This window comes from Pseudopodoces humilis, chromosome 7, assembly GCF_049639895.1.
Source record: "Pseudopodoces humilis isolate 2021_Gansu_Grassland_sample_001 chromosome 7, ASM4963989v1, whole genome shotgun sequence".
Taxonomy (NCBI): Eukaryota; Metazoa; Chordata; class Aves; order Passeriformes; family Paridae; genus Pseudopodoces; species Pseudopodoces humilis.
Window position 1 is genome coordinate 18,420,761 of NC_142206.1, and position 132,575 is coordinate 18,553,335.

The window sequence follows — 132,575 nt, forward strand, 5'->3', positions numbered from 1 at the left end:
TTGGCCACCAGCAACCGGTGGAAAGGGGAAGAGGCACATGGGACTGGCCCCACGTGCAACTCCTTTGCTTTTGCTATGGGTTGTGTACAGGGTCTGTAGCATAGGAGAGCCAAGGTACCAGCCCTAGCAAGGGTTGCTGGGATTGGGGATGCCCTTGCTCTGCTCCCAGCTCCCCTCCACCACTGCCAGGGCCCCTCTGCAGCACACGAGGAGCATGAGAGCAGCACCACCATGGCAGTAGGACACAGCAGCAGGTGAGCAGCACAGCAAGCCCAAGAGGAGGAACGCCCCCAGGCCCAGCCAAACTCTAACTGCCTCTGCCAAACTGGCTGGGGCACAAAGCTGCCAGACACAGCACACCCATCTCTCTCCCCCTGCTATATCCTGGGAGCAGAGCCGAAACCAGCACAAAGCCTTGCTCCCTCCCTCAGTTTGGCTCTGCTCCAGGCTCCACTTAGCATCAATTATTCAGTGCCGACTGGCTGAAGCCTTGCGGTGGCACGCAGGGGTTGATGAGCTTTCTGTGTTGTGGGAGGTGGGCTGGGATGGTGACGAGCACAGCCAGGGCTTGGCAGAGCCAGTGAGGACAGATGTGGTCTGCTGTCTGTCCCACCTCCTGGTGCTGCTGGTTTGGCTGTTCCTGAGCCAGGAAGGACAGGAGCCACAGGGGGCTGCCAGGACACCAGAGCTGAGCACAGCTTGGGGAGTTTGCAGTTCTGCTTGGGGACCAGCCCTGGGAGCTGTAGAGCAGCTGTGACGACAGCAGTGGCTCCACCAGGAAAAGGGGGATAGATAATACCAGCAAATACCAAGTGCGGAGGAAGAGGCAGTAAGAGGACCAGTCCCTGGCTGATAGGACCACTAGAATTTAAGCAGCAGCTTCAACACCATCTATGGCATTCATTTGCTGCTGGTCCCAGAGCTGTCCAGCAAGTGGGTAGCCATAATCATAGGCTTAGAGATTATCCTGCTCTTTGTCTCCTGCAAGCAGCCCTCAGGCCCTGGGGGGCACAGGAGGGGACAAGGGGTACTGCTGGAATGACACAGGGGCTGTTTACCCTCCCATCCCTTCAGGGACACAAGCACCTCCTGTGCTAATGCCTGCCTCCCTGCTGCAGGGAGCATGCCACGACCTGGTGCTCCTGGCAGCAGCTGGAGGCCAGGCTGGACACCAGGCATGCCTTATGTTTCCCCTGAGGTCTTACACTGCTCTGGTAAGGCAGGGAAGGGCTTAGGATTACCTGTGGGCATCTCCCCCTGGGAAGGACTCTCTGCAGTGGGTGCTTGGCACCCCAAAACCATACCTGAGAGCCCCATCAAGCACCAATTCAAGGCTGGGTACCTCTGTGGCTCCTGCATCAGCTGGATGGATGCTGTCAGAGGAGGTGGTGGAGCCATGCCTGTCCCTGGTCCCTGCAGGACACGGTGAGAGTACCACAGCCACGAGGCCATAACCAGGCATGTACATGGAGTCTGGGAATCAAGGACACCAATAAACAGTATCACACTCCATTTTTTTTCAACAACCAAATGAACCAAGGCTGTTTAATGGAGGAACACAACCCTTAAACCTAGCACAACTCACCTTCCCTTGGGGAAGCTGCCCTTCTGGACACTTCTGCTCTCTCCTTGGCAGGGATGCTGTTTTAGCAGTTGGATAAATGCCCTATCTAAACCCTGCACTGCCTGTCAAGGTAAGTAACCATGGCAGATGTTCAAACCTGGTCCCACCTGGCACTGCCTGAGAGCCAACAGGTTCATGGGAGCTGGTGGCTAGGAGGTGACACAAAACAGCTTTGCAATGAGGCTGCTTGTGAGCACCTGGAACACAGGAGTGATGAGGTTTGCTCCATTCCAGCCTGGGGATCTCACCCTTGCTAAGAGTGCTGCATTGCTGTGCTGGCATCCAGTGTGAAATGGCACAGGAGATGTGCCAAAAGCTGCATCCTCAGGGTGCTTCTGTACCAGTAAACACTGCGGTGTTCAGTGGTGCTGGAGCTTTCTTTTTTGTTTTTCTGTGGTGTTTCAGACCAGGTTTTAACCAGTTAATATAAATGAGCTAATTTAAGGGCACTGGAGAGCAATTTTTGTTCCTGTTTGACCTCTTAGGTGAGACAGAGGGCAGCGATAGAAGCAGGAAGACCAGCCTATAGCACTCAGTGGGTCACAGACACATGGGGATTCCAATTTCAGGCACTGCTCTTAAATCTTAGGGTGCCATTTAGCTAATTCTGGCCCCTCTGTCTGCTGTAAGCCTTTGGGCCCTCTGTGCTACCCTGGCAGAGACCGATGCCCTGTGTTAACCATAAACATGCTGCTTAACACCAAGTGGCAGTTTTCTCTCATGGGAGCCAGAACACTGCTCATATTGAAGACCTCAAAGGAAATAGCACCATGGTCATCTAAGCCCAGGAAGCCTTGGCCATGAAATCTGGGGTGTGTCAGAGGTACTGCTCACAGCTTTTTAAAATGCATCTTCAGCTGTCAGCAGCACCACCTTAGGCTCCCAGTGACTGCTGTAAACGTGACTCAGCCCTGACTCATGAGTGTGAGTCGCACCCACCCACCCACCTGCTGTGCAAGGAGCTGCATCCACCCGCTCCCTGTCCAGTCCAACCCTCCCTACACTGCCTACAGGCAGGAAAACAAACTCCAAACACAAAATCTTGGCCAAAAAACAAGCTTCAGCAGTGCTGCTGTTCAGCAGCCATGTGTCAGAAGGGACGCTGTCCTTTGCTCAGCTAGGAGAGGATGGTGGTAAGTAGAAAGGAACATTTTTCTTTCCACTGCTGCTGGGGATGCCTGGATTTAATTACTGTAGAAAATTAGGGAGGAAAGCAAAGATGGAGCAGGATGTACCTGTTGTAGCTGAAGCATACCCAGTAGACCAAGCTAAAAGTCATCAGGAGAAGGCAACCAGTCTTGGTGCAGCTTCTGTTCCTGTAAGAAACCTCACAGAGTCTGAATTTCTGCTAAACTTCTTTAACCATTATTATTACAACCACGTAAAACACAGCATCAAACTCTCTGGACAGTTTGGATCAGTGTAAAAAGGAATGACTGGCTTTTTTTCCCCCAAAAACCCCTTCCTTTTAAAAAAACAAACTGAACAAAAAAAAAAGCAGACATAAAAATGTTTTTTTCTTAAAAGTAATAATTACAATACATTAGAAAGTGTCATGGAAGAAGCGTTCCATGCTGTAAACAAGAATAGCAAATAAAAAGGAAAGCAGATGGTAGCCAGGCTCTCAAAGTGCATGGCCAAGAAACCTCTGGCCCCTGCTGGAGCTGGGTCCTGTGGCTCCTGCTGCCTGCCAGTGCTGCAGCCACTCAAAGTGCTCTATCACAAACAAACAACACAAAGAAAAACTAAACCTAAAAGACCCAAACCCACAGCATTGGTCTTTACCTTTACATGGAAGGCAGCAAGGCCAGCGTTGTCTCAGGGCTGCAAGAGCAAGGATGGGGGGAGCTGCTTTCCCACCTTTGCTCATAGTAAGAGCAGTTTTTGCTGAGGGGTTGAGACTGTTGCAGGGGGCTGGGCAGGGCTGCAGGTGGCTTGCATTAGGTAATTTGTCTTGCTGAGCTGCCACCCTCATTCTTCTCTTTCCCTTCCTATTCCCAAAATTCGGCAAAAGAGCTGAGGCTGAGCCAGGTCTTGCTGCCACAGACCCACCATGGCTGCAGCTTTGTCTGCAGCAAGAGGCAGAGGAGGAGACGGGAGTGGGCATCTCCTTAGGGATCATGTATTGATGTATTCAAGTGAGAGCATCACACCAAGGACAGCAATGCACATGGCTGGTGGTTCCACAGGCCTGAAGATGACTGAGGACCTTGCTGCTCATTCCCACTAGAGCTTGGAGGGAAGGACAACCCCCACCCTTTGTCCTGTCACAATTCAGGTTGAACATCATGAACCAAATGCCATGCAATGAATACAGTGCATTTGACAGCTCTCCAAAATTAAAACAAACCACCTTTCTAAATGTTAATACTGCAAAACATCCCAGACACACACCACGTGAGGAGTCCAGGTGCACAAGCAACGTGATGTGCAAAGGCTTTGTGCCTAAAATGAGGAAAAAGGGGTTAAAACAAGGGGAAAGAAGTCTCAGCTCTTGCATGCGTGATGCTCAAGATGCATTAGAAGGAATCTTATGTGGGCTTCAAGGAGAGGACAGAGCGCCCAAGCTACAGAAGCCAAGCCAAGATGTGACCAACAGCTCTCAGATGCTTCTTGTTGCTTCCCAGTGAGCTCCTGTGGCCAGTGGGCTGCTAGCAAAAGGCAATGGATATCTGTCCTGAAATACTGCTCAGGCATTTTAGCACACAAATACGTTTAACTATGCACAGTTACTGAAAACATACTCTAAATGAAAAACAATTCAAGCACCATTGTCCTAGAAAGGACCTGTGGTGTCTCAAAACACAAATACTGAACATTCAAAGAGCACTTTTCCTCAAACAGCAATGTTTGACTCCTCACAACACCCTGCGAGGTAGCTAATAGGGGTATCCCTGCTCTGCAGAGGGAGAAGATGGGCAAGGTTGGAGGCTCAGTGGAAGATGGGGCCTGGGACAGAGCTGGGGTTCCAATGAAAGCTGAGGGTGCTGTGGTCTGGCTGGCTACATCCAAACAAAGATCCAGTGCTCCCTTTGACACTCCCTGCTGCAAACATAAACCACCACACGTACACAAGGCAAAATAAACCCCTATAAATCATAGAACCATAGAATATGCTGAGTTGGAAGGGATCCACCAGGATCATAAAATCCAGCTCCTGGAACCCACAAAGTAATTTAATGGAAGTTTTCTGCTGGGCTTTCAGGTAGGCTTTAGATCAGGTTATGCAATTGAAGCAGCCTATGAGATAAAAAAATACTATTCAGAGTCTCCTTAGAACTTAAAGGAGCTTTTGCCCAGGATCTCTGTTGAAGGAATGAAAATCACACTTGCAGTCCCACCTAAGGTAGCACTTGCAGATACCCCTTCTGGGCAGCAAAGTCAAATCCAGCATATCTGGACTACCTCCTGCTTTTTCAATGATCTGCCTTCCTGATGAAGTCCCTTCACCTCTAGGGATGAAGTACATGCTGGAACCAGAATTTTGGACCAGCTCTTTCTATGTGTCTCCCCAGACCCCTGCACACCTCCAGCCAATGGCCTGGGCTGTGCAGCAGCAGCACCCTGGGATGGGGAGGAGATGGACCTCTAGGACTTGGTGTGTGAAGGTCAAGGGGGCATGTGGGCACCCATCATGCCCAAGTTTCCTTACTCAAGGAAGCCCCTGTGTGGGCTCAATCAGAAGGGCTAAGATCAGGCTGTGGGCAATGTGCTCCCTCTTCCTCAATTCCTAGGTCCCTTCCACTCTGACACTTAACTTATTCAAAGCAAAAGTGGACTTATCTGGGGCACTATGATTAGATGCCCTCACACCTCCAGCAGCTTGGTAGCGCAGGCAGGTTTCCCAAGCCAGCAGCCCCTTTTCCTGTTTGGGGACAGAAAGGCAGCGAGCCCGCTCGCCGCACTGACCCTGCGAAGGAAAGGCCAGCAGAAAGGGCACTCAGCCCGAGACCAGGATCCACCTTCATCACTTGTCCTTGTCACCTTGAGAACTTGGGAAAGAACCACTGCTGGCAGCCCCCAGGGTGACACCAAGGAGATGTCCCAGGGACTCAGCAGCTGTTAAATCTGTCCTCCTGAACACCATCTACCACAGCAGCAGGAGCCAGATACAGCTGGGCACTGTTCTGTGGAATTGCATAGAGGGGGCAGCGGGCTGCCTGTGTCCTGCCAGGATGCCATAGCACTGCCTGGAAATTCTGCTGCCTACAACTGCAGGTCTGGGAAATGAAATAAAGATCTATTGCTACAAAGGCCTTTGAAAGCAATGCTGTGGCTGCGCCGATAGGGCATTTGAAAGAAAGCATCTCGGACTCCAACACCTTATGCCTGCTTGCTTGGTCATGGGTTTCCACAGCAGACAGGAGCAGGAGAAAACAAGCAACAAACTCACCAGCCCTGCCTCTTCCCCCAAGTGATGAAGCTTGGGGAGCTTTGAGGAACAAAAAATGAAAGCATTTTCCAATTTGTCCATAGGAAACATGCAAATCCAATCTGCTGGTGACTCCTAGCGCTGGTGGCCACCGCTTTGTCTCCTCACTGGGTGCTCGTACCAAAGCACAGCTTGACGTGCGATGGTGCTGTGCTGTCACCCCAACAGCCCTGCTGACAGAAGGGGATCCTGTAGATGGGGCAAGGGTACTTTTCCAGAAGCCACTTCTTCTCCCTTAACTTCCCCTTCCCCATCCCGACTAGAATGTCACTGATTTGGGCAGCTTTGCCAGGGATGAAGAGCCTGAAAGGAAACTGTTCTCTGAGTGGGATTTGGCAACCTGTGGCAGTAATTTTGGTTTGGGGCTCAACGGGGGTCTTGGGGCTTTCAGTGCATTTAATGGTTTCTGGAGGCTTTTCTGGACCTCTGCCTCCTCTGGGTCTGGCGTAAGAGGTGGCAGCATGGAGGTGGTAGGCAGGGGATGTCCAGTCTCTGTCAGAGGCAATGCCACCTGCTTTCTGTTCAAGAAGTCCTGCTCTGTCGCATGGGCCAGGTGGAGGGGAGTGGTGGTTTTGACAACGACGTAGGGGCTGTTCCCTTCCACCACAGGGGACGGTGCCCGATGGGCGGGGCAGCCCTCGGCCGGCCCTGCTGCCTCCGGCTCTCTGCTGGACAAGATGGGCACACTGCCCCCTGCCCGCCTCTGCGCAGGCAGCACGGCCTCGGGCCAGCGCGTGGTGCCGGTGGCACTGCCCAGCCCGTTGTGCTGCAGGCTGAGGAGCTCTCCCGTGGATGCAGCTTTGGATGCCGAGCACTTCAGGCCCGTTTTGTCCGGCAGCACCGCCCTGCAGTGCCTGTCATCCGCAGCCTCCTCCCCGCGCTCGCTCTCAGGGGAGCCATCGCTCTGTGATGTGCAGGAGAGCCGCCGGCAGCCGGCTGGCAGAGGATGGGGGGCTGCTTGGAGCACTGCGTCTCTGCCCAGGGAAGATGCCTGTTCTTCTGCTGGCAGGACAGTGGGATTTGGCTCCCACACTGCCTGGTCCATAGCGGAAAGCTCAGCGGTGCTGGAGTCAGGAGGACCCGGCCTGTTTTGGAGAGAGGAATCTAAGGAGCTATACTCATCTGGGGCATGGAGGGAGACTCCATGGTCCACCACGACACAGCCAGGAGCAAGAAGAGGCTGCTCTGGAGGCAGGACCGTGGGCAGGAGGTGTTGCTGGGCCTGCATCTCGCTTGCCTTCAGAAGAGATGATGGCTGCCCATCCACGACGCGCTCCACCTGACCCTCCTCATCCAGTGGCCGCCCACCCAAAACAGGCACGTTCGTTGCTTCAACTGCTTCACTACCCTGGAAGGCTGGAATCCTCGCTTCCACCACTGTCACTCCTCCTGGTGTGCCAGGAACTCTGTGGGGATGGGGCTCCCTGTCTGGAGTGTGCTCACCCACCCGGCCATTCTGGCCATTTGCTGCTGCGTTTTCCTTTATGGCTACTGGGTTGAGGGAGAGCTCCAGGCCCAGGGGTTTCCTTGGAAACTCCTCAGGCTTTGCTGCATTGGAAGCAGAGAAAACAAAGTAAAACCCAAACTGTGCATCAGTTTGTTTTTGCATGCCCTGAATGTGAGGAAGACAGATGTTTCCACACAACAGGTGCCAGCTCCTCTAGGCTGCCCAGGCTCCCAGCTGCACCAGCAGGATGCTCTGGTCCCTGCTGGGCTGCCCACCTTCCCCTCTACCCACCTGGTGGGGGCAGGTCAAATTTCATCTTGCGCAGTTCAGTCATTGACACCTGCAGCTGCTCAATGACAGCATCATCCTCGTACTGCAGGGAAGCAGCAATTTTCTCCTGCAGAAATTCACGTAAATCTTCCAGTGTCATCTTCAGCAAACGCTCTGGGGGATGGGAGAAAGGAATAATGGCAGTGGCACAGACAAATTTCGGGGTAGCACAAGCAGGGGTTACACCATACTGGGATGTATCTGGGATTCTGTTGCCGTTCCCAACAAGTGAGACAGCCTGAACGCTTTTGCCTCTCTCCCACCTTCTCACTATTGCTCAGGGTCATCAATACATGTATGCCACCTGAGCAGTAGCTTCTCAACGGCAGGACAATGGCAGGGCTGGGAGCTGTGCTGAGGAGGATGCAGGTTTTGGGCCACTTCTGGAAGTTCTCACCAATGCCTCTAGGAGGAGGAAAAGCTCCATGTGACAGGCCCTGAGCGTCAGGCTGAACAGCCATTGCCGAGAGCTGCTGCCACCACCAGCCAGGGATGCCAACTTGCACCAGCCAGCAGACAGGGATGCAGGAAGAGGTGCTGGCCCTTAAAAGATTGCAGACAGGGGTGGATACAAGCAGGAATGGGTTGTAGGAAGAGATGCCAACCCACACTACACCTTCCTCAGGGAAGCGAGATTTCACAGCCAAACTGAAACATCTGCCTGCCAGTTTCTCACTTTTTGCAGACAAATAGGATACTTCAAGATTATTTTTGGATAGTCTGTTCTTCATTTAACTGAAGGAAAAACAGGGTGGCTGTTTTCAGAGGCAGCCCCCTAAATTCTGCTGGTCCGAATGTTCTCATCATGCACTCCTGCCCCAGATGAAGGCCAAAAGAGTGACACAGCAAGGCTATCAACTTATAGGAGTGAAGGGGTTCAAAGTTACAAAGAACTCAAGGTAGAAACATCACTGCCTTAATGTTATGCAAGAAAACCAGGTTTTGATAATTTTAGAATTGTATTAATGGATTTACTTGTCTCTCTACAGACTTTTCAGTTGAGCCACCACGAAGTTCTGCTGACAGATGGGCTGCTGTCTGTATTACCCCTAAAAGCAATTTGTGAGGCATAGTACTTAGGAAGACACAGCTGGGAGCACTTCAGGTGTGGTTTCTGTGTGTGGAGCACAGCAAGTTAACCCTTGTGGCATGTCATTTCCTCTCCTGGACTGTGACTTTTGCAGCCAGTGCAGGGCACCAAGAGGCTGGAAGTGGCCAGCAAGGCTTTTCAGGTCAGCAGCACAAGGGTGGCCCAGCACAGTGCCACCACAGCCATAGGGGATGCAGTCAGGTAGGATCTTACTTTTGTGCAGTTTGAGGATGGTGTAAGCCATGGCTGTCAGCACCCGCTCCCCTTCCAGGATGTAGATATCCCACAGCCGCAAGGTCAGAGTGAATGGAGTCTGTTTTAAACACACAAATACAAACATCAAGTGGGATGATGAAACAGAGGCTGCTGCCATCACTGCATCACCTTGCACCAAAACACACAACAGGGCTAGGCTTTGCAAGTCAGGAATTCATTTAAGACACAAAAACATCTTTTACCATCTACAATTTTGCCTTAAAGCTAATGAACTTGGGTGGCTGGGGAAATACTTAAAACCCATCCATGAACACAGAAAAAAGATAAACTTCCCTCCCAAGCATACTAGCATGTGGATTCCTCTACCCTAGAGGGAATACCATTATCTTTCAGCCTTGTGAGCACAAAAAACAACTCCTGTATCCATCCAGATTTCCCAGAAGGGCTATTTATGGGATAGGTCTGAAAGCCCAATGATGCATCAGTAAGCATTCAAAAAATCATTCATCTGGTGTCCAAAGAAGAGGTCTTTCTTACATACAGGCTTATTTCTGCCTGCTGAAAACACCTCTGCAAGAGGTTTTCATTTGCATCCAGATGCAATCTGACAAACAGGATTGAACTGATACCCAAAGTGATGGAGCAGCCCATACCTCACAGCAAAGATCTAAGGCACCTCACCAACACAGAAATTAATACTAATCCTGATGAGATGTTTAGGTTTAAATTTAGAATACTAAATTCAGTGACTCTCCACAGTTTGGCACAACTGGACCATTGCAGCTCTTAAGACATGCTACAGCAGTTAAAGGGATTTTGCATTTTATACAGCTTTTAGTGGCAAAAGCAGTGAGCTCCCTCTTGAGGGGAAGGGGCTGTCCACTGTTTTATAGAAGACAAGACAGTAGAAAATTGAAACTGGAGCACACAGATGTCTTAAATATTAGCAAGTCTGGACATTGCATTCAAGTCCAGTAAGCACAATGCTGACCCTAAAAACAAAGTAGTCTTGGCTCTGGACTAGCAAATTAGCTCTGGACAAATCAGGGTAATTTTCTCACGCTTTCACATGTTTCTAGTCCCAATCCGCTCCTTTGCCTGCAGCTGCTGCACTGCTATTTGTTGAGGTTTATGCCCCCAGCTCTTCTTCTTTCTATGTTGTTCCCAGAGCCAAAGTGAGGTTAATTGCCTTTGCAACAGTGCCAATGGGCAAGAGAAAGATCTTTCCCAACTCTGAAGTTTATACTGCTCATGCTGAGCCATCTCCGCAGGACTGCTTGTGATGAAGCAGCAGGATTTGGCTTGTCATCATTGACATGCAGTTATTTTTAGCTTCTCCCTTATTAATTTTTTTGCCTTATGAGAGTGTGCATAATATCCCACCTTATAAAATATTAACATCTTCTTCAAAGTATGATATTTACAAAAAAATCACAGGCAGATTAACCATGCATGCAAACAGCAGAGCAGCAAAAAACCCCCAGAGCATCCTCACCCGGTCAATGAAACACTGCAGGAACCACTTGGTTGTGTAAATCCCAGTAGTCATCTGCTCCTTGTCCTGGGAGAAGACAGCAAATAGAGACAGGCATTTCACCAGGCTAGTAACTGGCTTTGTGGGAGGCTGGTTGGTTTACTTATTCTGGGGTCTGGATGCAGGATGTGGCTGTGGTTCATCTTCCATCTCCCAACAAAGCCCCTGCTCTAAGCACCAGTGTTGAAGCCCTGCTCTGGTCCTTTGCCCAAGGCATCCACTGAACCTGATCCTCAATGTAGCCAGACTTCAGCCACAGCATTGGAGAGGAATTTCTGGGAGAAGCTTTTCTGGCCTAATACCTACTCCAGGGATTTATAGGGATATATAAAACTCCCAGGAACCCAAACCACTCACTCCTTGCAGACTACCATTTTTGTATCCAGAGCAATACCCATGCAAGCCTCTCAGTGCACAGTCAAGCTAACTTTGGAAGTACCACCTCGTTTACATGGCATGGCTGCTGCAGGAGCAGGACAGCCTGACAGGCTGAAACCTCCCCATCACCACCTTGGTCTAACACTTCTCCATCTGGTGCCCAGTGCTGGGATGTGTGCAGAGCTGACATGACCTCTGCTGCAAAGCCAGCAAAGCAATGGGGATGGGAAAAGTAAGAAGCCCATGAGATCAACAGCCAGCTCCAGCCTTTGCTTTTAGCTGGTGCTGTGTACCTGCAAGCCTGGAGAAGGAGGAATGAGCAGCTTTCTGAGTTATTCCCATCCCCTCCCCTGCCCATGACTATAAGTGAAAACCTAATATGGCTCTGTTTCACTTTTACAGCCATTTGCAGCATAAAGCAAGAGCTGTTGCACATGATGGTAATACAAACACCTTTTGCTGGAGATGGGGCCACCAAACCTCTTGGGAGTATAAGAAAACTTTAGGAGTCTGCCACTGAACACCAACTGTCTACACCAAATGCAAAGAGGGATGAGGGAAAAAAAAAAGTGAGAGAGCAGGTGCTGCAAAACAGTGGCCTGGACATTAGACTGGAGTCAGTGTGCCCTGCAGATGCTCCTGCAGCCACCAAGTGGGCCTGTACCATTTGTTAGACAGAAAAGCAACTGGACATGCCCAAGCAACAAAACACCCAGCAAATCTTATGTGTCTCCTCACATAAAGCAACAGCAAAGCACTTGGAGCTAACAATTACTGAAATAAGACTCCAGAAAGACCAGCATCAGCCTTTGGGCCTTGCAGCTGGTTTAAGAACACAACCCAGCCTCACTGCTGCTCCTCCTGTTTCAGGCTCTGTAAGCCTTCCTGCCTGGCTCTCCTAGGGAAGCCTTTAAATTTTAGCAGTCCCTCCACTAATGATGACCAGCAAGCAAATGATTGCCATTACCTCAGCAAGATTTGGGCAACCCATTTAACAAATGCCTGCCTCTGCAGCTGAAGCAGTCCTATATGGTTAGAAATACGTTCAGCTGTGCATTTGTGTGGCAGAACACTGTATGAACTGCTTAACCATTAAAATGTGCATTATTATAGGAAGACTGATAGTAAAGAGATACCATGTGCTTCTTCAGTTTGGGGAACAGTTTGTTTAAAATTTGCTCATGATGGGCTTGAAACCTCTGCAGCTTCGGGAACCCAGGAATGAAAAAACCTTAAGAGAAGACAAGAGAAATAAAAAAAATCAGGAAAGCTCTGCAGCAGTGACACGGATAGCCTAATTTTCTACAAACTCATCTCTTGCATCACCTGTTGAAGTTGGCTGAACCACAGGGCGCCCAGCTACCTCCTTTCCACCTTCCTTTCCAGAGGTCACTCCTCATCCCATCTGAGCAACAGGACCCTCAGAAGAAGCCCGGCTGGTCCCTCTCACCCAGCCCCATGGAGCAGGCCCACACAGCTCCCACTGCCTGCCTGCCTTCAACTTGGCTTGGCCAAGAGCTCTCCAAACACACCTCAGAGTGCTTACCAAGGTTCAGAGAAATGCTGAAGATGTTTGAACACCACAAGTTTGTGCCCTGTAATCTAGTGGAACACACATTTAAGACTGTCCAAAGTTATCAAGCCATAAGGTTTAGTTCTCTGCCCATGAAATAACCCTCTGTGCATAGATTACTGCTAACCACAAGTAAGATGAAAGGATCTTTAATGTGTTCGAAGTAAAACAATACATCACACATTTAGTGGAATTACATCCACATTTATTGTGGATATTCTTGGATGTACTTCTGTGAGACTTCTTATAAGCTCATAACCTTGAGCTAATTGATTGCCAAGGGCAAGGTACCCTGGAGGGAGGACAGCACTTCTGTGAAAGTGTTAATTACCGAGTGCTAAAGCTCAGGTGGATAAAACTCATTTTTTTAATAAGATCTTGTCTGCCTCCAAGAGTGAAGTTCAGCTCCCTAGTCAGGCTGCACAAGTAGTTAAGCCTGACCCACTTTAATTAAACAAATATGTGAGAAGAAGCAAGGCTCTACTGACCAACCTGAACAATCTTCCCTTCCTTTGCCAAACACCCCCCGCCCCCAGCCCAGCCTTACCATGCATGGCGTGGCGCTGGTTGGTAAGCAGCTGTGCCAGTGCCCAGAAAGCATCCTCTTCGTTCAAGTACATCAGGAGGATGGCTGCAATCTGGCTCATCCCTTGGCAGTAGCTCACTTCCTGCAATAGTCAAGAGGGGCAAACATGCTGCCATGTTGGCAGAGCCTACCACAGTGCTAAAGCTGCCTGTATTTCCCTCTCCTCTTCCAAGATCTGTCCCATTTCAAAGTGTTTACCATTTATGTCCAAATTCACAGCTCCCATATGTCTACAGAATCTACCATGTCAATGACTCATGGATTAGTTTGGGTTGGAAAAGGACCTTTGAAGATCATTTCATCCAATCCTCCTGCCATGGGCAGGGACAGCTTCCACCAGACCAGGTTGCTCAAAGCCCCATCCAAACAGACTTGGAACACTTCCAGGATAAGGCATCCACAACTTCTCTGAGCAATTATTTCCATGCCTCACCACACTCACTGTAAAAAATGTCTTCCTTATGTCCAATCTATCTTTGGAATGACAAACAGCATGTGGCTCCAATGCTGTTTCGGATTCCTTCAGCCATATGAGCACAGAAGTAATTAATAAACAGTAAATAAATCTGGTAAGCATTTATCTGGCATGAGGGAGGCTCCTTAACTAACCCCCTGAGCATCTTCTGGGATAACTGTTCCCTTCTGGAGGTGGAGACAGTAGGTTCAGCTGCTAATTTCTGCTTATTCTGCCTGTGTCCTTCAGCTAAAAATGACTGGTTTGCTGTAGTAAATAATTGTTTTCAACAAGGATGCCATTTGGTGTGAGGCAAGAAGTCAGAAACATGACAGACTGCCAGAAGCCTAGTGTTGCTGAAAAGCAGAAGGGCAATCCTTGTTCTTTGCTGACACTTGCCCAAACTAAATCTGCCAGATATCATTTACCAGGTGACAAAATGAACAAGGGAATGAAACAACTGTGGAAAGATTCTTGTGCTGCCCCAGAGCCTTGCAGCTCTCTGTACAACCCACTATTAGGACTTAAAATTGGAATTACCACTGGCTAAATAAGTTTATTACATATATATATATATATACATGAAAATATATGTCTACACAAATACACACGTATATAAAGCTTTTCTTTAAATCTTTATATATATATATATATAATATATATATAAAGCACAATGCTCTTCATGTTAACTGAACTTACTACTTACAGTGTTATAAACTGAGTATGCTGACAGGACGTGGAAGAGTGCCTGTTGCCTGGGGAGAAAGCAGGATATTAAAACACCTGAGCATGAGGTCTCCAGCTTCATGAGCACATCAGTGTATAAACACAGAGAGCAAAGATTATGAAAACACCCAGCCAGCTGGTACTTAAGGCTTTTGCAAGGAGCAGGACTGACAGAACCGGAAAGCTCATTCCTTGGAAACTGTGTAGGGCAGCCAGGTGTGACTTATCCCAGTGACAAAGTCACTTTGTCAAACCCTTCCAACCCCATCCCTTCCCAGATCCTGATGGGCCCACCCCATCATTCCAGCCAACCCAAACCAAGTCTTCTGCAACTGTGACCCTTGGGGGATAAGGCACTGCAACAGGCTGTTGCTTGGCTCAAGAACTGGGGCTGAGCCTGCTCCAGTGTGGGCCTCTCTGAAGAGAGAATCAGCAGCCCAGCACCTGTGGGTCACACTGTGTGGTGATGGTTTGAGAAGAAGGCAGAGAAGACTAGCCAAGGGACTGCTGGCTACCCCATCCAGCTCATCCCTCACATATGCACTGGCACTACTGCCCATATAAGCCACAGAAGCCTTCCATACTCACTTCACACCGTAGCGATCCCGAAACATTATGTGGTTTCGGAAGGTGCGGTTAACATCCAAATCTATCTGCTTGATTTCCGATGAAAAACTCTTCGCTTGTTCTTTCATTTGCTGGAAGGGACAGGGGCAGACAAGAGGCAGGAATCAGAGACCATCTCAGCCTATACCTCTCTCCACACAGTAAGAAGGCAGGATTCCTGCAGCAGGAGGGGCAGCTTGAGAGCTGCACAGAGCTATGCAGAACAGGGGACTTAGATGTCCTACAGTGAGCAATGAACTGCAGCCTGGAGGTGAGCCCCTGACCCCTTGTCTGTGCCACTGGCCCAGGGAGAAGAGTATGACACCACACGCTAAGATAGCAGCAGCTGCTAACCCAGCCTTCACCCATCTTCCAATGCAGTTACAGAGTTTTCAGAATCTAAAACCTTTACAATTCAATTCCACTCTGATCTATTTTGATTTCTTGGCCTGGCTGGCTGTCATAAAGCATTGAAAGTTCTGTTGATCCTTAAGGAACTAATACACAGATGTACACAGCACTCTCAGCTTTTCAGAGGCTCAATCATAATAAAGTCCAAACTGTCATGACAGATTCTGTGATCTCCAACTACTACTTTCCCTGCAGAAGAGAATCATCTTTGATTTAAGGAGTTTCCACCAGAAAAGCAGTCCTGGAATATTCCCTTGGACTGGTACAAATTTTAAGAAACTGGCAGAGTCCAGAACAGAAGCTAAACACTCAAAGCCAAGAATCCCCATGTTCCCCTCAGGCTGGCTAATCATTTAAGGCAGCATCATATAGAAAAAGGACTGAAGTCCCCTGCAAAAAAAATGGAAATTCAAATGGAAGTTTAAGACCACCTCAACCAATTGTGCCCTCAGAGCCCCAAGATGAAGATACTCCATGGACAAATCTCACTGCAGTCCCATTTGCACTGCAGTCCCACAGTTCAGCTCTGTACTGCAGACAGGGACCAGTATGCTATAGCTAAGCATCTCATCTCGGAGCCTTTAGATACCACCCGTCATCATGCCCTCCTCCTTTAATGTCTCCAGGGTAAATTGCATGAAGAAAATACATTTTGTGACTGTCTTCAGGCACACTGAGATTCACCAGCAGGTTGGAGGCACCAGAGATGAGCAGCAAGCCCGACTTGCCTTGAGTCCAGGGTCAGGACCCCTCCTGGCTCACAGAGGAGACAGAAAATAGAACATATGCACAGATACTTATCATCTGCTCCAGCAGCTGCCATCCTATGAATTGTAAGCCTGACACCAGGCACCTCCAGGCTGCTGCTGACCTCCCAAGGTGGCCATATCAGCTCTGGGGAACATCAGAAGGTCATCAGCACCCACATGTATCCAGCACAGCCAACACCTAGGACGATCACAGCATCTTGGGAATATTAACTCCAACCTTGAAAGCAGCTGTATGGAGGAGCATACAGTACAGGGGCTATTCTGAATTATTGCCTGCACAGGACAAGTGAGGATAAAAGTGATGATGGAAGTAAGATCCGATGAACAACATCATTTCCCTGATGTAAATACTGAGGTCTCTGTATCCTGTGGCTCCTTGCCCTCTATAAAGCAGGCAGACTACCTGAGAGAATATTCATGACTATTCATGTGCACTGGGTCACTTCAGTTCAAATTTTCCTGCTAAAGGCCCTCTTGTTTTCCCTGCCAGAACAACACAGAAATCTCCCCAAAGACTGTAAATACCCTATTTTGGGTATTTTTTCATCATTTCACATGAATAGCAGGTAGGCCACACAGCACTTTGTCACCTCCATGCACCTAGGAGGCTTTACTAATTGTGGAGATATTAAAAAGGAAACACAGGATGGGTTATTCTCCCTTTTTCCCTAGTGTAAATAACCTGGGAGCTCCACAGATGCTCTGTTGAACTCGTGAGCGCTGTGAGTCCTGCAAACTGATGGCAGAGCAAAGGCTGGAAAGCTTGAAGTCCCATTTCAAAGACCTTGTACAAAGCAGTGGGTAAAAGCCGGGATGCCTCTGCTCTGCCCCATGGCCATTGTTTCTCCTGCTGCCTTCTCAAGCTCCCCTCAGGCCCTCTGGCTGCAGCTAACAATCCCCAGGGAAGCAGAGCATCACACCTACATCACAAACAAGCGTGGTATGTCCCATGGTAGCCTTCAGGATTTTGTGCCATAGGTTATGCCCCAGGGGGAAACAGGGTGGCCTTGGAACCAGTCCCTCCAGGACACAAGTCTGAGGCTGAGGCTTAGTCCCTTCTTGAAAGCAAAACTCCTCATCCAGGATCTGCACTGAGCCTCTCCTGGAGGAAGTTAGGGGAGAGCTAATTACTAGCAGCAGGCAGCACCAAAGAAGAGGTAGATTAAGATGATCTTGTAGAGGGTTCGCATCCAGCAAAGCCTATTAGCCCTGAAGCTCCTGTTTATCACAGACCCCTTTGGAGCACAGATAAACTCCTTGTGACTTTCATTTGTTTGGAATGCTCCCCTGCCTGCGAAGCACAGCTTTGAGGGAGGGAGCACAATTTTAATCTGCATGCTGGGAGAGCTTCCCTATCTGTGCTTACTGCGGTGAGCCCAGCCCGCCTTCCCCCAGCCCCTGCATGTGCCTCCATCCCTGCAGCACCTCACCAGTAACATCCGTGCTTGACTGACTATAATGAGTGTTAGCATCATCCCGCTTAATAGGCAGGGATTTTTAGAAACACCTGTTGGAAGCAGCACTCAACCTCCTGCCTCTGAAAAATAATTGTTTCCACAACACCCTGATCTTTGCCCTGGTTCATGATGCAAGATAAATCATAACACAGGCTTGGAAAATAAGTTAATTATCCACCAAGAGCTTCCACATGCTGCCTGTGGAAAGCTTCCCCTCACTCTTCCCTGCATCTTTCTCTAAAGATGCAGTAACATTGACAGCAGCTTTGCTCCCAACTTCCAGCAGAATAAATGGATGCAGCATATTATAGAAAGCAGCCAGCTAATATGCTAAAATACCCCAGCTTAATATAAACCCAAGGACAAATAGTTGATACCCTTTGCATTTTCAGTCCTCACTGAACCAGCTTCATCAACCAATCTAACCTCCTTATCACCTTGCTCCTGCTGTCTTTGCCAGGTAGAGCCCGTACCTCATACTTTCCTTCATTCTCTTTCTTCATCTTCTCGACATCCAGCAGAAGTGACCAGACCTGGCCTCGCACCTGAAGCGGGATCCCTTTATACACACGCCGGCACATCTGCAGGGAGGAAAACACATGCAAGGTTACCTGGGTCCTGCTGGTGGCAAACACATTTTCTCCATGGTTTGCTGCTGCAGATAATCAGCCATCTAAGCAGACACCCCAGGCAATCACTTCCTCTCCTTGTGGTGGCGCAGAGAGGGCATTTCCAATCTGATGGATGAGCTGAGTATCTGCATCCATCAAAGACAGCTACTCAGTCAAAATCATAGAATCCCAGAATCATAGAACAGTTTGGTTGAAAGGGACCTTACAGATCATCTAGTGCTAACATCCTTGCCATGTGCAGGGACACCTTTCACTACATCAGACTACTCATAATTCCATCCAACCTGGCCCTGAACATTTCCAGGGATGGGGCATCCGCAGTTTCTCTGGACAACCTGTGCCAGAGCCTCAGCACCCTCACAGTAAAGAATTTCTTCCTTACATGTAATCTAAACCTGCCCTCTTTTAGTTTAAAACTGTAGTCTCTGGTCCTATCACTATCTGCCTGTGTAAAAAAGTCATTCTCCCTTGTTTTTATAAGCCCTCTTTAAATACTGGAAGACCACTGAGGTCTCCTCAAAGCTTTCTCTTCTTCAGGCTGAACAACTCAACCTGTCTTCATAGGAGACAGGTCTTCGTTCACTTCATCTCACACATGCTTCTTCCCTTTTTCTTGTCACAAAGCCCCCATTAAATTTCAATGGAAAACGGGGTGGGGGAAAGCTTTTTTTTTCCATTGCTGACTGCTTCCATTAAAAGAAAAAGCTTCATAAGAAAGAAAAATATTGTTTTCTGAATACCTTCCTTCCTTTCATTCATCCCACCTGTGAAATGCCTTGCAGCTGTACTACAAAGCCCACTGCAGCACTCAGATTCCCGAGTACCCTTGGGTACACTGAAGGACCTGTGACACATGCCCTAACTCCAGCCATGAAGGGCATTTATGTTGCCTCATGGTGCTCCCTCAGAACCAGGCACTTTCTTGGGAGGGGACAGAGATTCCAGATTTCCAGTCATGAAAATGAGCTTGAAGCTGAGAAGGGCGGTGCCTGATCAGGAAGCCACTGCCTGGTACAACTGCATCCAACCACCTTCAAAATCCCTCTTCTTTTTCCATAGGGTGTTCTGCTTCATGCAATTCAGGCTGATATAAGAGAAGGACTGCAATCCCCAGGGAAGCACATGATCCTAGTAGAAGGTTTTCTGGATGTGGGCTTGCCACATTGCCATTGCCACATCCAGCTGAACACCTGCTTCTCTTACCTTTCCTTTCAGACCCACCTTGCACCACCAGCTCTTTTATTTCCAACCTGACCTTTTAAGGTCAGCCTCTCACAAGGACATGAAGACCTTCTTAACCATGGCACTGTGCTGGCTCACTGCCTCCATGAGCACAAACTGACACTCCTCATTTCCTTACTGTCTTCATGGCAGCATTATGTCTACTGAGGGCAAAACCCAGAAATGGTGGCCCTTGTCCCAAAGAGTTACAAGACCAGGAAGTAAGACAGGAGGTGGGTTTCAAGCAGACAGGCTAGAGGACAGCAAAGAACTAACACCACTATCCTGGTCAAAAAAACGTATATAAAATAATTCCGTAGTAAATGCCAAGATCACTCTGTAGGACCAGGAGAACCAGATGTTTGTGAGAATGCTTTTCCACTCCATTACAATAAATATTTCAGTATTTCTGCTGACAGAGAAAGTGTCTGTAATATATCTTGATCCTGGAAGTTTAATGGACATACAATATTTAAAATGCCATCCTTAGAACTTCCCAAATGTTTGCTGTGTCCCAAGCATTGCTTAGTACCAGCTGTGAAGGTCCAGTGCCTAGTCAGGACCAAATCCTGCAGAAATCCTAAACCAGATCCTGCCTTCCCTCTGTATGCACCAAATAAAAGCTGTCCCCTAAAAGCAACCTCACCAGCAAGACCTGTCCATGGAAAGCCACCATCCTGTTCAAAAACATCCTGCATTTCGAGTGGGATATCACTAATTCACCATCTGCATACCCAAAGGCTTACGTAATGAGGTGCTTTTAAGGACAGCAAACCTTCACAGCATGTGGGACAGATTCATCCCCACAGATGAAAGACCCATTTCCCAAGATTCATTAAATCAGGATGAAAGAAGTGCAATGCACCAAGAGACACAAAGCAGCAGGATTAGAAGAACCACATCCCCAAAGCAGTAGCTGCCCACAAAAGCCTGGCTACTGCAAGCACTCATGCTATTATGAAGCAAAAGCTGAGGTGGAATCAAGAAACTAGAATATGTGCCAATTCTGACAAAAACACTAATTCAGAAAAGATTTCATATTTTTAATGGGTTATGAGAGACTGACTGGCAGCTGCCAAGGCATACGATGACACTCAGGTCCGTGGGAAGGAAATAATTTTGTTTTGAATTTCCAGAGCTGGTATTGTTATACTTTAATGAATGCAACCCTTAGTGGCATATAGTAAATGTCTCTAATGATTTTCTTTGCACAAGTGCTAAAGGAACAGGGGAGGTACAAAACAAACTGAAATGAAATGCCTTCCTGTTATTTATCCAACGGCTTTCCTCCTCCCACCACCTCCAGACATGAAAGTGATAAAACCTCAGAGCTGTGAGTCACCCAGAAAAAAATGAGCAACTTTTCCTCATTGTGAAACTTGAAGGAAAACAGGGAAGTTACCATACAAGCGGTATTTATGATGGGATGAAAAGACAGAGGTAAGGCAGCATGTGATGATAATTCTTGTACCACATGAGATACAAAAAGAACCCTCACGGTCACTCTCTTTGGTCTCTTATGGACCGTTCAACCCTTACAGATGGGAAGAGAGCACCTAGATCATGTCCCATGCAGGCTACCAGACTTGCACAGGCAAGAAGAACAGACACCATTCTGCTTCACAAAGGGAGATGCTGGTGGCCAAAGCAATAATTCAAGACACTAGAAAGGCTGTTTCAGCCAAGGACTGAAACCACACAGTCTAAAACTTACTCCAGGTTTTGCCATGGGATCATCTTCCCTCTCCAGGCTTTAACATACAAAGCTCATGGCACAGAGGCCATCATCACCCCATTGCTATCTCTCCCCTGCCCACAAATTTTCTTTGCAGTAGATTGGATGGGGGAGACTATGGAAGCACAGACTTGAGCTCCATCTTCCTGCACCAGCAATCTTCTCTGAGAAGTACCCAACCAATTGTTCCAGGTCTTGAATAAGAGGGATGGAGTCACTGCCTTTAAAGACAGAACATCTTTTTTCAGTAGTAAAGACAGTGAAGTAAAAAAGGATTTGGGATTGGTGGATTGGTTTTTGAAGCAGAATATACACATTGCAGTTCACCTTCACACTTTGGAGTCTGTCACTGTTAACTTTTCAGCCATGTGCATGGATCACCAGGAAGAGACTGCAGGAGCAACACCCAAATTTTGGGTATGCATGGTGATATCCCTTTCAAGCTTTTCTGTATGTCCAGCATATGTCTCCAACACACTAAAGTGGAGGCAGCCCTCCTTCCTCAATTCCTCTAGGGCTCAAAGAGTGATCTTTCTGAAGACAAAGGACTTTTTCACATCCTCTACCAGTGGAGCACCAGGGGAACTGAGCTGTGCAAATCCTCACCTGGAGTGGAGGATTTCCTTTTAGTACCACAAAGTCTGCTGACAGACGATGTGGCTGTGCATGACCTTTGGCAGAGTGGACATCAGCACGTATGGCTTTCTTTCTATACAGCTTTGATTGCTCCCAACTCAGCTGTTGTACCTGTAGCTGGAGCCTATGCAGCTATTCCTGATGGGGTGCCAGCAAAGCAAGGGCAAATTTAAATCCTAAAGCTGGTGAGCCATGGGCAGGCATTTACAGTTATTCCCCAGGCTACCTTTGGAGGAAAGGAAAATGCTACCTGCCTTTCCAAAATGGAGGGGGGGGAGGAAAGCAGGCAAAGCCACCCTGCAGCTCCCAGACACAACCCCTTTTCCTTCTCATGGCATTAGAGGCAGGACATCTGACTTCAGCCAGCTCCGGCACGACAAACGTCTGCTGGCTCTCCCTGGCATTTGTAGACTGTTCCCTCTTGGGGGTCTGTGTCAGTCCATACAGATCCCCAATTCATCCTAAACCGCTTTGCTGGCATGCACTGGATTAAGCGCCCTGCACTCGCGTGACCTTAGCAGAGACAAGGCTTCCCCCATGCACAAAGGCAGGCTTTGCCTGAAAACCAGACATCTACGAGCAAAGACATCCCTCTCTAAAGGTTCCATCCCACATAGCCAGCAGTAAGATGCAGCTTGCAAATGATGCATAGGTCATATCCTCCTCCTATGACTGATGCTTCTGGCTGATATCCATTTCAGGGCTACAATGAATAAATTATCCTGCTGTTGCAGTGCATACAGCACAGCCTTTTTTATCTGCAAAACTGTGCTGCCTGAACTGTGTGGATTCTTACATGGCACCAGCCATTTCCTAACCTTCCCAAGCAGAGTCAGGCTAGTGTTTCAACTTGGGTTCAAATCAGCAGTGAAGAAGAGACAGACCATCAGAGCCTCCCTGTGCTGAACCCCTGAATAACACAGTTTAGCACTTCTTTGCAGGTTTGGCATACCTTAACTCTGCAAAACAATATCATCCTTTATTTTTGTACCCTTTCCCTTGTGGAAGTTCAGCCAGAAAAAGGTGCCGTTGCATCATTCTAACCCCACCCATATGAAGGATTGTGCTGGGTGTCACTTTTTGCTGATCTTGCTACTGAAATTAAATCAGATTGTTACAAAATGTGTCTAGATGAGAGATGGAGATAGATCTAAGGCAATGATGAGCACAGGGAGCCCCAGGGCATTACTTTAATTAAGATAATCCTATTTGTTGCTCATCCTAAAACAGGTTATGCCAGAAATTATTTCAGTTCCTAGCCAGGCCATTCTAAGCAAGGAACTGTAAAAAGTCTCCCTCTTTTTTTTCAGCCTTATTTCCTATAATCTGTGACAGTCACAAGACCCAGACTGCAATCAGCAGCATGCAAGGATGCACACAGGCTGCAGGTGGGGAACAAAAAGCCAAACCTACTGCTCTCTGGCGATGGCTCATGCCAAGGGTTGGAAAAAGCTGCTTTCCTGCCCACTGACAGGTGTCTGCTTTGGGGTCAGTGCCCTGGATGGGTACACAACCCTGCTCCTCCTGCCGACATTTCACAACACAGAAGATGAGACAACAACCTAAGCCTCAATCAGATACTAAGATGCTGCAAAACACAAAGACTTGCTTGCTGAGTCCCTTTTCATCAAGCACTAGTTATGATCATGTCTACCAGCTCCAGTACATGAACATACACTGAAAATGTTGGTCCTGAAGTCCAGGAAGTCCCAGTCTGGAAAATAAGATGGGTTTCTACATCATTCAGGCAGGGTCAAAGTCAGGGCAACTTCCCTGTGAAACTGCTTGCGGTTCCTGCAACAAGATTATTTTTCCCCCTCTAATAGCATATCCCCACAGCATATCAAAATTAACATCAAAGGGAAGGTTCTTGTTTTCAGTAAGAGGGTTTTTTCAAAGATGACACCTTAGTTACTGTTACACAGAGAGGCTGTCTTGTGACATCTGAGTTTCTATCATGTCAGCCAAGTGGTGAAAACAAACCTGAAGGAAACATGCAATGCAGATGTGGCAGCCCAAGTGCTCAGAGAAGGAACAAAACCAACCCAGTCTGCTTTAAGAAATCAGATCAAGGGCTTGTCACATTTACTTTAGCTAGAACAAAACACATAGCCCTGTGACATGACTGTGATCCCAGCATAAGGTCCTTGAAATGCCACAGCTGAACTGCATCCAGCTCTGGCAGCAGGAATATCTGAGTAGCTTCCATGCTCCTGACACAAAAGCATGGGGTTTCACATCTAGGTGCAGGATACAACCTAATTTTACCTTTTTCGTTTTTTTAATTAAAAAAAGGCATGCTTCTTTTGTGCCTTTCAGCATCTTTGCATTTGTGGCTGCTACAGACCTTACAAGCCTGCACTTGCCTTGGTGCAAGGCAACGGATGTTAGGCTGAATAGGACTGAAACCAAAGCTCCTTTCTAGTCCCCAGGGTTACTAGACTGCTCGTTCCCTGCCTGGGGCCAAGCACTGCTCTGTTTGCTGGGAGAGGGGATAGCCATTGCTGGTCTCCCAGCATGGAACAATGCCATCTCTGTTCAAGAGCCATTGACCATTTACAGGCTGTTACTTATAACATCTTTTATTCTTCTACAAGAGCTTTCTGATTTTCTGACCCAAAGACCCTCAAAACCCACTCGCCAGTCTGACCCTTCGCCATCCAGCAGATCCGAGTGACATCAGCTACCACATGCTTAACACTCCCACTAATTATTAAGGGAAATATAAAACAGGGATCAGAGATCGCCACCACTCCACAGCAGTCACGCTGGATCCTGTCTGCCCCCATCATCTGACCCAGGAAAGCCAAGGTGTGCTAAAACCACTCATCATTACCCACCCCAATCACCCTCCAGGACCTGAAGGAATTCCCTGTACCCCACTGGAATTTGGTGGTTTACCCACAAGGTCACTAACCAATTAGTGCTAACTTCTAATTAGAAAGAACTAAGTCACAGGAGAACCTCCAATTTTGCCTGTGGAGCACACTGATTAACAACATAATTAGAACCACCCTGAAGTGAACAGAAGGATTATAAAACTCGAAGCCCACCTCCACCCCATCCCTGCTGTCATTAAGATGATTTTGTTTCTGTTTTGGTTTTTTAAAAAAGATTGAGACTACAGCTGGTCATTGGCTGGTTGAACTGGATATGACTTCTGATAGCTGGGTAAGGAGGATGCTCTGCCCAATGCTGTCCCTACAGCTATGTAAACGTTCTTCAGATATTCCTCTCTATACAGCCCTTTTAACCAAGCTCAATTTTCTGCCAAAGACTTCCAGCAGGAGCTAGAAGCAGTCCAGCCAAACACCCCACTCCTGCTGCTAAACATGAAGGCTGCAGAGGCCATGGCAACAAGGTAATGACAGGTTTCAGCCCTCCCCTGTGCAGGGTGCTGCAAGCAGAGCAGGTCAATCACAACACTCCTCTCCTTACCAGTAAGGGTCTTGTCATTAGGTTCAAAGGCGTTTTTGATACATAAGGTTTGTAAGAGGAACATATAACAGATACTATTTATTAAAACAAATTCAGTTTCAAAGTGGTGTTTGGCGCAGAGTTCATTTTAACACCAAAGCCAAGACATAATGTTAGTGTTTCCATTCCTGATTTTCACAGACAGGTGTATACAATGTTATACCTAGGTGGCTTCTCAGGGGCACAGCTAGGAGCAAAATACAACATCTAAGTATCATTCTAGACAAATAATTCTAGACAAAAAATTCCCCCCAGGTAGATTTACAAGGAACATCAGCTGGGCTTGATGCTCAGTCACATCTCCTACATCACATCATTTCTAGGAGGTGGAGATACAGAAGTGACCTGTGGTGTGCACTGCCCTCTGTTCTCACAGGGCAGGGAGCCAGCTGGGCACACAAACGTCCCTGCTGTGCTCCTGCTTGCACAGGGAACCAGAAGTGCAAGCATGGCAGCAGCATTTAGGAAACCTTTTTTTTAAGCTATGTAAGTCAGAACAGGACTTTTACCTTGACTGATAACCCAGAAATTTCTAGGAAAGCTTTAAAATATTAAAGACTAATGAGTAGAATCAGGCAATGTTCCAGAGATCTCTGGTTTTTCTATTGGCTTTTTGAAAGCCTGTCTTATCATAAGGATCCATCACACATACCCTTCCATACATATATTTTTTCTTTTCCTCCTTACCTTGTCACTGTTTCTGTATTTGCCCCATTTCTTCAGCATCTTAAGCCACTTGTCCACACGTTCTATTTCCTGCTGTTTTTGCTGGTGCAAGAGAGAAGAAAAGACAAGAGAAATTTAAGAAAAAAAGCCCCAGGAGATGCCTCCTGAAAACACAAAACTTCATTCTCTTAGGTTTAAACTTCTATGCAAAGACCTCACATCAGGATTGGAAACAATCCACAGGTGTGTACAGAAACTGGTAATTTCAGCACTTGGTAATTAAAAGCAGCATTGGTGAAAATGACAAGACACACAGGCTTAACACAGAGAAAGCATTCCCAAGACTATTCCTTGACAATAAAAATCCTTGCAGGTCGAGCTAGACTCAAATCCTGTCACTGTATCAGATCAGCAGAAACATGATTCATTAGCAGGGTCCTAACAGAGGACATGCTCTCAATCTCAGGGGAGATGAGGATGGAGATGATGGTTACCTACAACTTCCACCATATTCCCTTGCACATGCAGTCCCCTTGATGAGCCACAGCTGCTGAGCACTGTGCCAAAGCAGAGGGAAAAGCTCAATATTGCTTTAAGAGGTACTTTTTCAGTGTCATGTGGAGAGGAAAGTTGTCTGACACAGCAAAATAAAAACTCCAACAGCTGGGCATTGTGCAGAGTCCCCACCTCTGGGCAAGCAGCAGTGACCAGTCAGTGCTGGCTGCCTGCTTTACTCTTACTTGTTCACTCGTTTCCCCAAAAAGCATTCCCTCCCCAGCTGGTGTGAAAAGGATGCCACATCCATGATGACAGAGCTGGCAGCTCTCACCTTCTCCTCCAAGGCGGTACGGGTTGGCAGCTCCTGCTCGCTGGAAAAGCAAGGGGTCACTCGTTACTCCACAGGCAAGAAAGGGTGTGGAGGAGCACAGGGTGCTGCAGCTCATGGACAACCTCAGACACCTGAGGGGGTATGTCCTGGGGATTTTGTGCCCTTCCTACAGCTGTCCCCAGTATGAAAGAGGCAGGGGAAGCACCATCCAAACTTCCACCACCCAACAGGAGCTCTGGGGAGTAATCAAGCACTGGACATAACTGGAAATCCTGGGCATGTATCTCCTCTTCAATACACACATGATCAGCAATTTAAAGGGTAGGGAAGCAGAATTTTTGGACAGCAATTTTTTAAACCATCCCCCTCCTGTACACAGAACACCTACAATTGTAACTTTTCTTCAGAATCAGAATAAAAATAGTTTTTAAGCATTCTTCCCAGGCACAGGGTATGTATCTAATTCATGTGCACCTTGGTTAGGATGGAGATTTCCTAAGGGAACCAAAGACGATCAGGTATCTTGTCTGGTCTCTTCCCGTGCCTCCCTGAATCATCAGGTGCAAACACAAGGGCCTCTCCCTCTGACACACTACAGAGGCACAGGAATACCAGCCTGCACCTTCTAATGCCAGGCTTGTGGTAGGAAACCATTTCTGAGCCCTGCTTTGCAGCAGATTTAAAGCATCAGTGTCTGGACATGCACAGTTGAGGAAGGAGGCCCATTTAGTCTTTCCTCTTGCATTTGGGATTGATCAAGCCAAGCCACAGAGCAGCTTATGGGGGAGATGCTGGGCCAGTCATGCTCAGTGCAGAAGGATGGTCCACACACACACAGAGGTCAGAGAGGAAAGGAGAGGGCAGGAGGACTTACTGCAGGAATCCAAACCGGTCTGTAACTTTGTAGAGTGTGAAATCAGCATCTTCCCACTGGTCAATCTGAGCTCCTTCCTGTCTGCCCTGAAAGCAGAAAGGACACCTGTGAGCTTGTCCCAGCATCAGGAATGCCCTAGTGCCTGCACCCCGCACCCAAAGCCCACATCCCTCTCTCCCAAATGATAAAAGGCACAGAAACCAAGAGAGCAAAACCTGGACTAAAGAGCCAAATACAAGGCAGGCAAGAGAAAAATGCCAAGTTCAGCCTATCCAGCATTCTATATATGCTTTTGCTAGAGGCTAGGAAAAACTGTACATCAGAAAAAACAGTGCTGTTTGGTATATGCCATGCTGGTGTTAAGGGAGCACTGAAGCACCAGAAGCTCAGCACCTTTCAGTATCTATGCTGAGCAGACATGGGACCCTCAATAAACTCCAGGGATGTAGTGAGAGGGGATATATAGGAAGGGAGAGCTGGCATGAAGCCTAATGGCATGAGGGTTACTGGGGCGATGCCTGCAGGGAGGCAAAAGTTCTTATCTGATGCTTTCCTAATTGATTAAACAGCTTCAGTCCCAGCCAGCATGCTGGGGAGAGGCACGAGGCTGGTACCTTCTCATACTTGGCGACGATTTCTGCTTTTTCCTGGGCTATTAAAGACTCTATATCCTTCTTCATATCAGAAGCTGTAAGGGGAAAAAAAAGCAAGAGGGAAAGGAGATAAGTAAATGTACACAGCATGTGAAATATTTTAGGGAAGTGCTAATACAAAAAACGTTTGCTGACTATTTTAGCTTCCAGCCATATCCCACAGCTAAAATTAGGCTGAGGTTGCACAGCCGCTGTACAGAGTGTTTGTAGAGCTTGCCTGCACACAGCAGGACCTCCAGCTCCCTGCTCTGGGACACAGCCCAGCCTGAGCAAGGGGAGTCTTGTCTTTGTTCTCAGGCACACACATGACAGTATGAAAGACTTGGCTTTTAAATCCAGACACAAACCAGCCAAGAACACTTGCCCAGCATGGGACAGGTGCCAGCTGGGCACACAGCATCCATGTGGATGACAGCAAACCACTGTGCTCCTGCCCCACCTATGGATGGGAAGCCAGGAGATGCTCTGTAGGGGCATCCAGAGGCAGATTTAACATCAAAGAAGAAACTGAAAGAAGTTTTTTCCTACTGAAGTGTGCATAAGACAAGTGAATTGGCCTCTAGGTGATTACCTTCTGTGGATGCTAGCTTTGGAGCAGGCTGCAGGCCCCATGGCCTCTTAGTCCTGCCTGAGAGCTAGCCTAGGAAATTCATAGGAGGATTTCAAAACAATCCTCAGAGACAGAAAACAACTGCCAGGTGCTGTTTGTCTGTCCTCTTGTTTTCCTTGCAAGAGAAGGTCAGGGGGTGTTGTGCCCCACTGACCAATGATGGTGATGTGTTGATTTGCTAACCAATAAGAGTTTCCTTTCTGTACTTTCCACGTATCTGTCTATAAAACAAGCCTAAAGTAATAAACTAGAGAATTCTCCTGTTCTGACTCCCCTGAGAGTCTGTGTCATTCTTTTCGCCGTTCCTAATTAGAACGACACCTTCTATACACAACTCCAAAAGAAAACAACATAGCAGCAAGATGCCCCCACCTGGGCTGAGAAGGACCAGTCTTGGTCTAAGCAAGACCCAGTCTAGGTACCTGAGGTCTGTGCCCACTGTTCTGCTTCATCCCATACACATATGTATGAGCAAGGTAACTTCTCACATCAAACACACCTTGAGTGTTGTCCTGTACAAGCCCAAAGAAGCACCCTCCCTGTCAAGCCATAACTAGTTCCTCATTCACCAAAGGTGGATCTAACACACCAAGGAGAAAATGTAGGCAAACAAAACCCCCAGGGAACTGCAGTTCCCAGGGATGGCTGCCAGGAAGAGGGCTGAGGGAAGGTCCACCAAGTCCTTCTCCTCTGAAACTCTATGGAGCCATGACAGCCCAGCTCAGACCACATAACAGCTATGGCACCACCAAAAGCCAGGCCACCACAGGCCACAATACCCAAACCTTTTGACCATTGTAGCTCTCTAATGGATAGCTTAAACCACAACTAGGAGCCATCCAGACCTCCCTTGAAGGGTTCTTCCCATAGGACATGCTATCCCAGCATCTGACTGAAGACACATCTCAGCAGTGGTGCTGAACACTGAAAGAGAGCAGCCAAAGGCATCACTTAGGATCATCTGATGAGTGGGATAAATTAAGGAGGAGATATCAGGGAGATATGATGAGCAAAAGCATCAGCACTCTCCAAGGCTCACCCCACTTGTCTGTGCCTTCAGACACCTGGAAGAGATTGATTGTCTCACCTTAACTCCTTAATGCAACCTGCTCGCTACCACCATGTCTTTCAGGCCTAGATGGAGATGGCCAAGAGATCCAGCTTTCCCTAACTCTTCATTTTGAAAGCAGCTATTTCTCCTAGTTGTCAGCTGTGTGATAGAAATATTGTATCACATGCAACATAATCAGGGCTCTTCCATGACCCCTTATCAGGCAGCAGCACAGGTATGGCACCACTTTACACTCATCCGTTCAGATACTGGAAAAATGCAAATTCTTCAAATTCACACCAGGAATGGGTGTGTCTTCCTCTGTTATTGACTCCACAATCAAAACTGAGCAAGGACAGAAATATTAAATTGTAATTTGTTCTTTTATTTTTCCAGGCTGCAGCTCCTACTTCAAATTTGAACTTTGATCAGTACATGTTAATCACAGTTTAATTTTCAAATGTAGCAAGGTCTGAGTAACTGTCTCACCATATCACCTAATGCTTCTGCATCTCCTCCTTCTCACATCTCCTGTGAAACATATAGGCAATTTCACTCCCCCAGTTCTGACTTTGTTGTTGTTGCTGTTATGGGGCCAAAAAACTCCAATGATGTCTTTTACATGCTGCTAAAAATATAAATATTCTGCAGGCGACAGGGGAAAAATAAACTGCACATCAGATTAAATGGGCAATTTTTCAAGACACTTACAAAGTGAAAGCTATTCTGAACATCTCTGGCCACACTCTAAGAGAATAACAAAGGAAGAGCAACTTGGTACCATGGGAGGATTTGCACAGCAAGAACACATATATTTTGGCATTCACCTCTGCAAAAGCCTCTCTGCAGCCAGAAACACCAGACTTGTGCAAAGGAGCCAGTTTTTCATCTCATGCCTGGAATATGCACATTTGTTTTCTCTTTCTGTAACAGTGCAAAAGTCCAAATTTAGGAAAATCTTGAAAGCAGAGAAAATGGTTGATGCCAGTGGGAAGGATGGAGATGGCAAGTGGCTTCACCAGCCTTGGGGTGTGACCACACGGTGCTGCGCTCAAGGAGGTGGTTGTCAAAGTACTCTGGAGAGGGAACAGAACACAGCTTAGTTCTGTAACAACATATACTGAATAGGGGTGTTTTTATTATTTAATTCTGCACATGCTTGAACTCCAGAGTAGTTTTGACATCATGATGTTATTTAGCCTTTACTTGAGGGAAATGACATCTCGTGTGCATTGAAACTACTGAGATCTATTTTCTGAAAGATTTGATGAAACACATCATTTTTTACTTGATGCAAACAGGCTTCCTATAAATAGGAACAGGTTGTACCTGCCATGCCTCTCCATATACCTATGTATGACTGCATACTTTTTTTTTCTAAATACACAAAAAACTCAAATTACTTTCTCAAGCCTGCCTCCCAATTTTCTCCTGAGAGCACTGTATTTTCCTAGCAAAGAGATTTTTTTCCCATGACAAACACACAAGATGGAGCTGCTGTGAACAGAAATAGTAAGAAAATGTGAACTATGCAACAATGGTATTAGATAATTTACTAGGATATAAGCAACAGAAAGCCCTGAACCATGCACATTTAAATTCAACCCTAAAATAAAGTTATGAATTAGCTCCTTTTAGAAAGAATGAAAACACCCACAATCTGTCATCTCACACTAACACTTGCAGCTTCCAGTTTACAATTTAAGGAAGTAAAAATTAATACCAATGACAATAAGCCTAAAGATGTTTAATGAAAATGCACGTGTTACTGCCTACCCACATTGAACATTATCAAACCATCAGCAAACTTGACATAAAATATCCAATTTTTGAATGAAAGCAACTTTCCTTAAATTAATTCACCAGCTGGGATCTCAAATATTGGCAGTGAGAAGAAAGTATATGCATGAAAAATCCAAGACTTGTCCTCCATAAATCAGATTTACTGTTATACTCTTCCCACAAGCCCTGTATTTTTCCAGTCAGATCTGCCAAGCTCCCACTGTCCCATATATGATAGTACCCGCCAGGACCAGCCTGGCTGGGAGATGGGAACCTCTGCCCACCAGTCACCAGCCCAGTGCTGCAGCCCTGCTTGCTGCCCAGGAGAACTGAGCATTTCCCATGGCCCAGCAGCAGTGCTCCTTGTGACACAGCCCAGGACACACACATGTCCCCTGTCACCCCCAGCCACGACACAATGTCTCACGCTTATCAATTCATCAGCAGTCATCGTGCTTGGCAGATGGGCTTTTGAAAATGAAAATATCAATAAAATCTCTTCTTAGGAAACACAGCATAGCAACATGTTCTCAGTCTCAGGATGGATTTGAGGATATTCTGGAACACAGTTTTAAAATCTTTTGTACTGCAGAACAGGAACTACTCAAGTCATTTGAGATTAAGACTACGTGTTTGTAGTTGGTTTCTATTAGGCAGAAGGTCACTGAAAAAGCAGAAATGGGTTTAGGTGAATGTGTGTTCTCATTCTGAATGTGCCCACTTAACTTTAAACAGAGACTGCTGCTAGGACAAAAAAAAAAAAGGCAAGTTTTGACACACCGTACTTCACTACAAATCTGGCCTCTATCAGAGTCAAACTACTGCTGTGGAATAAAGTAAAAAAGGTATGTACTCACTACAGTCACACCCACCACTGTTGAAACACAAGTCACCGTTCCTGTTTCACATTCTATTTTAAAAGCACATTTAAGCACAGCATTTTATGTCTTTAGCCATCTATGGTATCAGCTTGCAATTTTTGATTTATGGAGACAGTTTTAAAGGAAAAGCATATACACCTATGTAAGTGAAAATGCTTATACATCTGCTAAGAGGCAAAAGCCTCTCACAACATACACATGCAATCTGCAAGCACTTTTAAAGCTACTACTCACTTGTAAAGCTACTACTAGCTGTAACAGTGACTCATGGACTTGCACACCCTGGAATAAACCTGCCCATGCAGAGCAGTGAAAGGAACTAAAGCAAGCTGAGAGAAGTTGAGTAAGCCCCATCAGGGCTTTTTAAGTGCATGAAACGGGCACCTTGAAATGATTCAAACCACACAGGCTAAGGGCTTGGAGCAACCTGCTCATCCTGGCTGCGTGGTAGAATCTGGGGGGACAGTCAGCAGCTGCAAGCCAAAAGGAGCTGTCATCAGAGGCTCTTTTCCCACATGCTCAAAGCCTTTCAGAAGCAAAGCCATGGCATTACACCACTGCACATACCTACCATGCACAGCCAAAGTGAGCTCAGCTTTGGGACTGCTCTGACTGCATCGCCACAGCCTGAGGAAACCTCAAAGCCCCCCAAGGCACTCAGGAGGGGCTGTGGGCTGTTACAGGTGGGAACTGACATGCCTGGCTGTGTGCCTGTGAGGTGATGAGCCGAGGAGGAAGTGATGGCCACGCTGTTGACTGCAGGCAGAGCTTTTGCTTCCTGAGAACCAGCCCCATGCGGAAGTCAGCCTGCTCCTGGGGCTGGGTACAAGACTGGCCAGCACCCTCATCTCTGGTATTGCAGCTGCTGCAGCAGCGATTTTTTACTAGACCCCCAAATTTCTACTCCAGAATGGACAACACACTCAATGCACTTGCATCGAGGACTTGTGCTGACCCCCAGATCTCCAGATTCTCACTCATTAACAAACCCAGAATCCTGACCAGCACCACTTCAAAATGCAGCACTGCACTGTGCATCCCCAACCTTAGCTCAAATCCAGCACACGATTACATCTCTGCTACCAGAAAGAAAATCAAAACCAGCACTTACAAAGTGAACTACAGCTTCAGGAATGAAATTACTATCAAGCAGGATGAAGCAAGATACAGGAGATCCTGTTTGCATATTTATTTCCTTGACTACAACCCAGGAGAACACAAGCAAGCTTTTTTGTTTGTTTGTTTTAAGAGCATAAGGAGCACTAAGCCAGCTAAATTGCAGGAAGGTTTGTTTTAACTGTCTTGGGGTCTTTGAAAATGACTGCCCATAGATCACTTTAGATGAATCACAGATGTGCTACAGAAAATTCAAATAGTATCCTGTCCTAGTAAACTTGCATTGCATCTGAAACTGCACTGGATGCTGGGCTAGATAAAACCACAGTCACCTCCCTCACCAGAAGTAGTGGGAACACCAACTGCAACTCACTTTGATGCCACCAGCAATACCCCAACAAGCCAGAGCATCCAGCATCATTGTAGATGAGATCCTGCTGATTTACTAGCATGTGTAACCACTGTATATGACAGCCCTCAAGTGTGATTCTCATTTGCTCCAGAGCCAGTTTGTGAGTTTGGAGAAGACAGGATAAAAACACAACCCCAGCTCCAAGCAATGTGCCCTTACCTGAGCCTTGTATCAGGTGCCAAGATTCATCAGTTCAGCTGGAGTTGTCCACTCCCCTGAAGGCATTTACCTGGCAGGAGCCAGTTGTCTCTGCTGCAGGGTGGTGGGGATCCTCAGTTGTGACAGCCCACCAGTGGAATACCCTCTGGCTCACCCCCACCACCCCAGCTTCACGTGGCTGCTCTCCTCCACCCTTGTCCTCTGGCACGTGAGAGCTCACTGCAGGCGGCTGGGAGAAGAGGCAAGGCAGGACGCAATCCACACTCTCGTCCCCTGGGCTCACTGCAAGGGAAATAAGAAGTTGGTCAGTTTTCCAGTTCTGGCACAAAAAAGGCACCATCCTTTACCAGCACAGGAGTCTTTGAACACAGATGAAAGGCAGGTCCCTTTGGAGCTGATGGGGAAGGAATACTCTGTTATGGCAGGGCATACAATGGTAGAAAGTAAACTATGCTCCTTTTCCATTGCAAAAAAAAACAACCTGGTGTGGGGTTTTTCTTGCCATTTTCTACCCTGGTTAGGTCCTAGGATTTCCCATGCAGGTCTGAAAGCCCAACACAGCTTTATACCAGCAGGCACAGTGCACTGGTAACTCAGCAGGTCTCACACCCTTTCAGAGGTAGCCACTATCATAATCAAGCAACCCATTACAAAGATTATATTTTATATATGTTATCACCTAGCAAGTTATAATGCATCTTATACACATTAAATGCAGATTACACACATTTGCCTCTATTCTCCCAATTTGCACCAAGTTTTTACAGTACAGTTGCAAGCTGCGGTGACAACGATGACAACACTTTGCTGCTAGACTACAGCAACATCAAGAAACCCAAATACATTGGCCAAGTCTCCTAGTTATAGAAATAACAAAAGACATGTAAGACTGCAACTCTATGCTATCCATCCCCCTCAACACGAGCAGCACTACCAATAAATACAACCTCTCTCAACCCTCTCCCTACTACTCCTCTTCCTTTGCTGCCAGTACTCACAGGCTCTCATTCTCACACACATTTTTGGTGTCCTGGCACTCTTCTCCCCAAGGATGGAGATGGGAGGAGATAAACAGGAGGGCTGATAAAGAGATTTGGTCTCCTCTCTGCTTATGCTCAGTAAGTCCAGCTCAACTCTGTTGCAAAGCCAGAAAATTCAGCTTTAGACATAAGCTAAACCCTCTTAACAGAGGAGTGAATCTATAAGCAATTCTTTGTCAGCTTCTATTTTTAGAACTCACGGGGAATAAAAGAGCATCCAAACATTTCTGAAACTCTTTTTAATGTGAGCTGATCTTGTAGAGACAATAGCCAAAAAAAAATCCAGACGAAGGACTGTACAAAAATCAAAGACGCATGAGTTATTTTTTTAAAACATCGTTATATAAATGATTTTTCATTTGAAAACATAAGTAAACTGAAGAATGCAAAGGTCCGCATGCTTCTTTTGTGAATTGAAGATTATTTTTTCTCTTTGCATTCCCTTCTTTTTCTATTCCAGTGTCTATTAAAAGGGGACACAAAAAAAATCCAGAGGGAAAAACAAAAAAAATCCTCTTTTTTTGGGGTGATGCACTGACTTGGAAGGGAACTATATCAGCACAGAGCTTAGTAACTGGCTTCTTCTATTTGCTTAAGACTAGAAAAGCAGTTTGCATTTCTTTAACCATAAACTAAAGGAAGCTACAATGATGGTCGTTCTCCACTTAGACAGGCATTCCTCCTGAAACACTGTATTTTATTCTTTTTGGTATATGTACCAACACTACAGGACACATTACTCTTCCCCTGTCATTCTTTGCTCCAGCTATACTTGGCAATTTTGGGTAAGCTAAAGGCTCCTTTTGCTATTTAAAACTTCCTCTGGTTTTGGCACAATCAGCTGGAGACCACCCACCCCAACATGTACCCGAAGCAGCAGAGTGAGGACACATGTCCTCGCTGATACCCAAGATCTCACCCTGGGCACTGCAGAGCTAGTGATGCTCCCTAGCCAAAACCAAAGGAACAAGGATGCAAACATAACTGATCATGCTGCCACCACCCTGTGCTCTCTTTGGCACAGACAGGCAGCATCTTTTTCAAAACACATGCAAGGAAATAAAAAATGTATCATTATATAAAGTTGCTGGTGCAGCCAATGAAATAAAAGAGCAGGAAGTTAAAAATCCACTAACAAGATGCAGCTTGTCTGTGAAAAACTTGTCCAAAATAATTATTGAGGGGAATGACTTGTATGCTGCAGATATTTGAGTTGAAGTGAGACTTATTCTGACTCTGTGTCTTATACTGCTTTCCAGAGCCTCTGGCTTCACCTCTTTTTTAGGAGGGAGGGATCTTCAGCCATTAGCCTGACCCCAACTAATGCTCAGCCGATAGGAACCACCCTCATTCCTTCAAGCACTTTAATGAGTTTAATCAGCACACACTGCCTCCAAATACAGAACCCTTGCAGGAAATTATTTGTCTTTGGCAGTCTCTGCTGATGACACTCCCTGACCATTTTACTGGCAGTATCCTGGACTTGCATAAACTTCAAACAGCATCTCCAGATGCTAATACATGAGCTTTTGTTAACTTGTTTTCTTCTATCAAAGCCCCATGCAAGCATATCCAGTAATAGAAAACTTGAGGGCAACAAGAAGTATTTGATCCAACACTGGAAAGTACTGAGAAAACGTCTCCCAAAGCTTTTTTAACAAGGTTAAAACAAAGCATATAGTTCCAAAGCTTGGAACTATATGCAGGACAGCATTAGGATACGTAATTTTTCCAAGTCGTATGAAAGGAATCTTTTTAATTACAACATAACTTTACTCTTCCTTTTTGCTTGTTGTTAACTCCTAAAATCACCCCAACTTAAGAAATGAAGGATTTTTTTTTTATTTTTTATTTTTTTTTTTATTTTGCATGTGTGTGCAAAGACAACATTTTATTAAAATCACAGTATGATAAAATGGTGTGATCTGGAAGGGGTCTTGGAGATAATTTCATTCCAACCCCTATTCTAAGAACAGGGATGCCATTCACTAGACCAGGTTGCTCAGGGCCCCACCTGGCCTGGCCTTGAACACTTCCAGGGATAGGGCATCCACAACTTCTCTGGGCAGCCTGCTCCAGTGCCTCACTATCCCCTAAGAAATTCTTCCTAACATTTCATATATATTCTTTTAGTTTGGAATAATACACCCTTGTCCTATCCATACATGCCTGTGTAAAAAGTCACTCTCCCTCTTCTCTTTCTGTGCCCTCTTTCAGTATTGGAAGGTCCCCTAATGTCTCCCTGAAGCCTTTTCTTTTCTGGGCTGAACATCCCCAGTTCTCTCTGCCTGTTCTCATAGGAAAGGTGCTCCAGCCCTCTGATCATCTTTGTGGCCCGTCTCCGGACCTACTCTAACAATTCTGTGACTTTTTTATGCTGATGACTCCAGAGCTGGACATGGCACTCCAGGTGGGGTCTCATGAGGGCAGAGTAGAGCAGGAGAATCCCCTGTCTCATCCTGCTTTGACTGCAGCCCATGATGCATTGGCTTTCTGGTCTATGAGCATACACTGCTGGCTCATCAAGAGCTGGCTCCAAGAGAGAACCCTGAGGGACATCACTTGTCACTGGCCTCCACCTGGACATAGAGCCGCTGACCACAACTCTCTGACTACATCCAACCAGCCAATTTCTTTTCTATCCAGCAGCCCACCCTTCAAATCTGTATCTCTTCACTTTAAAGAAAAGGGTGTCATGTGAGATCAAGTGAAAGGCCTTACACAACTCATGTAGATGAGACCAACTGGTCTTGCCTTGTTGAGTGCTGCAGTCACTCCACCAGAGAATGCCACCAGGGTTGGTCAGGCACAATGTGCCCACAGTGAAGCTGTGCTGGCTGTGTCAGATCACCTCCTCATCTTTTGGACGTGCCTTAGCATTGCCTCCGTGAGGATCTGTTCCATGATCTTCCCAGCCGCAGAGGTGAGGTTCATTGATCTGTAGCGTTACCAAGGTCCCCCTTTCTACCCTTCTTAAAAACAGATATGATGCTTCCCTTGGTTCCAGTCACCAGGGACTTTGCCTGATCATTGTGACTTTTCAAAAATTCCAGAAAATGACTTGCCAACAATATCACCCAGTTCCCTTAGAATCCTGGAATGCATCTCATTAGGGCCCATAGACTTGTGCTTATCCAGTTTCACCAGATAGTCTTGAATGTGGCACTTCACTTACATTGGGAGGGACTTAACTCCCCCAGTTCCCACCTGAGAGATGTGGAAAGTCTGACTGCCAATGAAGAATGAAGTAAAAAAATTGCTAAGTACCCAAGCCTGATCCTGATCTGTTATTAGCAGTTTTCCCTCCTCATAGTGGTTGTCTTCCCTTTGAGGGAATTGTCCACACAAGAAGTCCTCCCCTATTCTCTTAGTGGAAAACATGTTTATAAAACCCAACCATATGTAAAGACTTAAGGCAGAGGTAATACTTCAGCTTATGAAACAGCAATGGTCATGTAGGACACCCTGTTAAAAGCAGCTTTCCAGATTAGGAGTTAATATGAAAATAACTCAAGTATTCTTGTGGTTTTTGAACAGTGTTGAAAACAAAATCTGTGCCATTTGGTCAGAGCTTTGAAACACATCTCACAATTTACTGTGTATTTGGCTGTCAGCACTTTACTGTGGATGATATAAACTTTTTATAGTTTTATAAACTATAAAACTGCCACAGGGGCCGAAAGAGACACACAGCTTTCCAGACAGGGAAAATCAAATGGTACCGACATTTTGGAGCAAGCCATATTATTTCACTAGCAGTTTCTGTATTTAAGTTATAAGTACAATGAAATGATGCTCAGGGGACTGGTGGAAGAACAGCCAGATGGGTTGGTGCTGGATCCTGGAGCCCAGGATCCAAGGCAATGTACAACTGAGGGAGCCAGGTGACATGGAAAGACATCAAACCAGATGCCACCTTTCCATTACTAGGTTTTCAGAGGCATTCAGAACCTTTGATCAAACATGCTTGAGAAAGCAACACAAAGAACTTCAGAAAAGCCCAAGCTCAGAACCACAGAGGATCTATTGCCAACACTTACTGTTTTGCATGTCCTCAGCACTTGTGATGTGAATAATGGACAGCAATGGGAGTGGGATAAAAGCAAGTCAAAGGGGACCAGAGCAGGCTCAAGTCTATTGATAGAAATACATGAGAAAGGTTTTTCCAGTGAAAGCTGGAGCTTGCATGAAGGAAGTGACAGTATGAATGGAAGAACTAAAAAACTCACAACACCTTTTCTTAGATACGATAAAAGAAGAGGAAGTTTAAAAAAGGAGAGGGAGAAGTTTAAGTACACGAGAACTTGTGGCCATGATATAAAGACAAGCATTTGGTAGGATGGAGGCCCATGCAAGGCTGTCCAGAAAAGCAGCAGCAGATGCTGTTCTCTCCAGGAAACAAACAAACTCAAGTATCACCTGCATTTCAAGATGCAGTTTTACTTAGCTGAAAACATGCTCAACTGAAGAAAAAAAGGTACTTTGAACTTGAAAGGTGAATTGACCTTTCTTTATTCTTTAATATATAAGTTCTTTAACATTTAATATATAAATTCTTTAACATTTACCCAACAAAGCAACAACTAGACAGTTCACTTTAAACAGTTTGCTTATAAACACAAAATTTCAGTTAACTGTTACAAAAGGCATTTGCAAGCAGGATGATGATTTCCTCAGTAGCTTGAGAAATTAATCTTCCTGTTCCAAGATCAAAACCTGGGAAACCACAATGCATCCTACTGAAGGGCAGTTGGAATCTGCACTGTGCAAGAAAGCTTGGAAAAGGGAAGTTGCAAATAAATAAGCATCTAAGGGCAGTGGAGCGCCTTTTGATAAGAAAAACTTTTTTTTCCCCTAATGTAAAGAATGGGTCCAACACAAAGAATAAGATCCCTACATGAGTTAGAACATGCCTGCAGGCTGCCAGATAAGACTTCAAATCTAATATTGCATGGGAGCATTTTTTTTTTTTTTTTTTACAAAGTATAAAGTTCTTCAAGCAGGAAGGCTCTTTCCAGAGAACAGAGATCAGAGCTGGTTCACACTTTATCACAGTTAAGAAGAGAGGAGCCTCCCTTTAACTTAAAGCACAGTTGCTTCAAACTTGTCCTGGCTGAATACAAACCAAGGACTTCATCTCCCTGTTTCCCACTTCCCATGTAAGTGTGGACCTGGATTTCCACCTTGGTCACAGACCTTGTTTTAGCATCTGCTTCACACAGATACACTGCTGCAGCAAAACAAAAGCTGCGCCTTTCCCACCCACTTTTAAGCAGCCCTTTGTCATGGATATGTCCTCTGCTAGAGGACTGTGTGCACTAAATCTCTTTTCCAGCAGTAAAGCCTTGCGGTGTTACAGCTACTACATGTTTCTCCCACTTCCTTCCATTGACAGCAAACAAAAGCTTGTTGCTCACTGTTATCAGGAAATATTTGCTTTCCCAAATTGTTTCTGTCTCCCTTGTTTCAGAAGGGTTTTTAGTAGAGTAACAGCTCACTCCCAACAATAAGCAGCAGGGGGTGATTTGAGCCCACCCAGTACATCCAGCCCAGACTGGGCACAGCCCGGTCCTGCCCTTCCCAGCCGTGCAGTCTCCAGCACCTCCTCCATCCCATTACAGGTCCCGTGGAGAAGACAGTGTTCCAGCAGCATGGCTTGAAGAGACAGAGCCACTTCTGCACCACTGAACTGGCTTCAAGCAGCTGCCCATGTTTTCCAGCTGCAAACCATCCCCAGAAGATACTGTGCCCATCCTGAGTATTTGCCGTACTCTAAATATGCTCCCTTAAGAACCTGCTCTTCTCACCACACACTGCACTTCCTTCCTGCCAGACCCCTTATCACCATCATCCCCAAACGACACAGATGAAGCTTCCACTCTTGCTGGTGCTGCACTTTTATTCAGTAACCAAAAGAAACATTCTACATCAGGCACTAAGCCTGTGGCACTTCTGCTAATGAGTTATAATAAAGAATTAAACCCAGACATGACATGAAAACAGAGCACCAAGGTTAGAGTTTCCAAAAAAGCACTACTCAGTCACTCTTTATTTTTAATTTAATCTTTTTTTAGGCAACCACAGTATCAAATGTCAGGTCCTAAACCTAAGAAGGGCACCAAAAGTCCAAGTATTATTCAGGATATGAAATGCTCAGCTATGGCCACCCAAGCTGACCAACTGCAGACTCATGACTGAAACCTGACCACGACTGCCAATACCAAGCCCAAACAGCTTTCATCCACAAGTGGGGTTCCTTGCAATGAAAGGATTACCCAGATAATGACTTTGTGTCCCAAATTTGATGTAAGGGAAAATGCAAAACCAGCACCTGCAGCAGCTCAGCACCAGCCTTGCACCATCTCTTGATGAAAGCTCCCAGAGGCCTTAACTCTGGCCTTCATCTTGGCATAAGGCTCTGCCAAAGACAGATTTCAAAAATATGAGCTTCAAAGTAAGTAAGTAATTTCTTAGTCCGAGAATATGGAGGAAGGGAGGGCAGTGCAGAAAGGACCACTTTTGCAAGTTTCTGATGTTGAATGATCCATAACCTCTTTAAAGCAAGATCCTCTCTACTGTGGCAAGCCCTGCCCAGCCCTGGAGCAGTGTGGGATTTGCAAGCACTCCACTCCACACAGCCCACTCTCCCAACCAGTGGCCACAGGAAGCAGGCTCCATATTTTGGGGAGTAGCAACCTTTTTCTTTTCCTGACTCAAGGCTGGACATGTGGTCTTAACACCTCCAGTAGACTGGGCTGTCATTTCTGACTGTGCCTCTGGTCATTGAAAAGGCACCACAGCATAAAAGGATTTGCTGGGAAGCAAAATGGCGTCAGCTCATTTAATTTAGCAATTAGTAGAAACCATTTTTTCTGAAAAAAAAATACATAAACAAGTAAACAACTCCATAAACACTTTCGTCATCCCTTCAGCCAAACAGCTCTCCAGTCCCACCACCAGGTTCTTCCTGGAGAACTTTCCTAATGCTCTCTGAGATGGAGCAGCACACCACAGATGCAGCACAGTCAGACCACTCTTGCCTGTTGTTCCTTCAGCTTGGCTGCTTTCATGTGTGTTTATTATTTACCATCAGTTTAATTGCTTTCCTCCCACAATACCACCAGGAGCAAACATGGGGAAACACGTAACTGCTGTTCCCTTTGGAGAGCCAGACCATTTCCACGGGTAGCTACCGAGACACAGATAACGTCAGCATCTCAACCTGAAAATGCTTCTTCTCTCCTATCTTGTATATAACTTCTCTTTGAGAAATTTTTTCATGGCATCTTTGATGTTCACAAAAGTCCAGGATCAGCTCTCACTGGTCCCTCAAGATCTGTGCTTGCTTTTCAGTCTGTCAGCAAGAGGTGATGAGAAGCCCAGCAGCCCTTGGATGATGAAGAACTTCAGGTTTCACATGGGAATTTATTGGCTCTCTTATCTCAGAGACAACATTTGCAGGTAAATCCCAAGAGACTCCAGAGAGTCAACCACACCCCAAACCATAAAGACCTGAAATTTAAACTGACATTTCTTACACCTGCCCTTCCCTGGGATTCCTGCACTACAGCATGTCTATCTGCACATCATTCCTCAGTCCAAGATTTCCCCTTTCAGCTATTTAAATATTGATCCTGTTTTCAACTGCTTTTAAGAAGCAGGCAGTGTCGATCAGACAGTTGCTACAGCCAGAGGAAAAGCTGAAGCACAAGCCATCTCTCTGACCTGGGAAGGTCCTTCACAAGGTACACCCAACTCTAACACTGCACCCCCTTAGGCACCAATATCCATCCAGAACACAGATTTCAGTAGTTCTCCCAATAGGTTGCTGCTCCCTTTTCTTTTCCCCATCTTTGCCTGAAAAAGCTTATAGAACTACATAAACTCTAAAAAAAGTATTAAAGAAATGTATTATTAGAAGAAGGTCGCAAAACAACAACTTGAGAATAGCTGCAGCTAAAAATACCCAATCTCCACACCCCATGTTTAGAGAAAACATTATCAGGTGTCACTTCCCAGTAGTAAAAACATATTTATGTTTTAATTAAGGTTCATTAAGGTTGCATTTTGGGCACTGGATTTTTTTTCTCTTTTTTTTGCCAGGGACCACAAGAGACCCTAGGAAAAGACATTGTTTGTTCCCCCAAAGATCCCACTTTTCTGTGCTCCCTGATTGAAAGACTCTTGGAAACTGGAACCTGCAAATTTGTATTTTCTTCAAACACCACCTAACTTTGCAAAATAATTTTCTAAAGAGAACAAAGTATTGTGGCCACCCATACGATGTTGCAGGGTATTTGCGCAATATGGATTTATTTTTGGTTTTTATTAATTCAGCATATCAAGAAGGTCAATATGGGAAGGACAACAACTGCAGCAGCAGTGCAGAGCAGGTATCAGCACAGGGCTGGAAACTGCTGCCCATCTGACCCACATTCTAGACACAACTAGAAAAATTTGCATTATGGACACATTGAATTAGCAAGTCTGCTGCTCAAAGTCTCCCAGATCTAAAGAGCAATAGCCATGATGTACGTCAGCCTTAGGGTTTACTTCAACAGTCGGATGAGCAGAATCAAGGAAGTCAATTAAATTCCCTCAACAGAGTTTTATACCTTTCCACTGATTAAATAAGCTCTGGTTTATTGATCACATAAAAAACCACCCAGGAGTTACTGCAGGCAGGTAAGGAAACACCTGCGATAACATTTTAACAAGCTGAGCACATACAAGGGGAAGCTTAGCACACCATAGCATGCTTTCTTCTCCAAAGACAAATGAAATGAAACTCAGGAATAACTTCTCCAGAAGGTCCACAAAACCTTGTCCAGCTCACACTCACCACTTTTTAATCCTTAACAAATATACACCTTTCCCCCACTCAGAAACACTCAATAATACTTTTTTAAGAAATCACTCACAAAGTAAGTTTGACAGTGCATTACTTTGGTGGCCAACTCCTGCTCTGCTGCCTCCTGCCCAATGCATCCTTCCCTCCACCATAAAACAAGCAGTACATCTCATATATGCCCATTCCCACTGCTTTCTGCCTGTCCATGCGGGCATTTTTAACTTTCTTTGCCTACTTCCCTGTTAAAGTTATTGGAAACTGGACTGATGCAAAATTTGGTAGCATCAAAGAGGCTGAGCATGCAAGCCTCCTGCTTCCCTGAGAAGTCAAGGTGAATATACACCAAAGAGCACTGCAAAGGACTAACCTGGAAGTGATGAGTAGGAAGACAAACAGACCACCACAGCTGTACTCTACTGCTAAAACATTTGCTAAAGATACATCAGTGTGCTGGGGGGCCTCCCTGCTCTCTCTCCCCAGAGGAGAAGGAGGAGGAAGATTGGAGTTATTTTGAAGGACAACCACTGAACAGAACCACAGGAGTGTACTGGGAAAGGGGCAGGGCTCAGATTCACAGCCACCACCTCCTTCTGTCACTCAGCCTGGAGGAACTTGGAAGATTTGCCCACATGATGTCATTAGTACGTTGGTGTCTAAATAAAGGAAGCTTTTTAAAGGATTTCTCACTGACAAACTTATTCCGGTAAACCCTGATAGCCAAGACGTCAAGCAGAAGGGAAGGAAAAGGGAAAACAATACGGGTAGCCTAGGTGGGTGGTGTCTCAGGAAAGAAACCCAAACAACCTAAACAAATTTACTCACTAATACCTGCTTGTTGAATAAAAAGCACAGGGAAGAGCAGGGCACAATGTAAGGGAGATGTTACACCATCTGTCACAAGGATACACAGCCTATTTTGGCATCGGGGTAGGGGGAAAAGGATGAAGGTGAGGAGAGAGAACAGTGAAAGAAAAAAAAAACTTTGCTTAAAGAGAGTAAATAAAACGTACTTCCATGTCAGAGGGGTTTTTCAGCTTCATATTAATCATGTGGCAATTACTGTGCTGTAAAACCAAACTGGAGGGGTTCTGCATATTCAGGAGTCTCTTGGCTGCAAAAGCCTTAAGCTCAAATCATCAGCAAATACCATTTGCTGGAAGTTAAAAACAAAACAAAAAACAAAAACAAACAAACAAAAAATCTAGCAAAAAGAAAACAAAGTGTTCACGTATGCCCACATGTCATCCTCTTCTTCATAACTTCATCACTTCCACAGCACCACGGAGCAGTTCCCCTTCCTCCCTCTGTTCCGCCGTGCATCTTCAGCCGGGCATCCACATGGAGAGCAGTTGCAATAGCCTGGTGACTCATGCTGCAGTAATGTGGGTGGGAACTGCTCCCATGCCCAGCTCCTAAGGACACAGCCTTTTATGGTATTTTTAGCGTGGAAGTTGTTGTGGTTTGTAGCACTTCGCCTTTTGTCTTTCAAGAAAAGAGCTCACAATTCCCCTCGGGGATTCAAGAGCTCAACAGTGGAGCCCAGGCAGGTCGTGACCAAGCCAGCCCTGGAACTTCCACACCCAGCCACGGTAGGGATGCTCAAGGATGTCACACCACGACCAATCCGCAGACTCTCCCTTCCAGGCAGCGGGTCCTTGGGCGGCTGCACCATGCAGCAATCTCCGAAGAGTGGGGCATGTGTGTCACTTGTTCCGTGAACACTTCAACTACTGCATCCCAACTTCGTAAGGAGTCATTCCCTGTGCCAACCCGAGTCCTAACCGCCCCGTAGCAATACACTAACAAGCTCATCTTGGCAAGCCATCAGACATTTCATTTCTACCCTTGACGGGCTGCTGGCATATGAAAAGCTGGCTGGTCCCATCTGTCTTCCCTCAATTAACTTAAGACTACATCTCTCCAGAAAGTAGTAAAAAAAACTCTGTAGTGTTTCCACTCCATACAAATGTAGGTGAAATGGGGCAAGAGAAAGCAGGCAGGGATGTTACATTGAAACCAGGCTAAAAGCTTAAGGGAAGTGCAGCGGCAGAAAAGCTACTCTGGCCTTGAGGACCACAGTGAATGGGACTCAAACTTGACAAAGTAAAAAAGCAGGCTCAGCTGTGCTCTTTAAAAGCTGAGGGTCACACATGAGATTAAAAGAGTATCCCAACATTACCCCATAGGGCTTGAAATGGGACTCTGGCTGCAGATATGCAGTGGATTGCTTTACAGGAGAGCCCCCCATTCCCCCTTGCATATGAAGCATCATCTGCTGTAGAAGAGAAAGGCAGGAAAGTTTCTGCATCCCCAATCACAACCCCGAACAGCTACTGATTTTACTCCTTTCAAAGTTATTTAAGTCAAGAGGAAATTAAATCATAAACTGCACATGCCTAAGAAGTCTAGGAGAAAAGCTAGCAGGATGAACAAAAAAGCAGTAATCAAACCTAACACAAGGCCACTGACATTAAAGCTATTTTTTTTATTCCTTCTGAAACTCCGGTGAGCTCTGGAAGGAGTCAGCCTACAAATCGTGTCAGATCAATGACAGACTGCCCATACAGACAGATTTCACCAAGCGAGAAGCACCAGTGAAGAGCTGCTCTAGAGTGACTTCTCAGCTATGAGAGACACAGTGAAGGGGAAGTCTGGGGGACAGCAGTGGGCAAGCAGTGCACAGCCCACAACATACTTTGGAGGTGAGCCAACAGCAACAGACAAAAAACCCTCCAGCCCTAAAGCAAGTTTAAAGGTCACTCCAGGGTCTGTTGCCCTGGGCACAGCACCCCCCAGCATTTGCCAAACAAGATGCCTCTCACCAGGGGGACACCAGGCCTCCCTAGACAGACCAAGATGGAATCTTTTGCTCCTCGAGCATATGAAATAAATTTCTAAATACAGGACGTCTTCCTGCTCTATCAACAGGATCAAGACTACAGAATTAAAGTTTAAAAAAAAAATCACGTGAAAGGCTCCATCCTGTTTGAAGGAATACAATGCTTTTCCTGTGATCTTGCTCTAAATATCACAACATCATACTCAATTACTATCCCACCTTACTCCTAAGTCCCGCATAGCCAGTTTGGCTATATGAGATCAAAATGAGCTCTGCCTTGCCTCATTTCTCATTAAACTGCAAACTACATGCAGCAGTAGCTGTGTAAGAGGCAAGCCAAGCTACTTAATTTTCATTATCCATTACTTGGACCAACACTATGAATGAAATTGGAGTAAAAAAAACCAAAACCAAAACAACAACAACAACACAAACCAAACAATAACAACAACAAAAAAACCCACCAGGAAGGAAAAAAGGAACAGAACAGAAAAATCAGCCTAAACCTCCTACAGACAGAAAAGGAACATATCCAAGCCTGAACTGAGGTTTACATATCCCACACCAGACAGACCTCTCTGTACTAAGCCTTTAGTTATCAAAACCTGCCATCTGCACTCCTGAGAAAGCCATGAGAAGAAGGAAATGCCAGTTTGCCCCTACATGCTTGATTCTGCAGTTGCTGCAGGCAACCTGGTGCTGTTCTGACCTTGATGTGCTGGCAGACCCCAGGGATCCTCCCCTGTGAGACCACCTGCCCACCCCCACCTCCAGCTGTGGAGTACACCTGCATTTAACATACTTCTGGTACTTTGGCCAACAAACAAAAAAGCTTTCCGAGACAGCAGGTTCTCTGTAAAAGCATTGGAATGCTCTTACAGAGCAACAACTTCTCTTAATGCAGAAGCCAAGTGGTGCCAGCACAGCCTGGACGTGGATGCACTGGTGCTTGGATGCATCCAGATTTTGCAGCTGATGGTGTCTTCAAAAGAAGACGTCCAGACAGTCTCTAAGTGCTTGCAGCCCTCTCCTCCTCCGGCGTTTGTCCCAGTGACCATCCTGCCACACACCTCCAGAGTTGGAATGCAGCCCCCCTTTGGAGCAGACCAGACTGTGGCTTGCTGGGACAGCTGTAGGAAGGCATGGATGCACTTCTCCCCCTCTTCATGGGGAAAGGGCTCCCTTTAAAAGCAAGCTGCAGAGGATGTGAGGCAGATGTGCCTCTCCAGGGGAAGAAGCACAGACTTATAAAGCATTGGTTAGTGGGAGATTGCAACCCTGGCTCCACTGAAATGAATGTCAATGCTGCTAATGAATTTACAATGCAACTCAGATTTCCACTGCTTTTCACACGAGGCCCATCTGAGCTAACATGTAGTGTTTGCTGAAAAAGCTGAGCTTTACCAAGCTTCATTCCTTATGAGTTTTCCATGCTCATCTTCTCACTTCCCCCTCTCAAATTTGCAGACGGGTTTCAGAACAGCAGCTTCTGCTCTGGACTCTTCTCAAAGCAGTTTGCATCACCAGGGTTGAGCTAAATGACTACAGGAACCCTTGCAGGAGAAAAAAAAATAATTCAAGAAATTACATCCTTCACAGGATCTGCAGATGGCATGTTCCTCTCAGCAGTACCAAAACTGTTTAAAGGACAGTAGGAGACTCCCAGAAGGAGATGCAGATATTGCCATCACAGCCAGGTAAAAAGAAGGCAATGGATCATGACACAGATGGCATTTAGAACAGACCACTCACTGTTTTACAGGAAGGAGTGGAGGGCAGGTGTGAGATGCAACCAAAAGAAGCATCCCACTGTGTGCAGACATCATGACCTATTACCTTTACCAGTCCTTTGCAGGGCCACAGCTTTCAGCTAAGAATCTGCTTAGCTGGAACCATTTATAAATTATACACTAACTGGAGGCTTTAAAATCCTTGCAGGAAAATGCAATAAAATAATCAGCTGGGCAAGTTCTGTCTGACAACTCTTTTTTTTTCCCAATCTAGTACATGGCCACGTGGAGAGAAGTGGTATGAATCAACCCATTTGGCAGCACAAGACAAGCGAGGATGCATCACTGCTCCACTACATGGGGAACACCCTCTGAAAGGCTCTGTTTACTCAGCAGGAGCCAATGCAATTCCTACACAAAGGCTGTAAGTACATTTAAAGCTCAAAAGTAATCTGAAACAGGTCCATTCTCCCCTCCAGCTCCATAAATACAATCCAAATTGGGTCATCATCTAACAATAAATGAATGATACTCACTTAAGCCTCTGCTACACTGCTGACATAATCTAGGCCCTTTCATTCTCCTTGTACTGCAAGTACTAAAGATGCTTTTATACATCCTCTGAAGTACTCCATTTAAAAAACCATGGTAACTAGGGCACCACATTCAGCTGCTCTTGGAAAGAAAAGCCATTCCCCTTCCCTCTCAATAGGCTCTTAGGAGGCTTGGACAGAAAAAAAAAATATGCCTAATCCAAACTCAGCTCCACAAGGATGGCTGGAGCTGGGTGCTGAGAATAAGGGAGAGCATGACTACCAGGAACCACTTGGGTCTGTGGTGTGACAAACAGCAGTAATAGCACTGCATGAGGAGAAAGAGAGCCATTAACTGTGTCCTGCATCAAAACAGCACCTCAAAGTCTCATTTGAAGTTATCAAGTGTGACACCACAGCTGCAGCATTCAACATCATATTTTCTTTAACAGCTATTGGGTGCTCCTAAATATCTCAGGTTCTTTTTAGGGGATGACAAGAATATTCAGTTTCAGTATTTTAGCATGACAAGAACTACAGGAACCAAGAAACAAGTTTTCCTGTTATTTTTGCATGGCAGTAAAAGTTTAAGGGATTTTTGGTGTTTTTTTATTTCTTCCTCATTCTAAATGCCTCTGAACAGTGAATTTTCCTGCATGGCAGCTTTTGAAGTTTGCCTGCTGGCACCAGAATCCTCCTCCTTTCTGAAATGGAAACATTCAGAGATGTGGGCACAGAGATCAGATGGAAAGAGCAAGGCAGTTCCCACTAAAAAAAGCCATTTACTAGGAAAAAAAAAACATCGTAAAAAAGGAATATTTGTCTAAAATGGAAGGTTCATTATTTGTATTTTTAAAAAGAAAAGCATTCATTTAAAAATAAAAAAGTCCCAAAAGACATGCACTAGCACCGGGAAGTCTAACAACTTTAACATGACCTAACTGCTTCACTATTCCTAATATACAATTTTAGCAGACTTTTTCCAAATCCCACTATGTACTGTTATGGAGCCACATTCCAAGATTTAGGGTTTTAAAAATAGAAGCCTTTAACCACAAAATCTGTAAAAGTACCTTAAAAAAATTAGAAAGAACCCCTTTCAAGTTCTATCCTGTTATGGAGGCCATTCCCTAACTGATGTACCGAAGCACTTTGAGCCTCTCTGGAGGAAGCAGCATTGGATTCATGACAGCCTTGCTGCAGAGGACCTTATGAAAAAACTCATGCCTGTTTGAAAGAGGTACAAACTTGGGAGAAAACAGACAGTTTTAAAGAACACATTCTTAAATGGGGAAACTGAGACATGTAATAATTAGCAATTCCTCAAACAGCAAAATATTTACTTCTTCTGGCTAACCCACTGTCATCTTTGCTAACACAGGCTGCTGTGGCAAGAGATGTGAGGGGGTGAACTGAGGATAAGTGCAGCAGTTATCCTTGAATTCCTGACTCTGCTCCTCACACCATCCACTGTTACTTTTCAGGAGGAAAATAGGAGAAAACTTAAAAAGGAAAACAAGACAACAGTGTGGGAAAATGCTCTCAACCAGATAGGTCAGCCTAGCTCAGAGCCATAAAATCACATACAGCACACCTGGCTGCCTTGAGAAATATGCAGAGAATGAAGGTGTTTGGAAGCGAAACCACTGTACCCTTATTTCCAAATATAAGGGAACAATATTAAAAAAAGTATTACAACTTACATATGAGGCAAAGAATAAAAGCCAAAATAACAAGGGGCTTGCACAAGATGCCCCAATTGTCACATCAACGTGTCCAACAAATAAGTACGTTTTTATAACCAATGTTTAGCATTGTTTTGTTGCTATTTTTCTTGAGACTCCAAGAACATCCTCCTTAATTTGAAACTTACAGGACGAGAAAAAAAAATATATAGGAAAAGCTACCTCTCGGGGTATTGCTCTGGCATGCCTCTGCTCATTTAGGCTTTTGAAGGTAGAAATTAATGAAGAGAATTAGCTCTGGAGCCTGCTGCTCCCTCTCTCCTGGGATGCCATCTCTCCTGGGATGAGTACAGCAGCTCCTGGCTGCACTCCCTTGTCTCCACTGAGGATGAAGCAACTGGGAAGTCTGCTCACAGTCAAGTTTATGAATGTTTCAGCAATTGCCTCCTCCTTCGAGTAGCTGCCCAAAAGCTTACCCAAACCCGGGCCTTCTGCCACACCATCCGACTGCTCCATCTAATGAGCTTCTCTGTTTGTAAACCTGTCTCTTGACAGACACTCTCTGCCACGTGGGCACAGAACACTCACACAGCCACAGATGCTCCCTGCTCCCAACCTGCCGCAAGGCTTCTCCATCCCCTGCACCTTGGGGGAACAACAGCCCCTTGACTTCACATTGACAAAGGCAGGCACTCTGCAGGCTCTGCTGCAGGTCAAGAGTAAGTTTTCCAACAGCATTTTACAGTGCTTTGCAAAGCCAGACTGTGCCAAGTTTCACCTCATGGTGGAAAGGACACACGGGCACACCAAATCCCACAGAAGTTTAGCTCCCAGGACCACTGATGACAGCTGCACTGTGGCAAGCCACCTTGTTTAATGCATAACATCTGTCTCCTTTGGTCCATGCTCTGCTCCTCCCTTCAGGGGAAGGATATATCCATGGCACAACTCAACTTGAACAGCAGAATTTTGGTGTAGTGTTGCCACAAGGTTCTTCAGGAACACAAAAGACCAAAGAAAGCTACTTGCATTTGGAACAAAAGACAGAAGTCTGCTGTGCTTTGTTGTAGCATAAGAGTAAACAGCAACCAAATGCTTTCTGGAGAGCAGATGACAGCTACCTGGTTCTTCTACTGCTATTCCTCAAGAAACACCAGTCACATTCTGGTCTCAGGTGAAGAACAAATCCTGCATGCACAATGAATACAAGTCTCACAGGAAACTACAACAGGTACTGTGGGACCACCCAAAAAGCAGGAGGAGAGGAAACATCCCACCATCAGCATCTAATCAGGCAAGAAGCTATTTCCTCTGCTCAGACTCATCAATCAGTAATCTTAGTGCTTGGGAGCCCTTACCGTGGACAAAGGCCCTTCTTAGTCTGACATAGGAACAGTCACCAGAAGATGGGGAGAGAGTTTCAAGGAAATTCCATTGGAAAGAGAAACCAAGACACACAGGAAAGTTTCACCAGAATGAGCTACCACACAGTTTTTACTCTATTGTTGTTGATGGATCTCCAGTCCTCCAACATGGACCAGCACAGAGAAAATGCAAGGCTTAGCGGAGAAGTAGAAATCTGTAGGCTTCACCTCTGGCCTGCTCCTTTCCTCACCTCACCCGGAGCAAGAGATGGCAAAGCTTGCCCCTGAAGTCCACACCAGGCAATATGCACGACACAGAAATCCACAGACATTCAAATATAAAATATTTTCTTAGGGGAGAGCAGAAAAACCTACAGACCACACAGGAAGTTAGTACACTTCACAGCAGCCTATCTGTTGTGGAACATGATGATCAATTTGTTGGATGCACCATTATTTCCATCAAGTCATCTCAAGCTTTTGTATAGGAACCTGTAAGCTGGCCTTTGGATATGTTGGATTTTTCTGTGTGCATGGACATTGGCTCTGGAAAATTTTAGGAAATGGGACTGGTTATTTTCTTATCACAGCATTTGGAAAACTGAAACAAGTTAATTTGTGGCTTTCAGTACTTAAAACTAAGTGAATAAATGGAGAGAGCAGCCAACTTCTGTGTTCATCTAGATGAATTGCTGAGATCATGCCGTTAGCTAACATCACTCTTTGTTTTTGGCTTGAGAGGCAGACAGTGCAAAGGGGTGTCCAGTTACAGAATGGCAACACTGATAAATTGCCTAAAGTTTTAGCAAGAAAATAAATGCAAGATGTGTAAAAAAAAATGCCTGCTGAGTAATAGATGTGGGGGTCATGTGGGCATGTTTCTAAATTCCTTCTCTTTGGTATGTTCAACAGCTCTTCCAGCTAGAAGCACAGAATGCTTTTGCAACTAAGCCTGCCATTACTCCTTTTTCCCCTTTAATTAGAGGTCAGTTCTAATCCCTTCCAAAGCATCCACAAAGCATTTGCCTGAATTCAGACTCCAGAGCAGCACAGTCAAAGCAGACAGTGGATCATCATGAAATATAAAGCTGCAGGCACCACAGAAAAAAAAAGGTACCTATGTACTGAGGCAAGAAAGAAAACAACCTGCAGGACCCACTGGTGTCATGCAAACCATGTTAGGAGCAAAGAACAACTCTTCACAGTGAGAGACCATGAGACAGCAGATTAAAAAAAATTAACCAGAAGGAGGAAATACTTCTTCCAAGTGACCCACAATTGTGTTGTGGCATGGGCAAGTTATAGAAGGTGTCTGCAAAGTACCATGGAAACTGCAGGAGGACAACACTGGTGCAGCTGTTAAGACTCCTTCCCCGAGGATCCACTCCGGTTGAGGATTCCACCAGAGGAAGGGATATAGGCCAATCTGGACCTTGGCTGGAGCCAGTGTGGCAGGTCTTCCACTCTTGAGCTACCACACATGGGCATTACAGCAAAGCTTGGAGAACTCTGGGGTCCAGCATTTAAACCCTCTGACCTGGCGTCTTAAGAGACTGTCTCTGACAGGGCTCTGAAATACAAGCAGAGCAAGAGGGGATCACAGATAACTTCCAACTGTTCTTGCAGAGAACATCTTTCCTGGACAGAGGATTCAGAGAGGAAATGTTTTCTCTGTTGCAGAGCCCCAGGCAGTGAGACACAGCACATCCTGTCTTCCCCACAGTGAGACACTCTGAAACTGAAGCTGCAAGTGTTCAGAGACAAGAACGAGTGCAACCCTTCATCTACCAAAAGGCAGCTCAAAGTCCAGGACAGACATCCCCAATGTGTAGCACAAAATTTATCCAGCATCTACAACCATCAGTCCTTTAGAAAAGACATACATCCTCATGATTAAAAGGCCACAAACTTTGTAGAGGAGATCTGAGGGCAAGAAGCATCTCTATTGCTTGGGCATCCCGGCCACACAGACCACTGCAATCTTCGATGCTGCAGCAAGCAGATCATACTTAAAACCTCTTGCACCAGACACAACAAACTTCCAGGAAGACACAGCAAGATCACCTCTACACCACAACTTTCCCACACATGTCAAACCCTCCCAAAGCCATTAATTGGCAGCTGATGCTGGAAGGCTGTGAAAATCAGAGCACTCACAAGGAACAGGAAGGCAGTGCTGTGAACACTGCTGAACTGAAGGAGCTTTAAGTCACTTTACTCCTGCACTTCTCCTCAGGCAGCTTAAGGACCAGGGCACTATTTTCAAGCTGTTCTTCTGTTTCACTAAGTATCTGAGTCAAAACCTAGCACAAAAAAACCCAGGGTGTCTTTGGGAGTGTTTTGCCTCCAAAACAAAAATATCTTTCATTAACAGCGGAAACATTCACAGCAGGGAGGAAGCTGATCCACTCTACTCAAAGGCTGCTCTGTCTGTCAGAAGATGCATGAACGTAAGGTCCAGGAAACAGGTTAATGGCTTACACAGCAGACACCTCTATCTCCTTGAACCAGGAACAGATCCAAAACCAGTAATGTGGAGCAGACATCCTTCTCCTTGTGGCAACCAACCCTCCAGAACAAATTAACAACAACAAAATCAGACAGGCCTCTTCTTCTGAAGGTTTTCGCCACTTCTGCTTTGGAAGAGGAAATCATAAGGACTTCATGCAGATCATTCAACTTGTCCTCCAAGCCACAGCAGCTTGTCAGCATTCTGCCTGGATGTCAGACACTGCATGTGCACATAAAAGGAAGCATTTGCTCACTGTTGTAGCTACTTCCCAACCAGGCTGACAAAATGCTTCTGATTCTGTGTGCTCCTCTTGTGCTTCCCCCATTCTAGGCAGCTGCTTCAAGTGTTCATGCACACTAAGAGTACTGAGGTACTGTCACACCAGATTACTCATTTCTGACTAGAAGAAGCCAAGAATTTTAAGGAACTAAAATGATAAACTACCAGAATTTCATGAGGATTCTCTCACCGGTTACTGGTTAAATAAGAAACTGAGCTCTATGGACATTGCAGACAGTAATAATGAGAGTGATGATCACACTTAGAAACTGTGGGGCAGTCATCTCTCACTCCACAGAGAGGAGCAGGTAAGCAATATGGCACTAACCAGCTCTGGGGCTGGTAGGGACCACTCAGCAAAGGAGGTGAAAGTCTTTGCTACTGGAAAGGTGCACACAGACACATGTTATGCTTTGGGGCCAACAAATCCCTCAACTGAGAAGGTTAAAACCAGGACATCCCATCAATGGGGTCTGTGCATTCATGGTCCCCCAGCTGTGAGAAAATGAAAGCTGACAGCAGTGCCCATACAAGCAGTCTGTTCTCTCTCCTGTTCACTAGGTTTATGTGCCAACAATGCAGCCTGTGGGCACGTTATACCTCCTCTTTGTGTTTGGCATCCAGCTAAAACAACCCTTTCTCTTCTTTCTTCTCTCACCTCAAGCCAGTTGGGCTTCTGGCAACTAGGAGAGTGACCAGAACAAACAGTCCTCCTGCTTACATGCTTGCAGGGATGCATCCTTAACCCAGCATTACAAAAGCTATGGTAATAAAAACAGTAACCTAAGCATCACTGCCTTGTGCCAGACTTTCAAATGAACCAGCCCACCTCAGCCTGAAGTGCCCTGCAGACCAGGGCTCCTCTCCTGCTGTCGTGGAGAGATGTGCATTCAGAGGGGCCAAACAAGTCCCTCAGCACTGCTACAAACCAGTGCCACACTCTGCTTTACAATGCAAAATTAAAATAGAGGCCAATACTGGGACAAAGTTTCCTTCCTTCCTTCTCACAATTCCTCTCACTGCATCAAAAACACAGTGAACAGAACCAGAGCTGCCCTGGAGAGGCACATCTCAACTCTTCTAAACAGAGCAAGACCAGAGTCTTGGCCTTCCTGCATCCTAGCTCAGAATCATCAGCCACTTCTCATCACCCAGCCTGCTTTTGCCTAGGATAGCACCATAGAAACATCTGCATCACCATCACACTATGAAGTGCCTGCCATCTCCAAGCTGCAGATTTCTGGCCAAAGCAGTAAGCCTTTGGAAGTCTCTGATGACTTGTTTTTCCTTCCTCACCTATATCAGTTCATCCGAATAGCAGATGCTTCCTTTGTAAGTTTTGGTTTCTGTTTTGTTTGGAGGTTTGCTTGCTTTTCTTATTTGAGCTGCTTTTAATAAAAAGCCCATCTCCGGGCATGGTGTGACCTGTGCATTAGGAAGGGTGGCAGATTGCTCTTTTTTGATCTGCTAATAAAGCTGATTTTTTTCCTCTTCATTTCCAGGGAATGTGAATAGCTCAGCCCCCAGGAAAGAGACACAGCAATTACACTTACTCAGACCAGCAGAGCACTTTGGTGCAGAGCTTGCAGTGAGCTGATGCCCTCCAGCATCTGCTCTGTAGACAAGAGCACACCAGGGGACAAGCTCAGCAAATGGGGAAAGGTGACAGCTCTTTGCTGCAAAGGGTATCCCAAAAATCCCCTAAAGAACATCCAATAAGCCTCTGTTCCCCTGCTACTTTCATAAATTGGAATTCTAGATTTGTAAGGAAAACAATATGTAACTGAAATTAATCTAAAGACTTCTCTTTGTTGGGGTCACATTTCAACAAAAAAGGAGGTGATTGCCCAATTTACAGATCAATGCAGCTTTACAGAGTTCTCAGTAAGCACAACCACTGTGACTTTTCAAGTGCAGTCCAATATCTAATCCTTCATTAGATATATTCATAGTTAGGTATAAATATGAACAGTTACATCTACAAGTGAGGCTTTACATAGGTAAAAATTCACACTGTATACGCTTTGCAGGGTGTTCTTATCAACCCATGAATCATATGCTCACATGTACATCTGCAAGTATTAAAAAAGCATTAGGCGTCTTATACGTGGTCTAGTGGAAGGTGTTCCTGCTTATGACAGGGGAGTTGAATGAGATGATCTTTAAGGTCCCTTGCAACCCAAACCACTCTGATCTATGATCTAGCTGCTAAATTATTAACATCAAGTTTGTTTTCCCACACATCATCCTTGCGGCTTTTGCAACCTGGTTAGGAACAGCAGGGGATTATTTTATCCAAATACCAATACATACATGAGGGAGGAAGTACAGAATGATGTACAGTACAGAATACAGCACATGCTGCTTTGTACCTTTGCAGCATGCCAAACTGGAAGAACAGAACCAAAGTGAACCTTGGTTTGTATAGGAGGTGTTTTAGCTAGACTAGTATACCACTATCATTACCTCAGCAGCATAATTAATGAGCAATGGCACGATTATAATAACAGGCTCTTTAAAAGGTGTGCACCAGCTGCCAACCCTATCTGTATCACTTTGCATGCTATAGTACCAAGCCTGATATTCTGTTCAAGCAATGGAAAAAACAGCTTTTCAGGCAGATCCCCAGGACAAACACTCACAAGCAGACACAGCAGCTGGTTTTTCCACAGACACCGAAAGATGAGTACACTTGCAAGCTTTTCCATATGTAGACAGACATACAAAGTCCCTTGACTCAAAGAAAGTTTAATTCAAAGGGTTTCCATCAGGAAAGCAGGAGTCTCTTTCACAACATGCCTGCCAAACCTCCAAGGCTAGAAAGCTCAAGCATATAGTCCATAGACTTTTTTTCCTTTTTCTTTTTTTTTTTTTAACCCACAATTAACTTACTGATAGCCTTGGTATTACAGAAATGTTCTCTCTCAACACTAACAATAAAAAATATTCAGGAGAGCTTTGTAGATAAGGTAGAGGATAAGCTAATTTAAACACAACCTAGCCTATCTGAAGGGATTTTAGTCCACTAGGCAAAGAGTCAAAGAGAGAAACTCCTGCAGCATGTAGATGTCTACTGGTCCTCTTGGCTTGGATGCCTGAAGCGAATTTCCCTTTCGGTGGCAGAAAGAGAAGGAAACAGCATTTTCACTCAGAAATAATATTCAAAAAGTCAAATATGAGTCCTTCTAAAAATTACATTTTTTTAATTGACCTCTAATTCTAACCAGATTTTTCAAGGAGGGGCACCATCAAGCTCTTATTATACCTTAGGGATTTTTAGGTAATTATGACTACACCTACCTAAGGGATGCTGCAGTGCCAGGGCTAGGTCCTTTAGTAAATTACCCCTTCATTTAACCTACAAATAAAGCCTTCTGAAGGCTGAACACCAGTATTTTTGGCTGATATCTGTAAACAGCAAAAGGAACAGCTGCTTCAAGCAACTTTAAGGGGAAACTGAATTAAGGAAGGGAAGAAAGTGCATCTTTTCCTATGGAAATAAAAGTTATCACCATGCTTGGAGTATTACTCCAGGTCAATATAAGCAAACAGTTTTGAAGAAAATGGTCTTCTTTGAACTTCATACTGCAACATTGTTTTGAAGAGAAAGAATTATTAGGCCTTCACACTTATCACCAGTCTCCGCAGAGGGGTTGATACAGTATGGCATGACTTGAAAGGAGAACAAGGGCTGACAAAGGACAAGCTTCTCTGCTCTAAGACCAACCCATTGTCAGCAACAAGCACATATTGCTGCCCCACCACAAAACCCAACCAAGAAAAAACATCTCCCAAAAAAACCCAATGGTTTCAACTGAGCCTAAAAGGACTTGAGTTTGCATTTTATACACACGAACTCAGAAGAGATGCTCTGAGAAACATTCTTCTTTTGTGGTTTCTCTAACAGCATCATCATTACATCATTAAAGGGGAGAAACTAATTCATTCAACATGCATTCAGCCTCTAGTCTTTTAATCCAAACACTTCTCTACGGCCATTTGAATAAACAGATGACATGAAGACTGCTTTGACTAGAAAGCACACCACTGGTTTCTCCCATGTGCATTTTATTACAAATTCTGTTGTCACACTAGGGGGAGAAAAGCTAATTCAAAGGATGAAAGAGAACAAGGACTTGAGAAGAGGTTATTAATGTCTACGTGTGCCCCATTCTCCCCCTCCACCCTCTTCCCTCCCCTCCATCTTAAGGGGAACTATAGCCAAAGGAGCACATTGTTTGTCAGAGGGTATCCAACTTGGCTGGTCAGCTGCAACAAGGGATTGCACGTTCAGACAGTTACCACTCAGGAAACCTCTCTCCTGAGCATCAGATCACACACTGCAAACACTGCAAGGTCATGGTAACGAGTGGCAGCTGAGAAGATCGTAGTGACTTGCTGTGGTTGGTGCCTCACATCCTGTCCCTGAGCAGCTGGCTCACCACAGCTTCCTCACTGCTGGATCAGCAGACTCCCAGGACCCAACAGACCAGGAGACCTTGTGCCCACTCAACAAGACCAGTGATCATTAGAAAAGAGGGGACGAAGTCAGACACATTCTAGGAAACATCACTGCTATAGTACCATATACCTGGGCTGATGTAACCCAAAGCTCTGCACCACTGTTGCAGTAGAAGGGGGGAAAACCCAAAAATGCAAATCAACCCCTATCTCAAATAAACAATATTTAGTTCCGTAAAATCCTGAGTGGATAAATTCTTTATTGCAACTCATTTTAAACTAGGGAAGCAAAATGAAGTATTTGTACAGCCAGATCATCACACTCTGAACAAACCAAGGGAGGTTTGCAGATGTACATCATGCTGACCACAGAGTTCAGCTTCTGAGTGCAGTGTAGGTAGAGAGACACTTTGGTGCAAAGCCGTGTCAAGTCTGGTAAACACACATGCATAAAGATCCTATTAATAACCTGGTATTTCTGCAGGGAATTGGGGAAGTTTGAAAATAGGCATTGGTCTGGAAGAGTGGAACAGGTTTAACACAAGGGATGCTCTGTAGAAACCAGTAGTAGCAGGTTATGTCACTAGAAATGTTTCAATGAAAGATAACTCTGACATGGTTATGAAGTCCTGCTCAAAGGTGAATTCAGCACAATCTTAACTGAAACTGGCCAAAACCAAGCAAAAGCTACTCAAGAGCCACACTTTCAGAAATTCTAATGTGAGCGCTGCAAACAGCTTTCCTGCCTGGAACTTTGAATACTTCTGTAACAGGAATGAAATATTTTCTATAAAGTGACCCAAAAGACTCCCAAAGTATTTAGGAGACTGCTTTCCCCTTTTGTCAAAGTCAAAAGGGGAAAAAAGGCCCATAAAAGTGGAATACAATGTGAACAATGATGAGCTATTCATTTCAAAATGAAAGCTGCTTCTGAGAGAGAAGGGGAAATACCCACCACAATTGCTTTGGAAAACACTGCCCAAAAACCCTCAGGAAAAGAATAAAAAATGGAAAATATACTTTCAGAAATCAAGAATTATAAAAGCTACACAGAAGAATTACAGCAATTGCATGCTAGGAAATAAAGACCAGAAAGAAAATCACCATGGTCAACCCATTTATCCTGTCTCCCATAAGTCTGGTTTTTACTCCATTTAATCCAGGACTGCATTTAGTAGAAAACTGGCACAGGAGTTTTGCCAGCTGCTGGCACTCACACCATGCAGAGTTCCACCCCCGATCCTTCCCACTCCAATTCTCCCACAGCATCTACCTGGATGTGGGACAAGCCCAGCCACCACACCTGGGCTGCCGGCTCTGTGCCAGGGCAAAAAACAAGGAGTGGAAGATTGATTGTCAATCCCTTAAAAAAATCCTCTTTGACATAGATGCAACCTGCTAAAACCCTGGGGGACTACGCTTTTCCTTGGTGTGCCCCTCACCATGCAACACGGAGGTCTGGAAACGTGGGGCTGATGGCAGCACTATCAGCACCATCAAAGGCTATGTATGTGCCTGGCCCTGCCCTCCTGAAGAACCCTTTGATGGTCTCATTTCCACTCAAAGCATGACCACTGAGGCCCCAAAAACATCTACCCAAGAAACTACTTTTTTTTAGAAGAAATGCATACTTTAGGAATGAGTTAATACACTTGGAAGAAAGCACCAGCCACCTCCTTGAACTGGCATCTTTCCAGCCTCCCAAAGCCTACCACCAGCCCTGCCACAGAAATTTTGCAGGGTTAGATAAATAAAGAAGGAAATAGACAGCAAGCCACAATTCTAGAAACCTACCAGAAACCTCTGCCATTCCATGTTACCATTTTCACCTTTTTTCTCAGCCTCATCTTTCTGAGGCTGGCACCCTGGTGTGAGACCCTCCAGTATACTCTCCAGGGCACTTAGAGAGTGAAGTGCAACCACAGCTGCACAATGGCCAGCTGTGACTTTACTTCTTCTCTGCAGCTAACAGGCCAGGAGTGATGCAAGACCACTCAGGTGGACTGTTTTATGTTTTATGGACTGTGCCATCCACAGCATCCTGGAACCCAGCAACGAGTCCAAGCAAGAGGCTGTAACTTCAGTTTCATAAATCCCCAGCATACCAAACCCATGTTTTCCAGCAATTCTATTGTTCTCCTCCCCTTCCTCTCCGCCACAATACCTCAGAGACCTAAAAACACTTATTATTTATCAATCCAGCAATTCTGAGAGTACTTAGGAGGAAAAAACATCCCAAATCTTATCAAATGAGACCAGCAGGACTCCAAAGCGGACCATCGGCACTTGTCTGGAAAAAGTGGAACCGCTCAGACAGTCTCAAGGAAGGAGTAAAACAGTCAAAACCACCCTTAATGAAAGCTGTACCTTTTCTCTGAGGGAAACAAACAAGGGAACTGCATGGAAACCCAGCCAAAAAGAAAAAGTAATACAATCCCTCGTGAACTGATAAAATGTGAGATAGCCCACTGCATTCCCAGCTCAGAGAGAAGCAGCAGAATATTCTTACTGTTTAGTTTCTTTCTAAATCTGGGATATGTTTTTTTGGCAAGCCTGGATTTCACCTGAGGGTAATGCAAAAAGGAACATAAAAAATCCCAACATGAATGACAACTGAAGAGCAGCCATCTGTGTGGGCGTCTCTCTTTCCAAACAACACTTGGAGTGAAAAGGGTTTTCCAATGAGCCAGCCAAGAAAAGGGAAACTTCATCAAGAATCACAGTGGGATCTGCCTGGAAAGTATGCTGCATTCAAGTACCAGGGCTAAAACCACTCCTCCTGCCCACTACCAGCAGTCCTCCCAGATGTCCATCTGTCCACTGTTCCTTCTCTTTTAAAAACTGCAGAGAAAGCTGCTGGGGAGGACACGACACGTGGCAAGTAATTACAGAGCAAAGCAGAGCAGAAGCACCTTTAGGGATAAGCAGCAATTCAGGCAGTCACCAAATGCTGACCCTCTATGAGGGCTGCATGAGGTCTCTGCTTGTGAAACCAAACTGAGGGACACTGGCACAGTTGTGCTGGGAGGGCTGGGTAAGCACAAACTATGGAATACCCACAGAACTGCTCACCTGCACTAAACCAAGGTTTCAAAAATGGTAATCTGAAGTAACCCACAGTCTGCCAGAATTCCCACTGCTGCACCCTCCCATGCAGACGTGGGTTCCAGCATTCAGCCACAGACACAGCAGCTCCTCACCTGTCCCAGCACCTGGGACTGGAGGCTGCCAACCAAGTTCAGCTCTCAGTCTGCTTAAAACCCAGCACATTTGCAAGGCACAGGGTCAAGTTAGAGCAGATGGAAGGCTGAATTAGGCTGCCCAGCCTCCATCCAACTCCTTCCAGAGCAGTTCCTGTTACACCACTGGAGACAGGGTATTGATTCAGACATTAGTAGTTTACACGCACCTTTGGGCCAACCCAGGACAGTGATTTTTAGTGCCTTTGCCAGCAGATTACAACATATATCCACATACTTTAAGCAGTCAATGAGCATTCACTGATAGAAAAAATATTTTCCTATCAGAGTACTCAAAACTCAAAGTGGACGTCTCCTTCTTCATAAACTCACCTGTCTGGAACAAAACCCTCCTAAGCATCAGAAGAAAAGCTGACCCAGAGGTGCCCTGAGATTCCTGCTCATTTTGTAGCAAGGCACTCTAAGAAGAAATTGAGATGAATATTGACATGCTTAAGGCCATTTAAAGCAGAGACTGGCTTTCCTAACATATCAGTGCTCTTCCAGCCTCTGAGGGCAAGAGACAGAGAGGAAGAGAATTGCTTTAGGGGAGAAAATGCTAATAAGGCAGGAATTTCCCTGAAATAATTAGCAATGTAAGGAAAAACCACAAAACCCAGCCACCCACAAACTTCCCTAAGGAAGTGCTTCAAACTTCTGAAGTCTCTACATTCACAGGCCATTGGGTGTATGACAAGCATGGGGCCAACTGCTGCATCAACACCGGGGCACATAAGATCATCTGTGTCCCACATGGACAGGGGATTTGCAAATACGATTGCAACTAGAAAGTCTCCAGGGGACTAGGGAAAATTGATTGGCTAAAACAATCCTGATTTTCCTGCTAATATAGATGGGTTTTAAAGAAAGATTGTAACAGGCTGTAGGAAAACATAGGCCCCCTCCCCCACAGAGAGAAGAGTGTCATTTCAGCACTTATTTTTTCCTAGTCTTCTCAGGAAGCTTGGCAGGAAATGGTAGAGACTTCCCCCACGGCATAAATTCTTTTATCAGGTTAAATTAGATTAATTCCTTCAGGAAGATTACTGCTCTAGGCAGTTGAGAGTGCTCCTACCTTGATTCTCATGGCGCTTCTACCCCAATGACTGAAGAAGCACTTAAAATTTTGTTTCATCCCCAATCCTTTCACAAAGATGCAGGTCTGTTACCTGCAGGAAACATACATATTTGGCACTTTGACCAAATGCAGAATACACCTAAATTCCTCTCTTTTTTCCTGGTTTCCAAACATTCAGAAAAAAACTGGAAGTGAAGGATTTCTCCTTGTTTTCTTAATGGAACCATGACAAAGTTGCTGTGCAATGGTCTCTTGGAGGGCTGGGGCAGGGAGAAAAAGAAAGATAAAGCAAACTGCTGGAGTTAACCCGCAGCAGGAAACAAATAATTTACATGCCCACATGTGGAATCAACTCTCATTTTTTCAGATGAGTAAGTACCAAAGGCTTTGAACACAGTCATCCACTCTCTGGTGTCACTCTCAGATGTCTGGTGCTTGCAGCACTACTAGCTAAAGGTAACAAAGATGACTCTGTAAAAGGAGTGATGGAAATGTCTGAGGAGATGCAAGACCAAGAAGAAAATATCCCTGCACCCCTGAAAGGTTGCTGCTCATATGAGAAATCAGTACAAGACCCAGAGCAGCTAGAAGCAGTTGGTGAAAGCAGTGAGGCATGTGAACACAGTTTGTCCCTGGAGCAGCAGCTGGGGAAGAGAGAAGACAGCTGCAGCACTGCCCCAGGACATCCCATGTGCCACCCTATTCATTTCAGGGTATCTGACAAGGGTACTTAAACATGGGCATGATAATTCCGCCAAAAAACTCAACCCTCGGTGAGCCTCCAGTGGCCCCAAACACGGATGCAACAGGACAGCGCAATGCGCTGCAGGGACAGAACTTTTCCCATGGACACTGAGGTTATGGTGACTTTGCTAATTCATTGCTCAGGGTCAGGCCAAAAGGTTGGCTCATTGACCACCTGCCCCTGAGCAGCACTTCCCACCCACTGCTGGTTAACCTCTGTGGCAGCTGTAAAAAGGAAAAGCAAGAGCAACCCAGACTGAGTTATCCACTGCAGCAACACAACGCTGTTCTCAACCTGCACTATCCAACTCTTACGCTCTCACAACAGTGTCCTAAGCTGTTTTTCAAGTCAGCATATAGCTTTTTTGCTAGCTAATATAACATTTCCTCTCCCTTCCCCCAGTCCAAGGATTTGGCAAAATTACTTCTTCTGCAAATCCCGCTGCAAATGCTGAACTTTTGCCAGTTAGACTGGGAAAGTCTTGACTAAAAATAAACCATGTTTCAGAAAATAGATCTCCTTCCAGTACAATGAAGTAGTGGATAATGCATGCAAGCAGATCTGCCAGGAGAACACAGCCTCCAGATTTGCATAAGAATCTCCTCAAGCTCAACAGACAGCTGCAACTCCTGTGACTTATCCCATCTTAACAAAAAAAAAAGGAGGGGAAAAAAAGGAGAGAGGTAAGGTTGAGGGTGCTGAGATAAATCAAATTTCAACCTGTGGTGGCAGGAAGTGCCACTACCACCACTTGCCTGCATCCCCAGTGAACCAAGCTGGTCATAACATACATGGGAGGGAGAGGACAGCATTCCCTGCATGGTCACTAACAGAAGGTGAGAGTTTGTTACAGGAAATATGCTGCAATTCAGGAACAAGAAGGGAATGACCTGGAATTTTGCCACCTGAGTCACCAGGAGTCTGGGACACTGACTCAGTGCTGGCTCCCTCAACTCACCTGCAACAGCTTGCTAGCAAATGGAGGCACTCCTACCTTTGCTGTTACACTTCCTATTGTGGTTTTCCCTTTAAGAAGAGGCCTTTAACAGCAGAAAGTTAATTGAAGAAAAGGAAAGCATAAAGAGAAGGCTAGCATGGGAAGCACAGGCAGTGCTCAACTAACCAGTTCTGCTTTCAGCTCCAAAGTGGAGGGCACATTTGCCTACATGCTGTGATAAACCCCGGGAAATACAGGAGAACTAGGTGGAAACAGCTCCACCCTGACTCCTACTCCTCCAGTACATCTGCAGCTCCACCCAAACAGTCCTGGATGAACCAGGTTTTCAAGAAGATCTCTTTCCATAATTAATCCATTTCACTTTTTAAGGATCAAGAAAGCTTTATGCAGCAAGTTATAGTTATATCCTTATACAGTCAAATGGGCCATCAGGCAAGCTAAATGCAAGGCAATGCCATTTAGATGAGATTCATGAGGGATGGATGTTTGCAGGAGCTTCTTTTGCTCCTACGGCAAGCTGAAGGTTCAAGCTCAGCGTGCCAGGCCAATCCTCCTTGTTCATTAACACTCCCACAGCAGGATCATCCACCTGCTTTTCAGACCTCCCCTAAGCAACCACAGGTGGAAAAATATTCCACTCCAATTCCAGCTGCACACACACCTCTGATCAGCTGGGAACACAATTCCAGATAATACAATAGTAGACTGCAACCCAGCCCTATATTTTCCTGTCCTAAAAGTAATCCAGAAATTGAAATCAAGATGCAAGCAGACCTGCTGGTAGCATAGCAAGGGGCATCACTAAAAGCATATTTGGCATCTCGGGGACTTCAACCGACTTAGGCAATGCACTTAGAATGTCAAACAGTTGCCAAGAGCACTGATTAGATTTTTCATTTGAGCACTGATGCCTTAAAGCAATAACAAACCAAATAACTCAGGCAAAAGGATGCACGGGGCAGCACAGGGGAGGCACTACTCCACTGCTCCTGAGAGCAATCAGGGGCAGAGCAGAGCAGTAATTATCCAGGGAGGAATAAGCTGCTACAGGCTGTTCTTGCCATACATTAAGGAAACAACAGCAGATTTGTTCATGGTTGGATACCAACACAGCTCCCTCCCACCCCGCTCAGGACGCAGGCGGATGCACGCCACGGGGGAGCTGCCAAAGGCCAGCTGAGCAGGAGGGCGCAGCAGCCGCCTGCGCAGCCGCGAGCTCGGCCGGGATTCCCCAGCTGGTGCTCCGGGAAGGAAAAGGCAGTGCCAGTGTTAGGAAGGAGCATGGCCTCCCAGGAGCTGCTCTGCAGCAATGCTGTTTTCCAGCCCTCCCATCAGAGGGCTGTCAGCAAGGCTAAATGCAAACCTTATCTTCTGCCTGGGTGTTTTCACAAAACCTCTGGACAGGAAAAAAAACTATTCACTGTAGAGCAGTCTGCACCACAGGATCCATTCCACACCCATCAGCCAAACCCTGCGCACATTTCACCCCTGGCCACATGCAGCCCCGCTTCCCTTCCACAGGAACATGACAAACATACCTGTTCAGAGCATCAGCTTCTCCTATAGCACTGACAAGGAGCCAGAACACGATTCCCATCGGCATACAGGAACTGGCAAATCCTGAAAGCATTAGAGAGAATAGTAATTAGTGACACTAATAAGAGCTGGCTGGTGAAAAGGAAGGATGCCAAAGCAATCTCGTGAGAACTGGGAAGGTGTTAGATCCCTGTCCTGAACACTCCTGTCTAGCCCTGGCATCATAGCAGAGGTATGCAGCATCAGGCTGTCAGGGGATTTCTCCAAAATCACAGAAGGAAGCCAAAGTAGAAGGCGAGATGACGAGTCCCAAGCCAATGCTGTTCATCCAGTAAAGCCTCCTCAACAACCCAGTGCACTGAAGATAACGTCTATGTGCAGGGGCAGAAAAGAGGCTGGCAAATGGGATGGAAGGGATCACCTACAATGCCCCTACCGTGCCCCCTGAGATGCTGCTGAAGATCTGCTCCACAGCACCTGTAGAATTTCTTCTAGTTTGCAGAGGAAGCAAATCCAACATGATATCAGAGCCAGGCCACTTCCATTTTTTCATTATCATTATTGATTCATCATTATAGTTTCATAATAAAAAAGGCTTTATATTTTCCACTGATGGCTGTATAAACCTTTTGTACCTTAGTCACAGAGAAAACATTTAACCAGCACTGAGCAAGAGCTATGACAGAAGTCACCTCTGAGGGCTGCAAAAACACCTCACTTCAGGCTTTTGAAGTGCCTGCTGCATATCAAAGAAAAGATAGCAAAAATGTTTTACTGGAAACAATTCTAAGCAGCCACAAAGAGAAGTTTTTATGATGATACAACTGAAGCAAAGGTCACCACATCTAATGTAATTTGACTTTTCCCATGCTGTTCATGCAATTGCTGTGCAATGCAATAAATTGTTTGGGGACAGCAAGGAACATGGTGGGTGAGAGAGGATCTCTGTAATGCAGAGAGCATCTGGAAGCTGAGGGATGTAAGGAAACAGTGAGACAACATCTCTAATCAAAACACCAAACCAGCAAGAGAAAGGTACAGAATCAGCCTGACAATGTCTCATGTACTTCCTGCCAACTGGACCTTATTATGTACTGTGAGAAAACTTAGTCATGCAGCACATCAGTTTACCTTGGACTGAGAGAGACTTGCCTGCTTTCCCCAGTCTCTGCAGGTGATTCAGAGACCTGTTACTGCCAGCTGGTATTTAAAGAACTGAGAAAAAGTATAATTCATTTGTGGCTCCCCCTCACTCATTTCCCCCTTTCCCATTATGGAAGGGCTGAAGGCATTTCTAAGGATGAAAACAATGCTGAAAGCCACAAGACCACAGCACAGACTTTGGACTCCAGCCTCAATCACAAATCTTTCCATCACCCTGTTGCTCTACATTAACGAAAATACAAGAGTTATCTACTCCTATTTTGTACCACCAGGAGGGTCTTCTGTTGATCTTGTGAAGCCAGTAAATGAACACTGTTTAGCAGCTCTACAAGGACAGAAGTAACAGGACAAATCCAACCTGGCCAATAACCTTCAGTGTTCGCTTATGTATAAAGGTATGGAAAGCAAGGAAATACTTAACTTCACATGGCTTAAATCTGAATGAGGGCTGCTTTAGCTTTGTAGGACTTCATCTGCACTGGGTACCACACATGGGTATTGACCCATACCTGCACCAGGGCTCAGCACATGGGTAGTATCAACATGACTCCCATACAGACACAACCTTTTCTCCCTCTCTCCTCCAGTTCCTTCTCAATTTAACAACTTTCTCAATGTGACCCTTACTCTAAGACAACACTGCAGAAACATCACTGGCAAAGTTCTAAGTCCTCACTTTCCAGTACTGCCAAGCAAGGCAAAAAGAGATGCCTGAAGCTTTCTTAAGTGCTGCTGGATTTAATCAGAGCCATATGAAGGTGGCTTGGCTTGCCTTCCCAAAGCAACTGCAACTCTCAGACAAAGCTTTGTCCCACAGCAGACAAATACACTGGAAACACAGTGGAGTGCCAGGGAATCAGACTGCTCAGCCTCCCCATTGGTTCCCAAACTTCCTTCTCTCAGTGCCTTGTCACTTGTCCCAGGACTGCTCCTCCCCAAGACACAAGCAGGCTCCAGGCAATGCATGCAGAGCATGGACGGCACACCCATGACAGCTAAGCTCCTCTGCTGCCTTCCCGCAGCTCCAACCTGTCCATCAATACATGTATTTCTCAGTGTCACCACCCCAGCAGACCCTCTCTATCCTTGGCCAAGACAATTCCTTGCTTGTTGCAGACTGAAATAATGGTGCAGAAACATGATAACTTTTTGTTTCATCTAATGCAGCAAACAAAGATTCACCAGAGTTTACAAAAAGCTTATGAAGCAAGGCAGCGGAGGACTGAATGATACTGAGTGACAACAAAGATGGGACAACCACAATTTCTGGGGGCAACCTGTTCCAGTGCCTCACCACCCTCATCATGGAAAACTTCTCCCTTACGTTCAATCTAATATTCTGCTTGATACACTGAGCAGGAAGCTTTATTTAAAAGCTGTGCTCAAAGCCCTCCCAGAGGGAAACCTCTGCTGGGTCAGCTGGGAAGCCAAACTCTTGCAGCATATACACGAAACCACCAGTCAGCAGTGCCCCACAAAGGACTCTTCCAACACTGTAGCCTCCCAGAAATGTTAATGTACTTGGCAATCCATACCACCCTTTTACATGGAAGGAAACTGGAGTAGAAGCAGGACATGTTCTACCAGGGGCTACACAGCTGCTCTTCAGCCCACTCCAATATGCACATCAGTTCACCTGATCTGAAACTACCCTCAACTGTAACAACAGACAGTCCTGCCTTTTCCCTCCCCCCGCTTCTACACATCCCACTCATCTCTACAGTAGAGGTAGCAACCATTATCTGCTTGATCCAATTGGAAGCTGTCCCAAAAATAAGAAAATAAAGGGGAAGAATTTCCGGCAGGACAGCAACATGAGATCAGCTAAAGCTGATGAGAAGCATGACCTCAGAAAGATGGCACAGTGGTACATATGGAAACCTATATGAGGCTTCAATCCATCATATATTTGTCTTTGCACAGGGCTAAGTCAAGTAAAATCAGTTTAACAGCTCCATTCACTACTGAGCCGGCTCAGTCACTCACTTTTCTAAAGACCCATCCAAAACAGCCTGGTGATTTACTCTCTGAGGTCTCCAAACTAGGCTGATGCACCCAAACAGCAATACACCACAGCTATGCAAGCCTTGCAGCTTACCAAGGCATAGCAGTAAAACAAAATTCCTCCAAGAGGTTTGGGGATTTTATTTTTTTTTTTTTTGAGGGGGGAGTGTGTTTTGTCATAGCTGAAGTGTGTTCTCAAATGGTTTCCAGGAGCAGAGGAGCAAAGACAAGCACATGCAAAGAATCTAGCAAAAGCTCTTAAGCAAAGCAGACAGCAGGAAGCTGAAAATAAATACGCAAAGCCCTTTGCAGCACCAAGTTCAAATCCATCTGCATATTTCTATGGCTGTCACGGCAGCCCATAGAAGGGATTTTCCAATTCCTTGCAGAGTAACCCTGGAAAATAATTATGGAAAAATAGGAGCACAGGCTCAAACTCTAAGCCAGAACTTCATCCCAGCACATGACCAACTTCAGCAGCACCAGGAACGTGGAGGGAGGAGCACAACACAGCCCCACATGGTCCCCACAGGCTGGCTTGTCCCCAGCCCCAGGAAGCTCGAGCCCCCCCCACCCTGCTTCTCCTCTGGCACAGGTGTTGGATGCAGGACTTGCAGCAGTTGCACAGGTGCAACCCATCAAAGGGGCTGCCAGCACAAGCCTTCACACAACAGCCAGTCACCTCACCTCTGAAACTAGCAAGAGGCACAGTTCACACCTAAAACGTACACGCCACAAAGCTGCACCAAGTGGAGGGAGCCGATACATCAGTTTGCCCAGAGGTCCCATCCAAGCATCCCAGCAGCAGTCTGACAGAGCTCCCCACCACCAGCTCCTTACAGAGGGGAAGGAGGCAGAGCTAATCCTGCCTTGTTTTTCTGAGTTACACAACATTAGTCACACAGGATTCTGCCCCAGGGCCCCCAGGCAAGCCTTGCCTTCGATGGTTGCTGTATGTTCCCACTGAAACCACCAACTCTCGACACGAACAGACAAGCACAGTTCAAAAAACTCACATTCAAGACTCCTTTACACACCTTTCACAGAAATACCCAAAGCTGCCCCTCCACTTAATGCACCTCTTTTTTCCCCCCAACCAGAAAAAGCACCAAGTTACTCAAATTGAGTTTCCATGACATTAAAATCAATTAACCAGCTACTCATCTCCAACTGTTCCCAGTTTTTCTGATAACTGCTACCATGCAGACCACATGCACAGCCCCAAAATATCCCAAAGCATCCTTAAGCAAATAATGGACTTTATTATAAAGCTCAAGCTTTCAACTCTGCAGAAATGCATCTTAGTTTAAAAAAAAAAAAAATAAATAAACAAACCACAACAGATCAATTCAGGTCAATTTTTACCGAGAAGAGCTTCAGAAGTCAGCTGCAGCTTGGTGTAACCACAGAGCTCATGTGAGGCAGGAGACAAGAGCCATCAAGTTACATATCTAACATTCATGCTGGGGACCTTACAGTTGCCTGTGTGCCACCTCCCAGCAGCAGGGACTTGGGGCAGAGCACAGCTCCTCAGCTTGCAAGGAAACGCAGCTCACTGCACTCACCAAGACACCAGTGACCACTGCTAACAGATGGAAGCAATGCCCACACCTGTTTCCAAGTACAGATGAGCTGCCAAAGCAATCAAGCGAGCCAAGCCCTTCAGCTCCAGCTCCACACAGGTCTCCTGGCCTGTGCCACAGCTCTGCTCTCCCCACCAGCTTTGCAGCAGCAGCAGGAATCGCTCTGCAACAGTTTTGCAAGCAGATGCCTGCAGCGGAAGCAGCCTCCGGTGCACAGCCTCTTTGCTCATTTTAATGCAATTTCTTGAACTCAAACAAAAACAGCTAAATTCATTCTCTCTGAGCTCCGGCACGATACTCACTAACCCAATCTTTTCATTTCAGTCTGCCACTTCCAGCAGTCAGAGAATATGGAGTAGAAACACTCTTTGAGTGACAAACTAAAGACCAGGGATGCATTTCCCAGGGTCAAACACCTCTGCTGCACAGCCTCTCTGGGAATGGACCTCTCTGTGCATTCCAGCTGTCCCCATGCCAGATCCAACACCCTGCTGTAGGTGATGTGTGGTCTCCCAAGCAGTGATCTGCTTGGACATGCTACAGGATGAGGTCAGTGGAGAGCCAGCTGGCATACATGCCTAAGGCAGGAAAGCAGTAAGGGAAGAGATCCTTGTAAAATCCAGACAAAAATCTTGAAAAACTGTTTCCTTGGACATACAGGACACTGACAACAGCCTACTACCAAAGAGGGGCAGAGATAGCCCCTGCCCCTTCTCCCTCCTATTTCCTCCAGTCTGCGGAAGGGAAAAGCTCTGCCTGCAATGGAGTCTCTGCCTGCCATCAGACTGGCATATAAGAGGGCAAGATGACAGTCAAGATTTCCATCCAGACCTTCAGATGTTAAAAGCATGGCAAGGGCAATGCTGCAGGAAAGAAAACTTCCTGAGTTCTCACAAGTCTGCAGAGTGCCACAATAGCTGAAGGGATTTATAGACCAAGCCTGAAAGCGCGCGCGCGCACACACACAGACAGACACGTGCTGAGCTGAGTCCGCCCCTTGTATTGACACGTGTGGTGCAATTTTTTTCCACAGAAACTGGATTACAGCACCCTGCTTTTAGGAGGTGACTAATCACATTTTAAACAGATCAACTGGAAACCAGTTCAGCCCCTTCAGTGGTTAAGATCTTGTGAATCTTATTGGTTTTCTCAGCTGTATGTTACATATGCCCCCTTCTCACCCCAAGTTCCACCTGCTGCATCTCATGGCATCTTTCTCTCACAGCATGGGAGACCCTGAGCAAACTCCAGCCTTCACCACACAGAGGTATCAAAGCACAGCCATCAGGTCACCCTTGCTAAACCTGCTGTGGGATTTGCACCATAAATTCAAGGCAGGCAGAAGGACAATGTATCAGGCTCTGCTCAACCTCCAGACATTTAGAGCATCTCTGGGAGGTCAAGTGATGATCCTACCAGCCCTTTATCCAAGGGAGCCAAGTGGTGGGTGTCTGCCCACCACAGCTACCATCAGCCTGGTCAGCTCTGCAGGGAACCTGATGGGAATGCAGCAGTGCTTAAAAAATACGTTGGTAAAGAAAAAAATCCAGTGTCAGACCACCTAGATGTGGCAGCACCAAGGTGGCTCAACTGTGCACCTAGGCCACAAAAGCCATCAAACAAATCAATGCCTTGCAGGTCAGATACAAATGTCCCAGTGAAACTTATACAGCAAGTCAAGGAACAAAGCAAATAGTGAGACTTTTAACTAATTTCAATAACTTTATCTGGTTAGCATCTTATGCAGCAGCAACAGCACAGGTAACACTTTTGACCCACTTTGTTACCATCACAGGAACCAACACATTACAACCTTCCTTATAAATCCCCCCCAATAATATACCAAAACTTTCATGATCACTTTTGACTCATGGAACTGAAGGGGGAGGGAAGAGAGATCATGTAAGAACAAGGCACCACAGTTTTCAATAAACTGAATTTCTAAATATACAGGTCATTCTCTTACCTGGTCCTTCATCTACTACTCAGTATCAGTGCAACCTTGCTCCACTCAAGCCCAAATCAGACACACAAAAATTTTAACTTAGGGTGAGAAAACCACACTAACAAGCTAAAACTTCTGTAGTCAGCTATGATGCTAACAGGAGAATTTTTTTTTAAAAAAGCAACTGCAGTAGCTCTGGCTGATACTATATTCCCCCAACATCCTGCCACTGAAGCAGTGAGTGGCAGATGTGGCTTGCACACGCATGACCTTCCCTAATTAATGTACAAAACTGAAGGCAAGGGGAGGCAGGAGATTTTAAAACTCAAGACAATCTTCTTTTGACCCTGATTTCTGGCGAGTGAATTGGCCCACAACATGTGCACAAAGAAGGCAAGCATGTCTGCACAGCTGCTGCAAAGAGAAGTAAGAGATGCAGGAGCAAGCTGCAGACAGGCTGGCTGTCCCAGCTGCTGCTAGGTCACCAGCAAATGCACCTCACTTTGCTCAATGAGCCACTGTCCCCCAACACCTCTTACAGCAGGAGGCACCAGCAAGCTGCTGAATACACCAACAAGCATTTTGAGCAAGTCGGCTTTATTTTTGCTGTCAGGAAACCAGCAGGGATCCAGGTCCTAACTAAGGAGATCAGATGTGTACTGATGGGCACTCAGGCAAAGCTGGAGTGCTGGGGACACACAAGGGGCTAAGCATCCCCAGCACCTGCTTCTTCTACATTGAACTTTTCCCCCCCTTGGACTGATGACAAGGAAAATCCTTCACTGAGCTCCAAAAGATGAGGCAAATTATTTGTTTGCTTGAACTCCAGGCTACCACATCACTGGGGCTCACAGGCACTGTGAGCTCCCACCCTGCCAGACACAACTGCTCAGCTGCTGCCTGCATGGGAAGCTCCTCTGCAGAAAGCTGAATGGTGCTGGCTCCTGTGTTTGGTTTCCAGGATCCAAGCCACAAGGAGAGCTAAAAATATTCCAATTAACCATTCATTTTCAACATAAGACTTAATGATGGTGCTGCAACGGCATTACACAACTGCAAACAAGGAAGATGTGATCTGTGAATCAAATTAAGGGAAGTGAGAAATCAGAAAAAAAAATATTTCAAAAAGAGATCAAACTAAAAAAAACAGCTAGCCAGGACCGTTAGCTCTGAATTCAAGCATGCATCTCATCGCCAAAAATTTAGAGAAGCTTGTGCTACTTCCAATTGTGGTGGCTGGCTCTGGGGTGCTTGCAAGCTTTCTGGTGTGACACACACACAGGGTATATAATTTCTGTTCTGCATTGATTATACACAGAGAGCTCATTCTGGCTGTAGCCCATGCAAGCTGTCTCCTGGATCAGCTGGCTGCTCAGCATGGTGTCATCCTGCACGTCAGGAGTTAAGCAGGAAACTTTTATTCCCTGTAAAACCCATTGCAGAGACAGCTAAGCTCTGGAGCTAAGGATTTCCTCACATGAAGATTTAGCAGCAGATTTTTTTATCACTGCCCAGTCTTTGCAGTGACTTGTAGACTTTAAACATCGTTTGTAGGTAATACTGGAGTACATTACTCACAGCAGTGCACCCGGGAGAACCAGCAAATCCTCTCTGTTTGAGCCCGAGCGTCAGCTTTACCGTGGAATTACATTTATCTCTCTGGCACTAGGCTCTCATTAATGGAATTACCAGGCAGGCTGCTTCAGACTTAACACTTGAAAGAGGCGGGCTGGGATGGCTGTGCTCCAGCCCCAGCCCGCAAAGCCGGCACTGTTTCTCCATCCTCCAGCAAACTGCCACCCGAACGAGCCCGACCCCGTGACGAGAACCAGGAAAACAAAAGGAACAACCCCGAACTGTCCAGGGCAATCAATATCTTTCTAGGAACATCCAGGCTTCTTGCCAGCTCTCTTCCAACCCCGATTTAGCTCTTCTGCAGTGCAGAGGGGGATGGCACGCGCAGGAGCAACCCGGCGGGACGCGGAGCCGGCAAGCGTGGCTGGCGCTCGAGCAGACACTTAGTGGGGACAATCTACACCCGTCCCTCTGCAAATACCTTAAGCTGAGGGTATCAAAGCAAACCCACAGCTACGGAGAGCACCCACCCACCCACCTTGAAAATCAGTGCAAGCACTCCAGTCCGAGTACTTGCTTCAGAAATACCCACTGCTACTTCAAACGGGGAGGTGCATGGTAGCAAACCAGCCGAGACTGCTACCCTCAGCACATGAGAGCATCTTTCACATTCTAGAAATCTGCCTTCCACCACACAGCAGCTCTTGCAGTGCCATGCTGAGCAATCTGCAGCGTGGCACGAACCAGCCCCTTAAAGAGCCCCTGCACTACCCAGTAAAATGGACAAGTGGGATGTCCCAGGCTGCAGAAAGCCGAAGGGGATGCAGCAAGCAACCCTTCCATAAAGCTGCACTGATAGCTCTGCAACTTCAGCATCTGTGGGGGCTGCTCTTTACACAGAGCAGCTGTAGGCTTCTTTAGGTGGTATATTCCCAGTCACCTGCAAGGCAACTTCTATCATCCCAGCATGGATAAGCACAAGGAGAAAACAGAAATGCACCAAAACCTGAACAATACTTGCCCAGCATTGTCCAGGAGCACAGCTCTGACAGAGCAAGTGGAAGACAGAAAGGAGAAAGCAAGCACAAAGTTTATTTGCAGAGCGTAGACATGTCCTTCCAACAGCTTGGGGTGTGGGAACTGAACTACTCTCCCCTATAATTAAAATGAAGGAGAGGAAAGCACAGGAATTACTCCACCATGACTGTGAAGGACTGACAAGCTTTGAGTTTCAAAGTCCACCTTAGCACACATTCTTTTGTGAGATTTTAATTCTCAAGAAAAGGAAAAAAGAGGTTTTGCTGTGGGAAAAGCTGCTGTACAACTCTGTTATTAAACCAAACAAGGCACAAAAGAGGGAGGGCTGTGGCTGGGGTTGACAAAGCAAAGCTGAAGACAGGACTCTCTCTTCCCCCTGCCCCTGCATTTGCTCTGCCAGGAGCTCCCAGCAACACGATTCAGAGGCAGACTGCCCCGTGACAGGAAAAACACATGTAACAGCCAGGTGGTGAAACCTCACATCTGAGGGCATCTATGCAAAACACAGCCTGAAACATATTTTCCAGCTCCACAGAGTCAGCTTGATACTTAGCAAAGCCAAGCTGGTGAAACGCTGTCCTGTGCACTGAAGGTGAGATTCCTCAGCAAGAGAGACTCTCAAGCATCCCCTTGCTTTCTCCGTATCAGAAAAAAATAAATAAGAAGAGAAGCCTGGGGTAAGATTGTGGGGTTCTGCAGCTCAGGGTGATGTAAAAAGAGACAGGAGGACATGAGAAAAAAAAAAATTACACAAGTGCAATGCTTTTCAGTGTTGCACCCAGGGGAAGAGAGATCTACAAAAATACTTTATTTTCCAAAAAAACAATAAGGGTAAGGAGCCATCAAAATTATGAGTCAAGCTCTGAGATAAGAAATCATGCTGCTGGATGGGTGCGGCTGCCTGCTTGTTTGGTCGCTGTTGGGTTTTTTCTTAAAGATAAACATGTCTTTCAGAACATGTTGGCCAATCTTCTCTCTGGCAAAAAAAAAAAAACAAACAAAAAAACATACACAGAAGGAAGCTCACAACCATGAAAATGATAAATGAAAGATGGGAGTTTCTGAAGAGCTCTGAGGTCATGCTTCACAGGCCCTTTAAAGTAAGATGCAACACGTCAAAAAGAACAAAAGAGGAGTAAATTTAAAATTTCAAGTATTTCAACAAAATATCATTCAGAGAACCTATCAAGCAAACTCTGCAAAAAGCAGACCCAATTCACAGAGCCTGAAACCTGTCAATTTAAATAAATAAATAAATAAATAAATAATGTTTTGCACCTATTTCATTTGCAAAGCTGTTGATATATAGGAGTATTTAATCAGAAATTCATAGTCTGGAGGAGGATAGCTCAGCAAATGCATCCAAAAAAAGTAACTTGTATATTGGAGGCAGAAGTAAGGCAAATCCCTCAGGAAGGGTGTAAAATTGAACAGAGAATGGTTTTGAATCCAACAGAACAATGGCTTGAACACAGCCAAGGTAGAAGTAGAAAAGCACTGCAGGAAAGCAAAGTGTAAAGCACCCAGGAACACAATGGAGCAAAAGCCACAGCAAGTCCCACCACTCTCACCAAATTCCCTGCTGGCTCATGGAATAGCAGTGACTCGGTGACCAGGATCACTGCCTGCAGCCTGACCAGCTCAGCCCAGGACTCCGCTGCCCTCCACATAGCTAGGTGTTAAGCAGTCACCACCGAGGTTATACAACAAGGTTATTTTGTAATCTTCTTGGTTCTGCAAGTATCTTGCACTGGCCATCAACGTTTTTTGGGGTTTGCCTTTTCTGACTCAAGAATATCAGAGGGGAAGAAAAGTGACTGAGCACAAGGCAAGATATTTACCAGAATGACAGGTTTTTAACTGAGTTCTGGATATTGCTACTGCTGAACACAGCTTTAATTAAATGCCACCAGTAGCTTTGTCTTCCTCAGCATAGCACTCTCAGAGAAATGACCCAATGCCCTCATCGGCTTTGCTATGCACCCCTTGATTGTGGGCATCCCCTTTTCCTGTACCCAAAATGGGCACCAAAATTCCATCTGGTCAATGCAACTCCCCAGAAGGCTCCAGCACATGCCCCCATCTGCCACTTCGACAGGCACCTGAAGTTCCCTGCTCCAGAGCCAGCATCTCCTTCCTTGTCCAGCAGGGAAACTGTTGCCTTTACTCCAGCTGAAGCACAAGAGCAAACGGAACCATTTGTGGAAGGAAAAGACCTCACTATTCACCACGATGCCAGATTTCACTTCTGTGGGTGTTGTTTTCAAAGGAGAAAGGCAAGGCGGGGAGAACCAACTACCCGCAGCAGGTTTGCTCATCCAGGCACTTGGGCATGCCAGCTGCCCCAGCCATACGCAGGGATCCAGCCCGGATGTCCCACATGGATGGCAGCAAGTCCTGGGGGCTCCCCGGGCTGCCCAGCCAGGCCGAGCGTCACCCCGAGCCCCCGCGGGGCGCGGGGGTGCTGCGGGCTCTGTGCCCCGAGGGCCGTCAGGGGCTGCCGGCTCGGCGAAGCCTCCCCGAACAGTAACCGGGGTCACCCGGGCGGCTCCTGCGCCCTTCACCAGCTGGGGGGGGGCTCGATATTTTGTGGGGGGCTTTTTTGTTTGGTTGTTTCGTTCTATTTTGACCTCAAAGCAGCCCCACCGCGTCTCAGAGGACCAGCCCAGGCCCCTGGCAGAGCCTGTGCCGGGAGCTGCAGCCCCCTGCTCTGACCTCCACACGCACCGCCGCCCCACACACACACACAGCCGTACGCATCCTGCCCCCCAAACACGCAGCCCTTCGCAGCCACCCACCATTCCCGTTCCCACTGCCATCTCGTTCCCGTTCCCGTTCCCATTCCCGCCCCGTTCCCGTTCCAGTTCCCATTCCCGCCCCGTTCCCGTTCCAGTTCCCATTCCCGCCCCGTTCCCGCTCCCGGTCTCACCGCGGGGCGCATCCTCCTCTCCCGGCGCGCGCCCTGCCCGGCCCGCCGCCGAGCCCCGGCCGTCGCGCTCCCGCGCAGGCGCACTGGGAGCCCCGAGCGGGACGTGTAACGGCCGGCGGCGCCCGGCGTCTCGCGAGAAGTGAATATGTGTGCCCTGGTTGAGCGTTGTGGCAAGGCGGGGAATTAGCTCAAATGGTAGAGCGCTCGCTTAGCATGCGAGAGGTAGCGGGATCGATGCCCGCATTCTCCAGCTACTTTTCCTGCCCTCTGTTGCCAGCCTGCCGCCGGCTTCCATTGCAAACCAGAGCATTACTGGTTTTGCTCTTTTAAATTCCTTATATTCTGTTTGCTTACTCCACATTCTTCAAGACCACAGAATATCCCGAGTTGGAAGGGACCGACAAGGATCACCGAGTCCAACTCTCGGCCCTGCACAGGACACCACAAGTCACACCACGTTCCTGAGAGCGTCGTCCAAATGCTTTAATGCTGGCAGGCTTGGTGCTGTGACCACTTCACTGGGGAGCCTGTTCCAGTGGTCATCCATCCTCCCTTCTTAGAAGAAGAACTTTCTTCTAATGTCCAACCTAAACCACCTCTGACACAGCTTCAGGCCATTCCCTCGGGTCCTGTCACTGTTACCAGAGAGAAGAGATCCGTGCCTGCCCCTCCTCTTCCCTTCACGAGGAAGTTGTAGCTGCAATGAGGTCTCTCCTCAGTCTCTTCTCCAGGCTCAGCAGAATGAGTGACCTCAGCTGCTCCCAGCAGGGGTGCACAGATACTTTTGCCTGTCCCATGCTTAAGGCAGGCAGAGCACTGTGTATTCCTGTCACTGCAAGAGAGTCTTTTGTTTCCTTATTGAACACTGGACAGCACAACGGTGAGCAGCACCCACTGCATCCAGTTCTTCCCACATAGCTCTGGCCCCAGCCCTCCCTTTCTCACCCCACCCAAAAGCAGGAAAGTTTTTAGAGATCCCTTCACCTGGAGGCCTCTAGTAGAGCCAAAATACTTGTTCACCTTGTGTAAAGTTGAGAAGGAATCAAAACACCTCAAGGAGTCATTGATGTAGGTGCCATTTATTAAAAAAATAAAAAAGGTCAGGACTTGGCTCCCTGAATTTATCCAGGTGCAAAGTTCAAGCAAGTGCTTCACACTCTGCTCCTATTCTACTGCAACAAGCCACAAGGAATAACCAAAAGCTTTTAAAAAAAGAGAAGCAGTTTTTAAAAACTGATAGTGTATCATGGAAAAAAACCAACCCCACAGGATTACACTCAGCTGCCATTTCTATCCCTGCCACAAACTAAACTGGGAATCGATGGAGGAAAACAATTCTGAGCACGTTCCTCAGTTGCATGGACAACGAAATTACCTTTCTGGCAAATTTCAATGACAAAGAATAAAATTCAGCTTTCAAGCTGCTCACAGGCCCCAGTCTATACCTAAAGACTGCAAAATATCCCACCCCCATACCTTTGCAGCAAATTAATTCTGATAGTCTAAGGAAGAACTAGATTAAAGTGAGGATGCATTGGGATTTTTATGGCACAAGACTTATGGGGAGCAGCTGAGGAACCTGGAGATGTTTAGCCTGGAGAAAAGGAAGCTCAGGAGAGACCCAGAGACCCCATCACTCTCTACAACTACCTGAAAGGAGTTTTAGTGAGGTGAGGGGGTCTCTTCTCACAGGTGATGAGTTACAGCATGAGTGGAAATGGCCTCAAGTTGTGTCATGGGAGGTTTAGATAGGATATTAGGAAAAAAAATATTCTCTGAAAGGATGATCAGGCATTGGAACAGACTGCCTGGGTAAGTGTTGGAATCACCGTCCCTGGAAATGTTCAGAAGGCATGTGGATGTGGCACTCTGGGCTGTGGTTTAGTGATGAACACAGTGATGCTGGGTTAACAGATGGACATGATAATTTTGAGATCTTTTCCAACGTTTGTGACTCCAGGATACAAAGTGATTCTTATGGGCACAAATACCCATGAATTCTCATGGATACTCTCATGGAGACTAGAGAGAGATGCCTCTACTGGCAGAAGACATCTACTATCCCTTTCTGCAAAAAAGGCAATGGTAAAATGAAAAATTAAGTCCGAAAAACAGATGAGTGTATGGTTGTTGGGGTTCTTTTAGCTTCAAGATTTCATTCTTGACTTTTAAAGCTGATTCAAACTCATTAAATAACCAGCTGTCCCTACAGTGGCCTTCAGAGATTCAGCAAATTATTCAAACCTTCCTGTGCAGCAGGATTTAACAGGAAAGTGAAACCCACTGAAGTCTCCTATTTCATCAGCTGCTACACATAACATGAAGAGACTGTGTTGTGAAATACACCTCTGTTTCTGGTCTGGGCTTCTCATTTTCCCCTCCAGCTGTGGCCCTATCTCAACCCTCAACCCCTGCAATGTCTTCGTGACCACGGGCAACTTCGGGAAAACCAGAGGACCTTAAGTCTGGTCAAACTGATGCTGCATCGCCCTCTGCAGACGGGCAGGCAAACACTGCCACAGGCTGAGGCAGAAGATGAAGAAAAGCAAGGATGTGAGAAAAATTCCTGTCAGTACTTTTTCTGCAGGTGTGTTGGTTGACGAACATATCTGGAAATCTCCATTTTCCTGGGGCTCTACTTTCACTGGACCCACTGTGAAAGACTGTATCCACAGGGATAAAATATTACACATACACTCACAGCACTATTTCATTATAATGCTCTCCACTCCCCCCAAGAATAAAACCATTGCAAAATAGAAACAACAGCTTTTCTTTTACAAGAACAAGGCGACCACATCAGAACAGCAAGAATTTCCTCTCTAATGGTTTTCTTGTGGGAATCTATAATGAGCTGCCACAGTATGGAACATCCATATGTGTATGTGAGCACGCATGCAAGTCAGGGTGAGCAATTGCCTGTATTTGCTGAAAAACCCAAACCTTGCTCAGCCACCTCGCTAATAGCTTGCTACCAGCACCTGTTTATTGACCTCCTTTTATTTATTGTTTTAGCTCCTGAGGCATCAGTTAAGCCACAATGTCAGGTTCTCCACTCTAGCTCCGCAGTTTTTTTTCTCCTCAGATACTTTGCTCCCCAGTGCTTAATCAGCCCACTAACTCTTCAGGAATGATCCAAGTGTTGCATTTCCTCACCCCACAAAGCCTTACTTCAAGTTTGCACACAAACTCAAGGAACAAATGGCTTCCAGCAATGGATCAAATAGGATATAAACAAATCACTCACTACAACAAATGGAGCTGGGCACATGCTTACAACTCACTGTTTTGATCTCCACAGCTGAATTTATGGAATGAATTTTCTGATCGGGCTCACATAGTCAAGTTAGAAAAAGATCTGTCACTACTCTTAGAAATTTATTGTCTTTAATTACCCTTAAGTGTATGCACAGAGGCATCATGAGAGCAGAGAGGACAGAACAGGAAACTGCTAGAAGGGGAAAAGGCAGATTTTTCAGTTTACTAATGGCCTTAATTTAAGTATTCTTTTGTAAGCTTGCTCTAGGGTTACATGCATAAATTCAGTTTTTAAAATAAAGTCATCTTAAATGCAGAGACACATCTCAACTTCCTCAGATCCCAAGACACAAGACCTGCACTTCATATGTTCATGCCAGCTGTGCCCAAAAGCAGCAGGGGCAAGATGGGCATCACCATGCCCTCCTTCCCTGCTACAAAGACCAAAAGAGGGAGAGGATCTAAAAAAAGAGGAGATAAATTTGAATGAACTCAGAAAGGGTAATGGGAAACTGTGATAAAGAAGGGAACACAGGGCAAATGTCACTGCCAGACTCCTTAAGGAATCTTGAGGAGTCAAGGAATCAGCCTGAGTCTGTACAAATAACCAAATGGACATGTCTTCCATGTCAGGAGTCTTCCACTGTTTCCGTGGCAAGACATACACAGGTATTTCTCACTGGTGTTTGCTGTTGGCTTTCTCAGTCCCATTTTGTGTCATTTCCTCTGGACTTGCGTGTATCTCGATGAGCAGGGTGGCCTGGTCCTGCTTGCTGGGGAAAGGGCAATAGATTTTTCCAGAGATGCCTTTTGTTGTCCCCACAGTGAGGGCAGCCAAAGAGTTGTCAGGGAGACAGAAGCACAAAACCTTTTGGCATAGTTATTTGGCCTGTTAATCTTTCACCAACACAGATCAGAGGGTATTGGGTGCTTTGCCCAGGGCAGGAGGTCTACAGAAGATCCACGTGACATAAACCTCTCTGAAACTTCTAACAAACACTAGATTTTGTACTTTAGAGACTCCTGATAAGTGCAGTGTAGTGGGAACCAAGAGTGGAGAGATACCAGCAGTGGCTGGATAGGAAATGACACTTTTGCTGTTGGGCTGAATGACAGGCATCTCACTTCAAATTGCCTGGTTGACTGGTGGACCTCCTTCCAGCATAAACTTTATTCCTAACATTAGTGGTCTTCCTGAAAGTATCATGCCAAGCAAGAGGGGCAGAGACATCCTTCACCAGCCACAGCATCCCCTCCATTTGCCCACCAGGGAACATCCTAACAAGCACTAAAGCTGGGAGCTTGGGCCATCCCCAAGCTCTTGCCTATGCTTCAGCAGGTTTCAGATCAGACCCAGAAGCACAAGGACTGTTCCAGCAAACTCTTTGTGTGGATGACCCTGTTTTCCTGAGAGGGAATGAGGAAGAGGTGAATTCTCTGGCTTTCAACTCTTGTCTGGGCACTGAGGAAGGTGGATTTTAGCTCACTGAGCTCTCCCAAAGATTGGTTCCCATCTCCTCCAGGAGAAGATAAGAAAAGCAGCTGGAGGGAAAGCCTCTAGTGTTTCTCCTGTGGCTCAACAAAGGCTCTGTTTCCCAGGCCATCATTCCACCCTCATCTGTCAGCATCTGCAGGCACAGGAGGGAAAAATAGATCTGTCCTTCTGCTCCTGGATCATCTGCAAACTATTGAAACATTAATTCATCTTCACACCATTGAGAAGAGTAAGAAAGCAGGTTACTTCAACCCACAACTATGCAGCTCTAGTGATGGCAGGGTTTTCCTTGAGGAGAAGAGCCAGTAGGAATCTGGGAGGAGGTGTAGAACTGAGGCCCATGCTTGCTGCTGAGGAGCAGCTTTAGGGAGACACGACCAGGGGTATGCCCAATGGACCCTTCCGGGCAGTGTGAGCACTCAGCTTGTGCAGAAGCAGGGGGCCGCCTGTGCCTTAGCCCCGGCTGGGAGATGGGATGCAGAACCCCCAGGTGAGGTGACAGGTAGGCAGTAATGTGCTCAGTATCCCTCCTAGGCCTGGCAGGACAGCCTTACCTGGAGAATGGAGAAACTATGCAAACTCCATCATCTCTATCCACACTTTAACACCGTGGTGGCCTAATTTTCAGAGGGATCCTTCAGTGGCCACCACTCCCTTGCTCTGGGCAAAACCATGCCAAGTGGCCACACACATAATTCGGTGGGAGAAGTTAAAGCTGCCTTTGTCATCATCAAGGGCTTTTTACAACATTTGCTTCGTCACAAGCCAGACGCAATCGTGTACACAGTGCTTGCTCTGCAAGGCCCTGAAGAGCTGCCACGGGAGGAAAAAAGCCGTCAGAGCCCCAAAGTGTTTCCCTCCCTCTAGCAGGCACCATGTGTACGACAGCAGAGGTTGCGTGGTAACGGCAGCAGGAAGGCGCCAGCTCTGCCCCCCCTCGATCCCGCACAGCACCGACAACAGCAAGGTACGTACCAGCGGCAAAAGCAGGCTCTAGAACTCCCGAAACTTTCCCTCCTGCTTTCCGGGGAGGACCACGGAACCATTTCAAAGCCGTGCTTTGTAAGGGAACAGCTGGTTGTGCTTAGTTGAACTGTTGAGCCAGGGTTATGGGAAGACGGTGTTCGTAGGAAGAAAAAACTGGGGGAGATGCTGAGATTTCGGGGGTGGAGGGAGGAAAGCAAATCGGGGTGTTGCCTAGTGCCTCTCGGCACTTCAAAACCTTTCTTTGTTCTGTCTTGTGAAAATCTGAATGAGGTTTTACCGGGGCTAAAACTACCGGGAAACAATAGGGAGGGAAACAGGGAGTAGCCGGCAAGCGGAGGAGGAAGCGAGCCAAGGGATGACGAATCCCTTCCAGCCCTGACCAAGCGCTGCCACCCTCGCCCCGCCTCGGGGCGGATGTGCGGGACAGCCACTGGTCCCTGGGGTCGGGTGGGGGCAGTGGCACGGAGAGAGCCCGGGAGGGCAGCGGGCCTGGCAGCAGCACAAGCCCGAGGCGCCCATCCTCCACTGCTCTACAGCTTAGTTCGAAGAGCTCAGAGAGGCCTTTGTGCCAGCGAGGTGCCGCTCTCTCCTCAACGTGTTGCGCTAATGAGGGACAAAGATAGTCGTGGATAGGAGCGGTGACAGAGATGGGGAGCAGGGACATCCCAGGCCCTCCAAGCTGGCCCCAGTGCACAGCTGTCTGGAAGCTGGAAGTCAGGGAGACCACTGAGGATATTTTTGTTGTTTCCGTTTCGAACAATTCCTAGTTCCAAGCTCCCTAGGGAAGTCCTGTCTCCCCTGGCCGAGACCTTGCCATGGTGCCTCTGCCCTGGGTGACCTGCATGCATTCCCATCTTGCTCCAGATCCCGGCACACAGCAGAGGTTGCCCTCCCAGCCAGCTGGGACACTACCTCACTTTATGTTTGATACTCCCACCCTTCGTGCATCCTCTCATTATAGGGATTTCTCCTAATCCTGTCTTGTCTCCTGTATGTCCCAGTGCTCCTGCTCAGGGGGGAAGAGAGGCAGGGAGATCAGGGTGGATGAAAAAAAAAAAGGGGGGGGGGAAACAGGAGATAGGAATAAAAGGAAAGGGAGGAAAAGAGGATGAAAATGAAGTTGGTGAGTAGATGAGAAAGAGGGAAGACAGAGTAAGAGGAGAGATAGCAGAAGGAACAAAAGAGAACGGTGAAAGAAGGGAGAAGGAGGAAAAGGAGAGAAAAGAGGGAAGGGAGGGGGAGAGGGAAGGAAGGGAGGGAGGAAGGAAGGAGGGAGGGAGGGAGGGAGGGAGGGAGGGAGGGAGGGAGGGAGGGAGGGAGGGAGGGAGGGAGGGAGGGAGGGAAGGAGGAAGGAGGGAAGGAAGGAAGGAAGGAAGGAAGGAAGGAAGGAAAGGAAGGAAGGAAGGAAGGAAGGAAGGAAGGAAGGAAGGAAGGAAGGAAGGAAGGAAGGAAGGAAGGAAGGAAGGAAGGAAGGAAGGAAGGAAGGAAGGAAGGAAGGAAGGAAGGAAGGAAGGAAGGAAGGAAGGAAGGAAGGAAGGAAGGAAGGAAGGAAGGAAGGAAGGAAGGAAGGAAAATAGAGGAAGTAGAGGAAAGAGAAAGAGGGAAGGGGAAAGCACATGAGAGTAAAGTAGAAAGGGAAAAGGGAAAAAGAAGAAGAAAGTGAGGAAAAAGACAGGAAGGAAAGAGGTAGGAAGGAAATAAAACAGAGTGGAGGGGGGAAGAAAGAAGGGAAAAGGGGAAAGGGGGAAAGAAAGTCGGAAAAGGGGGGAAAGGGAAGCAGGGAGGAGTCAGGAAAAATTGAGAAAGAGAAAGACAAGAAGCGGGAAAGAGAGGGGAAAGGGCGCTAAGTGTCAGAGAGGGCAAGAAAAAAGGGAGAGAGGGGAAAAACGGAGGGAGAAGAGGAAGAAAAAGGGAGAGAAAGAGGAAAAGGGGAAGAAAGGGAAAAAGGGGAGGAGGGACAGATCCTGCTCCTCCCATCCGCGATACGAGGCGGAGCCGGGCCGGAGCCGGCGGCAGCTGCGCGGTGGCGGCGCGGCGGTAGGAGCTGGGGAGCCGGGCCGGGCCGGGCCGGGGGGAGCAGGGAAGGAAGAAAGCCTGGTAGGAGAAGCGCTGCCTGCGGTGCGGGAGGCGGTGCGGGAGGCGGCGGGGCGGTGAGCACCGGGGCGGGGGAACGGGGCAGGGGCGGCAGCGGTGGCGGCTGTGCCCGGGATAGGACCGGGCCGCTGCCCGGGATCCCCCCGCGGCTCGCAGGAGGGTGCAGAACTCGGGGCTGGGGGGAGAACCCTTTCTCGATCCGGACGGGAAACTGCCCGAGCGACGCGGGGCGGGCTGTGACAGTCTGGCTGCCACCGTCCCCTTGCGTGTCGCCGCTGGCTGCGGTCCCCATCACCCCGCGGCACGTGGGGCTGTGGTGCCATCCCACGGAGGCCGTGGGCCGGGATTCCCGGCAGCGCTCGCGTTGGGAGGGGAAGGGCAGAGGCCGAGCACGTCCGTGAGCTCAGGATCCCGCTGGCGCCGTGTCCCGGTCCCTCCGCGCTTCCCGAGCGCCGCCCTCCCCACGTGGGTGCCGGCTTTATTGTGGGTGCGAGCTGAGGGAGCGCTGGTACCGAGCTGACCTCTGCGAAAAGCGAGTTTGGGGTCCCGGCGATGTTCCGGACTGGGATGAGGGAGACGGTGGCTGACTGCAGCTCACATTCCGATGGGATAGCTCAGGGATTATTTCTTTTACAAATGCCAGTCTGAGTCATGCTGGGCAAACCAGGAGACCAAGGCTGCGTTTTGTCACCTACTACAGCGCTGCCTTTAACCCTATCCTTTGTAGACTAAACCTAGAGCTCAACTACTACCCTTGGCATGTTTTTGTGCATGTTTATCTGGAAGCGTTCTGCACTGTGCTGTGGCTACATCACTTCAGAAATGCAGTTTGACTGCACAAGAAAAAAAAAAACAAAACAAAAAAAATTGTGCTTACAAGCGTCTCTGTACTTAGATTTGCCCAACCAGAGTGATCTTTTAAACCTGGGATATCAAAGTGTGGAGGACCACTTCTCCCATCCTCACAAGTTCCACTTCTCACATACAGACACATGTGCAGCGGGATTTTTAACTTGAGCCCAGGCAGTTCTCATGCTCATCTTCATCACTGACCCAAATTATCTCAAAAATACCCCAAGTTTAAGTACAGCTTGAGGTTCCACAATGGGTCAGGTGTGCCATGCTGGTGGAACTTTGTGTCTGTGTGGCTTAGCAGTGCAATAGTGAGTAGCACCACACCCCCTATAAAGCTCCTTCTGGTTAAGTTCTCTTGGAGGGGGAAGGGGAGAGTCTTATTCTCACACAAGCAGCCTTGTGTGAGATAACAGGCTTTTGCCATATCTCTTCAGGATTCCTGTGCTTTTTTCCTCTCAGAAGAAGGCCTTCCCAAGTCCCAGACAAAACCATTCCAACTCTCCTGGCCTTATACTGGTGTTTGCAGGTTTTGGAAAATCATAATCTGTTCCCTTTGCACAGTATGACTGATGGCTGAGAGCTGGGGGGACTGAGGAACGTTGTTGCTTCTCAGTCCATTTTAAAAAAGAGTGGTTTTATTTTGTTTTAATTTTCAGGTCTTATCTCAACCGTCAAAATGGAGCTTGACATCCAGTGTGAAGAGATGAGCCCATCTAGATGGGCTGAACTTCTGACCACAATGAAATCCTGCAAAACCATCAGGTAGTAGCTAGTTGTGTATCATCTCTTTTGAGTAAGAACTGTTGCATTTCTCTCCTGTGCTTTTCATCTTCAGAACTGTTTGACCTGGGACTTAGAAATTGCATGGAATGAGTCTACCTATTTGTATCCAGAGAGTTAATTTAAAGGGGGGGATAAACCCCCCACCTCTTGCAAAACTTTTTCAACTACAGGTAAAATATCCTTTGATATGAAGTAATATTGCCCTGTTTCTTGGTGTGCCATAGGGCTCAGCTAGGTAATGTGATTTAAATATTTGACCACCATTTTGGTTATTCTGCCTTTGTCTCTCAAGAGGGGGAAGACAGGAATCTTCAGGATTCCTGTGTTTTTTTAGGATTGCGCTGCTTATTAGGTTGCACACTCTTTGGGTTGCAGGCTTGATGCTGTCAATCAGTAGTCAGGTACAAGCCGTGTGCCATTTTAATTCTTCACTTGACCTTCAGAAGTACCAGTCTTGATTGTTGAGTGAACGATGGGAAGGAGCCATCTCCTGGGGTGTAAGGTGTAGGACAGGGCCCAGAAGAATTGCTACTGCAATCTTTCCCCTCTCCTGGCTGGGAATTCACACTTCATGGGATGGCATCATCCTGCTGGGGCTGGAGAAGATGAGCCACTTCATGCCAGCAGTGCCTCAGAGGGCTTTGGACCTGGTGAGGGCAACTTTTCCTTTGCAAAGCAGCCTTTACAGGCAAAGCTGCATGGGCCTGGCCTTGACTTCCCAAGGCCTGCCTTGGTTGGCAGAAGGCAGTGGGATGGTTGTCTCCTGGGCAGAGGCTGGGCTGCTCCAGAGGCAGTGGATGAGGGTGACTGCTGCAGGGATTATTCCATCAGTGTTGAACATGATCCCACTGGAAGCCATGTCTTCTTGCCAGGGGAGGGAAGGAGAACCTTCATAGAGTTTCAGTTTTCATACTGTTATCTAAGGAGAAATGACTAGGCAGCTTCTGGCAATCCTGGCTTTGCCTGGGGCTGTACAGTTCTTCATGACGCCTTCCTTTTGCTCTGTGTCTTTTCTGCCGCCCTCTATACCTCCCTGGCTGTCCTGTGCTCCTGATCCTTTCCTTGGCTCTCCTCTCAATTAAATTCATCCCTGTAAATTTAGCAGCACCTAGAAAAATGCTGATGTCCAGTGGGAGAAACTGCTGCAAACTGAAAACTCAGGGTTGGTGTACTGAGATTCCTGCTGGAGGGAGATGGTGCAAACCAGCATGACTCACCTGCAAGACACCAACCTGCTGATGAGTGTCACTTGGGGCTGGCTGCAGTTCCAGCTAGGCTGTTCTCAGTGCAGAACCAGTCAGACAGCCTGTGAGCTGGCAGGTGGTTTGTCACTCTCACTGTTTAAATGAAGGTGTTTCCTCCAGCTGTAGGGGGATGACTTGTGCTGTCTTCTGTGCAGCACAGAGGAGGAGCAAGGCTTGGGAAGCTGCCATCCAGCTCATCCTGTGGTGCATCCCAGAGCATGGCTTGGTTTGGGCCATGCAACACCCAGCAGGTCCTGCACATACTTATGAAGGCATCCCAGGACCTGCAAGAATATTGCCCACTCTACCTTCATGAGCAGTGCTCCTGCCAGGGAGAGCAGAGCAACTCTGAGGACTAATGTGCTCCTGTCTCCTTGTCTTTCAGGTTGGATGATTGCAATCTTTCCAGCAGTAACTGCCAGGATCTCTCTTCCATCATCAATACAAATCCATCCCTCACAGAGCTGAAGCTGAACAACAATGAGCTGGGAGATGCAGGTGTTGAATACCTGTGTAAAGGGTTGCTGACGCCAAGCTGTAGCCTACAGAAGTTATGGTAAAGCCCCCACTGATTGTCTTGTTCTATCATGCTGTCACAAATTAGTGTTTTGAAGTCTCTTAAAGCATCACTGGCAGAGGCAGGTTTAATATAAAAGTGAAAGCACAACAGTTTGTTGACAAGGTTCACTCTGCTACTTACTAGATGGTTAAAGCACATAGAGAAAAAACAAACAAAAATCTAAAGTAAATAACCAGTGTCAACTGAAGAATTATCTACATGGAGGCTGGGAGAAGTGGAAGGGTCAGGACAGGAAAGGGTGAATAAAGAAGATAGTCCTTCTGAATACCAAGGTTTAGAATCTTTGCTAAACTGAGTCCTGGACTGGACCAACACTTTAGGCCTGTAAATTTTAACAGTACTTAAACAATCTAGGACAGCAATAGACACAGTCCATTTGTTATAGCATATTCCCACTCACAACTACACAAAGCTAAAGGAGTATGTACAAGGTGCTCACCTATGGAAAATTCCCCTCAAATTCAGTGAAGGACTCACATCAGATGCCTTTGAGGTTGAGCCTTGTGGACTGGGGGTGCCAGCCCAGGGTCTGTCATCATTCAGCAAACCTCAGAATGCAGCAAACTGGAGAGTTCCTTGGCTCTGAGAGGCATTTTATAGAGACCCCACCACATTATAGCATTAGTGGACTTCCCTCAGCAACTAAAAGGTGCAGGAGCTTTAGTCAGAGACAGTGACTGCTGCATCTGCTCCTCAGAAGGCCACAAAGAGATGCTGGTTCTCTGTCCAGTATCTCTTCTGCAGGCTGCAGGAATCCTCCAGCTCCTGAGGGGAATCTGGGATCCTCACTCTGGATTTACAGGATCCTACCTTGTAAAAATAATTTGTCTTTTAGATCAGATATTAAAGTCCCTGTGCCCCCTGCAATGAGGACTCAAGCAAATAGAAAGAAAGTTGACTGTGAAGCTGATGAAACTGTAGCTCTCTGATGGGCCTTCAAGAAGTAACTGTGGAAGTACTGGAAGACTTAAGCAATTTTTCAGAGAGTTTGCCCTAGGCTTCAGACTTCTCCACATGCTCAAGTAACAACCTGGATTAGGGTTTTTCATTTCTGTAGAAATAAAATTGTCCATTTTTGGTGTTCTGGTAAGGTGCCTTAAAAGAGAAACCAAATAAAAAGGAAATAAGAGGAAGAGGAATATAAAGAGGAATAAATAAGAGGAATAAGAGGAAATAAAAGAGCAACCAAACCCAAGTCAAACCTCCCTGAACAACACCTCTTATTGGATAAGACATTGTGCCAAAGTCTTATCCAATAGCTCTATAAACACCCCATAGCAGTACTAGCACTCTTCCTATTGCTGCTTTTCCAAGCCTGAGTGCTGAAGGATCAGCTTCATAGATCCTTCTTGTACTATACTATTAAACTAAATTATATCCATGGTTGGATGAAATTTTAACTTCTACCTACTCTGTATCACATTTCTAGAGGGGGCAAGAAATCTTAAGATGCCTTTGCTTTATCTATGGGGTCAGCCTCCTGGTATTTAAACCACTTCTGTAAACCAGTTGTGGGGCTACCTGTAGGGTGAATTGTTATTCTGCTGGAGATGCTGTATGAGTGATTGGAAGGAGTGGATTGAAGGAAGCATGCGAACTATTGTTTGTGGCACGAGTGTTATTGATAAAATATTATGGCATACCTGTAAAATAATGGCACTAACCTGGACAAACCACTTCCTAGAGGGTTATGCATCATCAGAGCTGTGGTGTCCTTTCCAAGCTTCAACCTCGGCAGATAAATCTCTCTGAGAAGAGACTCTGTAATTCTAGGAGTGCATTTCCCTCACCCCTGTTGCCTCTCTCCTGCAGGCTGCAAAACTGCAATCTGACAAGTGCCAGCTGTGAGACCTTGCGCTCTGTCCTCAGTGCCCAGCCATCCCTGACAGAGCTGCACGTAGGGGATAACAGACTGGGAACTGCTGGAGTGAAGGTGCTGTGCCAAGGGATGATGAACCCCAGCTGTAAGCTGCAGAAGCTGCAGTAAGTAGTCACTGGGTTTTTTTGGTTATCACACAGGTCATGCCTGCCTTTTCCTTGAGACAAGTAGGAGTTACGTTGCCAGGTGTGGATTTGTTCTTGTTTTACCTGAAATTATCATGCTTACTCATGCTGGTGGGTCTTGTGGGTTTGGAAGTCAGGTGTCTGTTCCCACAGGCTTTGTTTAGCCCTCCTGGCAGTGGTGGCTGTGAATGCAGGACCTCTCAGATGCCCAGGAAACATCAGATTCTGCTGCCCTTGCTTCTTGTTTCATGACTGAGCAGGACCTGGGTGTATTTGCAGCCCCCAGCTCCCCCCGGTCAGGCCCAGAGCTGATGGTGTTGCAGTGCAGAGCTCAGCCCTGTGCTCCAAGCTGCCTGTACACTGGTTTAATGGAAGCCTAGTGTAAAAATTGGTCTTGCTAAGGTCCATTGGGATCTAGTTTAAGAATTAATGCTTCCTGATATGAGCAGAGAGATGCTGTTAAAAACTCTTACAGTGTATCTCTGGTTTTAGGCATTGCCTGATCTCAACTCACATTGGTGTGTTTTCTGCCCTGGCTAACACACCAAGCTCAGCTGATTCTTGTGGTAGCAGGATGTGTGAGGAGGGTTGTCTTTTTGCCTGGACTTCTTTTCTTCTTGCAGGCTGGAGTACTGTGAACTCACAGCTGATATTGTGGAAGCTCTCAATGCTGCTCTGCAAAGCAAGCCCACCCTGAAAGAGCTCAGCCTGAGCAACAACACGCTGGGAGATACAGCTGTAAAGCAGCTGTGCCAGGGCCTGGTGGAGGCAAGCTGCAACCTAGAGCTACTACAGTAAGGAAGAGCTGCTCATCTCTAATGGCAACTAGTGCTGCTGCTAGTCACACCATCCATAGGACAGGAAAAATTGTTGTCAGGAATGCTTCAAATGTAGGACAGATTTTTTGCTGGCTCAGATTTATGTAACTGGAAACTTCACACAAATGTCTGGGGCTTTCAGTTTGGGAGTTTTTGGTGCTCCAGGTTAAACCACCACTTACTAAGGGAGACTGCTCACCTGTGTCTCAGAGCAGAGGAGCAATCACCCTCAGTGGTTCTAGTTCTTAAACTGGAATTACCAGCCCATTGAGAATACTTATTCAGAGCCTTTTTTTGCTACAAAACAAAGGTGCTGGATTTGGCCTCATTTCTGGGGTAAAGCCCATGAAGGGCTTTCTGGGAAAAGCATGATTCATTTTATCTTGCCCCTGAGGTTCAGCAGGGGTTGGCTGGGGGACTCACTGTGTGATGCTGCCAAAGTTCCTCTTAAAAAGGATGACTGATAAAAAGGGGAAGTTTGGCAAGAACAATCCTTGCATTAATGCGTATGAATGGCTGGGTCAAAATGCCCTACAACCTCATGAAATGCAGGAGCAGTGTGTTGCCTCACCCAGAGTCCCACTTGGACACCTGTATCTTCTCTGAACCTTGCAGGATGTAGCACTGCCTGGCTGAGCTGCACTGGTTTGCAGCAAGGAACCAGCCCATAGACCCTTCTCAGTCTGAACTGGGTTAATGGGGTGTATCTAACACAGTGGGTCTGGAGCAGCAACTCCAACTGTGCTTTTTCCTGCAGCTTGGAGAACTGTGGCATAACCAGCGATAGCTGTATGGAGATTAGTGCTGTTCTCAGGAACAAGTCATCTCTGATGGATCTCTCTGTGGGGGACAACAAGATTGGGGACTCTGGTCTGGCTCTGCTGTGCCAGGGACTGATGCATCCTAGCTGCAAAATCCAGAAGCTGTGGTAAGTGTGGGCAGAGGTTTCTCATATCCCTTCTGCAGCCTCTGAGCTCTTTAGGTTGTGCTGTTGGTTTGCTCCTAAGTGGAAAGTTTCTCATTTACCCTTTAGGTCAAAAAAGTGTCTCAGCTGCAAATCAGTTAATTCCCAAAAACTGTGTGGAAAACACCATGAACAAGTAGGGCCACACTGAAATTGCTTGGATCAAATTCTGGGAAGAGGGCGAATGGAAGTTTGTGATGGCATTGTCTTGGTTTCCAGTTGAATTATCTGTCTACTAGAATTGCATATTTCTGTTTCTTTTTTTGTGTGTGTTACAAGCAGAGCTTTTGGTGCAGCAGGTGGAAAGTAAGGAAAGGAGAAAGCTGTGTAATATGATGTATGAAAGGATACAAGAAAATGAGACAATGTAACCAGAAATTCAGAATACTAAAAACTAGGACTTGGTTTTCTAATCTAAGTCGTTCTTGGGAGAAAATAGTATTTTGTTCTTCCCTGCAGGTTATGGGACTGTGATCTCACAAGTGCTAGCTGTAAAGATCTCTCCAGACTCATCAGTTCAAAGGAGACCCTCACAGAGATCAGTCTGATAGACAATAACCTGAGAGACTCAGGGATGGAAATGCTCTGTCAGGCACTCAAGGATCCGAAATCTAAACTTCAGGAGCTATGGTGAGCTGCTGTCAAGTTTGACATACCCATTGCCTTCTTTGGAGGCCTCAAAGAAGAAAGTTGTAAGTGAAGTAATGCCCACACAGATAGATCCTCAGTTGCGATGGTTCCATAAGCAACTCCTGCTGGTTGTTACTGAAAGGATTTACAGAGTTAAAAATGGCTTTTCTAGACTTAAAGACTTTAAAAAGATTTGTACTTCTAAACTTGTAGACACTTTGAAGATGTGCCCCATCACAGTTATCCTGTTACAAGCAAAAGGAGACCAAGCATCACTTGCAGAGTTTCTAATTAATTGTTCTATTGTGCAACAAATGGCAGTTAAGAGGCTTTTGAAGTTTGAAAGGCCTGATGGAATAGTAAAATGAGTGCTGTGATCAAATATCTCAGGTTCTCCACTGGAGCTAAACTCTGTCACTGGTGAAACAAAAGAAAGCTCTAGTGACATTAAACATTTCTTAGCATCCTGTCATGTTGACTGTGTTACCTTTTAGGCTGGGATGGTCTGGTGGCTGGGAGCGGAAATTTGTTCTTTCACTTAGAACTTGAATTTTCCTCCACTGCAGATTCAGCTCCTGCCCCCAGCTGGGTTCTTCCCCTGCCTGGTGGCCTGGAAGTCAGTGGGGTGCCCCCAGGAGTGCACAGTGGAGCCAACAGTGACTGTTAGAGCAGCACACTACACCGCACACTACTACTTTGTTCCTGTGCTTTTTGGGCAGGTGCCTTTCCTAGGTGCACACTCCAAGACACATCCCACATAAAGGGTGGGAGAGGTGGTGCCTGTAAAGGACTGAGCAGACAGGCATTGAGAGGAGTACAGTGATTGAAGGAAAGCTCTGGTTCCTCTGTTCCCACTGTCTGGGCTTCTGTTAAGTAAATGTAAAGAAGTAAATGGTGCCTGACAGTCTCTAGGTGTCCCACCTAGATCTCATGTCACTTTTTCCTTGCAGGGTTAGGGAGTGTGGGCTCACCACTGCTTGCTGCAAGGCTGTCAGCTCTGCTCTCAGCACCAACAAGCACCTGAAAGTACTGCACATAGGCGAGAACAAGCTGGGAGATGCAGGTGTCGAGCTCCTGTGTGAAGGGCTGATGCACCCCAACTGCAACATCCAGTCCCTATGGTAAGGTGCACTCTCAGAAGTCGTGTTCTCTCTTGCTACCGGAATTCACCCTTTGTCTTCTACTTCCAAGGTACTTGTGCCAGCACAAGTGCTGGTCCAGCCTCACTAGAAGGAGCAGGCAGGCAACTGGAGCATCATCTCTAGCCCTGGGGTGGGATTTGCCTTCCCCATGAGCTGTTCCCTTTCCAGCTGGGCCAAGCTCTGGGCTCTGTGATGCTCAGGGCCCCATGCTTGTTCTCTCCATGCCATTGGACAGAACCCGAAGCTGTGCTCTGATGCCTAAATTCACAGTGAGTGAGTGGAGCAGATGGGTCATTGCAAGTCTGTCCCAGAAAATTATGTCTTTTGACCACTTAAAGCTACTTGGTCATCAACCGAGAGGCCTCAGTTGCTCTCTATTTAGAGAGGTGGTTGCAAATCTCAAGTATAGTAATAAGAGAAGATGATGCATGATGATGAAATAGGGAATAACTTCAATGGGTTCCTTCTAAACCCATAGCCACATACTCTTAAGCTTTAGGGAGGCCTTTGGGGTGTTCAGCAATCAGCATGAGGGCAGCTCTGTGTCTTGTCTCTGTGGCAAGACCACAGGCCAGCCCCTGCTGATGTCTCGCAGATGCCATCTTCTCAAGGATCTCTGGTCTGTGCCATGATGTCTGCACCTGCTGCCCAGGTGTGGGCAGTGTTTCCTGGATCAGGGCTTACTGTGCTGGCCTCTTCCTCTCCCTGCAGGCTGGGTAACTGTGACCTGACATCAGGCTGCTGTGCCACCCTTGCCACTGCCATGGTCACCAAGCAGTGCCTCACCGAGCTGGACCTGAGCTACAACCCTCTGGAAGACGAAGGCATCAGGAAGATCTGTGAAGCCTTGAGGAAGCCCAGCTGCAACGTGCAGCAGTTAATGTGAGAGATGGTGGTAGCCCTGGCAGGGGTGAGAGGCTGGTGCTGGTGAGGGAGTAAGGGGGTCTTGGGCTTTAAAGCCAATTTTTGGCTGCTCTCAAAGGTAGATGGGGCTCCTCCTGGCATATGACCTTCCCATACTGGCCAGTTGTGCATCTTTCTCTTCCCTTAACAGGAGGATGCTCACTAAATCTCACTTGCTGTTTTCTTTTGGTGTAGTTTGTATGACATTTTGTGGAGTTCTGAAGTGGATGATGAATTGAGAGCCTTGGAAGAGTCCAAGCCTGAAGTGAAGATCATTTCATGAGTGGTGACTGCCTGCAGAACAACATCAAAGCAATGTCCTCTTCTTAATCTGAATTTTTCATATGTAAAACTAATTAACTTAATAGGGAATTTTCTTGTACCGAAACCATTCGTGGATTCCCTGAGTGGGTGTCTGGGGAGCTGCTCCACCTTCTCTGCATCTCTGGATGTACTAACTCTGAGACTCATGAAAGCTGCAGCATCACTATCCTTGAAATAAACAATTACTGTCTTGTAGAAGTGGGTCTCTAGCCTTTAGGAGCTCTTTAATCCTATAATCCCTTCTAACCAATTAGTTGGGCTTTAAAGAGAGCTCCTTTCCCAAGGCAAGAGAACTACGCACTATATTGTTACTGGGTGGTGCTTTTGGTAGGTCTCTGGGGAAGGCTCTCAAAAAAACCTAAATGTTTTTAATTTAAATTGAGCTCTCCCTTGTCTTTCCCTAAAAGAGTTCTTGGAAAAGCAGTGGTGGCCAAGGCACTAGAGAAAAAAGAAATGAGCAGCTGTTCAGCTGTGTAATGTCAAAATTCATGTCCTTTGAAAAGTGATTTTCCTACAAACAAAAGATGCTGTGTGCATTTCTGCTAGTATGGGAAATGATTAAATGATTGATATGTTTGATCTGGCAAAGAGTAGTTCTACAGGAACTTTATACTTAATTTTTCTACTTATAAAAATAAAATATATCTGTATATTTCTCCTTAAAGACCAATTTAGTTATTTGTGAACTGCAATACTACTAACACCTTGTTTTACTTGTTTGTTTTTTGTAAGTTCCTAGCTGAAACTCATCAGGAGAGGATCTTAGTCAAGGCTTTAGGTAAAGAACAAGCATAAAAGACATTTCAGTTTTCAGGAGATACTCAGGTTTCATGCCCAGAGTTAGAAGAAACCTTTATTCCAACAGAAAATGCAGCTGCTGCACACCTAAACCACAAAAGAGTGAATATAGCTTTAAAAATACAGAAGGCAAGCCTAGCATTGTCCTTGGCTGGCCTTGCAGGATGAATGCCAAAAAATCCCATTGTCCAGCATGTCTTCCTGGAGTGGTCACTTGGTGTTTCCTTCACTGACAAATTCTGTGTGGCACCCAAGGTAAAGGTGTTCTCCAGGCTTTGCTTTTTGCTGCTCACATTCATCCCATAGAGGCCACAACTGGCCTTTCGTTGTCCTAGAAGATTTGACCTAAGCAGTTTTTACAGTAGCCTTCACAAACCTAAAACGGTGCATGAGAAATAGCTTCCCTGTGTCTTCAGGCAGGTGTGAAGGATAGGATTTGGTTTTTTCCTCAAGGCATGTCTCATAGCTGCCCAAAATGCTAAAAACCCACTCCTTTTCGCTTTTGGTCCTCTCCATCAATAAAAATTTTCCCATTCTAAGGGGCTCATAAACAGGCTTTTCAGTTCATGGTCTCTCCTGGATTTGGCATGCACAGATGCCCAGATTAATTTCATGCTGGGGGAGAAGACAGGACTCCAGAGGGTAAAGAGATGTGTAGAGAGAGCCGGAAAAATCAGGCATCTGGGAGGGTGTAAAAACAGCTCTCTAAAAAGACACAGCAAATAGTATTAGAAGTGGATTTTCCTCATCCTGGCTACCTGAGGCAGGACACTCTGCTCTTGCACTGCAGCTGCAATGCCTGGAAAATGCCTCCTCTTCCTCATCCACAGGCAGATGTGCATTGGGAAGGGTCTGCCACCATGGCCCCACTGGGGCCGTTCAGCCTGGGACAGCCTGCTCCCACCAAGAGTGAAGTCAGTGCCTGCCTTTGATCCTGAGTGGCTCTGCATTTCCTCCAAGAATGCAGACAGAATTTGGAAAAGTCTCTGCAGCAAATGCCACGTGTCCAGCTCCCAGCCACAGCAAGGAAAACCACAAGAGCCGTATTTTGCCTCGTGAGCTCAAGGCATTTCAGGCCAGGCCAGCCTGGCAGAGCTCTACAGGATGGGGATGAATATCTGCACTCAGAACCTGTGCTGTGCTTTAGGACAACATCAAATCCTGTGCTTGGCTCTAAAATGCAGGTAGAAATCCCAGGATCCAGGAGGAAGCCCTGTAGCAAGAGACACTTGTACTCACAAATGAGACTCAAAGAAAGATTTCTATTCCTAAAAACTCATTTGTTTTCATTAATATGTTTGGTGGTCCAGCTCACTTTCCTGACAAACTTTGTCACAGCCGTGACCTTGGGAGAACTGAAATTTGCTTCTGCATTTTAGATGTGTGAGCAGGCAGCATTTTAAGCTGAAGTAGTCAGGAACTGAATCACAAATCTTTCATGTGGACTAGTAGTAGGCTGGCAGGCAAAGCCTTGCTCCTACCAGGATCGCCACTAGAGAACTCAGCAGTCCCTGGGACATTGCAGTCACATCCTGGTTCTCAGGGCAAATGCTTGTACCCCCTTGATACAGTGGTTTGCAAGTACTGACTTTCTACCAGCAACAGCTGAGTTTCACCTCATATAATGAAGTTTAAGGGCAAAATTATGCAGCCAAAATAGAAAATTAAGAAATACAAGTATGACTTTCACTTAAAGCAAATACCAGAACTTAAAAGACATGCCCCAGAGGTCTTGAATTCAGAAAAAACAGGATTTTGGACCTCAGTAACAGCGACAGTGGTTTAGGGTGTAGTAAAACTTCAGGTTTCTGCTAGGAGTTTCAGATTCTACAATAAATCTAATTTTTTATTCATCACAGCATCTGATCTTGAGCTGAGAGGTCACAGCGTTCCAGTTAACATTGGCAGAAGCAGTTAAACAAATATTCCTGTCCTCACAGTTTATACCCTAACCAAACCTCCTACTTGCTTTGAAATATCAAGTCATGACTCCCCTGGTATCTCTGACTGCTGTCTTGATGCCTGGGCGTTTTGGAAAGCAGTTCCAGCACAAGGCCCCAGATACCAGCTTCAAATAATAGTGATGCTACCAGCAATTACAGTGCTCCAGCTGAATCTGAAAGGGGAAATCAAGCCCACTGTGTTTGAAGAGTTAACCACACACAGCTCCCTGCTTTGAAAACAGTGCTTGCCATCTGAGTCACTCCCAAACCTCTTCTAAAACAGTCTAAAAGGGACATGCCTGAATTCCTCTTTCACACAGATAATTTTGATTTTCAACTATCATTTACAATATATTTCCTCCTTTCTGTGTGCCGATTTCATCAGTCTACCCTTCTTCCACCACACCTCTATTTCATCTTTTCCTAAAGGGGAAAAAAAACTCCAAACAAACCACTAGGCAGGAAAGCCTTTCTCCCCATATGTAAGAAGAATTTTGATCTACTTTACCCATTCCCCTCCTCACAGCTGCAAATGAACCATTTGAAATTTCTCCTCCTGGGGCACAATGTCACAGCCCCCTCCTTACTGAAGGATGCCCACTCCTCTGGCACTCACACCACAAATGCCAGCCAGTCCAGCGCACTCCCAGCTTGGAAAGGACCTGCAAATTGGCAGGTCGATGATTTTGTGAGGTTAGTCTTGCCTCTCTCAGCTAAAGCCAGCTGCATCCACTACGAGAAGAAACGCTGTCCCCAGCCGGAGGAAGAAACTCTGCTGGGTCAGATGACATCACAGATGATAAGCCTTTCCAAGCTTGAGGGCACATCAGTGGCATGTGGGATGCAGGACCGTGTGTCTGGAGGGGGATGGAAACTTTAATTGGCCAGTATGGTGTCACAGCCTATCTGGTTTGCAATCAGAGGCAGGTATGCAGTGGGAGAGGTGAATTGTTGGCACTTCTTAAGCCCTTGAAGACTTTCCAGAGCAAACACTCAGGAAAAGTCTTAAGCAAGGCTGTGCTGCCCTCAGGCTGGCACATAGCAGCCCATAATATCCGCAGAGGGAAATAAAGTGCCAGCACAGCTGTCACTTGCACAGGTACCCTATATGCAGCTCATGCAAATCCTCCTCTGCTGCTCCCTGTTTCCTACTTCACTGGTGATTATCTGGTGCCATTCGCACCTTAGCACTGCCCACCCCAACTTCTTTACATCCCCTCTGTGTTGCTTCTGCCTTGTCTACCCTTCACAGAAACACGCCAATTATGCTTGGCAGATGATTAAAGCACCTCTTTGCTCCTGGGTACAGAAGTGCTCTGCAGGCCATATTGGGATTATCTGGGAAGTGCTGCCTGCTTCCATGACTTCTGGGTGCAGCTCAGCTGAACCGGCTCCTCGTAGCCAGGTTAGAGGTGTCAGCTCATCTCTCACATGCCATAACTGCAAACCAAGGCAAGAGACCACACTCAGAGTTAGTTAGAATATAAAGCACCAAAGAGTTTGCCCCGTGGCACTTCCCACAAAGAGGAAAAGGAAGACTGTTTTGTTCATCCCTGCCTCCAGTGGGGACTTGTTGCTTTCTACACATCAGGTTCCCAGGGGATCCATTCCCTGCTCTGTGCCACAGGATGCAAAGCAAATCTAAATTAGACACACTACACGGCATGCAGCCCTGTCTCCTAACTACAGCAGGGCCAAAGATAGCTGTAATCCCACTGACATGGGTTACAGTCACCTAATGAATTCTCTGGGGAGGAAATCTGGCTGGATTTGATCACTTGAGAGAAAGCAAGCAGAGCTTCCAAGGCTGGAGAGAGAAAATGGGACTTCTCAGAGACTTCTCAGAGAAGTTCATCAAAGCCCAGGCGGGATAAGGAGTGAAAACCAGATGAGGGAGGAAGGAAAGCACTGGAGGATGATGTTCTACATCCTTTCTTGCCTCCCTCCAGAGTTCTTGGCCCTGTAATCTCCATGTAATTTAGCACCATCTTCTGAAAGAGAGAAGAACCACTCCTGCTTTTCAGATGGTTCATTGCTGCTAAGTGTTTCAAGCCTTTCTAGGTTCCTGGATTTTAGGCCTGGCAGAACTGAAAGGGTATGGGAATGGGTTTGGCACATCTGAGACTGTGGATCCAGCTCCAGAAGTGTGTGCAAAGATTAAAGAGTATTACTGCTGGCATCAAGCTGCTACAGGATATGTTTGTCAAAAAAAAACAAACCAAAAACCTGCTGCTTTGGATAGAGAAAGTAGATTTAAAACAGCTGCATAGCAAAAGCAAGTGGGAAACACCTACTCTTGGCCCATTCATTTATGCTGTGCCCCATGAAGGGTTTGCAGTGCTGGAAGGACTTCATGAGGCAATGTGGATTGGTGTTACCAAGTTCAGCAAGAGGTCAGAATTATTCTCCTGCAAGCCCCTCAAGAGCTCAGCCTGATTTCCTTCATGTCCTGCCTGGTGCCCGCTGGGCCTCTCCCAGGACCTGCAAGGGAGCAGATATGGAGCTGCTCTCATTGTGACTCTGACAGCTGGATTTTCCAAGCAGACACCCAAAACAGCAGCCCTCCAGAGTTTGGCTAGAGTTAATGAAGCAGCAGCCTCTCCACCTTGTTCCTTCCCCATGTATGCCTTGTTCTGACCTGGCTTCACCAAAATTGGCTCCCACCTTGCAGAGTGATTTTTCTTTGGTGAATGACAGTGAGTTAATGAATTTGTTTGGAATTAGAGTGTCTGCTGGAGATGGGGAGATGTGCAAAATACACTCTACACTGAAGCTGGGGAGCAGGGGCTCACCTGGAGCCTCTGGCAAAGGACCTCAGGAGAAACCCAAAGTCAACCATTAGGGTTTTGGAGCTGGAGTTATCAAGGACCAGAAGGCCACTATACTCCCACTGAAAGAGAGAAATTAGCAAGTTCAAGTCACCTCAGGAGTTGCTGGGACAGAAGCATCTCCTTTTGGCAGCACTATTGCCTGTCCTACACTGGATGTTCCAAGGAAACATTCCCTCAACAAATCACATAACCAGCGCTAGATGGAGTAAGTGGGTAGCATTAATTACACAACACACCCAAATGGGAAAACTGTATTTCCTGGGAGTCCTAGAAGAGATCATGAACTGGCCAGAAGGCAGAGATTTTGGAACAGTGCCTGAGAAGCAGCACCATATGAGTTACCAGAAAGTGAAAAAGGCTATGAGAGCTGGGAGAGTGTTGGTAACACACCTGCATTTTGGTTATTGCTGAGCAGCGCTGTCCCTGTGGCATTCCTTCTCTCCCATGAAAGGCCTGGGAGTGGTCAAGGTCCTGGAAGGGGAGCAGCTCACCCAAAGCAACCCCAAAGGGATATTACATATTATATGACATCAGCTCAAATAGAAAAGCTAAGGGAGGGAAAAGGAACGGGGGGCATTTGTTATTCTATAGTGTTTCCTCTCCAGAGCATCCTCACTGATGGAATTAGAGAAGAATTTTTCCCTTTGCTTACATATGAGAAAACTTTTGTTTCCCTTTTTTGCTTTACTAAACTGCCTTATCACAACCCAATAGTGCCCATCTTATTGGCACACAGCCAAATGGCAGGCCTTTTTTAGAACTCATTCTCAAAAGAGAGAGGAACCCAAGACAATATGTTTTCTACACAACATTTCACTTCCATTTCTATCCCAGTAATATCAAATCCTGCTCTTTCCCTCAAACATAAGCCCTTCCTACATTCCATTTATATCATAGTAGTGGAAAATATTCCTCTTTCACTCCAGCAGAAGCTCTTCCCAGGTGTGCACCACACGTGCAACAGAGTCCAAAAATACTAGAGACACAAAGCAGAATAGAATAACCTGGAACAGAATGGAGCAAAACACAACACAAGATATTTTACGTGCAACGTTGCACTTCAATTTATATTCTAGTAACAGTAAATCTTATTTTTTCACTCCAACAGAAGCTCTTCCCATGTGTGCACCAGGATCAGGACTAGACCAGTCAGAGAGATGCACAACAGGGAAACGGGGAGATGAGCTCTTTGGGATGCAAGGAAAATATGGTGAAGAGGTATCACTGTGTGGGACAGGGACCTTGGTTTGTTTCCTTGTGCATTAAGGGGAGCTTCAGAGCTTTTGAAGTACAAGACTAAGAGAACGGAAAACATTGGCAGAGAGGTTTCCTCTCACCTGATCAATAGTTTTAATTTACTTCCTTATCCTTTATCCATCTCCTAAATTTTCACTGAAAAAAGCAATTGCAAACCTTTCCCATACTTTTTTCTTCCCTTATGACCAAACAAAAACAGTTTCTTCTCCCACTCCAGCCTGTGTCTTGGTTACTGGATGTGGTTTCTGGTAAAATTAATTCCTTAAGTTCCCAGTGACCTTCCTACAGGAGAAAGCCCAGGCAGGCAGCTCTGCAGTGAGGAAATAGCCAGCTCAGCAACAGGAGAGACGAGACAGCACCAAAATACCACAGACAGCTGCTAAGAACAAACTATTAGAGGCTATTAGAGGGTTGCAGCTGCTCCTCTGATTAAGAGACAAGAACAGAAAGAAAAGCACGGCAAGAGGGGGATTAAGATCTGAAAGAGCCTGTCCTGCATGTCCAGGGGTGAGGGAAGTAGCATATGCTTGCTCTTCCTCTTGCAGCACAGGCTGGGCTGTGCAGTTCATTCACTGTCCAGCCTGAGCTGACACTCAGCTCCTGAGCAAGGCCATGCTCTTTCCAGCTCTTTCTTCCCACTGCCTGAACCAGGACTAGATGCTCATGTTATGCCAGGAGTCCTGGCTGCACCACACAACCCCTCATGGGTCTCCTGGCTCTACTGCAAAGGTACCAGGTCTAAACATACCTTCTTACCACCACTGTAGGAACAGGAGAGAAGTTCAACACGGCCAGACTATACAAGATCTGTACCTCTCTCTTCCTCTTGTCTTCATTTTCCTTAGGTGGAGTTGTTACAAACTGAGCTGAACAAGCCATGCTCCTACTCCATCATCTCCTTCAACAAGACCAAGGACCTCAGCAGCATGAATTCAGGACTCCTGCCCTGCTACTAGAACCATCCCTTCCTTCCTTCCTGCCTTCCTATCTGGGTCCAGCTGCTGAGGCAGGTCTCATCCCACACCCCCAGACTCCAGTGTGTGGTCCAGGAGGGCAAAAATGGGTGGTGGAGAACTGCAGCAGACCAGTATTTGGGATCACTCTGCTCCCTGCAGGATGCTAAGAGAGAAGCACCCTGAAGTGGGAAGTGAGACAGGGTGTGAGCTCAGTAGCCATAAAGAACGATGCCTTGCCCGGATAAGAAATGTGTAGTGGCTTCTGGAGATGACTCCTTCTCCTACCCCTCTAAGGAACAGAATGAGGCAGTCACCAGGCCTCATTGTACAGCCAGATGAGAGGCTGGCCCTTTGCAACATAAGACCTCAAAATTGCTATCAGCAATCAGAAGGTTCAGAAAGCCCAGAACCCCCCAAACTCTTTAGCTTTCAAATGGGTGCCCTACCAATTACTTGGGCATCTTATTTTTGGGCTCTGCATTATTGATGTAGTGGAGGGAATTGATCTCCCCAAAAATCTGTGTTTCATTTTTCAACCAACTATTCCCTGCACATGATCTGCAGACACCATGGGCTGGCAGGAAGAAAGTGCATGAAACTGAAGGCTTTGTACTTTGAAGCCCTTTTCACATTATGCCATCTTGCCTAGGAGCTCAGCTGGACATAGAGGGAAGAGGGTCACCCAGAAATCTGGAGTTGCACCAGCAGCAGGATAAAGACAAGCTGGTACTGCAGAGCTGGTGCAAGCTCTCCTGGTGTTAGCTAGGGGTGTAACCAGCCAAGGATTGATGGCTTTCCTGGGGCCACATAATCCTTTTCTGGTCTTAGGTATGTTTGCTCCTTGCAGGAGCAGCCAGCAATTGCTGGCAGTTTTAGAGTGATTGCTGCTCCTAAAAGCACTGCTAGACTAGATGGCTTGAGGCTCTGAACCTGAATGGCGGTTCCCACTTGTTGCTACAGATATCATGTTCCTTGACAAGTGTTCAGTAGCACATTATTTCAAAGCCCCTTTGATTTGGCCCCTATGTTTTCCTGGGGTAGCAAGCAGAAACACCGGGAGCTTGAACTGGATGTGGGAAATGGCTTCAGGCTGGAGAAACAGCTGTGGAGGGGGGACACAAAGAGGGTATTGAAGGCTGAAGCCATGTGTGAGAATGTACAGTGACAGCCCCAAGCCACCATGGAGCAACTGTGGGCAGCTGGCAGAGGATGTGCCCTTATGCAAGGGGACTCCAGCATCCCGGGCTCTCCACACAGCCCTGGCAAACTTTGCATGGAGGAAGGGCAGGACTCAGCAAGGTCGGTGTGATCATGGCCCCCACACAGCCTGTTTAAGGCTGTCTGAGAAAGGCGACAGGGTGATTTAATGCTTCTTGGGGTTCATGAGCTGGGTGGTCATTAGCTGGGTGGAACCATAGCAGAAGAAGTTTTTAGGCTGATACCACTGAAAGAAAGCACCTGAATTTCCCGTCTTGACACAGGCACCTTTGCTAGCATAAGAGCCCAATCCAAAAGCCCATGATTGTGAAGGGAAACACATGAACACAGGCCCTAAAGTCAGGAAGCATCCCTCAAATGAGTTCAGCTGTGTACCATATGGATGCACAACTAGAAGATAAAGACACTAAAAGATTGATTGATTTGTCCAATCTCAAGAAATGTAGCTGGGAGCTTGAATTTTTATTGAGATCCTCTCTGGCATCTCAGAAAGCCATTACCATTTTTTTTTCCTAGAAGTCTGCCAGAAGGAGTGAAAACAGAGACTTTGGGGATATTGAAGTGAAAGTGTCTTGGTGTGAGCCCTACTGTGTTTGCACAGAACAGGCTGGTAATGGGAATGGATTCTCCACCTCTCTATTCGGAGATACCAGACAGAGGTTCTCCATGGCAGTACAGCCATCCCCAAAGTGAGCACGGGCACCTCTCCGGTGCTGCAGGCACAAGGGTCATATCTCATCTCTGACCTCCATGTAGAAGCAATTTCTCCAGGGAAGGAAGCTGCTCCCAGCACTGGCAGGGCAAGAACCTGGCAGCACCAAGGTGCCCGTGGCTGCGGGGCCCTACCCTGTCTCTTTGTCCAAGGGAACACCATGTGAGACACACTGGGTATCCGTCCATCCCACATCATCCTCCTGCTGCAGGAACCTGTGATAGATCCTCAGGGAGGGCTGAAGCTGGATCTGCTTTCCCACCCTTTTTCTCCCCACTCCAGCTGGATCTAACAGGTCAAATGTTTTCTGCACCCTGGAGCAGGGAGTTTGATATACCTGATGACATTTTTACTGACATTAATTCTAATGAATCCTGATATTCTTGCTGTCTGTATCTATTTAGCCTTTCTCTGACTCTTGATGTATTTTTGCCCTTGGGAGTTTCTGGGGCATGCTCACTGCATGTCATAGGGAAAAATAAATTAAAGAAAAATAGATTTTCACAGCTTAAAATTTCCTTTCACCTGTTTCACCGTCATGATGTGATAAGAGAGACACATTTATCATTTCCTATACTCCCAGCCTGTCTTGTGACTGATTTCCCAGGCTTTCAAAGTGGCAGATTCCCTCATAAAAGAACCATCCTCTGACTTGCCTGCAGGCAGGTGTGGGCTGGAATGCCAGTCTTCCTTTGTTTTGCATTTTTTTCTTAGCAGCACTGCTTAAAAATCCTGCCACTATGCTCTAGTTACAAGACATAAAAAGTTTCATCTCCTGAGAAATCTGTTAAACCTGTGGATGGGTTTTGCGCAAAGTATCACAAAAATAAAGTAGTAAGGTCACAGGTGTGGAAAGCAAGTAAAAGGAGGCCAGTAAAAAAGGGGAGGGAGGGGGAAGTGCTGTGTTTAAATGGATGACCCTGCAGCCATCCCCATCTTTGCACAGTTCCTCCCGTGTTTGCTTGCCCTACAGAATGTCTTTGGGTGGCAGCACAGGCCTGGCTCCCGGGTCCTGTGCAAGCAGGAAGAAGGAAGCTTGGAGGAGGAAGAGCAGAGAAAGGCTGTGATGCACTGCAGGCTGGAGCGGGTGTGCGAGCTCTGTGTGTCCCCAGAGCCCGGTGTTCAGCTCTCCAAGGTGTAAAGCCCAGGCAGGGCCATGACAGTGGGTGACAGCTCAGGGCTAACTGGAGGAGGCTGGCTTCTGGGCTGTGAAAGCTGTCCAGGTAAACAGGATTTTAGAGCGCAAGGAGAGAACAGAAAGAACTCTTCTTGTCATCCTCTGTCTGCCCCTTCCTGCAGAGGCCAAACGTAATTTGGTTTGGTCTTTGGGGTCTTCCTCCTTTCATCCATGACCATTTCCAGCCCTTCCAAGCTTCAGTCTCTGAAGCTGTCCACACACAGCAACAGCAGCAGCAGCAGCAGTGTCACCCTGACTGCCACCATGGGGCACAGGCTTTCTGTGGCCTCTTTGAGGATGTACAACTGCCTCAGTTTAGAGAAAAGTTCAGGAGAAGACACTCTGGAATGAGTCGTCTCTCTAAAAGGTTCCAACAATCCCTTCCCACCAATAGGAAATTAATACTAATGGATGAAAGTGGGGAAAAAAAAAACAACCCAACAGTTTATTAACAATCAGAATGCCCATGTTATAAATGCAAAGGCAGATTTGGGTTAAATAAAAACAATTTATTATAAAACAATTTCTATAAAAAATAAACAATGAGGAAAAACCACAATAAAACAAACAGCGCAGCGCTGGGTGGACAGGGGTCTATACCCAAAGGTATAGGTGTTCCCAAATCCACGAAGGAGGGTAGACTGTCCGGGGTTTTTATAGGGATTTTTAGCCTTGAGGCCAAATTCCAGGCAGGCACCATTCATCAACAGTCCTTGATTGTCGTATGAATTGATTTCCTGGCGTTGGAGAATAGAGTCAAATGGACGTCCGGACCGAGTCTCCTCATATGTAAAAGAAGTGCTGGGTGGTTCTTGATTTCATTGTGGTTCAGGCCATCTGGATGGGATGGTTGGATCCGGGTTGGAGCCGATGGATATCTCGGCTGGATTTTTCCTTTTGTTTACCTGATGGCTTCCCCCAACGGTAGCCTGCAAGGCGGGGTGTTCAGGTCCGGTGATGAGAATCTCGTCGGAGCCTCTCCTTGTTGGCTTGATGTTTCGTGTCCTGTCTATTCTTTCCCGTTGATGGGCACCGAGCCTGTCCCTGTCAGTTTGATGAGTTTTTGTCCTGTCAGCTTGATGAGCCGTGTCCTGTCTATTCTTTTTCGTTGATGGGCGCCGGCTAGGATCGTTATCCTTTGAGTGGGAATTCGTGGCTAGATCTGGGAAGGGCTTGTGTGTCATACTGTACTTTATATTTTATATCATTATTGTTATATACATTTATTTAGATTTCTACGAATTTTTACAAGTTCATTTCTCACAGTCCCCCGCCTAATAATCCATTACATTAAAAATTCGTGTTATTTCATCCAATTCTGCAGGGGAGGACTATAATTTTTTACTCACATTCATTTTCTTCCCAGTCCGTTAACGAATTCTCACTATATGTTTGTGCCAGGTTATATTTATTTTCAAAATTCTTTAAGGCTTTAATCACATTTTCGTTTTCTTTTTCCTCCTCTAATTTCATTAGTTTAGAGAGAGAAGTAGGTCTCCCTTGTGCTTTCTCAGGATCGATTGGAAGTGTGGCAATCTGCATTCCTTGCACAACAGAGTGAATTAGTCTGATGGAGCAAGGAATTAAGCAGGGAAGGAAAATGATTCTGGCAACTGAACAAGTGATGAAAAATACTAGCTTCTTCCACCAAGCCCCTTGCCCGAATATCTGGTCCCGCCAGGAGGCTTGTAGGATTGAATTCCATTTTTGGACTGGCACATGAGCTACCTTTTTAATTTCAGCAGCCAATCCTTTTATTGTTTCTCCGTAATCGTCTATTTCCATACAACACTCGGATTCGTTGTATCTGCCACACACTCCTCCCTCCTCGGCTAGCAAATAATCGAGAGCTAGTCTGTTTTGGTACACAAAAGCTCTCATTTGTGAATGTTGTTTGGCTAGGAGTTTCTAGGGCTTCTGGAAGTGTGGTTGGAAACTATCTCTACCACCGCTTGCAACTTGATAAGTCTGTTGAGGAGATAAATGGGGGTTCTGTAACCCCAGCTGCCATCGTTTGCCCAAGTAGCGGGCCCCGTAATATTGAATGATTCTTTCGGCAGGCCATTCTTCCTCGTTCCACTTCTGGTTGCCTCCCGCCATGGAGTTTTCCCGTTTTATTTCCCTCCTTTGTCTGTTTAATGTTTCAAAGAGAGGGGCTCCCAATGATTTACTCTCTGTTTTAGGTAGAGTAAAGAAAAAGGGCCGAATTATTCCAAGTGTGCAGGATCCTTTCCATTTTCTGGGTAGCTCGCTATAAGCCTTTTTTCCACATATCCAATATATACCATCAGGAGCTTCCCAACCCTTGTTCAACTTTGCCGGATCATCCCCAATATTCCTTCAATCCTATTAGCTCATGGAAGGGATTGGCCCCAGAGTTTTTGTACCAGCAAAAGTCCAATTATTTCCATCCATTCACAGTTATTCCCCCCGGGAGCGACTCCAATAGCCCGCGGGTGGTTCAGGTTGCCAGGTTTTAGTTTTGCTTTCCGAATTCACCGTGAGTGTGCTTACACACGGGGTATAGCCTACTAAATCAGTGAATTCTTTTCCCTCTCTGCTAATGCAGACAGTACCGATTATTCTTTGGTCTATAACCCATCCCACTTGGTCTTTGTTTTGTTTTTGATATTTTAGAGCCTTCCCATTTTAGAAGTTGCTCTGGGGTTAGTCCCTCTCCCTTCCAAGGCCATCTTTCAGCTGATTTTAACCCGCCACAGATCCAACAGTTAGATAGACCTAATTCTGTGGCTATTTCTTGCATTAGATCTAATGAAAAGATTCTGGTTGGGGTTTGGCAACCCCCCAATTGCTGTATTGTTTTTCTAATTGCTCATAATGTTCACTAAGAGAGTTAAGCCTCTCCTGTTCTAGCCTCTTTTTTCCGAGCTTCCCCGCTTCTCGCCTCTTTAACTCTAGGGTTAGTTGTTTTATTTTTTTTTCGGGGTCCACTCCTTCCTCATCCCTGGAGAAGCAGAATACTGGGTTGAATTGCAAACATACCCGGTCATCACTACTTTTTTAACAAATCAAGGATTATCGGTTCATTATTAAAAAAAGCTTTTTCTTCATGTTTTAAGTTTCTACCTTCCCAATATACCTTCCCTCCCATGGTACACATTTTCAAAATTCGCTTTATTGTAACATAAAGGGTTAACCGCATAATATGCCAAAAAGGTGGATTGTCTTTTCCCCCCTATCCAGACCGTTTTGTTACATTGACTGCAGATTGGAATTGGGGGAATCATTCCCACTTCTCTCCTATACCTGAAATGGGAAGTTTCAGTCTTTTCTTTTCATAGGAGTTTTAGACTGCCCGTCCTTAAGACTCGCCGCTGGGTGATAACACCAGACTTCCCCTTTAGTTCACATTAGATTATACTGAGTGCCATTGGATATACAAAACCCCCTTTGTTGTTCTGGAGGACAGTCGATTATTCGTCCGGCATTTGTGGTGGTCTGGGCACCGCTCACACTTCTCTAGGGGAGGATCCCCCAGAGGGCACCTCAGGGCTCATTCCCTTGGTCAAGCACATGGCTAGATTCAGGAACATCAGGATTCCCCACCGTGTATCCCTCTGCCTTGCCCTTCGCCCGTATAAAAATTTACGGCGGGGATTACCATCTTCCCGGCAGCAAGGATATTCTTCAGGGGCCCTTGTAGTTCTTATGGCGTATCTTCTTTTAAAGGTAGCCCACCGAGACTACTTAATCGTGTCTGTCCTGCACGGTACTTTTACTGTCTTTCGGCACTCGATTTCCAAAGCCTCTGCCTTGGAGTCTAGTTTCCCTCTTATCCCCTTTTGAAAAAGTAGGAACCACTCAGGAGAGTCGTAGTTCCAACAACCCCGCCCTGGTGGCAAGTATTAAGAGACGGCTAGTCAAATCCTGTTCCTTTTCTAGACACTTTGTGCACAATCCTTTAGGTTTTGTACCCTCTCCAAACAGTGGGCTACCCAAATCTGGTCACAATAGGCGCACTTAAAATGTATAAACGGAAAACAATTACATTCAGGGTGAATACAACTTATCTGATCGTTACTGTTCATTTGTGGTTACGCTGTAGTCTGATCTTTAGTTCTCCCGGAGGGGTGGTGACTTTCCACTTGGAGGTGTCGTATTCCTTTACTTTTTTTTTACCCGAGATGAGTGGGTCCAACCTTTTTCTGCGGTCCGGACAGCTGTGTCTGTGGTCAGGAGAACCAGGAAAGGTCCTTCCCAATGGGGGTTGAGGGGAAGCTCCTTCCACGCTTTGACGAGGACTTTATCCCCCGGCTGTATCTGGTGTATTGCAAATCCCAGAGTGGTGCTTTGGGGAATCAGTCCTCGTTTTCGTAGTTCCTGTAAATTTTTGTTGATAGCAATGAGATATGGTTGTATTTGTACCTCCTCCACTTGGGGGTGTCCCACCGGCATTCCATGTTTGTATGGCATTCCGTACAACATTTCAAAAGGGGACAGACCCGTTTCAGAATGGGGCATTGTTCTTATATTTAGTAAAGCAAGAGGGAGGCACTTAATCCATGACATTTTTGTCTCTATCATGAGTTTAGACAATTGGGATTTAAGTGTCTGATTCATTCTTTCCACCTGCCCTGAACTCTGAGGATGCCAGGGAGTGTGGTATTGCCATCTGATACCCAGAGCTTCTGAAGTTTGTTTTATAATTTTTGAAGTGAAATGAGTTCCTTGATCTGAATCAATACAGTCCACTATCCCATACCTAGGGATGATTTCTTCCAATAAAATTTTTGATACTGTTTGGGCCGTAGCCCTTGCCCTGGGAAAGGCTTCTACCCAATGCGTAGGTTTATCAACTATTACTAATAAGAATTTATATCTCCCGATTTTTGGTAATTCGGTGAAGTCCACCTGGATCCTCTCAAATGGTCGGTATGAGAGAGGCCGCCCTCCCCAAACGGTTTGCTTGGAGTTGGATTTATTTACTTTTTGGCAAACCACACACCCCTGTACCTCTTGTTTGGCAATTTCAAAAATCCCCTTGCATCCGAAAAATTTCAGGAACTGATCTGCCAGCGCCCCGAGTTCCCCAATGGGTCTGTTTGTGTAGTCTTTGTAACACTCTCCTTGCCACTCCCCTCGGGATCAGCTCCCTCCCATCAGGTAACCACCATTTTCCCCTGTTTCATGGACTCCCCCTATTTTTTTGAATTCTTCAATCTCTTTCTCTGAAGGGAGCATAGGAATTTCCGGTGATTCCTCCGGAGTCACCTCGGGAATACTTACGGTAAGCAGGGCTGCTCGTTTTGCCTCTTTATCGGCTAAGTTGTTACCTCGGGTTTGAAACTGCAACCCTGTCTGGTGTCCTTTTACATGGACAATTGATATTTCTCTTGGCCCCCGGACTGCCTCCAGAATCTGTCTGATTATCTCCCCATGGATTAGATCTTTTCCTTTGGTATTTATTAGACCCCTCTCTTCCCAAATTTTTCCAAAAGTATGTACCACACCGAAAGCATACCGTGAGTCTGTGTATATGGTCCCTCTCCTTCCTTTCAACCTCCGGAGGGCTCTTAGGAGAGCATAGAGCTCGCAAGCTTGTGCAGACCAACTTGCTTTCAAAGGACCAGATTCCACAACTTCCCCAGATGCACCATTTATTATCGCATATCCCGATTTTCTTTTTCCCTCAATAATTCTCGAAGATCCATCTACAAACCACTTCTCTCCCCCTTCTAACTCCTGATCTTCTAAGTCCGGTCTTATTCTGGTCTGCAACTCCACGATTTCAGAACAGTTATGAACTAATTTCTCTAAAGGTTCACCGAATAAAAACTGAGCAGGATTTTGTGCAGAAGTAGTTTTTAATTCTAAACCGGGTGAACTGATTAAGATGGCTTCATATTTCAGGAGCCTGGAATCAGTCAGCCACTTCTCTGCTTTTTGCTGCAATATGTTTCTCACATCATGGGGAGTGTAGACTACCAGAGGAGCCCCCAAAAGTTATTTTCTTTGCTTCTCCTACTAGCAGAGCTACTGCTACAATTGCTTGTAAAACACGTAGGCCAACCTCGACTGACTGGATCTAAGATCTTTGAAAGAAACCCTATAGGCTTCTTTTTGTCTGCCCCCATTCCTGAGTCAGGACTCCCTGTGCTGTTTGTCCACTCACATCCACAAACAACTGGAATTCTTTATTCGTATCTGGTAGAGTTAGTACCGGGGCAGCCATAAGGACAATTTTTAATTTCTGAAAAAATTGGACTCATCCTGTTTCAGTCCACTTTAGCCTGTCAGTGTTTAATCTTTCATATAAAAACTTCACCTTTTCACTGTAACCCTCAATCCACTGCCTGCAGTAACCCAAGAGCCCCAGAATTTGTCTAATTTGCCTTTTTTTTTTTGGTGCAGGCAATGCGAGGATGCCTGCTACCCTCTCCGGGTCTAATTTTTTCTTCCCTTGAGATATCCAATGCCCAAGATATTTTATTTCAGGCTCTGTGAATTGCAGCTTGGATTTTGATACTTTCAAACCTTTCTTTCCTAGGAAGTTTAACAAGGCAATCGTGCTTTTTCTAACGCTTTCTTCAGTTGGTCCAGCTATTAGCAAATCATCTACATATTGCAAAAGCTTTGTATCGCCCTCTAAAGCAAATTGGGTTAATATTTGTTCTAAAGCTTGCCCAAACAGGTTTGGGGACTCCACAAACCCCTGGGGGAGGACCGTCCACCTTAGCTGTTGTTTGCGGTTTGTTTCTGGGTCCTCTCACTGAAATGCAAAATAATCTCTACTCCTCTCATCCAGAGGGCAAGTCCAGAAGGCATCTTTTAAATCAATCACACTATACCACACATCTTCTGGTGTGAGTCTATTTAGTAAAGTATAGGGGTTGGCCACCACCGGGAATCTAGTCCGGGTCCTAGCGTTTACCGCTCGTAGGTCCTGGACCAATCGGAAGCTACCATCCGTCTTCCTTACAGCCAGGATGGGGGTGTTGTGTTGGGACATGCAAGGCTCTAAAGTTCCCCCTTTTAGGAGGTCATCAATTATTTGTTTCAACCCCCTTCTCCCTTCCATCGGGATGGGATATTGTTTGACTCTTATAGGGTCCTCAGAGTTCTCAATTTTTATTTTGATAGGTTTGATATCTAGCTTTCCTACCTCTCCTTTTGAATGCCATACTTTAGGGTTTATTTTCTCCTCATCCTTAGGAGTCAACCTAAATATTTTTACCACCAATTCAGAGTTTTTAATCAAGATATTAATTCTTAAAGCAACAATCATGTCCCTTCCCAGTAAATTGTAATCTGCTTCTTCTACTAATAGCAAATTCCCTAAGCAAATTTTATTTTCAGATTCTATTTCCACATCTTTTATTATAGGTACTTCAAAGGGGTCTCCCTTTGCACCGATTACAAAAACTTTTTCTCTGCTAGCCACATCCGTATGGTAATGCATACATCCGTATGGTAATTTCTGCAGAGTACTTCTCTCTGCCCCAGTATCTACAAGAAAACTTACCACTTGTCGTTGGGGTCCCACTTTTAACTTTATCAAGGGCTCCTTGGATGTTCTGGTCCCCAAATTAAAGAGCCCCTGACACCCCTAGTCTTCCTGAAAAATTTTCTCATCTTTTAATTTTTGTTTACAATTCCGCTGAACATGTCCTACCTTTTTACAGTAGTAGCATTCAGGGGGTTCTTTCCATGGGGCCGGGGCTGCCTGGTGAGAACCTCGACCTTTCCCGGGTAGTGATTTAAACTTACCCTGCATCTGTTCTTGTTTCTGGACCTCTTTTACCGCTGTTACTAAAATTCTAGCTTGCGATTTCTGCTTCTCATCTTCTCTTCTCATGTACACTTTTTGAGCTTCCCTTAGGAGCTCCTGAAGACTTTTATCTTGCCACCCCTCGATCTTTTCTAATTTCCTCCTAATATCTTCCCAAGATTTAGCAACGAATTGTGTTTTTAACAGAAACCTCCCCCACAGGAGAGTTCGGGTCAGTCCCAGAATAAATCTGTAACTTCGCCGTAATCTCTCGATCCATTCAGTGGGTGGTTCCTCTTTTCCTTGACACTCTTTAAAAACTTTGCTAATGTTCTGGCCCCTAGGGACCGCTTCTCTTATACCTTGTAATAATCATGCTCCTTAAATCCATCATGTTCCGTCTGCCTTCCTCCGTCTGTGCATTCCAAGCTCGGGCTTGCGCTAGGCCATTTTCTGGTTACCTGGCATCCCTGTGGATTGCGTCTGTCCCAGTCTCTGATCCCGGCTTGTTTAATCATTTCCCTTTCCTCCGGATTAAACAGTGATCTCAGGATTGCCATAAGATCGTCAAAGGTATAAATGCTACTCCCTAAAAATTCATCTAACCTCTCAGCCACTCCGAGAGGGTCATCTAACAACCGCCCCATCTCTTTTTTAAATGCTCTTACATCTCCAGAGTTAAGGGGGACATTCACAAAACCGATCACTCCCGGGGCCGTCGGTACTTCCCTAAGAGGGAACAACCGGTGCCCCTCTTCACTCTCTCCCCATTATCTATCATTCTTGCTCTTAAACGGGTTCTACTTGCGGGAGGGGAATTGGTGATTGTGTGTTGCCTCCCTGTTATTAATTGTGGGAATTCTGCCGCCACCCGGTTGAAGGGAGGAGTCCCCTCCGTTGTATGGGAGGGTCCCGGTAGTGGCGGCTGGACCGGCAGGGACGGGTAGGGGGTTTCCCCGCCTTGCGCGGAAAAAAAAACCTCCGAGGAGGTTGCTGCGGTTACGGTGTTTTACAGGCGGGAAAGGGGAAGGGCTGCCGGCATTGCTGCTGGCCCCGACTCTTCCCGCTTGAAGACACACGTATCTCAGTGGGTTGGTCTCGGGGGCCCAAGGGTGCTGGAGGGCACCACTTGATCTGCAGAGGAAGGCCCCGCGGGCCCTCGATACGGGGGTGGTAAGTGATCGAGGGGTTCCCAGGACTCAGCTCTCGACTCACGTTTTTTCTTTTTGCTTTATTGAAATAGCCCTACTCTGACATTTACCCAGAGCTTAGCGTATTCCCTCTCCTCAGGATCTTGAGGGGACTTTGTTCTCACACATAGGAGAACAACTTGTTACACGTCCATTTTTTCAAATGTGCCTAACACTGGCCAATTGAGGTGACTTCTCAACTCCTGTCCTCCCCTAACCTCCATACAATAATGTATTAATTTTTCCTTTGATTTCCCCTTCCTCTGGGGACAATCTTCCCAGTGTTTTAGCATCCTACCCAAGAGACTTTCCAGTGGGATGTCCTGGTGATTCCTCCCCCTGATCGGAGGAATCTTTTCCTGTGCTTCTTCCTTGAAGCTTACTCTTTTTCTGCCCCATACTTCGCAAATATATTCTTACCTTTCTTCGACTTCTCCGGGAGTCGATATCAGTTTCTGCGTTGTGTACTTAGGAATCAAAATTTGCCGATACTCACCTTTCAGCGAGCTGAGCTGAGGTCTCTTGTAATCGGAACTTTTGATTCTTCCCTGGACCTCTCCCTGGGTCCGTTACTAAGAGGGTTTACCAGCCTCGAGCTCGACAAGACGTCCCTTCCCCTCTTAGTACCTTGCGATCAGTTCCTGAGACAACCCTTTGGCCTCAGGTTTTACGAGTGTGTGTCGAGGGAAAAAAAACTTTCACTCTGTATCGCTTTCCTTCGTGGCCGGCCAATTCCCTCGCGGAGGATGGAAACGCGACCTTGAAGTCCGCACTCGCTTCGTGGTCAGATCACGTCTCACACACTCTCCCGATCGCCCGCTCAACCAGCATTTACTTACAGCTATTTTCCTGCGTGGGTGTCCTTGTGCGCACTAGACGTTTTAACGAGCAAAGTAAGCCGCGGCTTCCCGAAGGCTCCGTGCCTTCCGAGCTCTCCGATCCGGATTTATCCTTTTTATTGTGGTTTTTACCTCCGCCTAAATTTGGTTCGGACGTCGGAACGAGCTACGGGGGCTCTCAACTCACCAGGCCGCCAAAATCAGCGGGGGTACCCGTCCTGGGCAGCGAGATTCCCCGCAGTTTCTCCGATCCGAGTCACGGCACCAATCTGTTATAAATGCAAAGGCAGATTTGGGTTAAATAAAAACAATTTATTATAAAACAATTTCTATAAAAAATAAACAATGAGGAAAAACCACAATAAAACAAACAGCGCAGCGCTGGGTGGACAGGGGTCTATACCCAAAGGTATAGGTGTTCCCAAATCCACGAAGGAGGGTAGACTGTCCGGGGTTTTTATAGGGATTTTTAGCCTTGAGGCCAAATTCCAGGCAGGCACCATTCATCAACGGTCCTTGATTGTCGTATGAATTGATTTCCTGGCGTTGGAGAATAGAGTCAAATGGACGTCCGGACCGAGTCTCCTCATATGTAAAGAAGTTCTGGGTGGTTCTTGATTTCATTGTGGTTCAGGCCATCTGGATGGGATGGTTGGATCCGGGTTGGAGCTGATGGATATCTCGGCTGGATGTTTCCTTTTGTTTACCTGATGGCTTCCCCCAACGGTAGCCTGCAAGGCGGGGTGTTCAGGTCCGGTGATGAGTATCTCGTCGGAGCCTCTCCTTGTTGGCTTGATGTTTCGTGTCCTGTCTATTCTTTCCCGTTGATGGGCACCGAGCCTGTCCCTGTCAGTTTGATGAGTTTTTGTCCTGTCAGCTTGATGAGCCGTGTCCTGTCTATTCTTTTTCGTTGATGGGCGCCGGCTAGGATCGTTATCCTTTGAGTGGGAATTCGTGGCTAGATTTGGGAAGGGCTTGTGTGTCATACTGTACTTTATATTTTATATCATTATTGTTATATACATTTATTTAGATTTCTACGAATTTTTACAAGTTCATTTCTCACACCCACAAGGCAAGAGGAAACACGTAGATAAATGATAGATATTAAACTGTCAGATCTTACCCCTTCCCCCCACCCTCCCCGAACAAAACCCCGAAATGCTAGGGATAACACTCGCTCACGATGTGAGGCACGGTACAAAATGGCGTCCGTGTCTCCCTCAGGGAAAAAGCCCCAAACAAACAGGAGCTTCATGCAGCACTTCGGGCAACAGATGAAAACCTGGTGACCCTCTGGCATCGACCCTCTGGCATCGACCTCCTCTCCAGGGCAGAGGAAGCAGCTGGGCTGGAACCTCTTGGTTTCCTTTCTCTCCCCAGTTGGGCTTCCCGAGCTGTGGGGCCGGAACGGAGCGGCCCCTCTCCCGTTTCTCTAGTCTCGGGCTAACAAGCTGTCCAGTTCACCTCAAAGATAGCTGAAGGTTTGCTGCTGCAGCTTCTCCAAGGCCTGGGAAGGGAAAAACTTCTTGCCTGGGCTAACAAAACCAAGCTAGCCAAGGAAAATCAGACTGTGCCGCACCCTGGGGAGTGAGGCTTAGAAAAAGCTCGGCAAAGAGCCTAAGGCTAGCCGCAACCCCAGCCACACACCTTAAAGATACGGCAACCACTTTGGGGCACAAAGCGGAGGATCATGGAACAGATTATCATCATAAGTCACCCCAAGACAACCACTTGCTCAGGTCTTCTACGGTGGACAATTTTTCACTCCCAGAAACAATACATTAGAGTTCACTTGAAGTTCACCAGGTCTGGTGCTGTGCTGCCTTCACATGAGCACAGACGGACAGCAGGTATGATTCCAGATGCAGCCAGGGGGTGCCGAGTTGAGGAAGAAAAAAAGAGGCTTATAACTAAATACATAGTGTTTCTATATAAATATGTATTATTATGTGTCTATAAAAATATTTAAAGAAATTCGGGCAGAAGGACAGACAGTTGGGCAAATAGCTCTGCAAAACCTACCAGGAAAATATCACTGGAGTAAAGTACTATCAAACCACAGAGCCATAACTTTCCTTTCTTCCTATCTCAGATTTCCCTATCTCAAGGCAAAGGTGGAGAAGAAGCCAACTTCTGGCTTACAGGTGAACACACTGCTCAGGAGACTGTTATTCCACCCTCAGTATGAGTCACTCTGTTTATACAGTTAAACTATTAAGATAATTTTACTCTTCAAAGTCTCAAAGCTTCCATAATTAGCCTCTGTCAATTTTAGGTTTGGAGCTATTAACATGAATTGGAGGTTCATTCCTGTGCAATTGGCTGTCCTGGCTGTTGGCCGTGTTCGACTGGTTTGGGGATGCCTGGGATAGCTCTGACAGTGAACTGCAGGCTCGAGTCTGTACTCTCCTGCCTACCTGTAGTAACTACAGGCAATGATGTTCTTTGGGTTATAAAGCACAGTACTCTACTGAAGTAGCAAAAAAAGTTTTGGTGATGTACTGGGGAGTCCCAGGAAACACACAGGGACTGGGAATCAGAATGAAAGCGTCACAGAATAGAGACATGAAGGCTTTTCCTTTGGTCTTTGTGGCTTCAGCAAGAGGCCTTAATTACCTGGGATTTTTCCTTGTGTTTTCCAGGGTTCGTGCTTCCTTCTCCAGGCTTGGCTTTGTAGTGCTGGGCTCTCATGGAAGTACCAGCAGATTTGCATGAGCTCAATGAACAGCTGCTTTTCTGGAGCCAGGATCCGGTCCCAAGGGCCCAGTGCAAGTTCAGCCTGGGACCAGCGGAAGACCCCAGCATCACAGGGTTTCTCTCCACAGACTTCATGCATTGCAGTGAAGACAAGCTCTCCCTTACAAATGGCTGGGAGGGAAGGGCTGAGAAGGGGGACTTCTCACCTTGAGCTCCTGTAGTTGCCTCAGGGACAAAAGTGTCACATGCTTTGCTTTTCTGTTAAAAACAGAAAACGGGACCAAAGGGGAACAAAAAAGAAGGGACCTTCTTTACTTAATGTTTATTTAATGGCAAAACACCATGTAATTGGACTTGAAGCAACATGTCCAGTTCAAGCACACCTGAACACCAAAGTTCTTAGATCTCTTTTGTTCTACACTCACGCTAGGTCTCCTCAGACTATGGCAAACCTGAGATTAATCTCTGGAGACAAATTTTGGGGTCAGACCAATTCAGCATTTAGTTACAAGTCCCCTAAGCTACAGTGTCCTGTGCTATGCTGCCATCCAGGGAACTCTGAAGGTAGCCAGGATGTGTCACTGAACACTTTGAGAGCTCTGGCATCCAAGACTTGGTCCCAGCCATAGGGTCTTCAGACAAGTCTTTGCTGGTAGAAACAAAATTATTATGGATTTGTTGCATTGAACAGCACCTTCCTTCAGCTGCTGGCCAGGAAAAATCATTTCAGAGGTGCTGGCAGCCAGCCCAGGCACATGGATGCAGGATTGAGCAGCCTTTGATCGGCTCAGCTTGTTAATCTGCCCACCCGTGCCACATGTCTCCTCCCCAGGATCTCCTGGCTGCTTTGGTGCCTGGCAAACCTCTCATATCCACCCTTGCCTCCCTCCTCCTCTATAAGCACCTGCTTTCCATGGCAAGGGAGGGAGTGGAGCCCTGGCTCTCCCCATCCCTGCCAGTCCGGTCATTGTGCAGTGCAAGTTCTGCTCTCCAGACGTGTCTCCTCAGCTGAAAGGAAGAGACAAAAGGGAGCTGCCCAGATCATGAGCTGTGCATCAAGCCCAGGCATCTCTCCCACCATTCCCATGCTCTCTGTCCTGCTGGGCCTTTAGCAGTCTTCCCACCATGACCAAAAAGTCATTCTTGACTGTGCTTCTCGTGCCCCATATGGGCCCTTTGGGTAAACAAAAGCCACCCAAAATCTGCCAAATGTGAGTCCTCCCTCCCTCCCCTGCCTGCAGCGGCCAGGCTGGCAGCTCCTGGCCCTGTGCCCTGCTGGGGTCCCCTCCTCCTGGCCTGTGCAGCTGTCCTTGGGGACAGTGGTGAGTGCTGGAGTGGGGAGTGGAGATCTTTCAAAGTGCCAGTTTGTGATGGGTTGTCATGGGAAGAGTCTAAAGTGCTGAGACTTGCCCTGCTTGCCTCCCTGTGCATCCTCAGCTACTCTCCCTGGCATGGGTCCGTACCTTCAGGAGCAGGTGAAACCCCTTGAGGACCAAACCAGTTCTGGATGCTGTTTCTCCCTTGCTGTTGTCTTGAAAAATCCAATCCAGGATGATTCTAACCCTCCTGGATGAGCATCATGTCAGTGATGATACAATGGTGTTTGCTGGTGAGGTGAAACAGCACACTTGCCTGTCCCCAGCCTTCCCCTTGCATGCTAGTGGCTGCTGCTGGGAAAACCAGTGAGGCATCTTCTCTGGAAATAACAAGCATGTGATTATTCCTAATCCGACCTAGCTAAAGCAGTCCTGATAAGAACAATCCCTCATCAGGAGTGTCCCTGATGACCTTGGACAGAAGCTGCTGTCCCTGCCAGCCGTTCCCAGCTGCACCAATATTCCTTCAGAAATATTTCCGATGAATACAACACCTTACTCCTCCAGAAATGCTGAACTTGTCCTTTGACACAGATGCTGGGCAACATCTCCAACTCAAACTGGAGTCTCAGACAAGGCTAAGCCATCACATACAGTGAGAGGTCAAAAACAGGGAGTCAAGAAGATGCCCTAGCTGTTCCTGCCCCCATGCAGCTGTGTCCCCCCATACACCACTCACACAGTCTGCATGGAGATATGATCCCTCTGAGAACTTCCCACGGCCCCACCCAGGCAAGCAAAGCAGGGGTTTGTACTGACAGCCAGCAGTCAGAATTTGTGCTTTCTTCCCCCTGTATTTACCCCACAGAAACAAAATGCAAATGTGTTGAAAAAAACAAACGGCAGGGAACTGGCAGGGGACCAGGTGTCATGTCTGTGTCACTGTGTCAACTCTTGCAGGGCCTACGGCAGCATCACCAAGACAACAACCTTTCAAAGGAGGAGCAGTCGGTTCCCCTGGAGAACAGAGCAGCAGCCTGATCCGGCAGCCTCCAAGGTCTGCTTGGCTCTAGATAAGCATCTGCTTCCCCACATAGCACTTATCTCCTTTTCCAAGGCTCTCATCACTGAAGCTAAGAGGCTTCATGACTGATTTACCTTTTCCAACAAACTATCTGGGAGGTGAGTATTATTTCATGCTAGAGATAAGGGCACATTGATTGAACTCACCTAGAAAGCTTGCTAAAAAGAAGAGAATTTAAACCTGTGGAGCCCTAGTATTGCTCATTAGCTGCAGACAGAGGGTTTACTCCATCTGGGTGTGCAGCTGATCTCCCTACAAACCATTTCTCACCAAAGACCCTGCTAGGAAACCATTTTATCCTGTGGCTGGGGCGGAAATGAGAAGATGAAAGGTCCTACCTGGTTCTAATCCTGGGTTAAAATTAATGTGTTTTTTTTAAAAAAATAGGAGGTTGGGAAAGTGGCAGGGGGATAAAAGGTTGGAGAAGCAGAAGTCTGAGTTCCTTATGGCTCTAGGATTTAGCACAGGGATCAAAGGCAGTGTGTTCGGCCCACGATGCTTAACCTGTAGCCCTGTTTCCCTGCACACCTGCCCTTGTCAAATCTGAGGAGAGCAGAGGCTCAGCTTTTCCTTGCCAAGGACCCACTGGTGCCCCACTGTGAGCATCCCCAGTGAGCTGAGCCTGGCTTTCTGCCCCAGCAGATGTGAAGATCTCAAGGCTTGCTCCTGACAGTTTCCTCTTCCTGCCAATGCAGGGGAAGCCCAGCACCCACCCCTCCAGACACCCCTGCTGGCGTTGCCTGCCTGCAGTGAGCACGGTGGAGCTCAGACAACAGGTGCAACATATCCTCTGGTTAAAGGGAAGGAATTCCTGAATGGAATGGACGCACCATTCAGCTTCTGGCTCAAGAAATATCTTGCTGTGGTCCTGATGGGGATAACAACGTGGCAGGAAAAACTACACTGGAAAAAAGACACGTGGAGGCTGAGGTGGGGAGAGGAAGAAGCAATGTAAGCAAAAGGAGGAAATGCTATGGTGAGCCAAATGAGACTGAAGGGAGAGGTTTTCTTCATGTGCCAGGGGTCTGGCCAAGCACTGACTTCGCTGTTGTTCTTTGAAGTGAGATAAAAACACCAGTTCAACTCAGAATGAGTGAATTCATGGCCCAGAGAGCTTTGGGAACAAACCCTTCTGTTGCCCTCTCCTGGAACCAGCTCTGCTCCTACAGGGATTTTTTGCCATCCAAAGACAGCTGGGCAGGGGTGAGGAAAAAAAAATAAATTAAATCTGTTGAGTGTTTTTTGGTGCCCCAGCAGTTAAAGACCCCATCTAACATTGTAAGGGCACCTAATTTCTCATGAAATTTGAGTACATCCTGGAAAACTCAATCCTTACCAGAGTGGCATGTTTGGGCATTTGACTGTGTGTTTAGTTTTCATTACTCTCACTCAAAAGAAGCCTGCAAATGTTTCTTGCACCCATATTTTCAAGGGCAGCATTTGAACAGTTTTTTTTTTTATTTTAGTAAAGCAAGACTGGCAGTTGGAAATGATCACATTTCAATGAACACTGAAAACTATAAATAAGAAGAGTCCTGAAAGTAATTCAGGTGGTACAGACTGCAGCATGCCCTATGTACATACATGCTTTAGAAATAGAAATTTTTAGAAATAACTACAGTGCTGGTGCCTCAGACTGTTTGTTGCCCAATTCACGGATTAGTTTATCTTCGTTTACTTAAGATTAGGGCCTATCATCCCAGTCTCCAGGTTGTTTAATAGGGAAATGGTACCTTTGTGCCTTTTCTAAAAGGCTTTCTGCATGGGGACTGAGGAGTGTTCAGGGCTGACATTATTTTGGAGACGTCCCTCTCATTATCCTCATCTCTTCCATAGCCCTGTGTTGTACTGAGCCATTTTCCTAAGTGATGCACTGTGGGAATTTGAGAAAATACCCTCAGCATGCAGTCTGAAAACTTGTTATTCTTACTCACTGGAAGTGAAACAATTCCATCCCTAAGAGAAATAGAGACTTGTGTTTTTGGGTCAAAACCACACTAAACATGTGCCTTCTGGGGAATGTCCTTGACATCTGTTTTTAGATGCGTGTTAATGAACAAACCAGTGCCTCCAAGCAGAGTCACGACTCCCAGAAGAACATCTTAATCATTAACCATAATCTGCACAATTTCCCTGCAGCTTAGAGAGCAGGAGTTTAGATGGAGATCTCGTTAAGGGCCATCAGGAAACATCCCAGCTCAAGTGCCTGGGAGGGCACTGAGCAGGGACCACTCACAACCCATGGTGCATTATTGCTTACATCGACTAAAGATGTTCCCCCCTAGTTACTGATCTGCAGCAAACACAGGACTGAACTCCGATATACATCCCAGGAGGACTTTAGTTTGGTCTCTTTACAGCTTAAAAAGAGGTTTCTCCCCTGGATTCTTCTTACCATCCCATTTTAATCAAAAGCATACAGACATTGCTGAGCTGTTCTCAAGTTCAGTGGTTTTCAGATCTGCCCTCTAGCATGCAGGAGAGGGAGTTCAGGTCAACCCCAAAAGGAGCAACTAGGCTCACAAAAACTCACAAAGTTTTTAATCAAGGCATCCCCAAGCTAATTTGTTGTTTTTTTTTTTTTTATTTTGGTGTTTGTGATGTAGGCAGGCATTCCAGTAGCCTTGTGCAGGTGCAGGGAAGCTGCACTGTGTGAAACAAGTGAAACCTAAGGTGTGACCTTGGAAGACAGAGTTTGCTTTGATTTTCTTAAGGCCAAGGATAGGGGAGCTAGTGAGAGCTGGAGGCACAGAAGTCACGCTGGTGGTTTGCCTTGCAAGGAAGCTGCCTCAGGGGCTGATCGCCTCCCTTTGTCAGCCCAGCATCTTTATCAGCTGTCCCACAAATGCTCTGACTCCAGTCGGTCATGGTCACACTCGCTTCACAAACAGGGTATTTGCTTTCAAATACTGAAGCCAAAATCAGTTACTGAAAAAGACATCCAGGTAACGAATGGCCTGGAAAGAGAGGGTTGGTTTCTTTTAATGTCTGTGTGTACACAGGACACATCAAGCCAGCTCTGTAAACAAACTGGTGCCATCAACTGAAAGTTCCCAGGGCTTCCAGCAACAGGAGGAGGAAAATGGCACGGAAAAGGAAAAAGCAGAGTCTGCAGCCATCGCCAGGCACATGGGAGCTGAAGGGAGAACAGATTCGGATTACTGGGCCAAAAATGTTCTCTTTTATCTTATGTTTACAGAGCTTGTGCAGTCCTTTCCCTGTACTAATGCAGCATTCAAATAATTTTGTCATAGAAAGGCAGGGCTGAACAGCTTTTCGGTAACTCAGTGCTTGCACTGTTCACAGAAAACTTGATGTAGTAAAAGTGTGGATGGACTGATGAGAAGGGCCAGTCTTCTGCTCTGTATTGGTGGCAGGTAATGGTTAAGCCAAGAAATCTGTAACTTAGCTAGATCTTGAGGAGAAAGCACAATTAAAATAATATTTCCCCTTCTGAGTGACATCCTCATCTTCTGTATTTTCCTTCTGTAGGATTAGAAGTCCTACATAAAGGGCAGTTGGCCTTTACATCAACTGCTTGGTCCTGTTTCTTCAGGGAGGCCCTCATTCTTCAGGGAGGATGCAGGGAAGACCAATGAGTTCACTTCCAGTGATCTGAAAGGTACTGGGAACTGTAGGAGAAGCTTATGACTAAAGCTTCCCCTGGGGAAGGATCAGAGTCAGGATAGGCAAAGTTATGTTGCAATTTCTGGGACATGTAAAAAACATGTATATATGCTATTGACCCACTGAACTCCAGCTACAGGAAGAGGGTAAACCAAGTAGAAAGTTCCACTGAGCTCCACTAGACCCATAGTCCTGCTCCTTCAGGTCAGGTTCTGGTGAGCACCACTTACAGCTTTTAAAGTAGCCTCTTTAAGAATCATCACCTACTGCTGCTTCAGCTGGCAGCATACCAAGATCCACAGGATCATCTCCAGTTTGACCCAGTGGAGATAAGCTTTTAAAGCCCAATTTTCTCCATCTCCTGCCCAGTGCCTTTGCAATTTCACATTTCTTGAGCCAAACACATCATCCTGTTACACTTTTCAGAGGTCAGCAAGCTTGTAGTCACAGAACATCCAGCTGTGCCAGAGCCCATGCAGTGATACAATACCAGCAGCTTTCCGAAACAAAGCTTGTTCATAGATGCACAATGCCAGCCTTACACTACCACTGAAGCAACCTCTGACACACAAATACTGGAGGTAAGGTTAGTCCTGAAGCAAAATATTCTGTGAGAGCACAAAGTAATTACCTTACAAATTTGGTCAGATCCCTGCCAAGATTTCTAGTCCACTGCACTGTTCAGTGATGACTTAGACTTGACACGAGGAGTCCAAGACTTGACAGGAGAAGAGCATGAGGTTCTCAAGGTAGTGTGAACCAGCTTGTTATGCCAAAGGCAGGAGTGCTAAAATGTGTTTGATGCAAACCCATACTAGAAGAATCCAATTGATAAACCTGTATCCAGAGACTTAATTTACAGATGAATTCTGAAAGCGTGGGTCTCTCCCACAGGTGAAGACAAAAGCGAAACATTACTAGGAAGTCTGGCATCTGAGCTAGAAACTCTTTGCAATATATAAATATTTCAGTGGGAGACTGCAGTTTTGTTAGTGCTCTGGATGCTGCATTCTTAAATTGAGCAGCAAGAGAAAGCAAGAGGCCTAGTTTGGGTGCCTAAAATGACAGGCGAGGATGCTGGCATCCCCTTCCTCAGGGCATTCCTGCCTGGAGGACCTTTGCTGGACTTTCCCAATCCAGCATCCCAGGTTCATGTGAAGCCACTCTCTTCTATTGGCAGCTCTTGGCACAGTGCCAAGCTCATAGCCTGAGAGGCTTTGAGACGTGAAGCAGCCAAGCAAAAGCAGAAGCATCATGAGCTGGAGATTGGGAAGCCCCTTCCCTGGAAGATCCATGCTTCTGTGTTGCCATCTTACTCTGGTGCAGAGCATCACCTCATGGTGCCCTGGAAGACTTTGGCAGATCAAGGCCCTGAGGATGCCCAATGAGAATCAGTGACTTGTGCAACAAGGGCATTTTAAAACTGCTATTTACAGCCTCTCCAGTTTTGTCTTTCTTTTCCATCCTGTCCTCTTTTTTTTTTTTTTGGTCTTTACTTTCTTGGGAAGTGAGAACAGAAATTGTGACACCAAGTGTGGTTTCACATATAACACAGCTGGAGCATTCAGCCATGGAAATTTCTGCTTAATTATGACTTACTAGTTCTTGTTTTGTCTTCTTTTGGTTAAGTTGAATAGTAGAAGGGATCATAACCATGAGATCCAATTGCTCCTCAGGAAGCATCACTACCTGTCAGTTACTCAATACTTTTGTAGGTGTACAAGCCTGCATATTTTTAATTAAGCTAAGCAAAAATATAGAAAAAAATCAAAACTAGTTGGCAGAGGTCAGAAAGGAAAATAAATGAAGACATTAGGAAAAACTTCCATTTTACTTTAGATTGCTCACACTTTCAGACTGGAGTGAAAAGACCTCAGAGAATTTCAAAAACCTAAAGTTTTTGTCTTGAGCCTTCATCCAAAACATAATTCAATGTAAATGAATTATGATTAAAAAATGAAAAAAATTATTCATTTTATTTCTAAAGACAAACCAGTATTTTTCCAAACAACTCTAATGAGGCATTTGTGAAATAATAGTGAAGACAAGTGAAATAACTTGTCTTTGCAACAGTAGCCTTCTAATTAGACTTTCATTCTGAGGTGAATTTTTAAACCCTTCAGACCTGAGACATTACACACAATCCTCTATAATCTCTTCCTGAGGATATTATTGTATTATTTAGTGTTCTTTGTGCTAGGTAATTACAGCAGGCTTCTTTCCTCCTTTCAATTCCTTCTTCTCTTTATGCACACTTGCAATGGGTTCCTAGGGCCACAGTCTCTGCTGTTTTCCAGTGTATTATTTGGTGAGATGCAGCAATAAGTGCTGGGCCACGGGCTTGGAGGGATTATTCAGCATGGAAGACTTGGGTTTTTAACACAGAAACTGCAGTGCCCTTTGCCTTCAATACACATATCTAGACAAACACAGCATAACAGCTGCCTCACAGACTGTAGGAGGAAGTGCAACGGCAGGGAGAAAAAAGCACATGCAGAGAGGAAACTCTGAGAGTTTCCAGATGGCAAACACCAGAGCAGAGGTCAGCAAATGTTTAAGATGATTGCAGGCAGTGCTTTTCCACTGCCCAACTAAATGTTGAGTGCACTGCTGGGGAGGAGATCTCTATCTTGAGTCAGGACACAGGCAACTGGTAATGCTTCAGCTCTGTTCAAGGCTGTGCCTTTTGGCACTGCTGTATTTTTCACTTGGTGGGAGCTTGGAGCTTCTCATGGCTGCCCTCACAGAATATCAGAGTTCTTTAGACAGCAGTTGCTAGCCCTGGCTTTAAAGTTCCTTCAAAGTTGTGGGCTTTGAAAATTAGGAAGGATGGCTGACCCCCGAGGTGTACTTGATTTTCATAAGAAGGAAACAATGAATAAAATGAACAATGAATAAAAGTAATGTTCCTTTTAGACTGGCAGAAGAGGCAGCATCTGTAAAGCTTTCTGAGAAGATATTTAGTCCAGCATGCTGGGCTGAAATTCAAGTGCTGTATGCTGTTCCTGGCTCTGCCAGAGCATGTCTGTGACCTGTAATGAACCCCTCACCTCTGCTTGCTCTCCCGCCTTTTTTAGTACCATTCCTCAGACAAGCACTCCAGTGCCTATACCACATCTCAAACAGCTTCTGCTCAGGATGTTTTCTCCAAAGGCAGGACTCAGTGTATTCATGCAGGGCAGACTGGACTGCATTCAGACTTTATGAGCTAATCCCTATTTAATGAGGCTGGTAAGAAGTTGTGTGTATATATATATACACACACACATAGCTGTGTTTGTGCATTATAATACAATAGCACTTAATGCTGAGGTAAGAGGAGCTCTGCATACTTTGAAAATGAAAGCCATAAAAAGTGAATCTTGCATAAGGAAAAAAACAAGTAGCCTGTTTCTTAGTGATCAGCTTTGTTGCCTGGGTACCAAGTACAGAAGCTCCTTTTTGCTTTTTGCCAGGAGCCTGTAAGAGCATGCTGTATTTTATTTCAGTCCAGAGCCATTATGGCCATTTATCCATCTCCACAGAAGTGCTCCATTTGCTGCTTCACATAGACCCAGGCTGGCATCGGGGACAGTCCTCCCTGCCTGGTGAGGGAACTCACCCAAGGCTGCCTCAAGGATCTTTCAAGGGGGGATTTGAATTCTCAAAAGCCTTATTGTCTTGGTAAGGCTCAGAAAACAGTGATCCTTCACCTATCTGCTTTTCTGTAAGCCACTGAAAGAATGCAAGGCTGTGCTGTGCAGCAGCTGTTGGCTGTATCAAGTGGGATAGATGAACTGGGGTGGAGAAAAAGCAGCAGAGACTGCTGGATTTGAGATTTTGCTAACCTGGAAAATCTGTGATGACTTGCTGATGTAGTTTGCAGACAAGACTGGTGTCTTGAGACACTATCAGATTCAGTGTGATTTACCACAGCATCACTCATCAGCTGAACCCCAGGAATTCACAGCACTGCAGTTGGAAAGAATACATAAAGCTGAGGTGCTGGCACTTGGGCTAAGGACAGTCATCTTTCTTTATTCTGGGAATGAATTTGCTTTCTCATTTTCTATTGCAAATCAGAGGATTCATTCTTCAGCTCCAAGTCCTAGAGACTCTTGCAGAATTAAGCCAGGTTCCTGCCTTCCCATGAACATGTCTAATAAAATTGCAGGACATATCAGGTCCCTTAACAACGAGGCTGCAAGCCCCAGTGCCCTTGAGGGGCTTCCACAGCCATAATCACCGAGGAGAAATAATTACATCCACCTGGAGGAGTGAAACCCAGCTGATTCCCTTTAAGCTGCAGTGCAACCTCAGCCAAGTCAATATGAAGGGAAAAACAGAAATTCTTATTGATAGTAGCAAATTCTCGGTGAAAGAGAATTTATTGGGACACATTTCCAGGTTTTTCAGAACACTTAACACTCCAAGCTGACGTAAAGAAAAATGCCAAACAATCCTGGTGAAGTTTTCCCAGAAGTTTGTTCAGTGCTGGGAACAGGGTTTTTTTAAGTGAAGAAGCCTTGCAGTGAAAACACAGCAGTTCTCAAACTGTAAGAGATCAAAATGCTGGTAAATCTCAGCTTCTTCCCACTAAGGCAAGTACCTTTGCATTTGGTGGAAAGGCCCAAAGTCACAGAGAGCAAAAGCTGCTGTTGTTTTTTGCTACTGTTTCTCCTTGCTCTCCTTGCCCGAGGAAGGGCTGGAATTAAACTTCTCTAATCACTTCTGTGGAGAAGAGCAACCCCAAAAAAAGTGTCATTCCATTTAGTAGCATCACAGCTATCAAAGATGTTTAATTTACTAATCAATGGTATCCAATTCAGCCCAGAAACACCTACTTTTCCAGTTAAAGAGAAGGCCCTAAGACTGCGCAGGGAAAATCCTTAATAAGCTGTAGTGAGGCACTTTGATCATTTGTATTTTTTGTCTTACAGTAAGTGGTTGTAGGAGTGATGGGGTTCACAGTAAACTGGGCCAATTACCCACTGAATCACATCCAAGTGGTGGCTGAGATGAGCTGTCTGGCTAGACAAGCAATGGCTTTCTTTAAAAAAATTTTCTTTTTAACTTTTGTACTAAAAAGTCACATTTTCACCAGTTAATAGCAAGTCTAGAGACAAGAATTCACAAAGGGGAGATAAAACCCAGCAGTTTCAAGAAAGAGCTCAAGCACAAATTGTTTTTACAGATCAAGTGAAAGGAGGATCAATTGGTAGTTTTTAAACTGCCTTTCTGAAAAGCAAATCAGCTTGACCATAATTTTGAAATTAAAGAACCAAGAAATACTTAACTACTTTTATATTAAATCTTATGAAGTACCAACACATTTAAATAGCTGCTTTATCAGCCTATAAATATCAGCTCTAATATTCAGTGATACTGAATTCAGTGATACTGATTCAGTAATACTCCAAGTTCTCCAAGAAAACAGAAAGAACTTGCCATCAACAGGCAAGACTGAAAAAAATACCAGGAAGTGACTAAGATTGTCTCGGCTCACAACTGTTGACTTACCTCTGTCCCCACCAAACGTACCACACAACACTCAAGAGGCATCCTTTTAAAAGCCAGTTTACAGAAGGCACAGGCTGGAGCATGCTTTGCTTACCCTTCAAGGTCTTTCCTCACCTGGTGAGGTCACAGTAGAGGTGCTGGTGTACAAGTGCAGTTCTGAGA

At 46.3% G+C, this 132,575-nt stretch overlaps 2 protein-coding genes and 1 non-coding gene across 6 annotated transcripts; 2 read left to right on the plus strand and 1 right to left on the minus strand.

The window, feature by feature from the left end:
• Positions 1–3,121: 3,121 nt before the first annotated feature.
• LOC102105554 (USP6 N-terminal-like protein) lies at positions 3,122–79,570 on the minus strand. Its single transcript, XM_005522577.3, has 16 exons — positions 79,457–79,570; positions 67,221–67,302; positions 34,369–34,650; positions 28,319–28,392; positions 27,705–27,790; positions 26,831–26,870; positions 26,023–26,103; positions 18,108–18,215; positions 14,979–15,088; positions 14,371–14,419; positions 13,172–13,292; positions 12,188–12,282; positions 10,635–10,700; positions 9,137–9,236; positions 7,795–7,947; positions 3,122–7,604 (listed from the first exon to the last, which is right to left on the minus strand). Exons 4-16 carry the CDS (start codon positions 28,382–28,384, stop codon positions 6,316–6,318), a joined length of 2,364 nt encoding a protein of 787 aa, XP_005522634.1. The 5' UTR covers positions 28,385–28,392; positions 34,369–34,650; positions 67,221–67,302; positions 79,457–79,570; the 3' UTR covers positions 3,122–6,315.
• A 63-nt stretch (positions 79,571–79,633) lies between these two features.
• On the plus strand, positions 79,634–79,706 carry TRNAA-AGC (transfer RNA alanine (anticodon AGC)). Its single transcript has one exon. It is a non-coding gene; the product is annotated as a tRNA-Ala (tRNA).
• A 5,356-nt stretch (positions 79,707–85,062) lies between these two features.
• LOC102101520 (ribonuclease inhibitor) lies at positions 85,063–98,201 on the plus strand. Of its 4 annotated transcripts, none has more exons than XM_014252173.2 (10): positions 85,063–85,176; positions 88,802–88,907; positions 90,558–90,728; positions 92,565–92,735; positions 93,380–93,550; positions 94,332–94,502; positions 94,998–95,168; positions 96,119–96,289; positions 97,022–97,192; positions 97,409–98,201. In XM_014252173.2, exons 2-10 carry the CDS (start codon positions 88,822–88,824, stop codon positions 97,494–97,496), a joined length of 1,371 nt encoding a protein of 456 aa, XP_014107648.2. In that variant the 5' UTR covers positions 85,063–85,176; positions 88,802–88,821; the 3' UTR covers positions 97,497–98,201. The 4 variants fall into 4 exon arrangements, with proteins under 4 accessions (XP_014107648.2, XP_014107649.2, XP_087914470.1 ...); XM_014252174.2 differs by lacking the exon at positions 85,063–85,176 and adding an exon at positions 87,140–87,293; XM_088058344.1 differs by lacking the exon at positions 85,063–85,176 and adding an exon at positions 87,215–87,233.
• The last annotated feature ends 34,374 nt before the right edge of the window (positions 98,202–132,575 follow it).

Excerpts from the sequence above, each read along its gene's own strand:
- LOC102105554 (XM_005522577.3), bottom strand. The coding sequence starts at position 28,384 with ATGAAGAAGGATATAGAGTCTTTAATAGCCCAGGAAAAAGCAGAAATC. Across the intron at positions 15,089-18,107 it reads AGAATGAAGGAAAGTATGAG|CAAATGAAAGAACAAGCGAA; the intron begins GTACGGGCTCTA and ends TGTCCCTTCCAG. Across the intron at positions 14,420-14,978 it reads CGGGATCGCTACGGTGTGAA|GCAACAGGCACTCTTCCACG; the intron begins GTGAGTATGGAA and ends CTTTCTCCCCAG.
- LOC102101520 (XM_014252173.2), top strand. The coding sequence starts at position 88,822 with ATGGAGCTTGACATCCAGTGTGAAGAGATGAGCCCATCTAGATGGGCT. Across the intron at positions 88,908-90,557 it reads AAATCCTGCAAAACCATCAG|GTTGGATGATTGCAATCTTT; the intron begins GTAGTAGCTAGT and ends CTTGTCTTTCAG. Across the intron at positions 94,503-94,997 it reads TGCAAAATCCAGAAGCTGTG|GTTATGGGACTGTGATCTCA; the intron begins GTAAGTGTGGGC and ends TCTTCCCTGCAG.